The following is a 144,179-nucleotide window of genomic DNA, read 5'->3' on the forward strand; positions in this document are numbered from 1 at the left end:
TCGTACATTATGGTCATTTTTCATTTTTTTTTGCTGGATTCAATATTATCATTTAAAAATTGATGTAGATTCAGCTCTGCAATGACAAATCTGGTTATGATTTGGGCTTGCTCGTGTATTGAGGCCTAAATTCAGTTATGCCCTGATCCAACCCATATCCAGACTCGTTTGCACCCTGGAGACAAAGATGTATTTTACGGCAAATGGGCCACTTGGTATTGGTACCTCTCAAAGTCAAGCTGTCACCTCTGGAGGAGATCCAAACAAAGTGGATCAATTGAATTGGATCTTGGATCTGATCTGATGAGTAAATAAAGACACTGCCAAAAACTACGGGATAAATGTAGCCTACCCTCATTGATTCCAATCTTCTTATAACAAACATTTATACTTTATTTTTTCACCTTTTTATTGGCATATCTGAGTTATGATCTACATATTTGATTTAAAAGAAACCCGCCCTTGGAAGTGTATGTTGGATTTTTAAGAGGTTAAACAGATCAATGGTCTACAACTAGGGGTTGGCGGGTCGGGTCAGCAGGTTGGAGGGTCAGCATACCTCAACACGAACACTACCCGTTTATTAAACGGGTCGAATGTGGCAAACACGAACACGACCCATTTATTAAATGGCTAACCCGACACGGCACAGTTAACCCGTTTAATAAATTGGTCGGGTTGACATGACCCAATTACATGACACAGCGACTCGTTTATTAAACGGGTTGCGCCCTGCTTCGATAAAAAAGGAGATAAAACAACGGGTTCGATTCTCATGGGTATTGCTCCTACACGCAAGCCAATGGAGTGTACGACGGGCTGAGTTTGCGCCACAGGTCTCCATGCAGTGCAGTTTCTTTCGGGTCATAAATGCAAAAAAAGTCTGTCGCAGATTCTACCTACCACCCAATATGGTGGAATCTGAACTCACTATTCTACCTGAGAGGGTGGTGTATGTTCCCCCCCTATGATTCACTGAATCCCACGTCTGTGTTCGGGGCTTTGAATGAGCACCACGTATACAAGCACATGAGGCTCGTATTCCCATGTATGTTGACATCACTAAGCATTGGAGTCTGGTGTGGTTGCAAAGACTTCAGTACCCTTTCTTGCTATTCTTCTCATAAAGTGATGGTTTGAGAAAATGACAAAAATGCCCTTCATTCAAAAAAGAAAAAACAAATAGTTTAAAAAAAGGACAAACATGTCCTCCATCCAGAAAGTCGAGGATGATGTTGACTCTTCAAAGTCTTCTTCTTATTTCTCCGTAAAACACTGTAAAACCCTCTCTCTCTCTAGAGAAGAAATCAAGGGAGGCAAATAGTACTCCCTGGAGAAGGCCATGAACATCAACCCTCTCACTCTCTCTCCCTTCTCTCTCTACTTCTGTGCACATCCAACAGACGATCCTACATTGCTCCATCAAACACCGACTGACTACACACTGACTGTAGCATCGTTCAACTTGATGAGTTGTGGAGCTTGATTTAGAGTTTTTGCCCTTATAGGAGGAGGGTTTGGGGCTCCTCCCAGCGCGTGTAACATCATTCAACTTGATGAGTTGTGGAGCCTGATTTAGAGTTTTTGCCCTTACAGGAGGGGGGTCCGGGGGCTCCCCCCCGGTGCGGATCCCGCTGCGCGGTCAGCGGGCGAGCGGTCTAGGGGGGGCCGCCCTTGGCGGGGGGCTCGGGGGGCAGCGCCCTCCGGACCAAATTTTTTTGGAGCCTTTCAACAACGATTTGTAGTATTTTTGGGTCTCCAACGAGCCCCACAATGATTTATAGTGTTATCCGGCTTTTCAACATCGATTTGTAGTGTCTTCCGCAAATCGCTATAGCGATTTATAGTATTTTTGAATCTCACTATAACGATTTGTAGTGTCTCCCGCAAATCGCTATAGTGATTTATAGTGTTTTTGGATCTCACTATAGCGATTTGTAGTGTCTCCCGCAAATCGCTATAGCGATTTATAGTGTTTTTGGATCTCACTATAGCGATTTGTAGTGTCTTCCGCGAATTGCTATAGCGATTTATAGTGTTTTTAGATCTCACTATAGCGATTTGTAGTGTCTTTCACAAATCGCTATAGCGATTTATATTGTTTTTGAATCTCACTATAGCGATTTGTAGTATATTCCCCAAATCACTATAGCGATTTGTAGTGTTATTCAGTAAGCAAATCGCTACCCGGATTAGGACAAACTTGTCACAGCCATATCTCCCTAACCGAAGGTCATATTCCAAATCCGTAAAAAGTGGTGTCTTCGTTATTGAGTTTAGTTTATTCTTGAAAATTTTAAGCAATTTCTATTGTCATTTCATTCTCCATTTTAACTAAAAACCAAACCCTTATTATTTTGTGTTATTTGAGTTGCACAACACCATTCTCGCTTGACATCCACATCTTCATTCTGGCATGTTCCTTGTTGAATTTTCCATTGATTTATTCCAACCTTGCTTGGAACAAACATATGTCTTTCTCACCACGACACCCTTTTCATTTTTTGACCACGACACCCAGACTCCTCCCAGCGTGGGTTGTAAGGGCAAAAACTCTAAATCAGGCTCTACAACGAATCAAGTTAAACGATGCTACCCACGCTGGGAGAAGCCCCCAAACCCTTCTCTTGTAAGGGCAAAAAATCTGAATCAGGCTCCACAACGAATCAAGTTGAACGATGCTACCCACGCTGAGAGGAGCCCCCAAACCCTTCTCCTGTAAGGGCAAAAACTCTGAATCAGGGTCCACAACGAATCAAGTTGAACGATGCTATCTACGTTGGAAGGAGCCCCCAAACCCTCTTTCTATAAGGGCAAAAACTCTAAATCAAGCTCCACAACTCATCAAGTTGAATGATGCTACCCATGCTGGGAGGAGCCCTCAGACCCCCCTTTCTGTAAGGGTAAAAACTCTGAATCAGACTCCACAACTCTTCAAGTTGAATGATGCTACCCACGCTGGGAGGAGCCCCCAGACCCCTCTCCTGTAAGGGTAAAAACTCTGAATCAGGATCTATAACTCATTTAGTTGAATGATGCTACCCACGCTGGGATGAGCCCCAAACCCTCCTCCTGTAAGGGTAAAAACTCTGAATCAGGCTCCACAACAGTCAATGTAAGGTCAGTCAGTGCTTGATGGAGCAATGTAGGATCTTCTGCTGGATGTGCACAAAAGAAGAAATAGAAGAGAGAGAGAGTGTGAGAGGGTTGATGTTCATGGCCTCCTCCAGGAGAGATTTCTTTCTCGGATAATCCAGCAGTGCAGAGACTGGGTCTTAAATAATCATCTTCGGAGCACTTAAGTCTTTACAACCACTCCTTTTCAAGAATCGCCATTTTTTTTGGCACCAATGGAGGAGAGGGTACTTAAGTCTTTGCAATCGCATCAAACTCCAACGCTAATTAATGCTGACAAACATGGGGATACGAGACGCACATGCTTACATACGTGGTGCTCTTTGGGACCCCCGAACATGAGATGTAGCTAACTTCGCTGTTCGGGGGGGGGGGGGGGGGGGGGTGGACATATAACCTGCTTCGATTCTACCTCTATCTGGAACATAGATAGACTGTTGGATTATTCAATATATGGGGGCATGATTAGGGTGTGAGTTCCTCGACAATGGAGCTGATAATATCTTGCAAACCCTTTCTTCTTCCTTCACTCTTCTTCCTCAAATGAGAGGCCGACGTCCATCGTCTTTACCACCTATGCTAAGGCCAACTACGCCTTTGACATCTTCACCATCACCATTTTGCTCCCCGACTTCTCCCTAAATCCCAACCAAGTGTTTCAGGCCACCGACGACAGAGCCGTCAACTACAACGGCTTCTTCTAGGGTGACTCCCTCCTCTACGTCTCCGAGCGCAATGGGTCTCCCGAAATCTACCTTTCCAGGGAGTCCACTGATGCCTCCCTGAACGGCCGAAGGTCCACCATGGAAGCAGTTCCTGGCGAGTTTTCGATCATACCCATGCTGGAAAATGGCCAAGTTTCGATGAAGGACCGACCTTGCATCGTCGGAGACCGCCTGATCTACGTTTCGACGGAAACTCCGACGACAGTTCTCAGACAGAGCTGGGCGGTGATGTACTCGACGCACTTGGAAACTCTCGAAATGAGATGTTTGACCCGACTCGGTTGACAGGTTATATATATATATATATATATATATATATATATATATATATATATATATATATATATATATATATATATATATATATAAATGGGTTGCGGGTTGACGGGTTCGTGTAAACGAGTTGACCTGCCCGCCTAACCCGTTTATTAAATGGGTCAAACAGGTTGGCATACCCCTAACACGAACATGACCCGTTTAATAAACGGGTTAGGCGGGTCGACCCGTTTACTACACGAACCCGTTTAAGCCAAACCCTAACCCGGCTAAGAAGCGGGTTGGCGGGTCGGGTTAGATTATGCCACCCCTATCTACAACAATGTATCAAATTTTCAACCCTTAAAAAATCGTATTTTTACGTCACTAAATACAATTCGAAGGAGGAATGTATCAAATTTTCAACCGTGGCAAATACACTTTAAAGAAGGATTCTTACTTTTTTTTACCACGCTAAATACATCCATAGAGTTGGATATGAGTTTCAGCTACCAGGTTTGAAACCCACGAGGCTGCCAATATTTTCCCCTACTAAAGTTACTACATTATGAAATTCACAAATAATGGGCACCATGGGTGTGAACGGGTTGGATTTGGTTCGGAGGTAAGTAGAACCAGACCCAAACCTGATCTGGACCCATTATAAGAGAAATCATACCTGGATCCTATAAAAATTACATGAATCAGACCCGGATCATACCCAAAATATTTTTTTTATCATTTTTACATTGAAAAATTATGGATCTTAATCAAAACTTGGGTCAGGTCGGGTCTGGGTCTGGTATGAAATTTCAAAATCATACCCAGATCGATATATTAATCGAACCCTTTGGGTTCAACCCGGATTCTTATCGGGCCTTCTTGTTTATAATCAAACCCGACCCATTGACACCCCTTAACCATAGTCCTCTAACCTCACTTGGACTTAGGCTTGTCCTACACTGAGCTTCCCATAGGAAATAGCCACAAAGACTTGGCCAATCTAGGACATTTGTAAAATAGGCTAAGTCTACCAATGGCTAAACACAAATTTACCAAGCTAGTGCAAAAGCCCAAGTAACTTCAATTTGAAGTACTCAAATGCATGTCAATTGACTTGACCATACCTTGTCCCACCTCTACCTGCATGTCAATTGACTTGACCCTTGACCCACCTCTACCTTGCTCACATATAAATCTAGGTTCAACCCACTGGATCTCAACTTGGATATTCTCAAGTCTAGGTGCTTTAGATGATTATTTTCAAATGCTCAAATTTAATAATCAAATCTCATGGACACAACTCTTTGCGCGAGTTGAAGTGTGGCGACTCTCTAGGAGTAAGTCCCCGGAGTTTTAAGCCGCCAAGACAACAACCGTAAGTACGACAGGCAGAGTCAGCGCATCTAGGTCTCTAATCTTGGGGGTGGTTTATTGGTGTAAATATAAAAAAAAAGGTGTAGATGGGTAAGTTACTTTCCTAGGAATCACGGCAAGGGTTGACTTATGAATTTAGAAAATTGAAATTAGTTTGTTACAAGAAATATTTTGTAAAGACCTCAAGGGTTTTACCAACTGGAGGCCAGCCAATATGCAGTTAGTGATGGGGTTTTCCCCCTTAGATTATCTAAAAAAAGAAATATTCTTGTTCGTTGGGTCTTGCATCTCTTAATCTTAGATTCAGAAATGTAAATAAAAATCTGGGTCCATGTGATAAGTGAATATTGTTAGCCTTGTATTCTTGTTACTAGGGTTATTACCAATGAAGATCTTTTTTTTTTTTTTTTGTTTCCTTTTAGATCTGTATTGATGTGCTTCCTGTTGTAAGATCATATGTAATTCTATTTATTTTTAATCACTGATTTGGTAGGAGTCTTCTTAACCGAGCTTGCCTATCCAACAAAAAAAAAAAGAATTTCTTGTATGTGCATGCATGCTAGGAGCTATGTAGCTGTGGGATCATGTTTTTTTGATGAAAAGCACCACTTTTTTATTCTTGAAAATATAGAAAATTATGGGTTATATGTCATAATCTGAGATCATTCAAATACCAATTTCTACTAAAGAAAATATAGAAAATTATGGGTTATATGTTATAATCTTATCATTCAAAACCAATTTCTACTAAAGAAAATATAGAAAATTATGGGTTATATGTCGTAATCTGATCATTCAAATATCAATTTATACTAAACAACCCCTGTAGATCAAATATATAATATCAGATTAAAAAATAAAAAAATACAAACAAAAAGTTAGTTCATTGGTGCCTATACCCTTCTTTCATTATAGACAAAAATGACAGCTTACCATCCTTATAGATAAAAATGACACCTTGTTTCTCTCTCATTTTTCATTGTAGGGACAAAAGCTGATATTTGAAAACCATATGAGACATATCTGATTCTGCCTAAACATGGACATTTTAGGTTTTTGCGCACCCAAATTTAAAAAACAAAAAGTTTTTTTTTTTTTACAAAAACAGGGTCAGCTTTTTCACGGCCAAACACCATCCAGGAAATGGTCGGCGGGTGCCGCCCTCAGGCGGCACCTGGCTGGCCAAAAAAATGAGCAGCTAGCCCGAAAACATGAAAAAAGTAAAAAAGAAAAGAAAACAAATTATGGTGACCATTTCCAAGCTAGCCACTAGTAGGGAATTGGATGGGTGACACTAGCCCTGCCATTTCCTAGTCGATGACTGGCCGAAAAATACCTGAACACCCGAAACTATGAAAAAGAGACACAAATGCAAAATCTCTGATAGGGTGATTTTTCCCTGCCACCGATTGGAAATGGCTTAACAGCCATGGTTGACCAAAAAAAGTAGATTTTCCGGCCATTTCAGCTGGTGGCCAGCCGGAAAATGGCCAGACTAAGGTCGATGTGGGTGGCTTGGTAAAAAGGAGGCAAAGAAGGTGGATGGGACTGGGGAACAGGTCCCTGTTTGGTGCCATCTAAATAGCCATAAAACCAGGTTTTGGGTACAAAACCTGCTTTGACACCCAAAATCAGGTTTTCAACCTAGCTTTGTGGTCATCCAAACAGCACCTTTGAGTAGATGCCAGCAATGAAAAGCATGACATTCCTTTCTAACTTACAACCAATGTTGAACACAGCTCAAGGTACACCAATCAACACATGACTGGCATCTTTTGTAGAGATTGTAGGTGGTTAGTCCATTCTACACTATTTCAACAAGAAAGAGTGAGTCCATTATCACTGCCTGCCCAACCATACAACTTCAACTCACTTTGTTGGGTTTTGAATTGAACAAGTACTTGTCACAATCATATATATATATATATATATATATATATAAACACTACATTAAACTACTATAGAAACCACAATTGTGTGCAACCACCCTGAGAAGAGAGTTGTTTTACATTGCTAACCAATTTGATTTCGTTTGACACATTATATATTGTTTTTAGTCACAAATGCCATTATCAGGATTTTCTCAGCAAAGGAAAATCTCACTGTAAATTGAAAAAAATATTCTTCATGGGAAATATCAGTATATTTAAAATTTAAGAATATATAAATTATAAAAACATTAATTTATATCATGTTAATAATGTGATAATATCATGATAAAAATTCAATATTTTCAAAGTAGGTGATACTTCGAAACTATCACATCTTTTGGGGATTATATGTGTTTTTGAAAATCCCTTGATAAAATCATGATATATTTTAAAAAAAGACAGATATTTGTGACTATATTATAGATTTTTTACTATGTCCATCTTCTTAAATATGCCCCCATACCATACTTTGCAAATTCTCTGAACTATAGACTTTCTCTAAGGGTGCGTTTGGATAAATTCACAAGAACTTTCATGGGATTGAGATTTTTTTTTTTACTCAGAAACCACCCCAGGGATTATAAACCTAGTCATGCTGGTTCTGCCTGCCGTACTTACTGTCACTGTCCTGATAGTGTAAAACTCCGAGGGTTTATCCCTCAACCCCGGGAAGTCACCATGCTTCGGCTTTTGCAGGGGGTGGCGCTCATGGGATTTGAACCTGATTGATAATTCTTGGTATAGTGAATTCTTAATAAAGAGAATCCCTTTTGCTTTTATTTGTGTTTCCTTGGAAGTATCTTGCAAACACTTCACTGTACTTTCTTCATTCAAGTACTATTATCAACGCTTATCAACATCTATAATAATCTCAATTTTTAACATCATGACTGCTAATCTCCTAGAATCCTAACTCACTAAACCATCCAACATTCCTTTCATTTTTCTAATTTTAAGAACTCAACAATTCCTATTATTATTTGCAAATCTGTCTCACACCATATGAATTGAAATCTTTAGTTACACTTAAATGTTGGAGTCACCCACATATAAGGACTCTCCTAGAGGTGTCCCTATCGGATAAACCTTACCATTTGGAGGAAACAATTATCTTAACTGTTTCTTAATAAAGATTAATGCTATAAAAAGGTGTATTGATGAGAGACTTTAGAGCAGAAAACAAAAAACAATCAACACAGTTGATTGCTCTGGGATTGGGATCCTGCTCACCATCGCTGGAGGGCTTGCGCTCATCAAGGGTTGTGACCGACTGAGGAGTCGAGCATCTCAGAGACGATACACATTGGGTTCACACAACGACCATTATCAGTTTGATCCAAGATTTTAGTCTCGGGCCCATTAGGTACCGGGCTGAAACCGACCTGTTATTATATACATGGACGGGCTCGGGCTGGCCTGCGAGCTACCAGGTTGGCCCAATTGGCCTGATTTATTTATTAATTTTTTAATAATATAAAAAAAACTATTGTATAGTGACTTTAGTATGTAATGACCCAACAATTTAACTCAAAATTTTTAGAATATTTTTTTTTCTTTTTTTTTCACATCGAAATACCGGTTAATTTATTCGATCAAATAGTTGAGCAAGTTACGGGGTATAGCGAATCATGATACTTTTGCAACAATTAATACCATTAATAAATGATATGTTAAAAAATTATTACAAGCTCATAGATAAATATTAAAAGATCTATCAAAGTTTATGCCGGATCACAATGTTGAAACTCATGGTTTCGCTCATAGCGACATCTGTAATTGCCCTAATATTTTTATTCACTACTTAAAAAATATTGATTCAGATAAGGTCAGACTACTCCCATACGAGTAAGAAGCATAATATCCATATGTGTAGATGTACATGTGTACACATTCAAATAATAATATTGAAATGAACAAATTTAAGTAAGTTTTATGAGATGCATCAAATCCAAACAATTCTTGGTTTGGTACATAAAGGAAAACATTAGTGACACATCCAATCAATGAATCACAACCACATTATGACAAATGAAATACAAGGAAAAACATTAATGAAGCTATTCACTACATGAATGAATCATCTTTTTTGTTATAATTATTGCAATTTCAAGAATTGAATGTACTTAAAGACATTTATCAGTGAACTGACTTTATGGTTTCTCTTATTAATTACCCTGTGGGTATGCACATGCATTCAATATCGTAGTGGATTGAGACCACACAAGGGCCTGTTATGCTTTTCCAATTAATATCTCGTATGACTAGCCATACAGATACCCAAAGAGGATGGTTCGCGATCGAGAGAGTACTCCCTAATGACAACTAGAAATAAAATGCACTCTAGTAACTTTTACAGAAAACTTGGTTCTACCACCTATGACACATTGGTAGTCCTCGATCTCTAACTCTGAAGACTAGAGATCGGGTGAGATGCCTCGCTCTCAAAAAAAATATATTACTATCTCACAGAGCTTGTACCTTCTACCATCTCTATGGTAGAACATGGGTCTGGTGACATACACCGTCTTTCATGTATACCCAAAACTATGAAAAACTGGTAACATATACCGTCTTTTAAGTATACCCAGAATCCCACAGTTAACCCTGAGGTTTTCATTTGATGATTAACCTGCTAGCCTAGAAAGGCATGGCAAGATGGCTTGCACCATGTGGCACTGCAGTTAGTTAGGGCATGGTTTTACCTTCTTTCATGCTCAAATTGTCACACTAACTAAACTTCTTGCCATTTTACCCATGAACACATTTAATGGTTACCTTTGATAATCTTCATTTATGGTTTGGGGTCATCAACTTTGAGAACAAAGGATCTCTCTAGACCGACCTAACCCTTAACTTTTGTTTTATAAGTGTAGTGGTATATATGTTATCCTCCAAAATAGAAGGATCTTTTTTTTTCGATAAGGAACCTTTGTCAAATAGTGGAAAACCTTTGGTGGGGGGCTCACAAGTCACAACCACCTTGCCTTACGTGGCCCACTTATAAAAGCTACAGACACACTTGTGTGCCAACGGATGCCTTCATGTCAGCACCCTCACAACCACCCGGCTGACCACACGAGTGACCCATTCAGTGGTCAAAATAGAAGAATCTTAGTTATAACGTTTGAGAACTTCAGAGTGTGAGTCCCAACCCACACTACATGAGATCCTCATATCCCATACTTGAAGCTAGGGGTGAGCAATGGGCCAAGATTTTCGGCCTGGACCCATTAGGTACTGGGTTGAAACCCAGCCCGTTATATATGTGGGTCGGAAACAGGTTGGCCTGCAAGCTACCATGTCGGCCCGATGGGCCTGAGTTATTTATTAATTTTTTAATAATATAAAAATTTAAAAAATAACTATTGCATAGTAACTTGTAACTATTATTATTTACCTAATAATTAGTTGCATTAATTTTATGAAAACTAGAAATATTATTAATAGAATACATGACAACTTGAAAACTTATTAATTATTACTATTTATAAATGGATGTGAGTTAGGTCAAGCCAGACTCGATCCACTTTACATTGGCTTGTTGGGCCAATGAGCTTTTCAAACTCGAGTCCGTTAAGAACCAGGCCAAAACCTGACCCGTTAGTAAATGGGCCCCGACACGATGCCCACCCTTACTTGAAGCTCTTAATTAAACACAACCTCATTGTTGAGAAAAAGTACAGAAAATTGCAAATTGGCATTAGGGGACACTCACATGCATAATTTGGGGCTAACTGTCTTCCTAGAAAATTACCACATTTCTTTATTAAGCCGTGCACATAGGTGTGGTGGGGTTTGAACTTGCATCAAACCCCGAAGAGGCAACAAACCTCTCCACAACACCACACTTCATTTCGTTGCATGTTTTGTCTAATTTAATTTAAATAAACTTTTATTCGGGTTTTTTCCTAACGGGCCTCAAATTTTTGAATTTTGAGTTTCCGAATATTACATATCTATGGAATCCATTAATTGGCTTTTGAATCTCGATTTTGGGTTATAAAATATTTAGATCCATTAAGATCAAATTGAATTTTAATTGGATTTCTGATCTATCTGATATTCGAATTCACTTGTCATATCCGAATCCAATTACTGGATCTATATGATCTTGTTCGGATCTAATGTCCATTCAAACCAAATCCATTAAAAACATATGATATTATCATATTCATTTTGGAGAATTTTTATCTTTATTTATTTCGATAATTTCCAAAAAATTCAGAAATTTACATAGTAACTATTACTATTTACTTAATAATTAATTGCATTAATTTTATGAAAACTAAAAAGATTATTAGTAGGGTACAAGGTAACTTGGAAACTTATTAATTATTACTATTTATAAATGGATTTGAGTTAGGTCAGGCCAGACCCCATTCGCTTTACCGTGACTCGTTGGGCTAATGAGCCGGGCCATAGGCTGCTCTTCAAACTCGGGCCAGTTAAGAACTAGGCCAAAACTTGACCTGTTAGTAAATGGGCCATGCCATGTCTAGGAAGAGCCAAACCTCATTGTTGATAGAGTATGGCAAATTGCAAATTGGCATTAGAGGACACCCACATGCATAATTGGGTGCTAATTGTCTTCTTAGTAAACTTGTGATCATAAGCACAAATATCACCAACTTTTTGAGAATATCGTGATACTTTTAAAAGAAAATATTATACAAGATAAAAACATGATGTTTTCAAAATGTCACTTATTTTGAAGATTTGCATTTAACACGATATTAGCATGATTAAAATACTTTTGGTTTAATTTTTAATGTTGCTTTTATTTATATTTTATATATTTGATAAAACGATATCTTTTCAACCCCATACTTTGGCACGTCTACGATGTGGGGTCCACGTTAATTTGATCACCAACACCCAAGTGAGATCGACAGCCCTAGATTCTGACAAACTCTTTATTGAGTTAGGTAGCTAGGCTTTTCATGGGCGTCGCCCCTCTGGGCACGCTAACGCGTATCATAGGTCCTTGGGGCAGTGACATTAGTCTCGAGTTTTATGCTTTTGGCACGACGGCCGTAGGTACGGTGGGCTGAGCCAAGCTGACCAGGTCTTAGTGTCGAGTGCAGTTTGTCTTAGTACTGGGTGCTGTTTTTTGGGGTTATAAATTCAAAAAGGGATCAGGTCAATGCCGTCCATCTATGTGATGAACGGCAACTCAAACACCATGGTTAGATAGTTTAGCTCTCAAATGGGTCCCACAAAAATTTTCACTCATTCATCAGGCAGATCAACGGCTTCTAAAGAACAGATAAAAAAAAGGAAAATTGGCGGTGTTTGGGATGCCGTTTATCTCAATAGATGAACGACATCCAAGGCATCTCTGACCATATCCTCTTACCTGATAGGGTTTCATTATGAAGAGGGTCGGGAATAAAATGATTTATTGACCTAATCAGCTTGACCTAAAAGGATTCCTAGGCAATCAATGCGGAACTTGAGATATCATAGCCATATGGATCCAAAAAAGTGTACTGGATGTCAATGCTGGTGGGGCCATGTTGATTGGTCCATTAATTGTTTTACTCCTGGATTCAGGATCCGATTCGGTCCTATGGCATGTGATTGCCCCCACGTGGAGGCCTAGGGAAAGACAAAAGTGTATCTATTTTGATAGGGGTGTGACGGTTGGGATTTCGGATCAGAAAATACATTGGGAAGTCGGACGTGATCAGATCCGAAACAGCTAAAAATTGCAAAAGCCCCATCCTGAATCCAAACGGCTTACAACCTTATATTTTGACAACAGGAATTGTAGTAGTGAAGGAAGAGATGAGGTGAAAAAATGATTAAAATTGTTTGATTTGGATAAGGCACAAGGTTTTTTTTTCTTTTGATAATGGGGAGGATGCAATCCTGGCCCTCATATTTAGGGATATCAATGGATCAGATTTTATCTGATATCGGACTGAATCAAATTGGTTGAGTTGGATTCAAGCCAAAATTATATCTAATTATGATCAGATTCGGATATGGTCTCGAGTTTTGCTACTAAATCTGACGGATATCCGTATTCAATTACATGTAAAAATTCCAAAATTGTACCTAATTATGATCAGATTCGGATATGGTTTTGAGTTTTGCTACAAAAGCTGACGGTTACACGTAAAAATTTGAATACCATACGCAGAGCCCTACCTGTGTTTTATGGGGCCTGAGGCGGAGGGAAAAAATGGGCGCCTCCGAATTTTTTTTAAAGAATCAAAATAACAATAAAATTTGCATTCACATTAAATAAATATAATATTCCAAATATTTATATTATATTAAATAAAAATATATAAAATATTTATATAAACTACCTAAACAATAGTCTGATTGTTTTAGAGGCAAAAATAGTTATCAAATCAGTTTAATCAAGTTATTCAACATTAATTAACAGAGATTAACTAATACAAATATTTATATTATTGTTAGATTTAACTAGCAATAACATCAATTAACAGAAATTAACTAAACAAATGGGGAGCTCGGGCCTTAAAAAAGGGCCCCTAAATTTTTTTTGGGCCCAGGGGCCCTGAGGCCCAAGCCTTATTGGCCTCTTTACAGGTACGACGCTGACCTACGGGGCTTTTTTTATCATCCAAATCCGATTCGTTGGATCTTGTATTGGCTACATCAGGTCCCGATCCTAAACGTTTGCATCCCTAGGCAAGATTATTAGACCTGTGAACCCTTATTTGAGATTCTTTGGCTACTTGATATATCAGGATTTGTTTAGTAGAGGGAGAAAGAAATTGGCAAAGTTAACAGTAGGGTTGCACAATGAGCCGAGCTAGCCCGAGCTTGGCTTGGACTCCACACATTTAAGCTTGGTTCAAGCTCGTTCAAAAAATAAACGAGTAGAGCTTCAACAGAAGTCTAGGCTCGTTGTGGATAGACGAGCCGAGCTTGGTCAAGTTGTTGAGCTCTATTAAGCTTGAAAAGCTCAATAAGGCTCGCATTAAAGTATATATATAAAATATTTGCAAATAAATTCACAAAAAGTTGTCGTCTCCGCAGTGGTTAGGGTGCTGATCTCTTTTCTAAGGGTTTTTTACTTTGAACTTCACTTCTTGAAAAATTATGTATATTTTTTGGGCCATATTATTCATAAAATAAAGGTTGGCTTAATGGTGGGTTGGCTGTGCTCCATCGTCAGAGATTGGGGGTTAGAAACCTGTCTACCTGGCATTTTTTTTTTAATAACGGTCAAGCTCGGATCGGCTCAAGCTCGAAACCAAGCTGAGCCTGAACAATACTGTTCAAGCTCGGTTTCGCATATGCATTTTTAAGCGAGCTGAGTTCGAACAGCCCAGGCTCAGCTCAAACTCGGCTCATGTGCATTCCTAGTTTACAGTTCTTTTTTGTTCTGTAATCTAACTAAGAGAAATCCTGACTCAAGTGGTGTGCTTGAGGCAAAGACGCCCTCACTCAATAAAAACTCACCAGCTGTCCTCATCCAGGTCTCCTGCTTAGGCTTTGCAAAGAACGCACACCCTGAGTATCAAACTCCCCTTCAACTTGAATGCCTTCTGTTGACCCACCTAATTAGTGTGTGGAGTTTTTGTATGGGAAATGGAAACCTACAAATTACAAAACCTACTAAAATGAAACATGATAGTGGGTTTTCAGTTTTTTTTTTTTTTTTAATTCTGACCCTATAGATATGTTAATCACGATTGATTTACTATAAATCGATACTTGGATCATACATTTTGGATGAAAAAACGGTATTTAGAGCCTCAAACAATTATGAAAATTGTGGGTTGTTGATTTTTGAAATGTTATAAAAACCTATCCATGCATCAGAATCAAATGTTCTAAGAAGTGATTCTTATAAAAACAAGCATATAGATCACATCTGTACTGGTCAAAATTGCAAGAAAAAAAACACCAAAAATTTATGAAAATTCAATAGCATGTTTCATTTAGTCGGTTTTGTATTTTGTAGGTTTTCATTTCACGCTCGTTGTATTATCAGTTACACTATTATGAATTTAATCTAATTTATCATAACTAAGTCTATCATAACACATCAAATTGTTGAGCAGCCAATGCTGAAGGTTTCCCATGGCTTCTATTAAAGGAGTAAGTAGAGTCTTCTTCTTCAAGGATGTTTTCAAAGCCTACCAATATGCAGTCAATGATGAGGTTTTTTTTTTCTTAGCCTAGCTAAAAAACAAAAAAAACAAAAAAAAATAATAGGCTATAAAACAGACAACCCCTCCAAACCGCACATCTTTCTTTCTTGTTTTATCTGAGCGTCTTGTTTTATGTGTTCTGAATTAAAAAAGACATTAAAAAATTCAGTAAAACAGCCAAAGAAGTCATAAAACCATCTTTTTGAAGGTAAACTTGCAATTTAGAAATGCATTCAGGTTGGCAGCTCTTTTAGAAAAATAAATAAATGATAAAATAAACAATATTGTAATTAGTTTATCATTATTTTATTAGTTTCTAATGTACTAAGAAGTAAGTTACCCGGACGCCTAGCAGTCCACTCCAACTACTAATACTGATAAAATAATAATATAACGTCTGGAAGTTCTTTTCTTAAAGGATGTTCACATGCACAACTAGCGGCCAATACAACCTTAGAGTTCACGTGATCAATCAGCTTGAACTGTCACAACATATATAATAATTTAATATTATTCAAAAAAGAAAAAGAAAAAGAAAAAGAAAAAGAAAAACCTTTGAATCCTTCTTACAAGTTAAAAGCAATTCTTGGACATTAATTAACTCTTTCATTTTGTGATCAATCAGCTTGAACTGTTACAACATATATAATAATTTAATATTATTCAAAAAAGAAAAAGAAAAAGAAAAAGAAAAAGAAAAACCTTTGAATCCTTCTTACAAGTTAAAAGCAATTCTTGGACATTAATTAACTCTTTCATTGTGCATCATTTGCCACAAGGTCGAAGCCGGAGGAGACAATGATCGAGTGTTTTTATCAATGGAAGGTCTACCAATGTGCGGTCTTCATTTTTAAAGGAAAGGCTTTACATGACAATGGGCACAGTTTTCTAAAATATCATACCAGCTCAAAACAATTAGAATTAGGCTGGGTCAACTCGAATGGGTATTATTCATATAAGAGATATTTCAATTGAGACCTGAGACGAAGAGAAAGGTTTATCTATTTTATTTAGTTATTCAATTAAACCAATGATTAGTTATCGGAGCAGATAGCAACAACCATTTCATCGGAAATGCGCATTTTTTTATTTTCCAATGAATTTATCAAAGCAAATGCTTAGCCAATTCCATGCATCTAACCATTCCACCTTTTTTCCTTTCAATTTTTCTGTCTTTCCAGTCATTGCCGGTTGATCTTTCTCCTAATTCCTTCCATTCCACCAATGAACGATCTATAAGTCAAAACCGCGAGTTTCAGAAAAAAATCTAAGAAGGTACATATTGAGATCAAACTCTTTGCTTTTTGTCTTCAAGCTACACTCTATCTTCGGCCGGTACCGGCTGCCCTCTTTGATATTTGATACCACCTAGGGCCTCAAATGAAAAAAATTATGTAACGCTTATATTTCACATGCTGAGGCCTCCAATGAAACATGACACATGCATATGCCTGATGCTGAGGGCCTCCAATGGAAAAAAAAATAAGGGACTCCAATGAAATATGCCTCTGACCTCAACTTCTCTTGAGCTGGCCCCTGCATCTAATAACAAACTTTGCAAGCTATGAATACTTGTCAATAAAAAAAAAACATATAAAATAAATGGACAATTATGTAGATGAAACCAATTTTTAGCACAATACTATGATTGACACGAACTAGAAAATATAACAAACATGCTCAATTTACTTTTTTTGTTTTTTGTTTTGTCGAAATCACGGTGACTGATATTTTTCCGGCGATATAAGTTCGAATCAGGTATGAAGCGAATCTGAGTACAAAGAAGTCTGACTCGGGCCGATTTAGGTCTAAATTGCATAGAATCATTTGGGTTGGGCATTAAAAAAAGGTAATATTTTTTCAGTGATCAATAAATCAACTTGAGCTTGGTTTAGAATTAAAAATCTATTACTTCCAACTTTGAAACAATGTGCTCTTCTTTATAAATGAGCCAGCTTCATGAAAAATGAGTCAGAGCTTATGTTCAATTTGTATCCCTTGGATCTGAGACTTGTGCATTGGATCTAGTGAGGGGCTCACACCAGGAACTAAGATCAATATGCACTGAAATAAAAAAAAAAATCCCCAATCATATTTTAATTGAAATTGATGTGTCTCTTATCCGATTTGGGAGAAAAGAAAGGAGGGAGGGTTAGAGTTACCATGTAATCTTAAATCTTCTTGGGTCTCAATTCTGAGTTCAAGATCTTAGCAATCAATTCCACTTGCATTTTTTTTTATGGCGAGGAACCCTCACCAATTCCCCCATCCCCATGTGAGGCAAACCCCGGGTCGGGTCATGACACCCAAGTCTTTACGGAGCCCACTAGTTAAAGACACCCACACACTCGGTGAGAGTCGAACCTGAGACAAAGGGGTCAACACCTTCTCCCCACACCCGCTGCGGCAACCTGGGTGGGTGTTCACTTGCAATAATTAAGCATATCTATTAAATATGTTTCTTAAGGTATTAACATGGATCACTTTTCACATGTAATCAGCATTGAGTAACTTTTATAAAAATGTATTTGTAGGTATTTAGTTGATTTTATGTCAATACTTGTATTTTATAGATAAAAGAAAAAAAATTTATGTGCAAAATTTACTTATTGTTGGTGCCGGTAAAAATGTGACAAATATACAAGTTTGATCAATTTCTCGGTAAAATTTTTACATCCGTTTAATTGTTGTTTTAAACTTTTGCCAACTCTAGAAAACATCGGCAAGGGAAATGTTGCAATATTTTGAGCATAGAAGTTTTTCTTGGGAGAATCTCAAGAAAATATTGGTACATATAAATATATAAAGTATATAATAAAAATTATATATGTATATGTAAATAACTAAAGAATAGGAAAAAGGTGTTTTTATCACACTAATATTGGGTCAAAAACGTGATAATGGCAGAACAGGCAACACTGTGACAACATTAAGGATGGCAGTGGACAAGGGGAAAACGGGCCCCGTTTAGACCAGGGATGGAAGTGGGGATGAAGGTTAAAATCTAGACATATGCGGGGATGGACTTACACTTTCCCCGCCCCCTCGTCAATAATATAACTAAAATGCCTTTAGGGATGGCAGTGGACCGAGGAGAAACAGGGCCCCGCCTCGCCCCGTTTGGGCCGGGGATAGAAGACATGAAACGGGAATAGAGGCGGGGATGGAGGTTAAAATCAAAACCCGTGTGGGGATGGAGGGCTGAATTTTGAGATGGGGTGGGGGTGGAGACCTTGTCCCCCGCCCCAGTCCACTGCCATCCCTGGACAACATTGCATTTCTTTCAGTATTATGTCACCCTTTGAAAATATCAACAATAAAATAGCAGTATTTCGAAATACCAGTGATATTTATAACTGTTTTTGTTAAAACATCATGAAATGCCCTAAATGTTATTTAGTATTTGCCACAAATTCAATGCATAAGGAGACTATGAGTGGGTCAAACAGATCAGGGTCCGGCTCCCTTTAGCAATTTATCAGGTTTGGACCCAACAAGAATGAAGCACCTCTCTCTCTCTCTCTCTCTCTCTCTCTCTCTCTTTCTCTCTCTCTCCTGTGATTGTATGCTAGGGGTCAACACAGAACATGGTTGATCAGAACCTACATCAAAATTTTGAGCAAGAAGTCAATTCGAATCTAGATCTGAAAAGATCCAAGGAGGCAGAGTTGGATGTAATTCTAAGATTTACATGGTAATACTGAAATGGTGAAAAAGTTAAAAACATGCAGTTTACCTTGGAGCAAAATGGATTGGATTTGATCCAAATCCAAACTGAAGTCCAAAATGTTGATCTCATTTAGATCTGATTCTGAAATAACTCTGAACAGATGGATCCGAATCTGATCTAAACACAGATTCATATCTTATTTTTAATTTTCAGTCCAAAAAAAATGTATTGAATGCGGGTCATTGATCGAACCAAATGTGATCTGTTTCGCCTTATGCATCTTTATGGTGCCAGTACTGATAACCATGTAATCAAATCATTATTGGTTAATACTTGCTAACATCAACCCTTTTTACTTTTTGATTCCTCAAATATGAGTATATATAATAGTCACAGACATTGGAGATATTTTTAAAGTATCTCGATATTATGCTGTAAATTTAGCAAACTATAATATAGGCAAAATAATGCGATATTTTAAAAATACCACCAATTTGATAATATCATGATATTATCGTGAGAATGTCATGATATATATTATCAATTAGTTTTACTATTTTTATTTATTTTTCATATTTTAAATATGTTTTTATTCTTTTTTTATAATTTTTGCTTATTTCTGTTATTATTTATGTATTTTTTTATCTAAACATGATATTTTCTTACTTATTTTTGTTATTTATATATTTTTAAGCCCTGAGATTTTTCTGAAATTTATCACCATGCCTAATATCACAAGAAATATCCTTGCTAAGATATGGCCCATACGGATATTTGTAACTATGATACAAAGAATCTTAAATCAAACTTCTAAGTACATCATCTATCAACTCATAAAAATAAAAAAATATGAAGAATTATAGTTTCTACCAGGTGAGTGTAAGTGCTCCTTGAGCACTCTATCACCATTATAGATGGCTAAATAGTAATGAAAGGGTGATTAGGGAGTACCTACACTACATGGGTGAAGGCTACATCTTCTCAATCAAATCTCATACAAGTATTCAACATAGTTTGTTTGATAGATGTCATACCTTGAATCATGTCTTATATGTTTTTTAAGTTGTAAAAATTTAGTGCATTGTGCGATTAATCTTTGAATTGTTCTTAGAAAACCTACTTGCACATCACACTCACGTGATTCAATGCTTGATTCCTAATAAAGAATGCAAGTAGATCATATATGTCTGTTTGGAAAAAAGAAAACCAAAAAATAGGGTTTTTACTAGGTGAGAATAGTTACTTCCTAAGCACCTCATCACATAAATAGTAATGATAGGGTGCTCGGGAACACCTAAGCCCACTTAGTAGAAACTATCAATGGGAGATTTATCTTCTTAATGACATGTATTCAACATAGTTTATTCCATAGGAACCTACATTTTTTTTTATATTTACACTGGGAAACCAGAGACCTAGCCACATTGGCTTTGCCTGTCGTACTTATGGTCGCTCGCCGGCTGTCCTGACAGCATAAAACTCTGTGGGTGTATCCCTTGCCCACAGGGAGTCTTCCCACTCATAGGAACCATACCTTGGATCAAGATTTTTTTATGTAAAATGTTGATTTTCAACTTATGAAAGTTTAGAACATTGTGAGCAATTGATCTCTGAAGTTCTTATAAAACTTGCACTTCAAAACTTGTTTCCTACTAAGAAATGTATGTAGATCTATGTGCCAGGATTGATCAACAAAAAAAAAAAATGAAAAATCATGGTCTCTAGTAGGTGGGAGTAGTCACTCGGGAAGAAACCTTATAGTTACTGATACATAAATTTTAATTGGAGTCAAGTATCCAATCGGGATTCAGCCATACAAAAAATATGAAAGGCAAGCTGGGGTTAGGCAGACTCCACCAGTTATTATTCAACGTACCACTGGGGTTTGAACCTGCAACGTCCCACCACAAGGAGACGTGCACTGACGGCTCCTGCCAACCACGCGGAGCGCCCAACTAAAAAATGACTTCAATATGAGTTTAACCAACGGGGGCTCCGCTTGTCTGGCAGGAGCATTTAGTGCAATTGACCTTGTGTTAGGACGTTGCAAGTTCGAACCCCAAAGGGTATGGTTGTATAACTGGTAGGGGTCTGCCTAACCCAGCTTTCTATGTGGAAAAAAAGAATTCAATATGGGTTTAGACAGGGTCGAAACACCATAAAGTGGAAGAAGAAAAGGAAGGCCTTCTCATAGTTCAAAATATGGCTGATATGAAAGTGGGTTAGTCAGAGCTGAGGTACCAGGGTTACCTGAAACTCTATGTATTTATGGAAAACTCGTTTCCTGGAAACCATTTCAGAAACTAGAAACCTAGCATTTTTTAAACTTTTAAGAAACTTCTGAAATTGCATGAGAAACTGTTTTACATCACATGGGAAACCTACTTATTTTATATGGAAACCCATTTTCTTTATTTGGAAAACATGTTTTCCTTAGATTCCTTGCCCGTTTTTTTTTTTTTTTTTTATTTATATAGAGAAACCACCCTCATCAGGTTCAGAGACCTTTTTTTTTCAAAGGCAAGCTGGGGTTAGGCAGACCCCTACCAGTTATACAACTATACCATTGGGTTTTGAACCTGCAGCATCCCAACACAAGGTGACGTGTACTAGCTGCTCCTACCAGGCAAAGCGGAGACCCCACTGGTAGGATCACAAACCTAGCCGCTCTGGCTTTGCCTGTCTTTCGTAAGATCATTGTCCCAGCAGCGTAAAATTGTAACCCTTGCCCCTAGAGAGTCACCACACTTCAGCTTGTGCATGTTTCCTTTAAATAAGAGTTCTTTTAGTAAAAAAATAAGATATATTTTATTCAAAATTCAAATCACTTATTTTAAAAATTAATTTTTGTATATATATATATATATATATATATATATAGAGAGAGAGAGAGAGAGAGAGAGAGAGAGAGAGAATATTAAGAAGAATGTAATGTACTGGATAAATTTGAGAAATTTCATATTTTAATATAATTGCATTATTTTTTTCTTCTTTCATGATTTTTTTAGAACTATGTTCCATGTAAATACTTTATTTATGAAATTTAATATATTAAAAGTAAGTTGAATATGCACTATTTCATATAAAATATAACTGACTTTATAATTGTTTTATTATTGTTGTCATCATAATCATAGCCCCAAAGGGGCTTCGCGTAGTGGGATGGACTTAGGCCATTAGGCAGGGTGGTCTAGGTTCAAATATCATGGGTGTCACCCCCTTAGGCAAGCCAAAGTGTGGCGACTCCTTGGGGTAAGGGGTAAGCCCACAAAGTTTTAAGCTAACAGGACAAAGCCCCGCTAGGTTTCTGATCCTATGTGTGGTTTCTCCATGTAAATATAAAAAAAAAATCAGCATAATTATATAATTTATAAAAATTAATTTATTAATTTGTACTAATAATTAGTAAAGAAGTTAAGCTCATGTAAATTTATAATATTTTTCATGCATATTATGCATTTTTGCTCTCTCTCTCTCTCTCTCTCTCTATATATATATATATAACACTTTTTTTATTTTACATGAATTTTAAAAAGTCTCGTTTTTCCAGAACATTTCCAGTTTTCATTTCCTTTCTTGACCACATTGGATACACCACAGTCAAACCCACATCAAATTCCACATTGTAGTACATTCATTCAATTGGGCTCAAACGAGTAGCAGGATGGTTAGGCCACACTCTCATAATTTCTATAACCATTTATAAAAGGTGTCCAACTTTTTAGTTATTACATTCAGCTGGCACCTTTTTTCCTTTATCTTTCAAAAACACAGTTACTCCCAAAATTATTCAGCTGAGCTTCATTTAGAAAACAATATCAATAAAACTTCTTACTAATTGATTCGTTCAATACAACTGCAAAATATTATTTTATTAGAAAAGGACGCCAATTTTGCATAGGTTTCCATAAATAAGATGATAAGTTAAGCAACTTCTCAAAGAAAGGAACACTTTTTTATAGGCCAGGTCACTCGTCATTGCTATGGGAATCACTTTTTCTGCTCCTAATTTTTTTTTCTCAAACATGTCATACTTAGTGGTGTCAACGGGTCGGATCTGCTTCGGACCCAGGTATGTCCAAACCCAGATCTATTTTGAGGTGCTGATGCCGAGTCTGGATCCTATTCCTATTGGGTATGCTATAAGGAAAGCCATACTTGGACCCTATAAGGATTACATGAACCAGACCCAGTTCATACCCAGTAAAATAATATCTTTTTATTTTTAATATTGAAAAATCATGGGTCTTAATTGGAACACGGGTTGGACATAGGTCTGGTATGAAATTTCACAAGTCATACCCAGCTTCATGTACTAATTGGATCTTTTGGGTCTGACCTGGTTTCTAATCGGACCTCTTTTTTTATCACCAAACCCTAACCCTATAAGATTTGGTACGGGTCGTGTCTTGGTCAAACCTAACCCATTGAACATCCCTAGTCATACTGCATGCATGCATCTGTAAGCAACTTATTGCATCTACCTTGTTATGATTTCACTCCAGTCACTAACCCCTTAAGAATTCCCATCTCATGCTCAACCTTGACTCGGCTTTATCATTGCTTGTGTTATGATTGTTGTAAGCAAAGGAAGCCATTTAACCTGCACCTCTTTTTAACCCTTCTTAGTGGTACATCAACACCGAACAGGGTCCCATAAAAGCATTTAGGGTCACCAACCTTTATGCAGACAAATGTGTTAGATCCTTGTCCCTTACAAGCGGCCGTATAATTTGATGAAAGATATTGCCAGAGTCACCAAGCTTCGACTTACGCAGACGGGCGACTTCGGCAAACCCCTTGGGTCTGAATGTGGGGTAAGACTGGCGCGGATGTGTGCATATGGTATCAATGAGTTTCCACAGCCTCCTTTCATATCAGTCGAGCCCTGCCTCAACTTGAGATTTTGTATTACAGGCCATCTCATTATGCTCTCTATTCGGTACCCAACAAAATCGGGGGATTGCATGTTGTGGGAGGGCAAACCCAATGACTGGGTCGCTGTGCATTTTGTAATTCTGCAGATTATACTCTCTTCGGTTATTGCTCATGTTTTTTCAACCTTACAGATGTGACCTACATGATCTGTATGATGAGGATCGACTTTTGAATCACCGGAATCTGGTGGATGCTTGTATAAGCTTTTTTTGGTGGTTCAAAAATCAACGGCTGTAGATGCACCAAATTTTCCTGACTTAAAAAAGGTTTTTTATCTGTCAAAAAACATGATCCAAAGGGTTGATCTCCAACTAGGATAAACACATTTGTAGGGTTGGATTGAGTCAAAACAACCAGAAACCTATAGGTTTCAACTCATTGACACCGTATAAACGTCTGAATCAAAGACTTTTACATAAAAATGAGGGTTTAGCCCACGAAGGCTCCGCTCATCTGTTAAGAGCAACTGATAAGTCACCAAGTTGAAGGGATGTCGTGAATTCGATGCTTACATGTTTGTGGACATGACCACTGGACTCGCCATTATCATCATCATCATCGCTTAATGGGGTGTTGGGATGCAACCATTTGTCTGATAAACAGGATAAACAGGGAAGTTCCTTCTTTCTCCATAATAGGATATCCCACCTTATCTTGTTTATCTGGATAAGTAGGTGCATCCAAACACCATCTTAAGGTACAACAGTTTCAAGTTTTTACACCGAAATCTGATACCAACTATAAACCAGGTTAGATCCAAACCTTCGAGCATGTGTTTACAACCTCACACGACTAGAGGAGAATGACAGCGCCCAGTAGAACTCCAAACTCTCAACCCAAGAAAAATCAGAGGATATGTTCGAATGTGCTGGGTTTGATTGAGATAGCTGGATGGCATGGTCGCACTATCGTAACCAAAGGATCTGGGTTTCGAATCCCACAGGAGCCATCCCCCCAACTTTAAAAAATAAATAGTAGTGAATGCATCGTTTGCCCATATTGTTTGTTGCATATGCACATTAGACCCATGTCTTCATTTTCATGTGAAGGCATTTCAGATTCTGGTGAAGAAGATAATGCACAGATACACATTAGAAATACAAGCAAAAGCAGGAGGAAATATTCAGAAAATATCAAAACATAAATGCATCTATGCAGGCACAGACCTGTCACAAGTACAAGACCTGAAGAGCGCAAGCGTGTTATTTTCGCATATTTTTTCATTAAGAATAAGTGTATAATGGAACATGACATGGTGGTAAGTTGGAGTATCCCTGTGACGTAGGTGTAGACCATGTTTGCACCTTCGGTGCATAAATAAGAAAATGTCTGCCGAATTCATCAGAAGCACAAGCATGTTAACATAATCCATACTGCAGATAATAATGGACAGAAACATTCAATTCTGGAAAATGGGTGCTTAATAAAATCAATATCAGTTCTGACAAACTAAACATGTTTCCACTAGATCACGGATCCGGTGGAGCATGCATGAACATACTATGAATATCGGAATAGCATTAAGTGACAAACACGATTAGCACTAACATTTCTAATGTCGAGTAGTACAGAACGTTGAAATGCAGCCAACACCCTCCCACTCAAAATACAAGAAGGCCTGGTTCTGCTCCAATATACATCACCCTTCAAAAACTAAGAGATGATGATTTCAGAAACCTATCTATTTGAAACCCCCCATTTCTCCCGAAGAAAAGGAAAACATAGTGAAGGGCATCCAAATGATAACAGCCCTTGTACATCTTGTTCTTAATCTCAGTCTGCAGTTTCAAATTCAGAGCACCAAAATACAGCTCTCAGAAAGATCTTTCACAGACAAGCAGCCCCCTTTAAGACTTTTTGTGTGATTTTAACAGCAAGATATTTCAAATGCAGCACTATAGGTTCTAAATTAACTCAAAATAAAATCAAATAAAAACTTCCTAGAAAAGTTTTACCTTCAGTTATTTGCTCCAAGCATCAGGAGCAGCTGCCTATGATGTTTGGACAACAGATGGGCAATCAAGCTGAAAGGATGCAGAAAAAATTGCATCCACCAACCTGATGTATCAAGTATATCTGTAATCTTTAGCTAGGTACAGATTCTGAGGTCATCTAAACACTGCCGTTGCCATGTGAATTGAAACCAGAAATGGCCATAGACCTCTGTGCAAAATCTAACAACAACTTGCGCTGGTGATCATTAGTGTGGGGAAGGCTGGCCCTCAGCAGTTCGACCGGCATCTCCCTGCTTATTGCGCTTGCAGCCTCGGTCCCAACCACTGGTGTGTTGGCAGACTGGGAAATCAAAGAATGAATGATGCTGTCGTACTTGCTCAGGCAATACTTTGTGAGCAACTCAAAGAAGGCATTGAATGAGGCCTGCCAAAGAGCACGGCTAGACATGTTGTAGGTGGCAGCGACGAGAGGGTCTGTAAGGAGATCAGTCGCTCCTTCAAGAATAGATTTCAAGATAACAGAAGCACCATCACCAGCAGAACTTCCAAGTGGCCGCAAAGGTGGCTGTTCTGAGGAACAGGCGACTGCAGCAAGGCAAGCACTCAATGCACTGAGATCCATGCTGCGCACACATGCAGAGACAATCCTAGAAAGTGCAATAGTGGTTTCTGCAGCACTTGGATCTGATGGCAGGCCGCCAAACAGAAACCTCAGGTGACAGAATATAGCCATGGAGACAATCCTCATGAGCTCCCCACCAGGGATGAGGAGCCGGAGATACCTAGCAAGAAGCTTACGGCCCTTTGGAAGAGACACCAAGCGCAAGAACACAAGGTCATCCTTAGGCGCCAAACTGACTGGATGGCTGCCTTTACCAGCACCAAGTGGATCTACCAGTTGCAAGGAGGCAGCTAACCCCTCTAAAAGAACCAGCCGCCTTCGTTGAAGTTGGGCACCACCATCTTGTGGCTGACTGAACTGCAAAAGCCGGTCGATGTCATCGACATCAAGCAGGAGACATAGCCCATCTTCAATCATGATCCTAGCTGCAAGCATAGGCTCTTGCTCAAGAGGTTTATCCGTAGGCTTCTGATCAAAGGTGCCATCACTTGAGGATGAAGGCGGGTCAACTTCAAGCAAAGGACGTGGCCTACGGATAGAAGAAAATGGGACACGTCCAAGTGCATCAACCTGAAGGTAGGCATGTGGTTCTGAGGTTGCACGAGCACGAGGAGGCATATCCCTCAAATGTGAAGGGCAGAAATGGTGTTTCAGCCTTGATCCAGCAGAGTTTTTAGCCTGGCATGCTTGATGGTAGTAATCATCTATGTAAGGATCGTTGCAATGAGTAGCAGCATGCTGCATTCTAAGAATACTCTCAATCTCCTCAGCTGACATGTACTTTGAACGAAATTGAGGCCATCCATTGTCGCTTCGTTGGCTGCTTGTATCAGAGCTTGGTTGAGAAAACCGCATACTGGTGGATTGTTGTCGCACTCGTTGGAATGATTTATGCCTTTGCTCCCTCAGATCTGACATCCCTAGCATCGCTTCATATTTATTCATCAAATGAGAGGGAGGAGATGAATGTACACCAAACGGTTGCTGTGGAAGTGCAGAATAATGGGCCACTGATTGTTGCATAGAATGCAGTCTTGGATGCTGCTGTTGCAAAAACTGTGACGGCATCAACCCATTGGATGGTAACTGCTGACGCATCATGCCAGGCAAAAGTGGGCCATGGTTTTCAGAGAACATGCTTCTCTGATTCACCCAATGGTTCTGATGAGTTCTGTTATTAATTGGAACCCCAGGGGGGGTGAACTGAGGCATGCCATTGCCATAGGGTAATCCATGGGGAACTCCACCAGGCAGATGAATAGGACCAGGGAACAGTGAGGAGTTTGATCCAGAAAATGGACCAGGGGGGCCTGGAGAAAGGGATGCCACATTAGAAACCCGTGACTGATTAGGTGAAGCATGGGCCAGACCTCCAGGTGGTGGGTACGAACTGAAAGATGACTTAGGCACTAGAATGGGTTCAGAATGAGGATGATGTTGCAGTGGTTCGGGATAAGAAGAAGTTCTATACAATTGATCTTTGGGATCAGTGAGTTGTGTGGAGGATGGCTGTGGCTGTGACCACCATCGCTTACCCACATGCATGCCATCAGCATCCACCACATGCTGATCATCCCAATTTGAAAGGTCTGGTTCCTGTGACCAATCAGTTGCAGATGAACCTGAGAAGAAAACGATCAAAAAGCGTCCTTAGGACAGTAAAATTGGAAACAGGAAGATAGGCATAAGAACGTCAAGCACCAGAACTTGATTAGACCAGTACAACAAAGAAATAGAATGATGAGCATAAAAAGGTTCAGCACAAGAATCTTTGAACTCAGTAGGTTAAAAAAGGCACTCAGTAACACAATAGTGTCTTACAATGAGATTTGATATTACATACACAAACATGCTTATCTAAGCACCTTCTTCAGAACATGCAAAGTTATATGACTTCCATCAGATAGAAACATAGATACCCCATAACAAAAAGCATCATATATGCAGTGAACTTATCCAACACAGTAGAATCATTTGAAATCAGACTCCAGCTTCATAAGATCAATGACACCAGTCAGATAATGGGTCATCTAGCAACTGGTATCAAGTTGGTTATGGAAATAGGTCAGGACTTCACATAAACCGGTTACATCATTTTTACCATAGAATTGTTACTAGCCAATACACAAGATAGAAACAGTAAACAACAGAGAAATTTGCAGATTTGAAAATGATAATCATATAACAAGGCCTTCTCTTAATAAAAACAGGGCATTTAACCACACACCAGAATTAGATCTCAATAAAAATGAATCTATACAACATGCATTGCACAAGTAAAGCATGGACAGGTTTTCCCATCGAGAACAAGTTGTGGAAGTTCCTAAACACAGTAAGGTCAATGAACATGTGGCAACAGGCACAACAGGGTACAGAAGAAGCACATGAAGCCAAATGCAAGAGCACATCAAAAGCATTAGCTTGAGAATGGAGTAACAGATAACTTGGCAAAACATACATGTGATCAGAAGATGGATGAGAGGATTTGCAGAAAAGCTTTCACAGAACTAGGTTTGGATCAGAGTTACCGGAAGCGCCCCTACTATAGGGGAAGCGCGCTTCCCCGATACGCACTTCGGAAGCGCGAAACACGACGCTTCCGAAACGCACGGGGAAGCGCACTTAAGTATTAGGAAGCGCGTACCCCTTTAAAGGGGTACGAGTTACCTTTATTACTATTTTGCCCTTTTTTTTAAAAAGAAAGAGTTTTTTTTATTAAGGGCAAAATTGGAATTTTAAAAAACTCGCGAAAAAAACATAAAAGAGAGGCTTTAGGGTTTTTTTTCATGCCTCCTCCGAGTCTCTCGCTTCCTCTCTCTCTCAGGATTTTGGCCACCGACCGACGACCTTCAAAACTTTCGGCGACCTTTTCCGACGTCCGACGACCGCAACCGATTGACGATGGGGATATTCAGGTACGCGTATCCATTTCCCCTCCATCTCTTCTCTCATCTCTTCTCTCCATCTCCCACGACTCCGATTTTTCCCCCCTCCCCCTTATGTTCAGGTACGCTCTCCTCTCACTCTTTGAGTCTCTCCATCTCTTCTCTCACGCTCATCGCACGACTGCAACCCCTTCACAAACCAAGCATGGTGACTCTCGCTCAGACTCTTCAGAGTTTTTTTTTCTTTTGTTTTTTTATGGCAAGCTGGGGTTAGGAAGTCGCAGACCCTAACCATCTCTTAAGCCCCACGAGGCAGATGGATTTCAAGCTTTCAGCTTGGCACGAGACCCGTTTACCACAAGGGATATGATATGGGATTAAGTTAGAGTATCCCTGTGACATGTTTTACACTCTTTGTTGGTTCTGCAGAATTGCTTATTCATGTGCATGTTGTTGGAACCAATTTATTCTATCTATGTTTATCATTATTTATTGGGTTGCTTATAACTTACCGTTGCCTTGTCATCGTAACCTTGATCTTTTGAAAACAGAAAGCTTATCAATTTTATTTTCTGAAAGTTTTGGTCCTTGGAGATCTGATTCTCTACCTAGGGTTTGGGACATCATTGCCTAACTTAATTTTATTTTGATTCACTTTCTGGAAATCTGAGATTTGTGTGGCTACTCAGAGGGTGTTAAGGTTGGGAAATAAGGTCAGTTAATGAGTTTAGCCCTGTTTCGACCCATCCAAATTGTTTCCCCCAAATGGTGGGCCCATATTTTGCATTGATGAAGAGTTTTCGAGTAATATAGGGCTGGTGTCTGACCTGTGTGGTGTGAGGTTCAGCTCGTGAGTAGAGGTTTGATTCCTTCATTCTCTCTAGAAAGTACATTTAGGGAACAAGGGATTGTTAGAGACTATTTGTTCCATTTTCCTGTTGCAATAACATGATGGTCTTTATCTTTTGTGTTATCAATATGAAGATCATTTATATTCTTATTTGAGTCCCATGAATGAACAATATATTGGTTGAGAAACATTTCACATTTTGTGGTTTAACTGAGTTTATTTGGTCGTCTTTTTTAGGAATAAGGGTTAATGCAGTATTTTTTTATCATTCTTGTAGGTTTTAACTTTTAAGTCATTTTGACGATTGCTTGAATCCTGATCAGATTGACTGGATCACTTTTATTATTCTTTTACTGTTTGATATATATGGATTATTGGTTTATTGTTTTCAATTTCAAAGTCAATGAAAAACATGTTCTGCCTCCACAAGTTGTCTTATGGTTTAATTATGGTGTTTGATCTTGCAGACTTCCATTCTCTCATTGATCTCTTGAAGTGACTTTGCTTTATGTGAATTCTGAACTTACATGTTGATCAAGTGAACCAAGCATGATAAAAGAAACAAAACAAAAGAGATACTTATAAGTATCCTATAATATATAAAAAATATATTATAGGAAAATTCTTGAATTCATATTATAAAAACATATTATACAAAATGTATACCAAGCATGATTGAGCTTATCATCCCTATTAAGTATGAATTCTTTGATATACCGAGCGTGGGCCCAGGCTCGGCTCATTTACTCTATCAGAAGAGTGGGGCAACTAGTATGTTGCAGCTAGTTGTTTAAAATTTTAAATAAATATCATTATTGCTAGTAACAGTCGGCCAATAAGAATTTTGTTTTTCTTCGTTGTTATGTTATCTTTCTTTAGCATTTTTTCATAAATGCAAACTTTTGAAAGAACTTCCTTTTTTTTATGCTTTATCATAGTATGTTATAGAATCATAGATCTTTCACCTCCTTAAATGATGTTTATTTATTTGTTTTAGTAATTGGTAAATTATGAGTAATGATTTGTGTTCTTCACTCTCCATCCTTTACTGTTAATAATAGTTTTTTTAAAGTGTTCTAGGTTGATTCTTATACTTTTATGATGCAGATATATTTGCATGTTCTTTGCTTCATTAATGACCATCCCAAGCTATAATCACGATAATTCTGATGACGATGACGATTCTTTGTACAATTTGGAGCATGAATCATCTAGTGGTGTTGGGAAGGGCAAAAAGAGGTCTTCTGCTTGTCTATATCAGTTTGAGGACAGAAACGAAAATTGTTTTGATGAGGAAGATGAAGAAGAATATGACTTGGATGACTACTATTCTGAAAATGACCAAGATGATGAACCACCTAGCATGCATAAAACAACAGTACTATGACGCCATGTATTGAAACAAAAGAAGAGTGAGCAAGGAAAGCAAGGTGGAACCCAAGTTTTTATGTGCAGGCACTGTAAAAATATTTATCATGGGTCATATACTAGAGTTTTTGCACATCTCATGGGATCTCCAAAGGGACAAAGTGTTGGGATTGCCTTTTGCCCTGTAGTTGCAAAAAATGCAGCATTGGCAAAAAAAATTAAGAGGCAGGTTCGTCGAGTGGAGGTTTCATCAAGTGCATTTGAGTTGAGGAGATCAAAAATTGATACTCCGAAAAAGCCTATTAGTATGACTACATCATCTAGTGGAAGCCGAAAAACAGTTGATATTCGTGATACCTTTAAAAATGTAGAAAAAGATGATGTAAATCACAAAATTATCAGATTTTTTTGTGCAAATGACATACCTTTCAATGTGCTTCGATCACCATATTGGGAAGAGATTATATCTGCAGTTAATAAAGTGCCCGGATATAAACCCCCATCATATGAAAAAGCGCGAACAACGTTGCTTAACAGTGAGAAAGAGTGTGTTCACAGGGAGTTAAATGAATTTCGAGAAAAGTTTGAGGAGTTTGGAGTTTCTATTGTCTCAGACGGTTGGACAAATATTAAGAACAAACACTTGATAAATATACTTGCCTCAAACTGTTTTGGCTCGATGTTCTTATATGCAAGCAATTTATTTAATGTGCAACAGTCAACTGCAAACATTGTCGAGTTTTTGAAGACGGGATTTAAACTTGTGGGGCCTTCTAATGTAGTGCAAGTGATTACAGACAATGCAGCAAATTGCAAGTTAACAGGTGAATAATTAAAACAAATGTATAAGTATATTTTTTGGTCACCTTGTGTTGTGCACACACTTAATTTGATCTTCAAAGATTTGGCACATGAGTTTCATTGGTTGGGAGAAACATATTTGCAGAGTAAAGAAATTGTGAAGTATATCATAAATCATTCAAAAGCACTAGCAATCTTTAGAAGCAATGAAAAAATAGAATTAATAAAGATTGCAAAAACAAAGTTTGCTTCACATTATACTACTTTGAAACGCTTGCTTGATGTGAGGGAGAGCTTAAGGCTCACAGTAATTTCAGATAGATGAAGCGATTGGAAGCAATCATGCACGGATGAAACTATGAAAAAAAGGGCTGTTACAACAGAAACAACTGTTCTTGATGAAGAATATTGAGATATTGTACGTTTAGCATTATTGATTACAAAACACATCTATAAGATGATTAAATTTTGTGATCAGGAAGACCCTATAATTGGTGAAGTGTATGAAGGCATGGACAACATGTTGGGGGAAATCAAAGACAATCTAAAAGGACAACCGGATTTATATGAAAAGATTCATAAGATTGTCTCAAATAGATGGGATAGAATGAATGTACCTCTCCATAGTCTAGCCCACATGCTTACTCCAAAATATTACGAGTCGGAGTATCTCAAAATCCCAACAATAGGAGGGGTCAAACGAGTTTCTCCCGGTAAAAATTTTATTCTATCTATTTAATAAAGTTTAAAGTTTAATGATTTAATTATTTTATTATTTCATTTGCATTTTCTTGTTATAGTTACTAAACATTTTTTTTTGCAGAAAAGGATAATGATATCTTAAACGGTGCAATGCTCGCGCCTGAAGTCATATCTTCTGAAAATGAAGAGCTATCTACACTTTATAGGTCACAACTTGTGGTTTTTGCATCAAGAAATGAAAGATTTAGCCGAAATGCAGCAAGAATAGATACACTGAATCCTACAATGTCGGTGCTTAATTGGTGGCGTTTTTATGGCGGTGATACACCTGAGCTGAGAGCATTAGCCATTAAGGTTTTATCTCAACCTATTAACACATCTTCTGTAGAAAGAGTGTGGAGCACCAATAGTTACATTCACAGTGTTAAAAGAAATAGGCTCAATGAAGATCGTGTTGATACCTTAGTGTATATTCATTCCAATCTTCGATTGATTGACATGTATAATTAAACTGTGTTGTACTTTTGTTTTGGTATTTTTTTTCTCTTTTTTTATCATTGATTGTTTATTAGCATTCATATTTTATATTCTTGTTATAAAAGGTGCACCAATCGCTACAAAGAAGAGCCTAGTCGAAAATGAGAAATCAATCCAGAACTTCCTATTATAGAAGAAAATACGTTGAGATTAGAGGATATGCGATGAAAAGATTTGGATGATAGTGCACAACAATCAAGCACTATTTTCAAATCCAAACATAAAGATGCATAACCAAGAGCTCCATTACCTCCAATAATCATACGTATAAATGAAGTTGAAGAGGATACAAATCAATCCAACAGAGCTAGTAGAACTGCAGATATACAAGAGCGACCATCAGTTCCTCATGGTCGAATTGATCGTTTCTTTAGCCGGAGACCTAGGCAAGGTATGTTGATATTGTATTTTTTATATTTTAAATTATGGTTTTTGAACATTTTAATTTTTTAACGTATTCATTAGAAGAAATAAAGGAAGGAGCAGAAGACATGGTCGTGGAGGACAAGAAGCACGTGATGATGCAGAAAGTTCGCGATCTATTGCTGACTTGAAGGGAAAGAGAAAGATGACAGATTGATGAACTCTTGAATTATTAAATTTTTTTTTTATGATGTAGTTGGAGTAGTTCAACTTAAAAACTTTTATGTTATTTTTTTGTCATGGTCTTGTAATCTTTTTTGGTATACTTTTATTTTGAATCTTGCACGATGAAGTGTAGTGGATTATGTTAATTTTAAGTTTAGAGTTTAGAACTTGTAGCTTATAATTTACAATTTAGAAATTTATAGCTTAAAAATTTAACCATATCTCTACGTAATCTTTGAGTTTATTGATTTCTCATTTTCTATGTTGCAGAGATGACAAGATTTACAACATCAAATAACAAGTCATTTGATTTTTTCGTTGAAAAATGTACATTTTTTAATCAAATTTATTTGTTTTCTTAATGCATTATTTAGTGTTTGCATGCATTTGTTAAATGGTTGCAACAAGAATGTGAATTATGATCTTCTCTTGATGTATGATTTTTTAAATGTTTGACAGTTGCAATATGATGCATTTGTTAGATAATTACAACTTATATTATTTATTGTCTACGATGGTTTACGATGGTTTGGGCATATTCGACGATGGTTTGGGCATGCTTGACAGTTGCAATATGAGTGAGAATTGTTTACGATGGTTTCGGCATATTCGACGAAGGCCTAATGATGCTCCGGTTAGAAAGATGGAGAAATGGGAAAATATATTAGCTAAAAGAGGTCGGGGTAGGCCTAAGAAGACTTGGATGGAGATGATAAGAAAGAATATGAAGGCTTTAAACCTCACCGAAGACATGACATTGGATAGAAATGATTGGAGGAGAAGGATTCATGTGGAGGACCCAAAATGATTTTCTTTTTGGTTCATATCGCCGACCCCAATTGTTTGGGATGAAGGCGTTGCTTTTGTTTATATTATTGTCTATATACATGTTTTATTTTGTCAATGATGACATAAATCTTAGTTTTTGATAAAATAAAAATATATAATTACATTTTCGCTTCCCTTTCGATTCTTATTAGCTTCCCTTTCGCTTCTCACTCGAATCCTATGTCGCTTCCTTCTTTGCTTCTTAGGTCACTTCCGGTTCGCTCCCTAGGTCGCTTCCGAGACGCTTCCTAGGTCGCTTCCGAGACGCTTTCTAGGTCGCTTCCGAGACGCTTCCTGGTTCGCTCCTAAGTCGTCCCGCGCTTCCCGCTTCCTAAAATTTTAGAAGTGCCTCTCTTCCCGCTTCCGCTTCCCGTATCGCTTCCCTCTCTCGCTTCCTCGACTGACAACTCTGGTTTGGATATATGTACAACATTAAAGAAGTTCTGTATTTATTCCCATAACAATATAGAATGCTACAATGTGACCAGACAAATCCATCTAGGGGAGAATAATGATATCTCATACAGAATACACACAAGAAAAAAGAGGTACAAGTATGCCAGAGCACCTAACTCAGAAAGATTCTAAAGTTAATAGCAACTATTGAAAAACCAAAAGAACCTATCTGCAATGAGCATTTACTTCATTGAAAATTGTATGCAACACAAACTCCCAACTGGATCAGCATCTTGTTAGAATTATATACTTCGAAATATAGAAATGTATAATGTAATAGGAAGGGGGAATCCTTTCCCTTGTGATCAAGAATGGACACAGAAAGTAAAAGATACTGTAGACATTCTCTCCTAAACCAGACGATTCACACTTTTGATGAAAGATAAGAAATGAAGCAAAAGAAAGCCTGTGAATATTCATTACTTCAAAATAAATGCATCATTCATTTAAAGACATGGTGAAAAGCATTTGTAACGGCTTTAAAATATAGACATGTACTCTCTTTGCTGTAGACCTGGACACTTGTGTAAATGGTTACAAATATCACCATAGACCCATCATGGAAATCAATTAACAAAATTCCCTTTCCTTCCAAGGGAATGGAAATTTTGGTTGAGCTAAGGCTTAAAAAATCTATTCATAAGCTTAACCCCAAGACCTAATTTTCCGTGTTGAAGCAAGTCCTCGTGATCATGTATATATTTTGCATCTTATACATATATTTCTATGCATGATCCATCGAAAAAATGCATTAAAAACTCATTCTTATCAATGTTTTTGAGAAGCTACTTTGAAATTCAAAATAAAGATAAAATCACATATTTAAACCCTTCCAAGTTTAGTTTTAAATAGTTTTTCATATTTAGTTCTTGATTAAAGTTAAAATAGAATAGTTTAAGTAGCCGATTAGTGTAGAGTGTTATCTTTTTTTTTAATTATTTTAAATACCATAGTACAGATTATATTTCAGTTATTTATTTCTGTTAATAGGTTAGATTATATAATATTTAATACACGTCTTTGTGTTATTCTATTAGATTAATCAACGTTTTGCTTTTCTTTTAACTAGTTGCTATTTAATTAATTTGTTTTCTTGAAATCAATAAAATAAGATAGTTGTTTAATTTTAATTAGTCATTGAATAGAGTAGGATTGAATTCTTGTTTGATTAGTTAAATTTTATTTTGGTTTAATTTCAGAAATTTAATTTAAGTAATTAGATTAAGAATATTCATTTTATTTCATTATCGTTTTTTGTAGTTAATTAGTTTTAATTTAATTGCTAGTTATCATTTTGTTTATTAATGTTAATTGATTAAGTCTAAATTCGGTTAGATCTGATTGTAACTTAGTTTCTTTATTGGTTTGTGTTAATTAGTTTGTTATTAAGTTAATTTCTTTATTGTTTCATGCTGGTTAGTTTGTTTCATAATTAATTCATAGTTTGTTATTTAGTTAGTTAGTTGTTACATGTTAGTTTCAAGTTTGTTACAAGATTGTTTTAAAATTGTTCCATGTTGATTAGTTGTTTTGAGTTTGTTAGATTAGTTTGTTTGAATCTTTTGTGATTTTTGATAAAACTAACCTTAGATTTTGGTATAGTTTTCTTTGTTTGTTTTGATGTTCTGTTTTGCAGGAAAGCGGTTGGACGTGCGATAGGCCATCAAAAGTACCCCTGAAGAGCTTTATGAGGTCCCTAAAAGGTCCCCTCAAAAGGCCCTTCAAGCGCTCAGAGAGCTGTCAAAAGAGCCCTTACGAATGCAAGACATTTAAATAAGAATAAAATACCAGTAGCATTATGGAGGTTCGAAAGGGAAGCCGTGGAGATCAAAGGGACTAAAGCTCAAGCAACTAAAAAACCCTTTTTCTTTTCTTAGATTAGGGTTATTTAATTCATTAATTTGGGTTTGTATAAGGCCATTTATTGTTCTTCTGCGAGAGGGTAATTCATTGTAATAGTTAGTTATTTTCATTTATTTTTATTTTAAAGGCAATAAAGCTTGTCATTCCATGGAATACAAAGTTTTCTCCTGTTCCTGAGTTCGACCCGGATCTCACCCTAGTGTGAGCAGGTTTTTATTATTTGGCGTATGGCCTTCACAAACGTTTTTATCAAAAATATATTTTTTTAAAAACTATTTCATAAAACTTCCATCAACTGGCTATGCCTAAGCTGCCTGCAAGCCTGAGGTGCACTTTAGGTATGAATTAATGAGGGTGCACTACTAGCCCCTCCTCAAAGTCATCAAGAGTACTGCTACTTCAAAGTGTACCTCATCATACATCAATAATAAATCAAACCAGAAAAATAAAAATTCATGGTTTGCGCATAAGGAAAAGTGAAGAAATCCTAACCCCTATGAAAAAACTAACCTCAAGCTGCTAACTGGCTTAAGGCTCAGGAAATCGGTGGAATATTCACAAAAGATGAAGCTACATGGGCAATGAAATTAAGCCACGTAAGTCAAACAACATCAAGCCCCAGGGTCATGCCTCCACCCACACAATTAGAATCAAATACTGAGACTTTAGGATTGAATTTACACATAATAGACAGATTCCTTCTAAAATTAGTATCTCTAGTACATGATTTACTAGCATAAAGTATGTTGTGAAAAAAATGATTTACATTATCAAAAATATCTAAGCTTATTTTAAATCCCCAAATGGAGACCAAACACCACGACATCTGGGGCAATAATTTGAGCCAGTGTTCCATAAAAAACTACATAAGATCAAGCTGTCATATTTCTGAACACCACCATCTTTAACAAAAATAAACCTGATCAAACTGACATTCTGTTATAAAGAAAATATTGTTAAATGATGTGCACTCCTGTCTCTCTTTTTTCTCGAACGTTGTGAATTCATATGAAAAGGCATGTCAAGCTATCAGATCAGTCCTCATCATCACCTAAAATAATAGTTATCATATTTGGTGCAAATGCCAGCTATGAAAATGAAAATAAAGGATACATTAATACTTATTTATACTAGAAACATAGTATTGGATATACTAGAAACTGTGCAAACATGATAGCACCTAAATTAGGATGGAGGGGAAGAAAAAAAAGGCATTACTGACTTTCCCTGGACAAGAATCCACGGGCCCCAATACTTTCTGAATTCCTTGGTTCATCATTAGCTTTGCTTAGCTGTGAGAAGAATTTATCAGATTAATAACTGAAGTAGCATTCATGACCAAAGAAAAATGTGAATCAATCAACCAAATGCGTGTTTACAGAAAAATAAAAATAAAGGCAAAAGAAAAGTATCTAGGCAGTAACGTCAAATTCTACCAAAGCATGACAGCCTAAATGACAACACCATGAGAAATTAGGGGTGGCAATTTCTGACACGACCCGCCAACCCGCCTCTTAGGCGGGTTCGGGTTGGGCTTAAGCCAACCCGTTTAATAAACGGGTCGACCCGCGTAACCCGTTTATTAAACAGGTCGGGTTCGGGTTGGGGGTATGCCAACCCGCCAACCCGGCTGACCCGTTTAATAAACGGGTTAGGCGGGTGGGTCAACCCGCCAACCCGTCGACCCGCCAACCCGACCCGTCAACCCATCAACCCGACCCGTCAACCTGACCCGCGAACCTGAGAACCCGTTTACCCGACCCAACCCATTTATTAAATGGGTTGGCGGGTCGTGTCGGGTTACCCGTTTATTAAACGGGTCGGGTTCGGGTTGAGGTATGCTGACCCGCCAACCCGTCGGGTCGACCCGCCAACCCGACACGATTGCCACCCCTATGAGAAATAAAAAATTCAGTATAATTAAGTTGTGTACCATAACCACGGAGCATTTTCTTATAGGTTAGCATAAGCAAGATTGTTGAGAGTAGATAGCAGTTGTGCAAGAAACCCAAATCCGGTTCACTGAAACAGCTAGAGATTACAAGAAGCCTTGAACCACCAGCCAGTAATATGCAAACACATTCTGCATATTTATTTTTTGCTTTCCTCTATCTCATTTTCCACCTATATCATGAATGTATTTTCTTAAGTAGCAACTTGACAAATAACTCTCCATGCATACAGTGTAGAAACCATGTTGAAACAACTTGCTAAACATCTAAACAATGTGATTCAAAAAAGTTTGGTCTATGAAGATGCATCCCTCGCACCTGACTTAACTTTCTAGTTATGAGGCTTTTTTTTGTCATAGACTCAAACTGTACAGAATATTTCTATATTTTTGTATTTACGCATGCATTTCCAGGTCAATTATTGTGCAGTTAACCACATACAGAATATGTTGTCTACTATGACCAGGCAACAAGAAAAAGCTCAAGGATTAAAGTGCATATGGGAAGTTGGTGACAAACAAGGATGTATAACTCTTGAGATCTTCTGGCACAGATAATAATAGCCATTGGAGAGTACAGATTATATTTCCAATGACATACAGAAATAATTAATGACCTTGGTTATGATACACTACAGTCAATTTGGGCTAAACTTGGACCACCCATATTTCCCCTCTTGAACCCTTTCCTTTTTTCCTCAACAGTTCTTCATTTAATTGATTGCCAAGAAATGAAAAACAGTTACCAATAAATTTCAAAGGAGCGTGTAGATCCCAAATAAGAAAACACTTGTTTCAATCTCAATGATCCGTTCTTTTTCAAAAAAAAAAAGTTTTATATAAGGACATTATAACAAATAAAATTACAAGAATATTAAGCTCTAGATTCAAGTTAAGCAATTGCCAGACTAAAAAATGTACCTTCATAAAGGTACTAGTAAGATCATCAAGTTCAGAGAGCGTATCCAAACCTTCAATCTGCAAAGAGTCGTCTTTCAGAAAATAAAGCCACAACAACAAATGTAACTTGTGCAATAACTGAGAGAACTATAGAAAACAGACACAACAAACACAGAATCATAGAATAAGAATATACACCAAAATAACTTGTACTAGAACATATTCCATGTAAGAGAGTGGATTTCAACATAAACAAATAGCTAGGAGAAAATATGACCTACACAGCAAGGCTATAAAAATGAAACTTTTTAGTAGAATGTAGATGTATGTATATGTACGTGGTATATGTGTGCCTATGTGCTAGCATGCATGTGAAGAGAGAGGCAAAATATATGAATAATAATTCTGCTGCAAATATTCTAAGCATGTAAATCTATTGGAAAATAAAAAATGTGCACGTCCAATGAAACGGTTGTTTTTATCTGCTCCATTAACAAACCACTGGTTTAATTGAATAACTAAATACAATAGATAGACCTTTCTCTTCATCTTAGGTCGGCATATCTTCTTAACTGGAATATCTCTCATATGGAAACCTTATAATTGATCAAGCCAGATTCTAATTGTTTTGTTCTTAAACAATTCAACATGACTAAGAGGACACTGGATTTTCAGATAGGCCCCTCAATGAAAGGAGGAGAAAGAAAAATCTCAAGAATATCATATTCAAAAATATATTCCAAAAAAAAACAGAAAATACCAGAACATTTGCAACGGCGCTTGTTTTTTTTTATTTATAACCTGAAAAAACCACACCCGGCACGAAGACCTGGTCGTGCTGGCTCAGCCTGCCATACCTACGGTCGTCGTGCCGGCAGCGTAAAACTCTGAGGCTAGGAACCCTGCCCCCGGGGCCTATGCTACGCATTGGCTTGCACGAAGGAGCGACGACCATGAGAATCGAACATTGACTGCCCATCTAGCAGCCAATGCCCCACCCCACTATGCCAAACCCCCTTGGGGCATTTGCAACGGCGCTTGGAATTTGATTTCTTGATTTTTCTGAAATTTCCATGGAAAAGATCTTTTAAAATGCTTCATAATTTTTTATTTTTTTGTTTTTCCAGAAAATTTTCAAATCTCTAAAGAACTTATCTTTTCCTAGAAAAGGTAAAGGATCAATAGCCGAGAAATGTCTAAGGAGAATCCCTGTTCTGTCACATTAGAGACTCATGGGATGCTAACATTTTTGTGCTCAATCTATTTTGAGCAGGTGATCTGAATAGCATTTTAGCAGATAATATAATTAGATCACCAAACTGCGCTTGCACATTTCCCCTTAAGAATAAACCTTAACATCTATATATGCCACCAAACTTACAGCCCAATATCTTTCAGTAATTCAATAAATGAAATTTATTGTAGTATAGCCAAATATTTCAGCAGTTCTCTATCATACCAAGGAGAGAAAAAGAAAGAGAGAGCATGTGGCATGTATGCATGTGTACGTATGTGCGAGCAGGTATGCATGTCTCCTTGTGCATGTGTGTTTGTATATCTCTAAAGAACTCTACTAAAATTGAAAGTACTATAGTAAGTATATTCATAAAAAAATACATAGCAAGTATATTCATAAAAACATACATGCGTCCTATGTATTATAGACTACACCTGGAAGTACCAGCATCAACTTCTGTATGCTAGGCATTCTGAAGTACCCATGTTATACAGCATACAAGGCTTCTAACTTTACATGATACATTATCATGCTAAGTAGATGCCAAGACATCAGGCCTGGTTTGGGCTGTGTGCATCTGCATGGGCCTATGAAATTTTTGAAAGAACCATGCTTGAAGATCGACCTTAAGACAGGCCCATAGCATGCAATTTAGACTCAGGAAAGCTGGATCCCACATAAGATGTTCAAACCATAGTTAACAGAATCGCTTATGATACATGGGAATCATGATTCAGCAGGAAACGGAATTGGAATTGGAATTGGTCAGGAATCGCGATTCCCAGTGGTGGAAAACCTGATTCCTTTACATGGGAATCACTATGCCCTCCAGAATCCCAATTTCTATGTTTAGAAATGGCGATTCCCTTAGAAATCATGATTCTTTTAGGAATCCTGATTCATATGCTCATACAATGTTACATATTGCTTCCTAAACGATTCTGCATACTGCTTCCTTCTCGTTTCTCGCTTCCCAAATCCACTAAAGTTTGAAATGACCATTTCCAAATTTCAATTCCCGTACTGTTTCCTGATTCCAATTCCTGCTCTGGTAACTATGGTTCAAACCACTAGTTAAAGATGGAATGTCACATTATCCTTCAATCTGTCAGTTAAAAAGTCAGCCTATAAAGCCAAGATGATGTATGGATGTAACAATAACAATGATAGTAATTTCAATAATAGCAATAACAATAATAAGAACAACAAGACCAATAACAATAGCAATTACAGTAAATTAACAATATAAACAACAACAACAGCAGCAGCAGCAATATACCTACATTACTATGAAATGCTAAAACAAAAAATTAAACACAATAGTGGAAATTTAGCAAGCGTAAAAAATGTGTATTTAACAATTATTAGATTACACTTTTGCCATATGTTTTCATCTTTAAAGTTACAAAATCTTACCTCTTCTCTCTCTCCAATTGAAGAAAACCGAAAATCATCATCAAAACCAGCAAACGTATCATCAACATCATCATCTAGTCCACCCAGTTCAACTTCCTCGGCCACATCTTTTCCGAAGAATGAATATTGAGAGGCGTCAAATCGTGCATGTTCTGCATGATTATAGAATATTCACGATGTTACAGTTAAAAAGAAAAAAAAATCATTTGTTATCACAAATGGACTGACAAACATGAAGAGATTCTTCGGTTGTCAGGACAATGAAGAAAATAGGTTGACATGATATGCTTGTGGCTAATTTTAAAAAGGAAAGAAATTAATCCAAAATAGTGAACATGTCAACAAAAGTGCATTAACCAAACAGCTACAAATTTTCCCATCAGGGTTGCTAAGCTAAAATGATTGCATGTATCCAGGCAAAATTCTATCATCTAAAATCAACTAATAACATTTGACTCCACTGGGCTGCCATCCAAGTTTGATTATTCTATTACTGATATACAAGTTATAGGGAAGCAAGGTATGTAAGAAACATGAGGATATGTTGCAAGTTGTCTCCTCTGATTCTAAAGGTACTTTAAGCATATTTGTTTTCCACTTGTGTATTGCCCTTGGAAGAAAAAAAACATGGGTATACGTTCCAGCTGCATGTTTCATTATGGGAGGAATTTTTCATTTGTGAATCCCTAACAGCAATAACAGATCTCCCAAGTACTTCTCAACAAAAGGTATATATAACTCTTAGAATGGAACCAACAAACTAAAGGTGATGATAAAGGGCTTGAGACAGAGATAAAGCAGTTCAATCATTTTGAGGCAAGGTGTAAACATCAAGGTAGTGTGAGACATAAACATCATGGAACTTGAATGTTTTGACTTCTAGGAGTCAAATACATGTGGTTATGCAGTGGATTTTGAGTGTGTGCCCCATATTTCCTCAAGGGTGAGACACACACACACTGACATGTACATTGAATTGATCTCCTATATTGAAAACCTTTTGGTTACTGTCTTCCTCTTTTTCAATTTCTATTGGGGAATTTTGTGTCTTCTAGGAATGTACATGCAACCCCCCCCCCAATACACACACACACACACAAATATATATATAGAGAGAGAGATCAACCAGTTATTCCTATCCTAATCCTAAGGAAAAATAACTTTTTCAGAAAATAGAAAGGTTTAACTCTATGTCACAGGGACTCGGCAAACTGGGTGCCGCACCCGCGTCGATGCGACGCGGGTGCGGGTGCGGGTGCGGGTGCGGGTGCGGCACCCGGTGCAGTCAACCTGACCCTGGGTGCGGTCAACGCACCCAGGGTCATTTGTGTCTAATTTTTAGACTTTAAAAAAAAAATTACGCCCGATGAAATATGCTGCCGTGGGGAGGATTAGGGCAAATTTTTTTTGCCCTAATCCTCCCGACCTCTTCTCCTGAAGCCTCCGCTGGACCCCGACGCCGTCGCCGACCGCTCTGCCTATGCTTTCCTCCTCAGGTACGCTCTCTCCTTCTGCTCTCCTCCTCTCCTTTCCTCTTCGACCCCTCCCCTATGTAAAGAAATGACCTTGCCTATGTAAAGAAATGGCATATGTACCAAATGAATGTTAAGAATGTGTTTCTTATTGGTAAATTAATTGAAGAACATATGGAAGCATCGCCTGGTATAGTTATTCCTAAAAGAAAGGCTCTTCGTTTAGATAAAGCTCTGTATGACCTTAAACAAGCTTCAAAGGCTTGGTATAACAAGTTTAGTCCAGTTATATTTGATGTTGGGTTTCAATCTTGTTTAACGGCCAAAGCTTTGTTTGTTACAAACAAGGAGTTGAAAACATTAAAAGACTTTTCAAAACACATTTTGAAATGACTGATTTGAGATTTTTAAAGTATTTTCTTGGTATAGAAGTTGTTTATTCCTCTAGAGGTTATTTACTAACTCAATCTAAATTTACTTTAAACATTGTTGTCAGGTCAGGTATTTCACATGATAAGAAGGTTGACACTTAAGATTGATAATGGAGAATCACTAGAAAATCCAACACCATACAGACAACTTGTTGGACCGCTGTCATATTTCTCAATTACGAGATCTAACATTGTACATGTGGTTCACTCAACGAGCTAGTTCCAGCATGCTCCCACCACTGTTCATATAGGAGTTGTTTTACGTATTATTAAATATATCAAAACTTTTATTTTCTGAGAACTTCTTATCTGCTTCTTCCTCCTTAGATTTAATAGATTATATTGATGTTGACTTGGGAGGTGATCCAAATAACCGACACTCAACCACAAGTTTTTGTGTGTTTTTAGGTAAATCATTGATTTCATAGAGGTGTAAGAAGCATAAAAAAGTTTCTCTCTCTTCAACCGAAATAGAATACCGAGTCATGGCTACAACTACTATGTGTAATGAACAATACAAAAATGCAAATAACAAGATAACTCTTAGAAGAGTTTAGCAAAGAGCCAAGAATTACAAGCACATAATGTGCACAATACACAAACCCACTAAAAGGGAATGCCAAAAAGGCAAAAGAGAAATTATTGAGAGGTAAAAAGATGAGTACAAGCCACACTTACAAGAGGGGAGAGCCCCTCAATTTATAAAGAGAAAAAGCAACTAAGAGGGGGCCATGGGGGCTCCCAATATAGTCGTTGGGGAGCCCCAACGGTCATATTAACGACCGTTCGGGACCCCAACGACTATAATTGGTGGGGGCCCCAATGGTTCCAATTACATAAAAAATAAAAAGAATACAAAAAATGAAAAAAAAAAACTACGAAAAAATAAATGGAACAGTAAAATTACCAAAATACCCCTATCAGGTATTTTGATATAAATATATAAAGAAGAATATATACACACACATATATACATATATATTAACACCCTTCCTCAAACTTTACGGGGAGAAAACCAAAAGTTTGCTAAGGAGAAACAAGAAGCGAGGAGTTGGAAGCACCTTGGTGAAGAAGTCAGCCAACTGATGTTCTGATGTAACAAAAGGTAATGTAATAGCTCCCCTGAGGTATTCATCTCGAACATAGTGACAGTCCATTTCAATATGCTTGGTGCGCTCATGGAAAATATGATTGCTTGTAATGTAGATCGCACTCTTGTTGTCACAGCACATCCTGGAAGAAGTTGAGATGATGCCCCCATATCACCGAGAAAACTTTTAAGCCATACATTCTCCATGGTTGCAGTCATCATAGCACTATATTCAGCTTCAGTTGACGACAACGATACTTTTTGCTGCTTCTTGCACCTCCAAGAGATACGCGAGTCTCCTAAGAAAATACAAAAACCCAGTAGTTGAGATTCGATCATTGGGATTACCCCCCAATCTGCATCAATATAATCAGTCAAATCAAAAGAGGAAGAGGAGGATAAGAAAAGTCCCTTAGAGATAGTATTCTTGATATATCGCACAATTCTCATAACAACGGTCATATGAACTATCGTAAGAGCATGCTGAAACTGGCTTACAGAATGAACGTGAGCAATATCTGACCGGGTGATAGACAAGTAAGTGATCCAATTAATTGTCAATACGAAGTAGGATCATCAAGTAGAACACCATCTTCAAGTCTTAATTTGGCATTTATAACTTCAGGAGTTTCTATTTTCTTATCATCAGAAATCCCTGACTTAACACAAATGTCTGCTGCCAGCTTCATTTGGGACAAAATATATCCTCGTTGCGAATAGGTCACCTCAATACCTAGAAAGTATCTCAAAAAAATCAAATCAGACATATTAAAAAATTTCTTTAACATAGATTTAATGTCATTTACTCCCTCTTTGTTACTTCCTGTGAAGATCATATCATCAACATAAAGGAGCAGAATTACAATAGAATCACCTGTTTTCTTAACAAAGGGAGCAGTGTCAATAGAATCACATGTTTTAAGATAGCAGTGTCAGTATAACAAGAAACAAAACCCAAGTTAATTAGTACATTACTAAACTTGTCATACCAAGCCTTGAAAGCTTGTTTAAGACCATACAATGCTTTCTTATGTTTCAAAACGTTTTCATTTAAATTCATACCAGGAGGAGGATCCATATAAACCTCTTCACTAAGATCTCCATTTTAAAAAGCATTTTTAACATCAGGTTGATAAATATGTCATTTTTTTATAGAAGCAATTGCAATAAGAGCTCGAACACTTGTCATTCTAGCAACTGGAGCAAACATCTCATCATAATCTATCACATACTCTTGTGCATATCCTTTAGCAATCAATCTAGCTTTATATCTTTCTAAAGATCCATCACTTTTTGTTTTTACCTTAAAAACCAATCTACATCCTATGGGTTTCTTTTCTTGAGGAGGATCCACAATTTCCCAAGTTTGGGTCTTCTTAAGAGCATTAAGTTCTTGTTCCATGGCTTCATTCCAATGTGCATATTGTTTAGCATCATTGTAATGAGATGATTCATAAAAGGAGTAAATGGCTAATAGACAAGTTCGAAAATGTGATGAAAAAGACTCATAAGACACAAATCTATTTGGTGCTTTAGAAATATGGTTTGACCTTCTTTGAGATGATTCTTCTAAAGACATATTTTGAGAAAATTTATCAAAAGCACATGGACGAGTATTTTCACTTCTTCTAGTATAAACTTGAGTATTATTTGTTATATGTTCATCTATATTTTCATGAGATTCATTTCTTTCATTGTCAAAATTTTGATCATTTTGATTTTCAACTTCATTGATAGGATCAATATTCTCAATTGATTCATCTTGTCGAGGTAGTAAATCAAATAAAAAAGAGTAATCATTATTTTTTTTGTTCAATATTTGCAAAACCATCTTCCTCTTCAAGGAAAGTAACATCTTTTGAGATATAAAGTTTATTATTTGATATATCAAAACATCGGTATCCCTTTTGTTTTTCACCATATCCTAAGAAAACACATTCAATAGCCTTCGATGAAAGCTTAGCATTTTTTTGAGTAAGTACATAACATTTACAACAACAAAAATTTAGCCTTTTAAAATTCGAAGACATATTATAAAGTTTTTCAAAAGGAGAAACATTTTTTAAAGATGACGAAGGAGTTCTATTAATAAGATATTTTGAAGTTAAAGCGGCTTCGGCCCAAAAAGATTTTGTAATATTTTTAGAAATTAGAAGGGTTCTAGTTGTTTCCATAATAAGCGTATATTTTCTTTCCGCAAGACCATTTTGTTACGGTGTGTTAGGACAAGATCTTTGATGACAAATTCCATATTGTCGCGAATAAGTTTGAAATTCATTTGACATATATTCTCCTCCAGAATCGGATCTTAGAATAGACAAATTACTTAAAAATTGATTTTTGATCATTGCATGAAAATCTTTAAAGATGGAAAACACTTTAGATTTTCTACTCAGAAAGAAAATCCATGTGTATCTAGTGAAATCGACCACAAAGATTACATAATATGAGAAACCTCCCTTAGACATGATAAGAGAAGGTCCCCAAACATCAGAATGAACTAATTCAAACGGTCGTATAGAGACAAAGCTTCTTTGAGGAAAAAAAGTGGCTTTTGATTTACCAAAGATGCAATCTTTACAAGTCATAACTTTTCATTACAAGAGTTTCCCCAAAAGGACAAGAGAGACATCTTTGAAAAATTCGGATGGCCAAGTCTCTTGTGCCAAACATTTATACTTTTGACATTCACAAAATTACAAAATGACTTGGATGGTAGCGTCAAAAAATCCATGAAATATAGATCGCCCCTCCTATGGCCTTGCCCAATCAGCTTTCATGCACGGTGCAATCCTTAGGTGAGAAAGAGACTTGGCATCCTTGATTGGTAATTTGAGAAACAGAAAATAAGCTTAAATTGATTTTTGGAACCACCCTAACTTTTGGAACAAAGAAATTTTGATAATGTTTTAAATCAAGTGTTCCAATATTTTCAATTTTCAAAGTCTCATCGGCCGTTGAAACATACGATATTATGGGAATGGAATGAACATTAGAAATGGTGTGTTTATGAGGTGTCATGTGAAAAGAAGCATCAGAGTCCAAAATCCGCATACCTTGAGGAGATGAAGAGGTTGCTATAGCGGCTCCCGAAGTAGAAGAACACTTGAGAAGATGTTGAAGTGCCTCCGACATTTGATTTAGAGTGTCTTTAATGTCTCTTCCATTGTTGCTCACATCTTCTTTATTTTGGACATTTTCACCAACCACAATCACTTTTCCTTTGAGCTTACGACAAACCGGTTTGATGTGACCGGGTTCATTACAATAGTTGCAAATGACACTTTCTAAAGCCATTATTTTTGGTAAAATGGGGAGGCCTATAAGGCTTAACATTAGATCCTGACATAGTGACAGCCAAAATTTCATCACTTTTATGAGTCATGCCAAGACGAGTTTCCTCTTGACACACTTCGGCAAGGGCATCTTCAATAGGTAAGGCCTTGCTTCTATGAAGAAGGGATGCCCTTGTTCGAATTCAAGTCTAAGACCGTGAAGAAATTGAAAAAAATGTTCTTCAAAAACTTGTTCTCTTCTTAATTCAATATCTTCCGGAGCCACCCATTTGAGCTCAAGAAGAGAAAGTCCATCCCAAAGGGGAGACAAAGCACTAAAGTAATCTCGGACACTCATGTCCCCTTGTTTAGTAGATTGAATTTTTTCTTGACAAAAAAATTGTCTAGCTAAATCTTTTTGGATATACATACCATTAAGAAAGAACCAAACTTCATTGGCTCTTCTAAACTTAGCAATGTTGGCACAATTTTTTATGTCAGCATTGTTCATGAACCATGCCAAAATTTTGGCATGGTTACTTTCCCAATCTTCTACCTTAGTTTGATGCTCATTGATTACTTTAATGTGATCTTCACCATCAAGGGCCTTCTCGACGCCACCTTCAATCTTGGTGAGCTTTAATGTTGGTTCAAGAGTAGTCTCCATCACGAAGCCCCATAGCTTTTTTCCACGAAGGTGATTCTCCATAGCCAACACCCACGTCAAATAATTTAATCCGTTGAGCTTGAAAGAAAGTTCAACTCTTGTGTCGTGCTCAATGATGGCAAAGAAAGGTAGAGTTGAGAAAGAATATAGAAAGAATTTAGAAAAATACTTTCAAGATCACAAGTAACCCAATTGGCTTTGATACCATGTAATGAACAATACGAAAATGCAAATAACAAGATAACTCTTAGAAGAATTTAACAAAGAGCCAACAATTACAAGCACATAATGTGCACAATACACAAACCCACTAAAGGGGAATGCCAAAAAGGCAAAAAATATATTATTGAGAGGTAAAAAGATGAGTAGAAGTGTGAGGGGAGAGCCCCTCAATTTATAGAGAGAAAAAACAACTAAGAGGGGGCCATTGGGGCTCCGAAATAGTCGTTGGGGAGCCCCAACGACTATATTGGTGGGGCCCCCAATGGTCCCAATTACATAAAAAAGAAAAAAAGAATACAAAAAAGGAAAAAGGAAAAATAAATGGAGCAGTGAAATTACCAAAATACCCCTATCAGACATTTTGATATGAATACATAAAGAATATATATAAATATATATATATATATATTAACACTATAGAGGTGGTCAAGCTAAGGAGACAGATGGCTGACATGGACGTTCAGTGTAAAGGAGCATCATGACTGAGTTGTGACAACAATCAGACCTTCCACGAACGAACCAAACACATTGAGATGGATTGTCACTATGTTCGAGAGGAATTTCTATATGGCACTATTAATCTTCCCTACGTTACTTCAAAATATTAACTGACGGATTTCTTCACCAAACCTCTCGTTGCTCCTAGATTCTACTTTTTCTTGGACAAACTTCCGGCTATCCAACCGTAAGTTTGAGGGGGAGTATTAAAATTGAATGTACACATATATATAGTTATATGTAATATAACTATATTGTAACTAGGATTATATTTTTTAGTTTTGAACTAGTCAACATTAGTTGACTAGTCAACATAGGGAGTCGTTGGGACCCCAACGACTCTCTATGAGTCTCCTTTTCACTGTGTATAAATATGGGGCAAAGCCCCTCTTCAATGTATGATTCTTGCATGGTCTTGATCAATAAAATATTATTTTTTATTCCTTGTGTTTGCCCCTTTAGTGGGTGTTTGTGTGTGAGCCCTTTTTGTGGTTTGTGAGCGTTCTTTTGGTACTTTGGTGGAACTCTTTGAGTGTCTATCTTGTTCTCTTGGTGAATATATTTTGGAGAACCTTGTTTCCTTTCAGATATGTATTAACAGTTAAAAGCACAAACATCTTAAAATATGTAAAAGACCAAAATGCGTAATCAAAATATTGGTGAGAAAACATAAGGATGCTTTTGCGACTCCCTAGAAAAGGTCAGGCAAATTGCCTTTGTGATTGGCCATCAATTTTCATCTGCCTTTGGAAAGCAGCAACGCTAATGCTCAATGAGATTGTCTCACAGCATGCATTTTTTGCAAGGCACCTTTTTAATGGTGGTGAATCTGGTGATGAAAAGTTAAAGAAGTGTTTGGCAACATTAGCTCACGCATTAATGAAGTCAAATCTCAGTCACTAAAAACCATATGTAAGATGGGTAATTCAAATGGCCCTACTACCCATGTCGATGCTGGTATACCAGGGTGCTGGTGATGGGATATTCCACATATACATGTATTACATACCTTACATACATAAATGTGTACATACATTTTTGTATGTGCAGCCATACCTCCTTACAATCCTTTGACAAAACGCATGTAGTACCAGCCATACGGCATCTTACAAAGTATTCGTAGCCCCGTCCATACAACACAGCTAAAATCCAAAAAAAAAGGTAAAAAGCACATTTGGATACCAAAATATCAATATGACTGTAATTTTTGAAAACTGTAGACATTGTGGAATCATCTTAAAACAATACCCAATTAGACTAGTACCTTAACTTGTTGGTTTTAATGCCAACAAAACTATCAAAAAAGCTCAATCAGAGGTCACAGCTCATCTGTTTACAAAACCTCTTCACATTTACAATAAGTAGAGAGAGTATCAGTAGCGGGAACAACATAGCAGAAGAGAAAGAGTGGGCAAAGCAACATAATTTTTACTTTTAAAATTAGCAAAAAATTCAAGAAAGACTTATAGCAAATTATATGACTCAAACAGAACATCACAACACTAAATGAACAGTCAGCTGCTTTCAGAAGATGGTATGGTTACTACTGACTAAAGCAGATACAGAACAATAACCACTGAAACACAATAACATGCAAAAACAGTGTAAGAGCGTATAAGTGCCCCTCACTCATTGAAAATTTACTATTATAGAAACTAGAGTCATTCAAGAAAAGACAACACATACAACTCTGATTTGAATATTTATTCAACAAATACAGCCAAACTGGTATCATGTTTCAATACCATGCCCATGGCATACTTGCATTTGTAACAAAATGCAGGAAACAAGAAAAGACTGAAAAATGATATAATAAAAAAAAGGTATTGCTTCATATTGCACCCTACCAATCACTACATTTATAAATATAGCAAAGAAGATGATGAATACCTATCATGCTGGCAGCTGGAAAAAATTACATAGAAAGATATGCAAGGCATACAATTGTGACAAGATTCAGCAAGTTATTGCGTATAAATTGTGAGGCAACAAATCCAAGAGGCCATGCTCTGCGACAATTTATCAGTAACACAGATAAGCTACTTTATAAAGGTTTGTCTGCCTTCAAGCAGAGAAATCACTTGCAGATTTTGCTGAGTTGACAAGAAATATCTCCAAGTGGTGGTGAACACAGCACTTTCCCATACATAGTCATGTTAACAGTCGCACCATCATGCAGCTTTTAGCTAAATATGGCCAAACTTTGATAGAAAAAAGTTCCTTCCATTCAAATCTATATGGGGGAAAGAAGATGGAAAACCAGTTAACTGTAATTTGCTTTTAGTAACAACCTTTTGAATTGCTTGTAAGAAACATATGATCATCTTTTAATAGATTGTAAGAAACATGATACATATAAAACTGCCGGTCATGTAAGAAACATGTGGTCATCTTTTAATACTCATTTGTCGAATAAGGATCTTGATACATTACAACATCCGACAAATCCACATGAATCAGACAATACCGTGTTATTTCCCCTACTGCTTGTATTGAATCAACATAGAGACCAGCCACTAAGCCAACTAAGTCGCAACAGGAACAGAAAATATAATATGCAACAAACGATCAAGTTACTCAATTAATATAGAAAACCAACACCAAACACAAAATTTGACAACAAAAGAGTGAAAAATAAACCATCTCTTGATATCCATGAAAATATAGCACCAGAAGCCATAACATCTACACCTCATCATAATTAACCAGATCATCCATCTTCCCCCCAGGGCAAAATTAGAATATGCACCACTTAAAAACCAGATCCAGCTATCAAAAAGGCACAAAATATCTTGTTTATAGCATTACAGACTAAAAAACTTAATCTAAGGCTTCACATACAAATAGCTAGGGTTAGGATTCGAGTGAGAGAACCGACCTGAGGAACCCCTATGGAATTCCTTGGTATCCTTTGAGTTTTCTTCGGAAAGGCCATCACCATCGAAACCCTCCATACCTACAACAAATTAGACCTACAGCCAGACCCTTGAAACAAAAAGCCGTAGTTTTGAAATTAGGGCTTTTCTCCAAAACTGAGATCCGGAGTCAACCAAGATGAGAGACGGGAAAGTGGGGAAAGAAAGCATGGGTTTCCTTCACCAGCGATGGAAAACGCGTACAATGAAGCTAGAACGAAGTTGGTGGCAGAAATTCTCGAGATAGGACGAGAAATCACAATCTAGAGAGAGAGAATGGAGAGGATCAAAGAGAGGGAAAGCAGGCGAAAAGGAAGAGAAGGGAGTGCAGAAGCTGAATAATGGAAGTGGGGAATTGGGGTGTTAGAATTTTTGATATCTATAGAAGGGAGGAAGAGATGGGGGTAGAGAGAGAAACTGGAGTTAGAGAGGGAGAGAATAGTGGGGACGAGGTTGGGCGAGTTCCCCTTTTATTTTGGTTTTTATTTTTTTCTCTATCAATCTATCTATATAGGAATGAAGATGCCGATGTCAAAGGGGCTGAAAGGTAAAATAAGGGAAAGGTGGAAGGGATCAATCGGTTGGAAAGGGAAAAGAAAAGCGAGGACGGTGAGGGGATGGGCTGAATCATGAATGCGATCAATATCTTTTTTGTTGCTATTTAAGTGATTCTATTCAACAAGAGATGGGGGCGATTTGATGTGAAAGTTCTCTCTATCTAGGTTTTGCTTATGTCATTTTATGTGAAAGTTCTCTCTCACTAAAAGCTGTTGCTAGGTTTTCATGGCATCTTCTACATTCACGTGAAAATTAGGCCTCTCTCTCTCTCTCTCTCTCTCTCTCTCTATATATATATATATATATATATATATATATATATATATATATGGTAAAAAAAAAACTCTAAAGCGAAATACTTACCCTGCTTGGTCCCCCTTTCAAATAAAATACAACACAAAGAAGGAGACTCCTCACCGCCAATTCTTCCACAGCCACAACTACAAATAAAAGCTGAAAAAGGCAAAAAACTCTCTCTCTCTCTCCTCCCTCTCTCTCTCTACATTACTGAATGGTGTAACGTACTTGTCAAAGGGTGGTTAGCTGAAATGTGCTCAAAACCCATAACAAGAGAATGTCATGAAAAAGATACATAGTGACCAAACAATTAAAAGGATGATCATCCCCATAAGTTCTAAATCTTATTCTACAGAAACTTGTTCCCAGTTTCAAGTTATCAAAAAGAATGCATTGAATAAGATGCAAAGGCGGAATCTAAATTTTGAAGTAAATAATTGCTTTCAAATATTTAGGTGATTGATTGAGAAATTGCATTAATGCCATGGTAATTATCATAAAATATTGGCAAGGCTTTAGCATTTCTTCTCAACTTTTTGTTTTGCACAATTAGGCTTCAGTTGAATTTGCATGTGTCAAACTATTTATGTTAGCTTTTGTTGTGTTTAAAACACGGTAATCGATGCCATTGGAACCGGAACCGGAACCGAAAGTTAAGAATATATAAATCATGAAATTCTTCTTGCACTGGCTCAGGCCAGAACAGAGAGCATATTCTCTCCAAGAAAACAAATTATACCATGTTAGATTCCCCATGGTGATGTCATTGGTGGAAGGGGGTGGGGTGTCAGATGACACAAGAAAAGATCTACATAAGAAGCAAACAGTTTCCTGTCATTATTCCGAACAAGGAGTGCTATGTAAACTGTAGCGGATCAATGATCATATAAAACCTTTACAAAACGACAAAAAAAATACATTGAAATTTGAAATAAATAAAAATGATAATAAATATTTATGCTTAACGCAACCGATATAAATAATGCAAGTGAAGCCAGAGACAAAACCCACCACATGTATTTGCATTGTGTAGAGAAACCAAGTAAACATTACCATCAAATCATTAACATTCCTCTAATGGTTGTGAGTTGATTGGTAGCTAATAAATTGATGTTTGGATTTTTCATATGCTTTCCCACTAAAAGGCCATGAACTCTGGCATTTCTGGTTTAGTGTCAAGCAAATATTTTGACACCAGCTCCACAAGCGCTCCTCACATGGTGTTAGGTGGGCTGGCTTACAGCATTCAAAGTGAAGGGTATGGAGAGTTTGATATCCAAAGTGTGTGTGTGTTCTGTTTTTTTGATAGGCTAAGCTGGGGTTAGGCAGACCCCCAGTCCCCCACCAGTTCCACAAGGTATCATTGGGTTTTGAACTTGCAATGTCCCAACACATGGTAACGTGCACTAACAGCTCCTACCGAACAAGCAGAGCCCCCCCCCATCGGTCAAAGTATGTTTTTCCTGCAAGGCTAAAACAGCAGGCTCTTGGGACAAGTTTGCGTGCCACGGAAACAAGGGTTTTTTGTCCTAAACACATGAAGTACTAAGTGTTTTTGCGGACCCCATATTTTAAACATGATCCCCCCTTTCCATGGAAAGCTTTCCCGTTGGGTGGGGATCCGATTCTGTTTCAGCAGAAGAAGACTCCACAAAAACTCTTGAACAGAGTTTTCTTCCGCTGCTAAAAAACTCCCCCTTAATGGGCAAGAGAGGGAAGAGGAGAGGGCGGGCTGGGGGCATAGGCCAGCTGAGGTTAAGTGTGGGCTTCTCTCTCTCTCTCATCTTAGGGCAAAATCAACATAAGGATCATTGATTTCTAAGTTCAAAAGTTTAGTTGAGTTACTTTTTTTTTTGGGGGTTAGGCCAAGAGAAAGCCCTACCCCTATCACAGACCGCACATTGACTGGCCTCCGATTGATAAGTACCTCTGTCCACCAAGGAGTACACCCAGCTTTGACTTCACAGCAAAGGACACACATTTTGGGTTTCAAACTCCTGTCCAAGTAGAGTCAACTTATGATAAAAGGGACGAGGTGAAGCACGAAAGAAACAATTACTTTTTATTGATATATATTGTCTCACACTTCAATTGTATTTTATATAGGTTAATCTTATGTACAGTTACACGAAAAAGAGAACTGATATAGTTATTAGTAGATAATAGATAACATAATCTGTTAACCATTGCTACTTATGTAGGTAAGCGGTTATCAAATGACATGTGATAATGCTGAGGATTCTCGATAACTCACTACCACATATCTAGGTAGGTGGTTATCAAATGACATGCGATAATGCTGAGGATTATCGATAACTCAATATCGAGTTATCTAGAATACCTAACGGATTGTGATAACTCACTATCGAGTTATCAAGAATAAGTAATACGCCGCCTCAAGTCAAAGCATATGGATCGAGCATGCCTAACTTGGACTTCAGAAGAGATAATTGTGCACTATCCAAAGCTTTGGGGAAAATGTTGGCGCACTGTGAGTGGGTAGGAACGAATTGAGTGCTAACAATCAACTTCGATGTATTTGTTGCATTCATGGTAGACAAGGTTAGCACCAATATGCAGAGTAGCTTGATTGTCACAAAATAGAGTCATGGACTGAGGGTGAGAAATCCCAAAGTCGGTCAATAAAGATTTGACTCAAATACGCTCACAAGTCGCTAATGCCATGGAATGATACTCGGCCTCTACAGAGAAGCGAGATACAATGGACTGTTTCTTGGATTTTCAAGAAATTGAACTCAGGCTTAGCATTATGCAATATCTGGAGGTACACCTGCAAGTGATAGGGCAAGAAGCTCAATCGAAATCTGAATAGCTAAGAACAGTTAACTGACTAGATGCATTCATTAAAATCCCTTGGCCCGGGGTGCCTTTGTTAATGCAAACAGGTGACAAAAAAAGATTTAAGGAAATGGAGAGCTCAAGCCTAGAGGCACGTTCTTAAGATCGCTATCTTTATAACTTCAATCGCCCCACTTTGGGAATTCCGAAGATGCGAAAAAAGGGTTTGTTGCGACTGAGTTTCCAGGATACAACTAGGCTTGAACCTCAGAGAGTTACTACTTTGTAAGAACGGATGACCTCTTCCCACACTTGAACTCTGCAAGCCAAATCAGGAAGAAAGAAAGGAGAAAACTGGAGTCAGAAATTCTTTTTTTTCAAAAGATGAGAAAACGAAGAGATTTATAGACTTCTAGTAAGGCCAAAACGTTTTGCCATAGATGATATTAAATGCCATAAATCTGACGATTTGAAAAGGTCCTCGAACGGTCACCCACCTTTAACTGTAGATTAAAGGCCTTCAAAACGGTTCAGCAGCCACAATGCACTATAAACTCAATATAAATGCAATTAAAACCTTTCAAACTGTCAGACATTTTAAAACTGAAAAGACAAAATGAATATTTGTGCCTCATATGCACCTCGCACTGCTGCGAGTGTGCGAAGTGCAAAGTGCACTATCAAAACGCCACATTGCGCCTCAAGCGCCCTTGCGCACACATGCACGTGCGCACAAACGGCGCGTCCATTGCTGCACGATGCGCAACAATGTTCGCAAGCCACCTAAAGACTCAAGGCTTACCAAAGTAAAGAATAGATAACAAACCCTCTATTTAAACCACTGAAAAACTTTTCTCTCTTAGATATGGGACTAAATATCTTTAAAGCACTTTTAGTGGGAAACAAAACTTAAAAGGATTTTATATTTTAAAACTTTTCTAACAATCCCCCACAAGTTTTAAAATGTACTTGGCTTGCATAGAAACTTATACATCAGTGAGAGTGTCTGTAAGACTTGAACCCCCACTTATTGAAGGAAAACTTAAATTAACCAAGGTGCTAAGTGGACTTACCTTGAACTTAGCTCCTTATATTGTTAACGAGTTTTCAATCATACATAGGTTTCTAAAAAGTTCAATTGTGTGGATTTCATGTTGGCACATTTTGAGCCTTGTGCTTCCCTGGATTCATGAGTGCTCTAGAGAATTGCCAAATCTCATAAGAAGCGGCTCACACTTCTACACTCGCATAGGTGAGTTTGTCTAAGTGTACTGTAACACACACCCTAGCCTTAAGGCCTACAAACTCATTAAGAGCTATTAGCTAAACCCTCACATTAGTTACAGCTCATGAGCAAACATCAGTAATGGGTTCACATAAATATGCTCAATATTTGTCATTCACCAATTCATTTTCCATTGAACCTAGGCATGTGGGATCTCCAACGCTCTAGGTTGGGTATCCTTAGGTGATGACTTAATTGGCTTAATTCTCATTTCCCTCGATATTTTAGTGATGACATTTCTCGAAAGGCCTTTCATAAATGGGTCTACCAAATTTTGACATGACTTTACATATTTCAATGATATAATATTAGCATCAATCATTTGTCTTATAAAACTGTGTCTTAGACTAATATGTCTAGACTTTTCATTGTATTTCATATCACCTGCTTTACATATACTGATTGGCTATCACAAAATATTGAAATAGCAAGTATAGGCTTTTCACCTAGTGGAATATCCACTAGCATATTTTTAAGTCATTCAGCTTCTCTACAAGCAGATGTCAAAGCAATAAACTCAGATTTCATTGTAGAATGAGTTATATATGTTTGTTTCTTAGAGCCCCATGCAACTGTTCCTCCACCAAGGGTAAAAACCCAACTACTCGTAGACTTAGAATCTTCAAAGTAGGTATTCCAACTTGCATCACTATACCCTTCAATAATAGCAGGAAACTCGGTATAGTGGATTCTGTAGTCTAAAGTATGCTTAAGATATCTAAGAATCTTGTTCACTACATTCCAATGTTGATGACCAAGATTATTAGTATATCTACACACTTTACTCATTGCATAGGCAATATCAGGCCTTGTGCAATTCATTGCATATATAAAACTGCCTACAACACTGGCATATTTTAATTGTTGAACACTTGCACCAACATTTGGAGTCAATTTCATATTTGGATCATATGGTGTGCATGCCGGTGAACTATTAATATATCCATATTTTGTAAAAATTTTCTCAATATAATGTGATTGACATAATGCAAAGCCATTATCATTTCTTATAATTTTGATTCCTAAAATAACATTTGCAACACCCAAATCTTTCATACAAAATATGAAAGATAAAAATCTTTTTGTTTGATTTATGCATTCACTATTGGAACCCAAAATAAGCATATCATCAACATATAAATCGATAATAATAATTGAGTTACAATCTACTTTACTGTAGAAACACTTATCAGCATCATGTATTTTAAAATCATTATGTATCAGAGAACTATCAATTTTTTATGCCATTGCTTAGGGGCTTGCTTTAATCCATATAAGGATTTCTCAAGTTTGCAAACTTTGTGCTCTTGCCCTAGCACTACAAAACCTTTAGGTTGCTCCATATATATCTCTTCATCTAATTCTCCATTCAAAAAGGTTGTTTTCACGTCCATTTGATGGATTTCAAGCTTATATATGGCAGCCATGACAATTAAAATTCTAATAGTAGATATTCTGGTTACATGAGCAAAAGTATCAAAATAATCAATACCTTCTTTTTATTTAAAATCTTTTGTAATCAAACAAGCTTTAAATTTATCGATTGTACCATCAGCTTTTAATTTCTTTTTGAAAATCTATTTGCAACCAATAGTTTTGCAACCAACAGGTAAATCGACTAATTTCCAAACATTATTAGACATAATTGATTCAATTTCATCATTTACAACTTTTCTCTAAAAGGCAACATCTTGAGAAGACATTGTCTCTCGAAAGGACACAAAATCATTCTCAATTAGAAATGTATAAAAGTCTGAACCAAAATTAATTGGTTTTCTAATGCGTTTACTGTGTCTAACTTCAGTTTCTGGTTCAGCAGTATAATTATCAGAATATTCAATCATGTCATTAACAGGATGTTCATCTACTATAATATGACTGCCATCAAGAAGAGAATCAAATACATTTTTATGTTCTATGAAAGATGCATCTCTAGATTCTACAATAACATCATTAACAATGTCCAGAAATCTATATGCTTTACTATGTTCAGCATACCCAATAAATGCACATTTAAATGCTTTAGGTCCAACCTTCTTTCTTTTATTTTCTAAAATTTTAACATATGCTAAACAACCCCAAACACGAAAATAACTAAGATTAGGTTTCTTATCAAAACACAATTCATAAAGTGATTTTTCAGATTTGGAATAAGGAACTCGGTTAATAATATAACAAGCAGAAAGTATAACCTCTCCCCGTAAGTTAGAATGCAAACCTGTATTAAAAAGCATAGCATTCATCATTTCTACAAGTGTTCTGTTTTTTCTTTCTGCTACTTCATTCTGTTCAGGAGTTCTAGGAGTTCTAGGAGTTGATGTTTGATGGATAATACCATTATCTCCACAGAATTTATCAAATTCTTCACCTAAGTATTCACCTCCTCTATTTATTCTTAAATGTACAATCTTTGTTTTAAATCTATTTTATACTTCAGCAAAATAAAGGAGAAATTTTAAAAATGCTTCAGATTTATGTTTCATCAAATAAACATAACAGAATTTTGAATAGTCATCTATAAAGGTAATAAAGTACTTATTGCCGCCATGACTCAAAATATTATTCATCGTACACACATCAGAATGCACTAATTCAAGCAATTTATAATTCTTTTCTATACTAGGAAATGGGAGTCTAGTTAGCTTGGTTTGAATGCATGTCTCACACTTATGATTATGTTTTATTCTAACATGACAAGGAAGAAGACCAAAGTTATTCATATTATGAATGCAACAAAAATTTATATATCCTAATCGTGAATGCCAAAAAAAATAGGAGTCAACCATATAAACAGAAGTAATAGCTTCATTTATGCTCATCTTGAACATACCACCAGTGACAAACTCTTTTCCTACAAAGATTTTTCCTTTGGTCATAGTTACAATCTCATACTCAATAACAATCTTAAAACCATTTCATGATAGTAGATCTGCAGAGATTAAATTTTTCTAAACTTCTGGAGTATAGTGGACATTCTTAAGTGTTAGAATTTTTTCGGAGGTGAAATTAATTTCCACACTCCCTTTTTCCAGCACTTTAGTTGAGAAAGAGTTTTCCATAAAGAGATTACATCCCTCCCCCACTATTTTATATGACTTGAACAAGTTCCTGTCGTTTGCCATATGAATAGTGCTTCCAGTATCCAGGTACCAATCCTTATTTGTTGCCACCATGAATGTTTCATAAATTACAGCAACAAGCCTCTCCTCTGACTCATTTGGCTTAGGACCAGTCATCTTCCTTTCTCTATACTCTCTAGCAAAATGGCCAAACTTACCACAAACATAGCAACTTATTTTTTTTTATCTGTTGGCTTTTTCCCTTTCACGAAATTCTTTTTGATTTTCTGGGTTTTCATGATTTTGCCACCCTTGTTACTAACAAAATTCACTTTAGGATAATCCTCTTTAGGACTTGAATTCTTTGTCATGAAAATGAGTTTTCTCCTCAATTCGGATGTCCTTATTAAGACCATTTAAAGCAATTTTTTTATTTTTATGTTTTAGGTAATTCCTATATTCTTTCCAAGAATCCGGTAGTTTCTCAATGATGACAGCAACTTGAAAGTCATCATCAAGTTACATACATTCTCATTTGATTTTATAGGCCAATATTTGCATCTCATGAATTTGAGCAAGCATAGGCTTATCATCAATAATAGAAAAATTAACATACTGATCTATGATGAACCTTTTGTTACTAGCATCTTTTGCATTGTACTTGATCTCGAGAGCATTCCACAACTCTCTAGCCGACTTCAATGGTGAATACAAGTCAAAGAGAGAATCAACTAAAGTGTTCACGATATGCCTTTTGCATCGGTAGTTGTCAGTATGCCACTTCTCTCGCTCTTTCTTTTGTTCTTCTGTCTCAATTTCTCCAGCAACAACAGTGGGACAAGCCTTTTTGAGGACATAGTCGATATGCAGCTCAGACAACAAGAAAGATACATTTGATTGCCACCGCTTGAAGTTTGACCCATCAAATCGATCAAGTTTTTCAAGGTCACGGTTGAACAGATTGATGGAGTTGGATGTCGAACCAGAGGCCATATTGAAGTTCTAAAATTGTTAGTGCAAACAGATGACGAAAAAGGATTTAAGGAAATGGAGAGCTCAAGCCTAGAGGCACGTTCTTAAGATCGCTATCTTTAGAACTTCAATCGCCCTACTCCGAGAATTTCGAAGATGTGAAAAAGGGGTTTGTTGCGACTAAGTTCCCAGGATACAACTAGGCTTGAACCTCAGAGAGTCACTACTTCGCAAGAGCATATAACCTCTTCCCACACTTGAACTATGTAAGCCAAATCAGGAAGAAAGAAAGGAGAAATCTGGAGAGTTAGAAATTCATTTTTTTAAAGATGAGAAAACGAAGAGATTTATAGACTTCTAGTAAGGCCAAAACGTTTTGCCATAGATGATATTAAATGCCATAAATCTGACAATTTCAAAAGGTCCCTGAATGATCACCCACCTTTAACTGTATATTAAAGGCCTTTAAAACAGTCCAACAACCACAATGCACCATAAACTCAATATAAATTCAATTAAAACCTTTCAAACTGTCAGACAATTCAAAATCGAAAAGACAAAATGGACATTTGTGCCTCATATGCACCTCGCACCGTTGCGAGCGTGCAAAGTGCGCCATCAAAATGCCATATTGAGCCTCAAGCACCCTTGCGCATACACGCGCACGCGTATGCACGAACGGCGCATCCGGTGTTACACGATGCGCAACAACATCCGCAAGCCACCTAAAGACTCAAGGCTTACCAAAGTAAAGAATAGATAACAAACCCTCTATTTAAACCACTTGAAAAACTTTTCTCTCTTAGATATGGGACTAAACATTTTCAAAGCACTTTTGGTGGGAAACAAAACTTAAAAGGATTTTATATTTTAAAACTTTTCTAACAGCCTTTAAGATAGCGTAATATGCAGAGAGCCGCATCCATGTGAAGAGTGCGTGGTTGGCTAGAGAATTGACTTAAAAGGTGAACAACATATGAGATGTTGGGGCGCATGATGGTGAGGTAAATTAATCGATCAATTAACCGTCAAAAAAGGCTCGAGTCTTTCAAAAGGGAACCATCTGTAGCATTGAACTTGGAATGTTTCTCCATTGAAAAGGAGCATGGCTTCGAAATTAGATATCCCATGTCTTCCAAGATATCTAATGTGTACTTGCATTGGGAAAGAAAAATTCCTTGTTTGGAGCGAGTCATTCCAATGCCCAAAAAGTATTTGAGAATGCCAAGGACTTTAAGGCAAAATCGCCGATGAAAATTTGATTTCAGGGCATAAATCTGATCAAGATTATCACTTGCTATGATGATGTCATCTACGTACACCAAGATGAACAAATGATAAGTCATCCCAATTTTAGAGAATAAAGAGTAGTCGGCCTTGGATTGAACGAAATCAATTTCCTTTAAATAAGAAGAAAACTTTGTAAACCAATTTCGTAAGGATTGTTTGAGACCGTAAATGGACTTATGTAGACGACAAACTGGATGTGCCCCCTGACAAGAGAATCTGAGAGGAAGCCGCATGTACACCTCCTCATTGAGATCACCATAAAGGAATGAATTGTTGACATCAATTTGAAAAAGATGCCAATGACGGATAGAAAAAGTGGCAAGAAGGCAACGAACAGTGACCATCTTGGCAACTGGAGCAATTGTCTTATTGTAATTGAGACCTTCGATTTGAGTGTACCCTTTTACAACAAAGTGTTCTTTATAGCATTCAATGGAACCATCAGACCAAAATTTGACTTTATAGACCCATTTGCAATCGACAGGATGCTTACCTTCAAGTAATGTCATCACCGTCTAAGTGTGGTTCACCTCAAGTGCTTGGATTTCAGCAGCCATAGCATCATGCCAATGTTTATATTATATAACTTGAGAAAAAATCTTTGGCTCAAAAGCTTGAGTGATGGTGGCTTAGAAGGTTCGATGTGAAGAAAAAAAACATTGATATTCAAGGTAATGGTGGAGAGGATGATGAGTACTTGGAGCCACATCACATGAAGCATTCAATTGGAGTACAGGTGTTATAGAGTAACACTTGAAATCCTTGAGGTAAGAAGGTGGTTGGCGAGGACGATCAGATCGGTGAAGAGGAGGCATGTCGAGGGTGCTGGGGGTGTCAAGCAGAATGAGGGGGTCGTGTGAAACAAAGGGCGATGTGGTGGCAATTGAGAGGGTGGACGAAGGCTCTACGTTGTGATTTCGTGGATAAGATTAATGGGTCTAAAAAATGGGTATGGGGATGACATTATTGACATCAAGAATACAAGAATGCAGGCTTCTTGATTTTGAAAAGGAAAAATATTTTCATAAAATTTAATATCTCTATTGACAAAAATTTTTTGAGATTCAAGATCATAAACTTTATAACCAACTTGACCATATGGATACCCTGCAAAGATGCATTGTTTGGCACGTGTGTCAGATTTGTGGGTATGGTTGATGTTGAAAGCATAACATAAACAACCAAATATGCATAAATAAGCATAATTGGACATTTTGTTGTATAATATCTCATAGGGGGTCTTACCCATCAAGGGGTTTTGAGAGGAGGTGATTAATAAGGTATATGGAAGTAAGGACACATTCCTCCCAAAATTTGAGTGGTAAATTAGATTGAAAACGAAGAGCATGGGCGACATTCAACAAATCTCGATGTTTGTGTTAAACAACACCATTTTGTTGCAGTGTTGCGATGAAACTATGTTGATGATTGATTTCATTTTCTCGAAGAAAAGTTTGCATGTCATTTGAAAAGAATTTGGTTTCATTATCAAATCGAATGCTTAAAACATTGGTTTAGAATTGATTGCGAATTAGCGAGAGAAAATCTTTGATAACATTGAATGTCTTAGACTTATACCTCATGAGATAGACCCGCGTGCATCGGTTGTAGTTATCTACTACAATCAAGATAAAATGAGCTCCTGACATAGAGGGAGTTTGATATGCACCCCCATATGTCGCAATGCAATAACTCAAAAGGTTTGGAAGAGAATATGGTCCCATGAGGAAACTGTAGCCTGGTTTGTTTAGCTTTATGACAAACAGAACAATGTTCATGAGAAACTGTATCATTAACTTTATTAGAATTAATAAGAACTTGAAGACGAAAATTGGATAAATGTCCAAGTCGAATGTGCCAAATAGAAGGAGACGAAGCAGTTAAGGCGTGATTACCACCGCACTCAAGAATGTAAAGGTTTCCCTGCAGCCTACCCGTTCCAATTGTCATCTTCGAGTGAGGGTCCTTAAAATCACAATGATGTTCTTTAAATACAATATCATATTTCAAATCATGAATTAATTTACTAACGAAAATAAAATTGAATTTGAAATGAGAAACATATATAACATTGTACAAAGTGATGGTGAAAGTCAATATGACACTGCCAGTATGAGTGACAGGGGCGAATGTCCCATCAGGGAGATCGATGGGTGGAAAGGAAATAGGCACCGAGGCGAAAATGATGAATATGAAATTTATGATATGGTATGTAGCCTCTGAATCTATAATCCAAAGATTCCTACCAGTTGTGCGTTAGGCTCGCAGGTGGAGCGTGATGTTTGCCTTGTGCATACAGAGAATGCATGTTAGATTCGACTGGATGAATTTTCATATTTGGGTATGGGAGATTCAACTAAATGGCTATATTCTCTCTCAAGATTATGGGTTAACGGAGTACTCTTCTTGAGCAGAATGCTTGTTTTGGTCCCTTGAGTTGGCAGTTCCTTTGTGGATCGTGTGTGCGAAAAAAGTTGTTATTCGTAGCTCGTCGGTTTGGTTCCTATAGGAATGTTTTGCTGGCTTCGGATGAGAATTGAAGTGTTCTGGCTCCGGATGAGAGTTGCAGCATTGGGCGGTGTTGCCCTTTGTGTGGACGAGTGCCCGTAAAGATGCTTTGAAAGATCCCTTTGAAGTGATATGCAAATACGTGTCACCCACTTGAGGACTAGTTTGGACCCTTGAAAAATCGTAAGTTTATACTTTAAAGGAGTTGATATCCCTGCGCCAAGCGTTGATGGTCATCCTTCTCTGTGAGGACTACGAAGGGCTTGGAATTGACCTTGTTGGGGTCGAAAGGCACCTCATCCATGAGCATAAAGATGACAAGTTTGTCGTGCAGACGAGGATGACCTGCTTGTATATGGGACTGCACTGGGGTTCCACGAGCAAAGAATGCTCAATGTTGATGGAGTGAAAGACTGTTATCTAAGTGATCGAAGGCGCATTAAGAAATGAGACTTGGCGTGTTAAAGGTTGCGACGATGGTGGATAAAAACCAGAACAAGTTGAGTAGAGTGAAGAAAAGAAGTAAACCAAAGATAAGTGCAAAGGAAAATTGACATATCAGTTAAAGACTGTGTTCTTACTTGCATCGGCATTGTCGATGACAATAATGGTTTGGGTGGGAAAGAATGTCCCAGACCAAGCCTTCAGAATGAGGCAGGTGCAATGCAGAGCTCTACTAAGTGAAAAATGCATCGACTGTAGAAACACGCAATATCATTAGCTTGATCGGTGACGTGCGGTAATAGCACGACATGCAATAAGCAATGGTATGATCGTTAGTGCATTGTTGCATGGCGGCACATACATAAAACATTGTTTGGTTAAGCAGTGCTAGCGGATCAGAGGATGATGCCTTTAGAGATTTGCTTAAGGACCTCTCGACTTGCAGGAGTTTTTTACGCATAACGTTTGAACGTAAGGAGATGCGTGTGAGTTAGGGCTAATTCTCCCAGGGATCACCTTAGGTGATTCTAACCGAGTATGGTAACTCAGGACTAGGCGAGTGAATGCCTAGGCATTGTTGATGAGTCTGGATGGTGCTCTTCGCTATAGTGTTCAATCATCAACTGGTCTTCGGAGTGGAAGCGGTTAGGTCATGTTCCTTCAGTGACGAGGTTTTGTTGTAGCTTATGCGTGAAATCACAATATGCTCCATAACACGCAATGCTAAGGCAAGTTTGTGCCCATTTCAGAAGTGATAGCTGGTATGAGATGACTATGTACTAAATGACATGAACTAGATAGAATACACATTTGAAGATGCGCTTAATAAGTTTTCGCTAAGCAACTGCGCATGGCTAGTAGGGCCAATGAAATAAGTTATTGAGAATAACTAATAACGTCTCATTGAAAATCATGAACCAACTTTTTGTTTTTCTTGGTTGGGTAGTCAAAAGTTCAATTTTATGCTTACCTGCTAATTAAATATTACGAAAACGCAAGGATAAAACAAAACCAACAGCCGCCAACTTTCACTTATTACATTCAGCTGCATTTTCCTTAGCATATTTTGAATACCCCACCTGAGGTACAGAATCATATTTTTGTCCTTTTTCAATAAAATAAGCCACCTATGTTCTAGAACTGAAGAAATAGAAATAAGTACTGAGGGCATTTTAATCATTTCGTTTGGCTAAGTCACTAAACAATGGTCGACTTGGTGAAAGACCAAGTATCTGTTTGGATAACAAAATGAAAAAACACAGGCATGTGTAATAAATAACTGAAAAGTTTAAATGTGTTTTTGTAAATATCTAATAAATTGGACGTTTTTTGAAATATGCTAAAAACTAATGTACTTCAATGTCTGAGATGGCCTTGAGCTACTTGCTTTTGTCTTAGTCTTTACAAAGTTTTACTGCCGACCACCACATGGCTTTTGATGGTTTTCATTGAGTTCTTCTAAAATTATGGCAGCCAATTATCACCCATGTACTGAACTTTTTTCTCTTTTACTTTTTGCTTTTATTGAGAGAGTTAAGGGATCGATCGTTTAGCAAAAGTAGAGCTGAAAAAAGCAAATCTTTTTTTTTAAATGTGATGAGTATAAATGAATCAGTATGATGCGGGTCAACTGTTTTAGTGCAGGGAATATTAATCATTTTAGCAGAAAGTAGGAAAAAAATAATTAAAACAAGTTGGTTCAAGCAGAAACCAATTGTTTATTTGCCTTTTCACTTTTCCTTGTTGGCTAAGATAAGGAATAGTCCCTAGCATTTCAACCAATATTGTCAGGATCGGTTTGTGAACTGAATCCGTTTTCAAAAAGATTCAGAAAAACGGCCCATTAAAAGAATGATTTTTTAAAAAAATTAAAAAGCAAAAATAAAATCAGAAAATTATCTAAAACAAGGAAGATATATAAATGAAGTAAATGATCACTTATAGTGTCCAATCAAATTCTAAAATATGCACTTAATGCCTAAAACAGATAATTGTGAGCCGGTGGTTGGTTGGAGCTGTCAGTGCGATCGTTTTAAAACCCAGTGACTCATCACTCGGCTCGTCCTTGAGTAACTCATCACTCGGCTTGGTCATGTTAACTTTAGATTGTATATAAATATATAAATATATATATTATCTATATTTTATAGTATTTTACCAATATATTATATATAATATGCATTATATGATATTTTTATAATATATTTAATGTATAATTATTAATACATGTATAACTGTATTTTTATATATAATATATAAAATATTATATTATATTTTATATAATATATATAATTATATAAAACATATTATATGTATATATTTATGCATGACTCGTACATGACTCAGCCGAGTTTTGTAAAATTCGAGTTAAACATGTTTTTTGACCTAGTGACTGGGCGATCCGGGTTGAGGCAACCAAGTCACCGGGTCAACACTGCGAGTTTTTAAACTATGGTCAGTGCACCTCTGCCCCTGTGGTGGGATGTTGCAGGTTCAAAACCCCATTGGTAAGTTGAATAATAACTGGTGAGGGTCTGCCTAACCCCAGTTTGCCTTAAAAAAAGAAAGATAATTGTGAACACATGTTATAATGATCACAAAATTTATAAAAGAGAAGATCAATTCAGGCCAATTTGCTAAATATGATTCAATTTTCACACGTTTTTATGCATAGCCTCCTACAATTAACAAACAGTCGGGGGTTCGGGGGCAGTGCCCCTGATTTTTTTTTTTGAGATAAAAAAGGCTACAATTATTAATAAAAATCTATTTCATATAGACAAATCAAACTATTTGGCTGGGCTAGGACTGGGCTAGGTTAGGACTGGGCTAAAAAAATGGATAAAAATCTATTTCATATGGAATCAGGGCTGGGCTAGGACTGGGCTAGGTTAGGACTGGGCTAAAAAAATGGATAAAAATCTATTTCATATGGAATCAGGGCTGGGCTGGGACTGGGCTTTTAAAAAAAAAAAATTAACTGTTTCGGGAGGTAGGACTGGGCCCCAGCTCCGCCTATGACGACAGTCGTTTGTATGTGCAAATTACCTAGCAAATGGGGGCAGAATCCCCTTGTTTGGTTTTTTTTCTCACATCTAACATAATAGATGTGATCTACAGGTTTTGTTCAGTGGGAACGGCTTTTGGATTGCTGGAATTCGACTTGTACACAAGTTTTTTCGGTGATCCAAAAATTAATAGCTATGAAGGCATCAATTTTTTGTGACTTATAAAAACATGTTTTTTCATAAAAAAAGACATGATCCAAGATTCAATTCCTATTAAATCAAACATGCTGAACACATCATGAGATTAAAACTAGATTGTTTGTATATATATTTACATATAGCGCCAAGGGGTTTGGAGTAGTGGGATGGGGGCCTATCGCTGTTAGGCGGGTGGTCTAGGTCAAATCCCATAAGTGTCACCCCTTGCACAAGCCGGAGCATGGTGACTCCCTTGGGGAGAAGGGTAAGCCGTAAGGGTTTTATGCTGCTAGGACAATAACCGTGAGTATGGCAGAAAGAGCCAATGAGGCTAGGTCTTTAATCCTCAGGTGGTTTCTTCAATATATATATATATATATATATATATATGTTAATCCAACATTAAATGGATTCATCCTTGTAAAAATAACTAAAACCTCTTTAAAAGAATGACATTTTTGAAAATTTTATGGTTTCTTTTTGAGGTCAAAAAGGTAACTTTGATGTATTTATAAAATTACTTTTGTGGAAAAGGTGTTTGACTTTTTATTTTTCTCTAACTTAAAAAAGACCTATGAAATCAAAAATAATAATTATATCTTTTTTTAAAATATCACATTTTAAGGGTATTTTAGTTATTTTATTAAGGTTGAATTCATGTATTGTTAAATACAAGATAGCTTCTAAATAATTGTATCTTCTAAATCGTCTGAACTCAAAATGTATTCTTTATACTTATATAAAATATGCATTAGATTATGCATTTTCATGCTTAGATGCATTTTTACAGCAATAAAAAAACGATGGTTCATATTACACCAAAACTCGGTGAAATAAAATCAAGATTTTTGATAAAATTTGTTTAATCCAAAGCACAGCTTTTAGTGAATGACCAATGATGAATGCGTCTATAGGTTAAGATTAAGCAAAAAGCACCCTGAACCAATATTGGTGAGCCTATGAGTTTGGGTTGGGTCCTGAACCCGAATGAACCAGACTTGATTATGTAGCCATACCCAAATGGTTCTCTATATTTTAAAACCGAACCAACCCGACCCCAACCCGATTATGTACCTAAACCCTAATTGACCCAACTATATACCTGAATTGACCTGTACCCAAACCTGTTTCATACACGATCCATCTGAAAGTTTCTAATAAGTAAATATTATATATTCAATTAAGCATTTAAAGATGCTGATAAATTAAGAATTAATATGCACTGCATTTTAGTAATCTAGATTTCATTTCATTTTTGTGTATACTTCCTATTGCCCTTTTGTCAGAAATTGCCAGATTGAAGTGAATCTCAGGAAAACACTCAAGAACTCATTGAATTTGATACATTTTGAATATGATATATCATTGTTTTTTTTTTTGTTTAACTTAAAATGTTTGGTTGGCATGGATATATTCTTTTTATATTTAAATTCTGGAATTATTTATAATAGATATTAAGCTTCTATTGTGTTAGCATATAATCTTCTTAATAAATAGTTGATTATATTAATTTACATATTTTTTATTGACAGATAATGAGGTATAGAATACCGACCATATCAAGACCCGAGCCGAAACCCAAACCCATTAACCTATATAAGTCTACTTTTTTCAGTTATACCCAGACCCGAATCAAAATAGGTATACTAAAAACACGACCCAATGTATACCTAAACCCATTAACCCATATGGGTCCACAAATTTTAGTTGTACCCGAACCCAAATTAGATTGGGTCGGGTTTGGGTCTTACTTTTAAACATGGTTCAAAATGGGGTCTGATAAAACCTGAACTGTACCCCGGTTACACCCGTAGCTGTAGTAGAGGGTCACGATAGACCACAGAATTGAAAAGCACTTCACTTGCAAGCTCATTGGTATAAAAAACACAAAGTCACGCTTGCCCACCAAGGAGACCACCCAGCTTCAGTCTTGCAGCCACCAATGGTTTTCGTACTCGAGACCACACGGCTTTTATTGGTGGAGGCCTTCGTGAGAGTCGGTTGAGTTCACATCCATCCTGATGGCAGCTGGTTGAGAACCAGGTTTTCCTTGGTTTAGTTAAAAAAAGAAAAAGAAAAGAAAACGTTAATTAGAGCTGATCGTTGATGCCATCTCCATGATAGAGCTTTGCTGGTTTCAAAATAACTGGATAAATGACCGTTTGCTTATGCATAATCCTGGCTACCTCCTCCAATTAACGCCCCATCCTAGTTCATTTATTATTAGCTTCATATTCCATCCCATTTCTGCATCTCCCAATCAAGCTCTTCATGTTTATTCCTCCCCCTTTCCCAACACAATCCTTCCATGTGAATGGAATGAATAACCTTAAGAGATAAGGTAGGAAGTTTATGATTTGATATTATTTGTTAAGCTACTCCTTAAGATATAAGGTGGGAAGTTTTTAATATTATTTATTTACTAGGTTGTTCTTGGGTTCATGAGGTGCCCTGTGGCCCAGTCACTTGAGGGTGCGTTTGATTGGCAGGACCCATACAACAGCTCGCAGGGACTGTTGCACCCAAACCATGTGGGGCCCCACTTAACATATGAATCTGTTGGGCACTCTGGGTGCCACTGCCTGTGCCTAATGCAGCCAACCCTACCATGTTTATACCGAGGCATGTGCACGGTGCTTTAAGTCATCACCTTTCAACAAGACAGAACAAATCTATAATTGTCTAAGACACCCTGCAGGGAAACATGAAGCCAAAGGAGGAGAGCTGAAGAGGTACCTTTTCATCGTAGGTAATTTTGAAGCTGCACTCATTGATGATATAGTTTAATTTTTATATTAAAGTTCCACTAGATATGCTGACAGTTTTACTCCAGGTTGTGGTCCCACTTAGGCGCCAAATTGGGCAGCCCAAGAGTCGGCCATGTCACTTGTGGGGTCCATAATGCATTCACTTGCTCCATATTTGGTGAATGGTGACAGGGAGATTTGGAAATTGTGATGACAAAGAGGGGGATTCACAGTTGATACGTCAACACTTTACAGGGGCGTTTGTTTCATGCCCTTTCCTATGAAAGAAGCTCTCTCCCTCTCTCTCTCATAAGAAATAGTTGCTTTCCTAGAAAAGGTGAAACAAACATGCCCATGAGAAATATGTGGTGGGGCCCAAATTATATATATAAAAAAGCCTTCCTGTCAAAATGGGTTCATACCTCCCCCATGAGGAAGCACTTTCCTTTGTGTGAGTGTAACAAACGGCTCTGTGACATTATGTTCAAAGACGAGATCATCGCCATGCACACGAAATCTAATCTACTAGGATGATCATATATACAACAATTATGAACCATTAATTGGATAAAAAATAATAGCTTAGCTATTAGATACAGTTGCCATGCTGTCGACTGAATCTGCTGTGATGTTAGAATAAATAAATTCCCTGCAAGAACTTTCCAAGGCCTGGTAAGTTTGATCATCTTTTGTAACTAAATTGTTCACCAATCTCACCAAAGTTTCCCTCTGGAACCGATGGCTGTTCTTCTGAAATAAATCCAACCATGCTTTCTTAGAGGACTGTGAGTCTCCAACCATGCCACCAATGCAAGCGATAGCACCAACACAATCGTCTTGTTGCAACTTCCAGCAGAACCTTTCCTTGAGAATGGAAGGTGGGAGAAACCTTCCTGACTGAACCAACTGATTATAAGTGGTCTCCACTAAATGACCCTGAAGCCAAACACCCAGAAACACGAATTAGATGTAATCATACTAGGGGGCAGAAAAAGAAGCAAGAAAACAGGTCTGTGTAGAAATACTTCCTATGGTTAACCTAAACCTCGTAAAACTATCATTAACAAATTTTGCACCAACCGAGACAAATGGAACTCTAGACTAGGGGTGGGCATTGGGCCGGCCCGGAGATGACCCGGCCCATTTACTAATGGGCCGGGTTTTGGCCCAGTTCTTAATGGGCTCGGGCTTGAAGAGCACCCCATGGCCCAGCCCATTGGCCTAATGGGCCGATGTTTAGCGGATTAGTTCAGCTCGGCCCAAACTCATTTGTACATTATTTTCGAATGTAACTCTAATTCTTAAATAAACCAATAGTCTCATGCACCCAACCAGTTATCTTTTTATTTCTCACAAAATTAATGCAACTAATTAGGTAAATAATAATCAATAACTTACCATGTACCCAACTAATTATGTTTCTAGTTTTCATAAAATTAATGTAACTAATTAGGTAATGGTAATAGCAAGTTACTATGCAGCCAGTGTAAGATCTCGTGTTTTCGGATCTTAGTCAATTCATGAAAATTTTGAAATTTGGCTAAGTCTGGTAAGAAAATCGTTTGAGGCTTGAGTTTTAGACCGAGGTCTTAGAGTTTGGGTTTGACCCAAGTCTCATCAACAAGGTCTAGACAAGCCAATCGAAGTGTGGCAAAGAGTTTTAATTTCAACTTTTAAATTCAAGCGAAATTCAAGCAAAATTCGGGTTATTTTCGTGCGAAATTCGAAGTTTGATATTCATGTAATATATCATTGGATGCGCCTCGAAATTCTGAGCGCAATGGTATTTTACTTTTTCAAATTTGAGTTCCGGTTGACCCAGAAATCACGTTTTTCTAAAATTTTAGCAGTTTGTTGAAACGGATCCGAAATTGGATCGGATTGCATCCAAGGCGTAAGATCCAAATTTCTATGGATTTGGGTCCTAGTTAGGTCCTATAAAAATCTAGAGTTGATACAAGTCTTAATCCAAATTTTTGTATGAGTATGAGTTTGGATCTTGGATCTTGGATCCGAATCCGGATCCGGATCCAAATCCAAACTCAACATTTTTATGACTTTAAATTCAGTTAGGAGCTTTAAATTGGGGTTATTAGCATATAAAAAGTCTCCATGGTCAACATGACCAATTTTGGGAACCTTTGAATATTTAAGAATAAGTAAATTCAAAAAAATAAATTTATTAATTTAATTATTTTATTAATTTCGGGATTTGGGTTAAGAGGGTTTAGGGTTAACCCTCTTCACTAATTAAAAAGGGTTTAGAGGTTTCCATATCTTTTAGGAAAGGAGGGTCAAAAAGTCAAACAAAATAAGAATAAGTAAAGGAGTCCAAAAATCTGGAAACTCCCTAAAGAGAGAGACCTAATTCTAGAAACTCTCTAAAGAGTTTCCAGCTATTAATAAGAGAAGGGAGGGGGGGGCGGCATCCCTTCTCCTTCATTTGGCTGTAGAAAAAAAAAAAAAGAGGAAACAGGAAAAAGAGGAGAGAAACAGGGAAGGAGAGGAGAAAGAAAGGGAGAGAAGGTACAAGAGGAGGCCATTGATCTTCAGCCCAAGCTTTTTGACAGCTTCCATTATCACAATCTCAGTCAAGGTACGGGTACTCCTTGAAACGAATGAGAAATCGAGTAGAGATTTGATTTCCATGCATCTTTGATGGAAATCCATGGAGGAACAGTGGACCCACGATTTCCACTGTTACCCCTTTTGTATATGTTGTATTCTTACTGTTTCTTAACAAAAAAAAAGGTATAAAATAATAAATATCAAGCAGTTTTTGCATAACGCTTATGCTATCGTTTTTTGACAGCAAACACAGGCCCAAACTGGGCCTGTGTATATGCGATTGGACCTAGCTGACAGGGTCGGCTGGGCTGGACTTACCCTTTTCAATATATATATATATATATATATATATATATATATATATATATATATATATATATATATATATATATTAACAAATAGTTCTGGCATGTGTTGATGCATTACAAAAAAAAAAAAATGTTAATATGCTGTTTTGTGTGCTGTGCTCTTTTGGGCCGGGGCGGGCTGACCCAGTCAGCTGGGTGCTGGCCTGTGGTCCTGGGCATTGAAAAAAAAATCTGTCTGTATATCCTGTGGTTTCCTGACAGCATACACAGGCCCAAACTGGGCCTGTGGATATGCTGTCAGACCCAGCCGACAGGGTCGGCTGGGCTGGGTGACTTAGATAAGAAAAAGAAAAATTTAATTAAGGGGATATATATATATATATATATATATAAGGTGAGATATGTATAGGGTTTAAACATTTCTGTTAAACTCCTATGCTGCTGTTATGTTGTCCATCTTCGATAGGCTACACAGGCCGGACTGGGAACTGTGTACATGCTGTATGTTGTCCAGCTTCGACTCCTATGCTGCTGGGACTGTGTACACGCTATCATAACCATCCGGGTGTTGGCTGGACATGGAATGGATGTTGAAGTACTGACAAACATAAATTTTTCCTTAAGGCATGCATGTTACCGTTAATGATAGACACTTACAGACATGCATTGATTGAATCAAATCATGTGACAGCAAGCATGCACTTATTTAAAAATTTTGCATTTGACTGTCACGTAGAACGGTAATAGTTGTGTTAATGTGCCTATGACTATTGTAAACAAACTCATTTCCTTGTTGGCTGCATACACGTGAAAATACATATATGTTGATGTTTCTTTTAACGTAACAATGCATTTACCAGTAGACATGCACATGATATGAACATATAGTGACATGCATATGTGACTCTTGTTAAGGTTTGCAACCAACATGAGTAGATACACAGTTGGAAAATAGGTATGCACATAAGGAAGCTCACTTAAAAGAAAACATGCATCCATTTGAGTTTGCATATAGGGAAATTCTGAAAATTTCTGTGGTTATGCTTATGGGTTGTGAGCTTGTAACTAACTTGAAAAATGTGCAAATTGAAAGTACATGATTTACTTCACATACAATATGTTATGGTTTATGCATAATGTACATCGATGAACAAAGTGAATTACCGAGGGCTTGGTAAGCCCGAGTTGAGGGTTGCTTTTCCTTGTTCCTGTCAATGCATTGTAAAAATCATGTTTTTCTAATATTTTATTTTATTGCATTGTTCTACATGTTTCCATGGGCCGGAGTCCTGTGATGGCTCTCGCGAGATAGACGCGAGCTTTTATCTTTATTTTTGCATATGATGTTGCAAAACTTAAAAAATTAATTTTTAATAAAAAGTAATAATAAAGAACAGTGTAATATACTTTATGAGATCACCCATCTGGAGAATGTGGCTCTTAGAGATCCGGTCTTGGGGAGATTGTGAGGATACAAAACTCCGTGTGCTTAATTTGGTCCCCTGAACCCGATATTGAGGTTCCTTCTCCTGGCCACGGTTTTAGGGAGAGTTCACCACTTTACCTAGGGGTGGTGTGTTTTGACACAGTTGTTGTTTTTGGTACCAAGGAAGTGACACTTGTGGGCGTGGGGTGTCCCTTGTGTCCCCGACATTAGATGTGGAGGTCTAATGTTCCGAAGGTGATTCGGTCGAGGGCTAAGTTTGGAACCCAGTAATAAAATACAAATTGTGTGCTAAGATACCCTGGGAACCTAACTTGACCTCGGGGTTTGTACCCGTTTGGTGTATCCGCGGGCAACAATAATTAAAAAGAGAAACTTAAAGTTGTATGCATTTAATAGGGCATGCATAGGGAAACAAAAGACTTAAATGAAAGATAATAAAATGATTCATGCATTGCACAAAAGTCATGCATTTTCCTGTTATGCATTAGATCATGCATACTTTAATGGTTCCCTTAATCAATACATGATGGTAAGTGTTGAATGTTTATTTCTTGTTGCATGCTGAAGTTTTATTACATGCTACTGCTTTACTGTCTTTGCATGCTTAGCATTTATGATTGTTGCATGAATAAAGTCCCAAATGCTATAAACTGTCTTGTATGTATTTCCCTCAATTGTTGCATAATATCTTATCTTAACCTTTTATCTCACTAGTTTCATTAAGAAGTAGTTGTGCTCAGGATTTTGATTCTGACACCCTACTTCATTGGTTTTTCGCAGGAACAGGTGATCAGTGAAGTCAACAGCTACTGTGAGGGCGCAGGAGTCACAATGAGTTTTCGGCAGCTTCATTTGTGAACAGAGTGGCTCTTTCTTTATTTTGGTCCTTCAGTCTAGTGTTCTTTTCATTTACTTATTTTTCATCAGTGGTTACGTTACTTTCTGTTGAGTGAAACACTGTTTTTGAGATTAGTTCTTAACTCATGAATAAAGGTATTGGTTTAGTTTTATGGATGATAATTGCAAGTTCGTTTGTGGTATCTGGCTATCCAGTTGGAATTGGAACTGTGAGGACCCCGGGTCTCTGGGAAGTTTTCCGCACTGTTTAAAAAAAAAAAATACCGCATTTTCAAAGGAGATGAGTTGGGGTCTTTACAACCAGCTTATTTCTTTATTGTTCATATTAATAAAAAATTAATTAGATAGCTTAGGCCCATCGGGTCGTCCCGGTACCTGTGGGCCGACCCAAGCCCGGCCCATGTATATAACGGGCCGGGTTTCGGCCCGTTAGCTAACAGGTTAGGGGCCTTAGGGCCTAAAACCTTGACCCAAACCCGGCCCATTCCCCACCCCTTACTCTAGACAACGACGGTTTCACGGATGCATCATATTGGGACTCGCAGGTCCAACTTCTCTGACTCTATGGATGGAAGTAATCAAGGTCTTCTAGAATATGCCTAACCATGGGAAAGGTTTCCAAGGTCAAATAAAGGCTTAAATGATTGCAGGCTGAAACATGTATCTCACAAATAAAATGTAAATAGATACTATCAGTCATAACAAGCTACTAAGTAGATCTTTACAATAGGAGATTGTAGTTTTTTATGGTTTAAGATGTTTGACTTATATAAGCTTTGAGAAGTCAGAATTGTGAATCCTCAAATACCACACTTTGACAGGAATAGGAAAGTTAAAGGAACCTCAAGATAATTGTCTAATTTAAGATTTGGCAAGCAAAGAACATCAGGAGCTTCAGGCATGTGGTTCAGAAATAAGACATGAAAACCTGCAAACGCAGGGTGGAATATTAAAATTTGTACCATGCTAGTGTCTTAGGTAGTGTTTAGAATTAAAACTAGGTGCCGTCAGTTATCAAAAGGCAACACCAATCAACCCCCAAACGAGTTAATGAGACCGCCAAGAGTTCAATGCATGGTTTTAAAAGGAAAATAACATTGTAAGGTCATCAGCCAAATCAAGAGACAAGACTCACATAGGGACAAAGGAACAAGAATAGTACCTTTCCGGCTTTAGAAGCTTCCAAGATGAGCTGAAGGTGCCTTTTCACATCAAATTGGTAACCATGATGCAACATTCTCTGATAAACACACTCAAATTCATCCCATTTCTCTTCTGCAGCACATGCTTCTAACATGGTATTGTACATGATATTGTCTGGAGCTAGCTTTTCCCCACAATCAGTTTCTGTGCTGGCAACTTCACCACCATCCAGAATCTTCCAAAACAGATCCTTTGCATCAGTGAACATTCTTTGTTCTACCATTGCTTTCAGCATCATGTTGTAAGTAACCAAGTTGGGGGAGCAAAACTTCTTCATATGATTAAATATGTACATTGCATTTTCTATGCTTTCAGCATCAAGGCATGCTTTGATTAGCCCAGTATAAGTCACAACCAAAGGTTTCTTTGCAACCTTGCATATTTTGTCAACCTGCAAAAATGAATGGAGCAAGCCAGAGGTACATTAGAATTTACGTTGGATTTTATGAAGACCTCATGTTTTCCATGCATAAGAATTGGGGATAAGAGATTGAAGCACCAAAATTTAGGAAATTCAAGCATCAGTTTTATCACAGGCAGTGGCATGATATACAGTCCTCCAGAACACGTAGTATGAAGATTGACAATTAAAAAAATGGGACACGAGTCAGTTAAGCTTCCAGTCTAGCAATGCAGTGGCTACCGGCTAGAAAATGATCAAACTGGGACCGCCGGCCCAGTCAAGGCAATACCCGTCTGGCAATTTTCTGGCTGGTGGCCGGTCAGAAGTGGCAAGAAAATCCTTCTCTCTTTTTTTCATTTTCATGGTCGTCCAGCAATTTTCCTTATTTTCACTGGCCGGGAAATGGCTAGAATGGTGTCTCCCGATGTGGGTGACACCATCCCAGCCATTTCTCGGCTCGTGGCTGGCCAGCAATTTTGCTTGTTTCTTCTTTTTTTTTGGTCGCCCAACCATTTTCCAGCCACCCACCGGATGGAAAATGGCTGGTATGGGCAACATCATCCCAGCCATTTTCTGGATGATGGGTGGTTGGACTAATATTTTTCTTTTTCTTTTTCTTTTTATGACATTTTGGCCATTTCCCAGCTAGTGACTGGCCGAAAAATGGCCAGTCTTTTTTTTAAGTTTTTGATGACGAAAAACCTGAGTTTTAGGTTGGTTTCCAAAAACCAGGCGTTGGGGAAAACCCCCCAGATTTTGCCCCTGTCATCCAAACAGCCCTAACAGGTCCACAAATAGCTTTTGTGTAAGTTGCTAACAGTAGCATTTCAATGAAGCTGCTCAAAAGTTTCAAGCAAACAAACATAAGGAAGCAATACATGAACAGGTTCTGATATGGAAGAACCAAAACCCAGGATGCGTCAAGCGTCAGGTTCATCACAGGCAGTGGCAGGTTCTTCACTTCACTGGAACACAGAGTAAAAGGCTTGACACTGAAACGAAAGAAAAAGGACACCTTCAATCAGTTTAAGATTCTTCTCTAACAATGTAGACTTTGTTATCTTGTTCCTGTTTGGTTGGCTTAAAAATGTTCCCTATCTTCCATAATAAAATCCAGGAAATTCTAGTAGGGCTTTATGAAACACACGAAGGCTAATACACAATGTACCTATGTCACCTAGGCACGGGTGCGGGTACGGGTAGGGAAGGTACGACACGACAATTCAAAAAAATGTGGGTACGGGAACATGGCTATATATATATATATTAAATATCACATAAATACAAAATAAATTCAAAATAAACTGAATATAATTTATATATATATGCTATATCTAAAATATATATTATATACTAATAATATAATTATAAATTATAAGTTGAATACAAACTTGTATGTAAGGAGGGTAAAATGGTGTGTCCACGCGACACACGGGGACACGCGTGTTGACATGGGTATAGAGGGAAAAATGGAGTGTCCATACGATATAGCAATTGACACACACTGCCATTCCTAAACACCAAGTGGCTGATGACAACAATATTTGTCAAAGCTGCTTAAAATTTTAAAAAACGCAAACAAAGAAATAAGAAATGTGTGAATGAGTTCCATGATTGAAGCACCAAAAAGTAAGGCTTGCCAAGCATCAGGTTTATCACAGGTAGTTGTATGTGTCACAAAGTAGCACAGAATCCAAGGCACTCAAAACCCAAACCCAAATACCAACATGCAATCTATGTTGTTGAAAGCGCTAGGCGGGGCTAGTCGGTGGACCTTCGAAAAGGCCTAGGCGGGCGACTAGGCGGGGCCTAGGCGGGCAAAGAAAATTAAGAACAAGCAATTCTGTAGATTCCACCGTTATATGTATTTTTGCACAGATCACATGTCACTGAATTTAAATTTGCCTCATCCTTGCAAAATGCCCAATTCCATGTCGGATCCCCAAAGCTTCTAATTTTCCTTTTTGTTGAAGATTTTGTGCTAGGGTTGGAACAAGAGCCACTTGAACTTGCATTTAGAGGAGCCAATCCACAATCAGCTGAAGAACTTGGGTTTGCATCTTCTATTGTTCTAATTAAACATTTCAAAACAAACAATTATTAATCAATAAAGTAGATAAACAAAACATACACAATATATATATATATATATATATATAACAGTATGTATAAATTGTTCAATATATAAACAATACATATATAAGATAGGTAGCTCGCCTAGTCGAGCTGGGTGGCGCCCAGCGCCTAGGCGCACCTTTGACAACATAACATGCAATACATATGAATGAAAAATAAATAAAACAAACACAAGACTTTAAGAATATATATGTTCATTAATAATGAACCTTGAAATACATAAGTCAAAAGAAAAACATTATACAAAATACCTCACTACACAAATACACTTACACTCATGAGCCTAAACTATCCATCACTCTCACAACACACATATGCGTGCCCTCATATTTATAGAGAAAAAAAGAGAGAAGAGGGAAAAAGGAAGGTCCCTTGGAGAGAGTCCAACGGCTAGAAATCTAGCTGTTGGACTACTCCAACAGCTAGATAAAGTCAACTTTGGTTGACTTTAGTCAACATATGTTGACTAATATATATATATATATATATAATATTTATATATTATATATATGTATATATAATAATACATAAAAAGGTTACATTTATCTTAACAGTATGCTCTACAGTTCATTGGAGTACAGAGCACACAGCTTTACAATAAAGCAAAGGAAAATGGATACCTTCAATGGTTTAAGCATCTAACTCAAAATGTAGCTTTCACTATCTATCCTTTCCATTTCATTAATATGTTTGTATTTTTCCACATCCATCTTATTTAAAAAGATCCAGAAAATTCTATCAGTGGTTTAAAAAGCTGACATGTTACACACACATGCAGACACTCGCACATAACCTTGAATGATAGTAAGTACAAGGGAAGTTGCAAACAATGGAAATCAATGAATCTGTAAACAGGTTACATCATATAAAGATCTTCCGCTTCAATAACTCCTTGCTTCTACATGTTATGAGGACAGGATCTCCGAGAGACACTACCACACAGTGATGTATATGAAGTCCTTCCCTAACTCTAAGGCATGAGATATCTTATTAACAGAAATTTTGTTCACAAGCATGGGAAGATACACAAAATTTAAGGATGAAAATCAGGCATAAAAACACCCACTGGTATCTATCATACTCATAAAAATTCCACAAGGAACTCCCTTAAAGTACAGCAGGGACATGAATATCGAACCATCAAAGTGAATAATAGTAAGCTAGCAATTAAATAAGAGTAAACCCCAGATCTTCACCATCTTGTCATCACATGTGCAAGTACATGCATAACTCTCACTTGAAACGGCTGAAAGGTGTTTCATGAATGGATAAGGTCCTAACATGATTTCAGAATCTCACTCATGGGGAAGAATAGCACAAACAGCCTAGGTGAACAAAAAAAATATCATCATCTCTAAATTAAACCTAATATCCTTTCAAAACTGTGCCAAACATTCATAAGAAAAGGAGACCACAGAACTAACAATTATAGAAGGCAATGGGGAAACCAAAACATATTGGCAATGATTCATTCAATTATTGGGAAGGGAATACCAGTTAATGTAAACGCATCTGAATTAGACATCTCCACACCCACAAACCAGTTACAAAACCAGAAACCATAAACAGCCAAAAGAAGCACAAGAAGACAACAATAGTCAAATTTAGATCAACCTATTGACCAAGCAGCCTTAGTTAAAAGTGTTTTTCATAGAAAATAAATCAGATATGAGAAACTGACTGTACAAAAAAATCTTGTAAATAAACTATAGCATACAGCCAAAGTTTTTAGAACTGCATGTAAAAAGTACACATTGAGAAAACATGCATGTAGAAAAATAGAAAATGTGAATCCAAAATATCTCATATATAAACTCTCCAGTCATTAATAACAATAAAGATCTATGGGAGCCCACAGACTACCGAAAATGCCTTGTCATACATCTGACCATAATTTAAAACTGATCACAATATCAGTTCTAGAACCTCAATCAAGATGCCTTGTGTATGATTCAAATAATTTTCTCAGTCTGCAACTATATGGACAAACTCAGATAAATCGGAACCCAAAGAAATGAACAAACTCGGTCAATAAAATGGTTGAAGGGATGAATACTAACCTTAGCAAACTTGCTAGAAGATCTTCTTAAAGCATAGATACAAAAAAAAAAAATCAAATGAACTAAGGATGTCTCCTGAAATATAAGTACAAAATACAGCAGAAAGAAGGAAAAACAAGTTGATCAAGTACAGACGATCAAACTACCCCATGAATATCAAATGACATTGTACCCTATGTGACTGTAAAACAATTCTATCCTTCGGAACAAGTTGCTGCAACATGATGATGAAGATGATGGAACTTCTAGTACAATCAAATAAGAGAAGACCCAACACGTCCCCCTTTAATCTTAAAAACCTTAAATCAAGTAGGTCCAAAAGATAATTCTAGAACCTTTTTTTTCCTCTCCAACAAAACGTCTAATCAAACCAAACAAATTCTCCTTTTAATCTTAAAAATTCTAAATCAAGTAGGTCCAAAAGATAACCCTGGATTTTTTCTCTCCTATTTCATTAAAATTCCCATTCAAAAAACTACAGCCTTTGTTTAGTTCAAATTATAAGAAGAAATGGGTTTTATACACCAAATGATCCTCTAGATTCTGTATAAGACAACCAATTCTGCAAGCAGGCTTTGTGCAGCACAGACCTCAATCATCTCTATGCAAATCCTGACTGAAACTTATATTAGTTGACAAAGTTTGGCACTGGTTCCAAGTTAAATAAAACCAAACGAAAGACTTTGAAACATGCATTTTATAATGGCAACCAATCGCAGAGAAGCTCATCCATAACAGCATGTTTATAGTTCAAAAGCCTCAACCCAGCATAAAGGTAACAAAAAGTGACTCATAAGTGTTAGTTACAATACATGCCTGAAGTAGAGCATCCTGACACCTTCCGGCACTGCAAAGACAACGAGCAAGATCATAATACAGACTAGCTGAACCAACTACTCCTCTTCTTTCCATATCTTGGATGGCAAGTACAGCCTCCTCTGTGTTACCTTCCTTCCAAAGAGCATTCACAAGGACTGCACAAAAAACAAACATTGATTGTTAACAAAATAAAGAATAATACCAAAAGCAACACACCAGTTTTTAAAAGTTAGATACCTCTGTATGTCAAAGTGTTAGGAACTGATGATTTATCAATTTTCTTGAAAAACTCATGGACCAACTTGTACTTGCCACATGCAAGCATTACCTGTTAATTAAAGCACAAATATGAATGAAGCGAATTTTCAGAATATTTCAAAATTCTGAATGAAAGAAGAAAAACTTTGGTTTCATTGCAAAATCCCCTTCGACAACTGAAATGATCAAATGAAATATTTGTTCAAAGCTTATTCATTGTTCTGTTATTATTACTATTCACAGAAGTTATAGGACTGATAAAGAATTTATATTAATTGTGATAAGTGCAATATGGCATAGTCCTGAGCTGTCACAACTCACAATCTCATATAGTTCATAGAAGCAACCACCATATATATATATATATAGAGAGAGACAAGTACACAAACACACACACACACATGCAATCAAGTACACACACACACACACTTGCTTCCAGGCATCCTTTGGTTCATTCACTTTTAGCTACTCAATTCTGTTGCATGATTGCTTTGACCCTCCACAACACTGGCATGCATCCACACACATACACAACACTTGCTTTCAGGCACCCTTTCATTCTTTCACTTTAGCTATTCAATCATGTTGAACCATATGTTTTGAATTCCCACCGAAATATGTTGGTTTCACATCATGTGCATCTTATCAAATAAGCAATTGCATTCATTCTTATCAAATATAAGCAGTTATATTCATACCTATACTTTTTTCCAGTTGAATGTAATGGGTTGGAACATATCCCTTAGCATGTGATCATGAGATTCTGTTCCAATGAATCACTGAACTTACTGGAATTTCAATCAACATGAAAAGGAAATTTTCTGGAGCATGACTGCCAAAATAGAAAGGAAATCAATAATTACCTCCATGACAAGACCATATGTTGTGCTTGAAGGCTGCATTCCATGTTGCTTCAACTGTTGCAATACCCAGAACGCACCTTCCCAGTGATTCCTCCGAACACATGCATTTAAAATCTGCGAGTAAAAATACTATGGTCACTTCTACCATAACATGAGAGGAATCTATACCATTCAAGAAACACAAGAGGAATTTATGCAGAACAGTAGAAAAGTCTCTCACAGCATTATAAACAACAAGGTCAGGCTCCAGATGAGGATCCCACTTTTCCAATGTCTCCTTCTTCAGTTTCTTTTCTGGGCCAGCTCGCATACAGTCAATAACATCAAAAAGTTCCTTCAAGTGGCCAGCTTGTCCTAGAGTGACAGCAATACAATGATATGCTGCCATGTCAGGATATGATGATAATTGTTGCTGGAAAATTTTAAATTTATGTTATGATACTTGTCAGAAAAAGTTGTAGATACAACAAAAATTACAAGAATGAGTAGAAGCCAGAGAATATATATTACACGCATAGAATGGAATATGTTAAGTGCCTCCACAGGCCTTCTTGCCTTTCCAAGCACACTGAGTACAGTTGTATAAATATATCTGCAATATAATGTGCTAAATTAATAGACATACTCGGCTCCATTTTCGTTACTATCGACTATAAACCAAAACTGAAGAGGAAATTAAGTTACACCTACTAAAAATGGCACCAAAATGAACCAATGGACTACTCATTTGCTCAAATATAATAACCACAAGAAAGGCAAATTGTGAAGCTTTGTCAGCTCACCACATGCAATGAAACCTAACAGACAAGTTTGTAAAGTTTGCAAAAATAAAATATAAAACAAGATTCTTTGTACACCTACTATAGAATGGCAGTGGCACTCAATGAACCAATGGACTGTTCATTTGTCCGAACATAATAACCACAAGAAAGGCAAAATATGAAGCTTTATTAAGCCAATACATGCAACAAAACCTAACAGACAAGTTAGAGATGTTTGAAAAATAAAAAAATAAAATAAGATTCTTATATACTGGAAATGTAGATGCCTAACTGAGGGGCAGAAGTTACCGGCTCTTGTAGGACTCAAAACGTTCACGAGATTGAAGCCATTGAACCACTTGCAATGCTCTCCTCCAGTTCCCAAGTTGACCCAATATTTGGACAATTCGCAAAATGGAATGGTCTGTAAACTTGATCTTGGCACTATGAAGCATCTTAGAGAAGTGCCATCCAGGCAAATTGATATCTGCACCATTCAGCCTTTAATAGGAAGACAAATCAATATACACTTTCTTAGCCCAAACCCTTAGGTGCCTATTCTGAGAAATCCTACAAATTGTGTGCCAAAGCACTACACAAATAGCAGTCAACAAAAAATGTTATTAGAAATAGCAAAAAATAACTAGCATATATCAGGGAAAAGAGGATAAAGTGAAAACAACTTTATCATAATGTGAACTTCTTTGCACTTAATGAAGCTTACTTCCCTGATGCCAACATCAACTAAAGTGTGAATAGTCACCATGACCTTCAAGCTACCAAAATTACAATAATGTCTACCTGAAAAATTGATTTTCTAAATGAACAGAATTATATATGTGAAATTGAAAGCTTCAGCAAGCCCCACCCTGATAATAATACCCATTATGTAATAATATATAAATCACATTGCATAGACATATCTTTTAAGTTTCAAATTGCTTTTCTTAATTTTTCTCTTATGTTTTTTCGAGTCTTGTCTTCACTTAGAATATCCATGAAGATCTTGAAATAATAAGAAAAATTAGTTTAAATATGAAAGTTAGGGAAAGGACATTCTTGAAAGCATAATGTTGTTACAGCATCCAACAATAATTATGATTCCAAAATACACAGTTGATGTTGTCGTGACATGATTGAACTTCTACAAGTTTCTATTAGTGCACCTGGTTGATTTGTTATGATGCTCAACAATATATATACTTCTGAAATAAGAGTTCACTTTGTGGATGATCAGATTTTTCCTGGTGAATGAAAATGATATGGTTTCTATAATTATAGGTGGCTTAGATAAAGACACATTAGGACACAAATGACACTCTTCCTACACTGGACTTCAGTGGGAAAAGAAAAAGAGAAATAAGGCACTAAAGCTATATTGGGAAACTAACAGCTGCAGATAACATTTCTTCATATATAGCATTTTCATGAAACCAACATCTATATTGGGAAAAGCTATACCTTCAGCAATTATCTAACCCTCATAGTGGTGAACTTTACCAAACTTTCATCACAAACTCATAAATACTATCATTTAGGAGAAAGATTAAGAATTAAGAGCGTATGCAAGAAAATGGCTCTTTTTTTATTAGTTCATAGGTGTCATGATATTTGACACTTATGGGAATGTCCTTACACCGTAAATCTCTTAACTGTGCAGAAGATGACATGTCTCCCATAAGCTTCACAGAAAGACAATAAAGCAGTCAAAAACAGTATGTGCCGTCTTACACATTTTTACGATGGTAAGTTATTGAGCATACTGGAGAGCGATGCTCCTATGAAAAGTGCACCATCCTCTTGCAGGTAACCAACCATTCTATAACAAAAATGTTCATCACCCATTAACACCTGAGGCCTAGCAATCATCTTACAGAAGAATCTTCATGGCTCATCAGCAAGCTCTAGATTTCATAAACTATAAGACTGTGACAGTAGTCTATAGAACCAGTCATATTATTGTGCCTTCCATTTGTTGTTTAGCTCAAAAAACACATAAAGCTCCTAAATGGGTAGTTAGGTTAACTTGCAATTTACCTCTAATATGTAAGCACCCCCTGAAGGAAGTTAGGTTAGCCACTTGGAACATAGGGTCTTTAACTGGTAAGTTGGTAGAGTTAGTAGATGTTATGTGTAGGAGAAAGATTGATATTTTATGTCTTCAAGAGACCAAATGGGTAGGTGAGAAAGCTAAAGTGATAGAACCTTAGGGATATAAGATTTGGTATACAGGAATAAATAGGAATAGGAATGGAGTAGGGATTGTTATGAGTCGTCAGTTTATAGATAATGTAGTTGAGGTCCGTAGGAAGGGTGATAGAATTTTACTTATTAAATTAGTATTAGGTACGGATATTATTAATATTATTAGTGTTTATGCACCTCAAGTAGGTTTAGATGATTCCATTAAGCATCAATTTTGGGAAGATTTAGATGGAGTAGTACAAGAGACATCTTATGGAGAAAAGCTTTTCATCGGCGGTGACCTTAATGGACATGTAGGCATTAGTAGGGATGGATTTGAGAATATCCATAGAGGCTATGGTATAGGAGAAAGAAATGAAAGTGGAGAAAGGATTTTAGATTTTTGTTTGTCCTATGATATGATCTTAGCAAACACTTGGTTTAGGAAGAGGGAGTCTCACCTAGTAACATTTAAAAGTGGGGTTAATACGAGTCAGATAGATTTTTTCCTACTTAGAAAGAGAGATAGGGGTTGTTGCATCGATTGTAAGGTTATACCAGGAGAAAGTGTAGCTACACAACATAGAGTCTTAATTTTAGATCTTAGAATTAGACAATGCCGCAAAAGGGATAGACATAGGATAGATCCTAGAATTAAGTGGTGGGCACTGAAAGGAGCTAAACAAGGAATGTTTGTAGAGCAGGTAGTTAAGGAAGTTGATTGGTGTCTCGAGGAGGATTCAGAATCAATGTGGAATAAGATAGCGGGTGGTATGAGAAAAGTAGCTAAGGAGGTATTGGGTGAGTCTAAAGGTGGTGCACCACTAGGTAAGGATACATCATGGTGGAACGAGGATGTCAAATTAGCTATTAAGGTTAAAAGAGAGTGTTATAGAAATCTAAGTAAGAGTCGTGATAATGAGAATTTGGAGAAGTATATGATAGCAAAGAAGGAAGCTAAAAAAGTTGTTCGAAACGCGAGGGCTAAGGTATATAAGGAGGTTTATGACAAGTTGGATACCAAAGAAGGCGAGAAGGATATTTATAGGCTTGCAAAGATGAGAGATAGGAAATCGAAGGATTTGGGTATGGTTAGATGTATCAAAGATGAAACGCAAAGGGTTTTAGTCAAAGATGAGGAGATTAAGGAGAGATGGAAAGATTATTTTGATAAGCTATTTAATGATAGTCATGCTCAAGATCTTGGAGACTTCTCCATTCCTTTTCATGAGATAAATCGTGACTTCATGCGCAAGATTCAAAAGAAAGAAATTGCAGAGGCTTTGAAGAAAATGAAATCAAGAAGGGCAGTTGGCCCAGATGGTATACCTATCGAGGCTTAGAAATGCTTGGGAGAGAAAGGTTTAGAATGGTTGACAAATCTTTTTAACTTGATTTGGCGAACAAATAAGATGCCTAATGAGTGGAGGAAGAGTACTTTGGTGCCTTTATATAAGAATAAGGGTGATATACAAGATTGCACAAACTATCGTGGTATAAAACTCATGAGTCATACTATGAAACTTTGGGAGAGGGTGATTGAGTCTAGGTTGAGGAAGGTTGTCATGATATCGGAGAATCAATTTGGTTTTATGACTGGAAGATCAACTATGGAAGCTATACATCTTCTTAGACAACTTATTGAAAGATATAGAGAGAGGAACAAAGATTTGCATATGGTTTTTATTGATTTAGAGAAGGCATACGATAGAGTACCTAGGGACGTTCTCTGGTGGACAATGATGAAGAAAGGTGTTTCTCTCAAGTACATTAGTATAATTAAAGATATGTATGAAGGAGTAGTAACCAATGTCCGCACTTGTGGAGGGGTGACAACCAATTTTCCGATAACGGTTGGGTTACATCAAGGATCTGCTTTAAGCCCTTTCCTATTTGCGATAGTGATGGATGAGCTTACGAGATCAATTCAAGAAAATGTACCGTGGTGTATGTTGTTTGCTGATGATATTGTTTTGATTGATGAGTCTAGAGCTGGGGTTAATGCTAAGTTAGAATTATGGAGACAGACATTGGAAGCTAGAGGTTTTAAGTTGAGTAAGAGTAAGACTGAATATATGGAATGTCGGTTTAGTAAGCAACGAAGTAGTGATGGGAGTGTAGTGAAGCTTGGTGAGCAAGATATACCGGTGAATGATTATTTCAAATATTTGGGATCCATCATTCAAAAGTATGGAGAAATTGATGGAGATGTAAATCATAGGATAAAGGTTGGGTGGATGAAATGGAAAAGTGCTACTGGAGTGCTGTGCGATCGTAGAATGCCATTGCGGTTGAAGGAAAAGTTTTATAGGACGACTATTAGACCCGCTTTACTTTATGGTACGGAATGTTGGGCTGCCAAGAGACATCATATTCAAAAAATGAGTGTAGCTGAGATGCGGATGCTTAGATGGATGTGTGGAAATACAATAAAAGATAAGATTCGGAACGAAGAGATACGTAAGAAGGTAGGTGTTGCACCCATTGAAAATAAGATGCGAGAGAATCGTTTACGGTGGTTTGGACATATTCGGCGAAGGCCTAATGATGCTCCAGTTAGAAGGTTGGAGAAATGGGAAAATATATTAGTTAAAAGAGGTCGGGGTAGGCCTAGGAAGACTTGGATGGAGATGATAGGAAAGGATATGAATGCTTTGAACCTCACCGAGGACATGGCGTTGGATAGAAATGATTGGAGGAAAAGGATTCATGTGGAAGACCCAAAATGAATTTCTTTTTTGGTTCATATCGCTGACCCAATTGTTTTGGGATGAAGGCGTAGTTGTTGTTTGTTTGTTTATGTAAGCACCCTCTGAAAAACATCATCCAGAGATCCTTCCTCCTCCAATTGCTCGTACAGTTTTAAAGTTGTTCAACTATGTCACATAGGTGCGGGTGCAGATACGGGTGCGGATGTGGCACTTTAGAAAAACTTGGGTGTGCGGGGAGGGTGTATATATATATATATAATTTTTAACAGTTTTAAGTTAACACTAATGAAATAAAATACCTACCCCCCCCCCCCTTGCCCACCAATTTTATTTTTTTTAAAAAGGACCAAAATAGACTTGGTCAAAGTAGACCGAGTCTATTTTGGACACCCGCACCAAGGGTTTATTGACCTCATCAGGTGCCACACTCGCACCCACAACCGTGTCGTGTCGACGCAAGTGTGGCAGCCTCTTTGGTGAGTCCGTGTGACTTAGTTGTTCAATTGATAGTTTAATATTAAAATTAACTGAATCACACCGCTTTACTGCACATGGCAGAGCACCTGAAAGTCAATGTGAAAACATAGGCCCATGATTCCACTATGTAGCGATTGCAAAGAGCACAAAGATGCTACATTTAAGGAGCATACTATCATATATAGTTGTAATTAAGCAAACCTAAGTCAGCTGAACCATAATGACCACAAGGTCAAAGCTCCAGATTAAGGTTTGCAGATAATACACATAATCACGGCAAGCACATGCAGGAAAAACCTATTTCAAAACAATGTGGGAGCTTGCAAGAGTAATTTAAATCAGGATAAAGATCACACTGATAAAGCCTAGTGATTTCATTTTTCTTCTAGAAAAAATTGGTGGGACCTCCATCTGTTCAGTGAGCAAAAAGAAAACGTAAAACATATATGATATCTCAATGTTGAAGCTGAAAATGGAGATATACATATTCATCCACCCACGTGATCTCTCAACTTGTGAAAAGTATAATTTCTAAGCCTTGACTCATCTGAGAGTACTTCAAAACCATAAGCACATCACAACAAAATATTGGAATTTTCCATATATTTTCAATTTTCACAAGCATAGTTTCAGAATCATATGTCAATCAAAGAACCAGGGTACCATAAAATATAACATGTCTACATTAATTCACAGAAACTCTAGTGAAGCTTAAACATAATCAAGTTGTATATCAGCAAAAAGCACAAGCAACACATCACAGAACTTCTATGACACTCTAGCTTAAAGATGTATAAACACGCATGAGGTAAAAACGAAGACACGGATATATCAGTTCAACCGAGAAAAGGCTAAATCATTGTTGTTAATAGGCTTTTATCAATTCAGCCAAAAAAGAGAAGCAAAATATCAATGAACATAAAGGGATACTTACCATTTAGCCAACTTTTGAATTTTCTCTTCCAACTCCATTCTCAATACGCGTGGTCTGTTGTTGACATCAGTGAATGCCTCAAAAGTCCTGAAAGCAGCTCTTTCCATATCCATGATGTCATAAGGAACTGTGTTCTTCAAAAAATTTCTAGGAGCAACGGTTTCTTTATTTCGTGATACTTCGCTCCGACGGTTTGTGTTGCCAAGATTAGAGTTTCTCCCCCACAATGATTCTCCATTGCTCCCGCTGCTTTCTTCTGCTGCTCTTGTGTACCTTTGGATAGCATGATGCTCACCCTTCTTGCGTGATTCCCATTTAGCAGAACTATTTGCACTTGCAAGGCTTGCTTTTTCCATAGGTTTTGAGTTAAGATTGAAACCCATGATATCATTTTCTGTCCCATTGGTTATCATTTCATGTTTGTAGTTACTTTCACTGTTTCTTCCCATCACTCGCTCATGGTCTAGGCTCATGTTTAAACCACCATGATCAATTTCATTATTGTTCATATTTCTTCCTCGATCATGAGCTTGCTTTTTCACCCAGATTTCACTTCCCATTTTTCTGCCCACTCTCTTCCTATCTGTGGCATTTACTCTGCCAGAATCGACCATCTGAAGTGAATTTCCGTTTTCCGAGTCCGCGAACTTGTCAGCATATTCCATACTACTCTTGATTTCTACTCCCGTACTTCCCATAAAACTTCTGGCATTGGAACGATTACCTCCCCGTTTGTCCGAATTGCGATTCACATAATTGGTTTTCCCACCATCTCGATACGACCGCCTCTCCATCACAGTTACATTTTCTGCATCAGCCCTAGAAATGGACCTCTTCCTGGCGCTTTCCTCGTCGACTTCCCCATCACTCCCCGACTGAAATCTGTCCCCAGAATCTTTCCCCGTCAATAGCTTAACCTTTCTGATCCTCCGACTTCTGTTTGAGCCATCGTCATTTCTCCGCTGAATCGAATTCCGCTCATCCCCCTCCTTGAGAATCTCCATAGCCTTGAGGTACCCATCGAACATCGGCTTGAAATCTAATTCTTTCTCGAGCAATTCAGCTTCCCGGTTGCCCGACGCACTCACCGCCCTAAAATTAGGGAATTTTCTCCCCGCGTCGACGAAACGAAGAAACCCGCCCTCGTTCGAAGGATTACGGTGCCCGAATCTCTTAGAAATCGATAACCCACATGAAGGAATCCCGCCACAGTGAAGATTCGCCATGATTAGCTCCATTTTCCACCGTTTCTCCCGCCTAGGAATCCCGAATTCAAGAAAAGGATTCCATTTTTCTTCAAATGGAACGGTGGGAGAACAGCTAAAAAACCCTAAACCCTAGAATTCTTTGGTTTCATTAAAACCCCAATTTGCAAGGAGAACCAAAACGTAAGGAATTATGCGCTTAAGTAAATAAGAGGAAACGGAATTCGTGTTTCCGCATACGTTGGTTGATTCAGTAAAGAAGGTTTTGGGTTTCGGTGGGTACAAGAAGAAGCGTTTGGTTGAAAGCCTACAAAAGGGTGAGAGCCGGATTCGGATCAGGTAAAATGAGAATTTTTCTCATCAGACAATCGTGACCGTTGAGAGAAGTTATAGGATTGTTCCACGTGTTGGTTACTTTCCTCTTGCGTTATTACCGTCCCTTCGATAACTCTTTTGGTAATCTCTCTCACCATCCCCAAATTTCTGCAATCTCTACAACTCCAAAGAAGCCAAGCAACACAGGGGAGCAGGGTCAGCCCCGCCCTCATTTCCCCACAGATCTACTTACATAGGGTAACCTCTCTCTCTCAGCGCTAAATCTCTGCAATCCCCTATAACAACAACCCTAGAGGTTCCAGGGAGGTTGTGCACTTCAGGAAAGCCTGAAAACTAGCAAGAGAGAAGCTATAGTGGACGTTCCAATGGGACTACCCGTAATCGGCTTCTCACCAGCATCATTTCTGGAGGTTTGTTGCAAAAGCTCCCTCTTTTTTTTTCTTTCAATATTGTGGATGTAATAGATCGCCCATTTTGATTCGCCATAGATTTGTATTGCTCTTGATATTTTTGTGGATTTTTTTGTTGCAGCGGCTATAATTGCTAGGTATTTTTATTTTGTAAAATTTCATTAAGCATCTATATTAGAATGTAAAACCTAAAAAAAGGAAGAAGAAAAAGCAAAAAGAACATGGCATTTACTATATAAGAATCAGAACTTATGCATAAATGAGATCAAAGAACAAAAATAACAAATAAATTGCGAAAAAGGAAATCGACAAACAACCCCCTTCTATTAGCTTGCGATGAAAGATCTGTCTGCATTTCAAGAGAAACCATATATAGTTTTCCATCAAAACATTTATGTTGGAAAACATTAGAGTTCCTGGATAATTCTTTGGAAGATTTCATAAATTTTATTTGCAACTGTTGTATCTTTTGTAACAGGTATGGAAAGATGTTGATTGGGTGCTAACATGTAATCCTAATATCTATCTACATGCACTACTAGTACCATTTTTGACATTTGAGGAGGTTGTTGATGTTGCATATTTTTTTGCACAAGTTTCTTTGTTTGATGTTTTGTTTCACATTTTAATTGACAATCTGATACCTAAGAAACAATTTCTGTATGTTTCATTCTCAAAATGTATCTTCTATTGGTTTCAAAGTTCAAACTCATATGTGTGCTTACAGCCAATAGAGATTAAGTGATCTATTGGTTTGTAACAAAATTTTATAAATATAGATAAAATTCTGAATTCATTGGCATAGAAGCAACATGTTCACAGTATACATACACACATACCTTTGACAGTTCTAGCTTGCCTAAAGCTTAGCTTTCTAAATTAGGAGTTTGTCTCTGCTTCAACTTGGTTAAGCCTTGTTATAAAAGTGATTGTGGTAAGTCATCCTTCTGTATGTGTAAATTTCATCTAGATAATATAGTCTAGATAATATATTTACTGTTATAAATTGTTCGTTGGGTTAAATTGTGTGTAGGAAAAAAGGTAGGTTTAATATAATCCATCTCATTATTAAACAAGTTTTGCTTTTTGGCTGAGATTGACTGCATTTCAATAGGGTTGTTGTCAGTATGATTGCATATGTTATTTTATTTTCATGATTTATTGGTTGATTAACAAAGTTTGTTGTTAAATATTTGCAGAAAAAATTCTAAGAGTTCTACAAGTTTAAATGTGGCAAGAAAGTTGGATGTCTGTAAATACACGTTGAAATTGGTTAAGATATTCCAATCAGGGCAAATGTGGACAACGATTATGAAAACTTAGAGATGAATTTTGTGAAGGATGATGTTCCATCCTGCACTATTTTATCAGGAGTTGCTCAACTAACATTTATGTTGTTTGTTCCCGATTCTGATATTCTGATTTTTTTCTTCTTTTTTTGTGATATTTAAAGCTTTAAAAAAGCCATGGTGAGCAATTTTCAGTGCTTTTGGCTCAACAGGTGCTTGATATTTCCGGCAATCAATTTACTTGTGTATGGTTTGTTGCTCTGCTCACTGCTCACTTTGCATACTCATAAATGTGATCTCAAAATACTTTTTACTTTGAGAATTTTAAGTAAATGGGCGTCAATAGTTCTTTTGGATTTTGATAACACATCCAGATTTCTGTAGGAATGCTTGTGTCAAGTATTCACAAATCTCACCAAAAAGCTTTGCACGAGGGCCATCCCACCCATGTTTTGTCTTAGCCGTGTGTGGGCAGGCACACTTCCTGTGAAACAAGCCAATGTGACCCCACTGTCAAACTAAGGTGTTGCTGGTCATTCAAATTGCCAATTGCTTTCCTTTCTTTAAGGCATTAAACTTGCACCTAGGTGCAAGGAACAGAAAGAATGTCGTAACATTAATGCCATAAAAGAAAACCATGTATCATGGCCACATGAAGTCTCTCCATACTTGGATGGTCTACAATCAGAGGCTCGTCATCCTACCAATCGACCCATCATCTTGATAATTAAGCTTGGAGTTGTGGAACCATATTTCAATCTGTTTAAAGACATTGAGATTTAAAAATTTTATGCAGTCACTTGAGGTGAGTGGTAACCACGCCCAGGTAAATGTCCATCCAAAGATCTGGACAAGAACATATTCAGGTTCCCAGATTCAATTTTTTTTCTAAACAATCCAGAAGCCCAAAAAAATTTCAAAATATTATTGTGACCTCGTCTGCACATGTAGAACGGGGGATAAAAAATTCAGACTCAGATCTGCTAACCATCAAGTCTGCTCCTTCCTCATTGCAGATGGGTCATACCCACCCGTTTTCAGCCCCTAAGTATAGTTAATTTCCACTGCTTAAAATCAATTAAAAATCATAAAAAAATACATTCACCTTACCTCAGGCATCAATATCAACCCTTTTCTCTATCCCAAAATCTAAGTATAGTTAATTTTCACTTCTTAAAATCACTTAAAAAACATAAAAAAATACATGCACCTTACCTCAAACATCAATATCAACCCATTTATCTGGCCTAGAACCTCATCTAGACAACCGACAACTTAACCTAGCCGGTAGCACCATGTCATGTGGACAGACCAGCTTGATTTGAAACAATGGTGACTGGCAAAGCCTAGGAACTTATGGACTCATTGAGGATTGAAACTAACATCAAATGAGTGAACTTAACAGCAAGATTAATAATCTAGCTATTATGATGTGTCAATTCATGAACAACCAAGCTTGTGAAAATTTTAAAGGGTTCAACCAACTTGGGCCAGAAAACCATGACACCCATTCAAGAAACTCAAGGAACATCCAAATACAAAAACCTCGATTACAATTTCCCTTATTCGATGGTAAGGATCCGGATCTTCAAGGCAGAACATTACTTTCAGGTAATGCAAACCCCTAAAATGGAGGTGATGATTGTTTTCACTCATTAAAAGAAAGTGTAATGGTACCACTGGTTCAAAATGAACCTAGGAGTGCCCAGCTAGGATGTGTTCTCATGTGCCCTAGAGTTGTAATTTAGATCTTTAGCACATGTTAACCGCAATCTATCCCTCTCCAAAATTTGTCAAGTGGGCAGCATGATGGAGTACCAATCTGAATATGAATATCTCAGTCATTTTGTACGAGATTGGTCACAAGAGGCCTTGATAGGGACACTCATAGTTGGCCTTCGCTATGAGCTGCAAATTGAAGTGCAGGCCAGACATCTTGCTAACATCATGGAGTGCTATCAGTGAGCTTGATTGGTTGAAGAAAATTGCATAACAGTCCAAAAAAACATTTGGATCGAATCTGGTCTAACACTCTATCAGCTCAAATTGTGTCCTTTTCCTCCAAGAGTGGATCAGCTGGGTCCCATGCAGCCACTAGCGAAGAAAGTTTTAAATCTGATTACAATTCCTCCTTTGATAGTTCTAAAAATATAAAACTTTATGTTAAAAGGTTGTCTGATGATCCAATAGTCAAAAGGTAAAAAAATGAGTTATGTTATCATTGTGATGAAATATGGCACTCCCACTATAAATGTAAGACTATACTATACATATGTACTATATATCTGATAGTGAAAATGAAAGTGAGAATGAGGATGACCCATAAGATGAAGTCATGGAGATATCTTTCTAAGTACTTGTTGGAGTGGAAGTGCCCCAAACCTTGAGAGCTCAAGGGACTCTCAAAGGCACTACGATTTTCATCTTCGTAGACACATGAACAATTTCATATGCGCCCAAATGGCCAAAAAAATTAAGTGGCCAACCGCTTCATATTCCTTTTGAAGTCATTATGAGTAGTGGCAACAATATATGTTGCCAAGCTAAATACATCAATTTGGCTATCTAGATCCACAACACTACCTTCTATTTGGATGCATTCGTTCTTCCCATGAAAGGGGTTGACTTGATTCAGAAGATGTAGTGGTTGCAAACCTTAGGAACCATCATGTGAGACTTTAAGTTCATGAAGATGACGTTTAAGCATGAGAGCCAACATATGGAGATTGAAGCTCTTCGATCTTCCCCAAAGGTAATAGGTTTCAAACCTATGCTCAAGGCTATGCGCCAAGGTGGGCATTTGTTCCTGCTTCATACCCTAAATATGGGTTATCAAGAACCCATTGCTCTTGAATTAGAGACAATACTTGACAATTATGAGAAAGTCTTTTCGTAGCCCAAGGAGCTCTCACCGAAAAGGTCTCATGACCATCACATACCAATTGTAGCCAGGGCCCAACCATTAGATCTTACCGGTATACTCAAATGCAGAAAGATGAAATTGAAAAGCAGATGCTCCATCTGGTGTGATCTAGGCCAACAAGTCATTTCTCATCTCTTGTGCTTCTCGTAAAAAAGAAGGTTGGATTTTAGAAGTTATATGTCGACTACCATTCCTTGAACAAAATTACTATAAAAACAAATATCTGGTTTCATTGATAGAAGAGCTTTTGAACTCCACAGAGCAACCGACTTCACTAAACTAGACCTAAGATTTGGTTATCACCAGATCTGTGTGGCCCCCAGAGGATGTGCACAAGATTGCCTTTCAGACACATGATAGCACTACGAGTTCATAGTAATGCCCTTCAAACTCATGAACTAGATCTTCAGACCCTACCTGGGGTGATTTATTATGGTTTTTTTTTGTGATATTATAATTTACAACCAAACTTGGGAGTCACACTTGGAACATCTTTAAACAGTTCTGAGTCTTATAAAGGACACAAGCTCTTTGTCAAAAAGAGCTAGTGTTGTTTTGGACAAAGTCACGTTCACTACTTGGGCCATGTCATCTCCAAACAAGGAGTAGAGGTTGGCCTTGAGAAGATTGAGGCCATTGTTGCTTGACCAATTCCTCGAACCCTTAAGGCCTTGAGGAGATTTTTTGGGATTTACTGGGTACTATCAGAAGTTTGTGCATAATCATGCCCAAATAATCCACTCTTTAACCCGTCTTCTCAAAAAAAAAATTCTTCTCTTGGGATAACAAGTCAAGTTCCACCTTCAAAATACTTAAAGAAGGCTATAAGTACCACTCTAGTCCTGATCTTGCTAGAATTCTAGCAAGCCTTTGTGTTTGACACAGACGCATCTGGATGTGGAATAGGCACAGTGTTGACCCAGAACAACCATCCCTTGGCCTATTTCAACAAAATTCTAGTTTAGAGGAAGAAAGGTCTATCCAATTGGGAAAAGAGTTCTTGTCAATCGTCATGGCAGTTTATAAATTGAGACCTACCTTCTGGGTCATCACTTTATAGTTCAAACATACCATAAGAGTCTGAAGTTTATGCTGGAACAATAGATCTCTATCCCTATGCAACATAAATGAATATTAAAATTAATGGGGTATGACTTTGAGATCTAGTATAAAAAATATGCCAAAAATAGGGTAATTGATGCCCAATCTTGGTGGAGCTACAATTTCCCTTCCTCGAAGCCTTGCCAACCTTAAGGCCCAACTGATGCAACAACTTAGGCATAATTGTGAGTTGTAGATAGCCTTTATAATCTAAGAAGGCAAAATCTTATTACCAAAAAAGTCTTCACTCATTCCTTGACTTCTAGAGCACTTTTATAGCTCCCTTACTGCAGGGCATGAGGGGTTTGAGAAAACATATTATCGAGTAAGCTAGGAATTCCACTGGACAAGGATGTGAAGGAAGATGTGCGACCCCTATCAATTCCTGTGCGAGTTTGATAAGAAAATTTCTTGGATTTCATCGATGGTCTACCAATTGTCCATGGTTACACCACTATCTTGGTAGTTGTAGATCGACTCATGAAGTATGCATATTTTATTGCTTGAACACATCCCTATACGACCCGAACCATGGAGGAAATGTTTGTTCAGCACATCTTCAAGCTCCACGAGATGCTACGAGTCATTGTGAGTGACCATGAACCTAACTTTCTGAGTTCCTTCTGAACAGAGTCCTTTAAACTCAAAGGAATCAAATTGGGCATAAGTATCCTTAGACAGATGGACAAACAAAGGTGTTGAATCGATGCCTGAAAACATATTTACGAGCTTTCGTAGGTGACCGACTTAAACAATGGGTCAAACTACTTCCATGAGTTGAGTGGTCTTACAACACTAACCAACACTATGCTAGCCACATGATTTAATTTCAAAGCATTATAGGGAAGACAATCTCCTTCTATAATTTGTTTTACATATGGGTTTGTACGAACTGATTCCATAAACTCACTTCTTCATGAAGGACACAAGTTCTTGAGCACCATGAAGGACACAAGTTCTTGAGCAAACTTAGGCTTCACTTACGAGAAGCCCAAAATAGGATGTAACAACAACATAACAAACACAGACATGACAAAGAATTTCAAGTAGGAGATTGGGTGTTGACCTTATCGACAGATGATCCTAAGAAGGGCTTGCAACTTGTTTCCTTGATTCGGTGGACCCTACCCAATATTGGAGCGAATCAGGATACACGCTCCAATTTCTACCAGAGGCTATCAAGAATCAAACCCTATATCAGTACACCTCTCAAGATTCCTCTAGCCCTATTTGACTTAGGGGAGCTAACACAATCCATTCCTTCCTGCATATTAGAGAAAAGTCGAAGACGAATCAATGGTTAAATCATTATAGAGGTTCTCGTACAATGTTGTGAGTCAAGACTAGTCCATGCCACTTGGGAGATAGATAGAGTGCTTTCTTGAGTTCCAGCCTTGAGGACAAGTCTTATTTGAAGCGGGTGAGATTGATAGCAGTTTGGCACCACCCTTTTGCTTTTCGTTTATTTTGTATTTTCTGTTTGAGGCGGGTTTGGATATCTCTCTCATTATAAGCCTATGGATCTAATGATGATGTATGGGGGTATTATACAATAGTCTTTAGGGTCAATAAAGGCTGCATAGGTATTATTTGAATTATCAAGGGCAAGAAGGTCCATTTGTTTGACTCAATACCTCATCAGAGGTATTGTGATTTTTTTACCTGGCTCGATGCCTTTCTTAGGGGCTTTTTTGTTTTTTTTTCTGTGAGGAAACAATCTCTCCTAGAGATCTGCTCAAGGTAAAAAAGCCAAGATGTATCATGTATGGATTTCGATTTAAACATATATGACAACTTTGAAAGACAGAAAATACATTCCTGAACTCTATTAAGCTATATTGATTGTTTACTTAGAATAGAGATTGCCTCTACCACCCTTCAAAAACCGTGTAACCCTTTCCCCCTCTCGCTCTTTCTTTATTTTTCATGTCTTCTTCAACCTCTTGGTGTGTAGTAGCACTTGGCAAAGATCTGCTATTCAAAACTTGTCTGCAACAGATCCACAACACACAAAACTCGAATGCAGCAGATCCCCGACTTTTGAAAGAATACAACTCAAAGGCTCCTTGAGGATAAAGACGTCCCAAGTTATATTGTCTTGAGGTTGGAAAGAACAGAACATAGCTTGATAATGAATGAGGTACCAAGCTGGTGATGAAAAAAGGCCAAAGTTCGGTTGTGGTATCTATGTTTTGATACCATGTGAAGTTGAGGAAAAGTGTAACTGATTCTATTGTTTTCCTTAATGAGTTACCATAAAATTACAACAAAAAACAATAGTAAAATACAAGGAAAGAAAGAAAGAAACGCTTTACAATATTAAAGATGATAAACTCGACCCATCTGCTAACTCCTTGAAATCATACCAGCTCATCCTAATATGCCAACTCACCATCAGAACCTTCAACATGAAGCAGAAGTGGGAAACAAGTGCTAGTATGAAGCGAGAAGTACGATATGGTTAGAAGCGACCATGCAAGTGCATGAAAAATAAAAAGGAAATACATAGAAAACAATATGAAGCACAAACAAAAGCAAATAGGAGTAATGATAGGAACATAAAATATATATATTTTTTTCGATAGTCAAGCTGGGATTAGGCAGACCCCTACCAGTTCATTAATATAATCAAAATACGGTTATCATAATAATTTCACGCATCCCACAAAGGGTGCTAATCTGGGGGTGATCTTTCCATGCTTTGATCATTCCCCCAAGCTAATTTAGCTAAATGTATACTCAATGAATCAGATTTACAGTAATTGAAGTTAACCTGTAATCTTTCAAAACTATACAGTATGTTAACTAGTGGAGCAGGGAGTTCCTTACGGGTCCCCTCCCCTCCAAAACTCGCTTGATATCGCTGGCCAAATCCGCTCTACCTGTTTCCAAAACTATTTTTCCTTCAATGCTCGAATCCCTTATAATATCCGGCCAAGTACTCCATTCTCTACCACCCTACCTTCCTTAGTGAAGACATCCAACGTTCATAAGACTCCATTCTCGCTCTATAGATGCTTTTAATGTTGAGTTTCACCCACCCCAAGGCCGGTGGATCCCATGATTGCATGTTCCTCCACCTAATAGCCACCGGAGACACTGAATTTTTAAGAATTATCATGATATACTCTCTCACCCCGTGAATGATGTCTTGCATTACTTGCTTTATACTTTTGGGTGAAGGCTCAAAAAACAATTCATTCATTTTCTTCCATATCAACCAGATCATAACATGAATGGTGATCTTCCAACTAGCTTGGACTTCTTTTTCTTTGAACCTTCTCCCGGATCATCTCAATAGATCCTCCTTCACACTTGTACCTAGCTTTCATCTTTTGCCAAAGAAATGTGTCACCCTTCTCATACATGCCCCCACCCAAGAGCACAAATATAATACAATAGAAAACCAACAATCTTAGGAAGTGGGGAAAGTGCGAAGCAGGTTATATGTTCCCCCCCCCCCCCCCGAACAGGGCAGTTAGCTACATCTCATGATCGGGGGTCCCAAAGAGCACCACGTATGTAAGCATGTGCGTCTCGTATCCCCATGTTTGTCACCATTAATTAGCGTTGGAGTTTGATGCGATTGCAAAGACTTAAGTACCCTCTCTTCCATTGGTGCAAAAAAAAAATGACGGTTCTTGAAAAGGAGTGGTTGTAAAGACTTAAGTGCCCCGAAGATGATTACTTAAGACCCAGTCTCTGCACTGCAGGATTATCCGAGAAAGAAATCTCCCCTGGAGGAGGCCATGAACATCAACCCTCTCACTCTCTCTCTCCCTTCTATTTCTGCTTTTGTCCATTAGAAGATCATACATTGCTCCATCAAGCACCGACTGACCTGCACATTTACTGTTGTGGAGCCTGATTCAGAGTTTTTACCCTTACAGGAGGAGGGTCTGGGGGCTCATCCCAGCGTGGGTAGCATCATTCAACTCTCACTCTCACTCTCTCTCCCTTCTATTTCTGCTTTTGTCCATTAGAAGATCATACATTGCTCCATCAAGCACCGTCTGACCTGCACATTTACTGTTGTGGAGCCTGATTCAGAGTTTTTACCCTTACAGGAGGAGGGTCTGGGGGCTCCTCTCAGCGTCGGTAGCATCATTCAACTTGAAGAGTTGTGGAGTCTGATTTAGAGTTTTTACCCTTACAGAAAGGGGGGTCTGAGAGCTCCTCCTAGTGTGGGTAGCATCATTCAACTTGAAGAGTTATGGAGTCTGATTCAGAGCTTTTACCCTTACAGAAGGGGGTCTGAGGGCTCCTCCCAGCGTGTTCATGGCCTTTTGCCCTTACAGGAGGGGGGTCCGGGGGCTCATCAACCCTCTAACTCTCTCTCTCTCTCTTCTATTTCTGCTTCTGTGCACATCCATCAGAAGATCCTACATTGCTCCATCAAGCACCGACTGACCTACACATTGACTGTTGTGGGTCCTTATTGATGAGCTGCCTCTAAATTTATTCGACTCTAGGTCCTTACTATACTTGAAGTTGAGTCGTTGTATTTTTTGTTATTCGGTGGGTGGTGAGGCCCTCCTCTACTCTCTCAAGACTCTTAGCTTGGGCAATCTTTCTTTTGATGATTGTGGTTGTAATCATCAAAAGAAAGATTGCCCAAGCTAAGAGTCTTGAGAGAGTAGAGGAGGGCCTCACCACCAACCGAATAACAAAAAATACAACGACTCAACTTCAAGTGCAGTAAGGACCCAGAGTCGAATAAATTTAGAGGCAGCTCATCAGTAAGGACCCACAACAATCAATATGCAGGTCAGTCGGTGCTTGATGGAGCAATGTAGGATCTTCTGATGGATGTGCACAGAAGCAGAAATAGAAGGGAGAGAGAGAGAGTTAGAGGGTTGAGATTCCACCAGTAAGATCCGTAGTCCTTCTTGCTGCTAACTCTTTACATTTGCAGGTTGTTTCTTCAAATGATTATAATAATGACAAATATGCGAAGGAGTTCAGTATCAGTGTTTCTAATGCGCTTGCTACTTGTCCTGCTCGGGTTTTGCCAACTCCTCGTGTGAGTTGATCATATGTAATTTATTGTTTTGTTCATTATTCTGATCAACTCACACGAGGAGTTGGCAAAACCCGAGCAGGACAAGTAGCAAGCGCATTAGAAACACTGATACTGAACTCCTTAGCATATTTGTCATTATTATAATCATTTGAAGAAACAACCTGCAAATGTAAAGAGTTAGCAGCAAGAAGGACTACGGATCTTACTGGTGGAATCTCAGTAATCCAATCGAGATGAGCATGAGGGCCAGATTCTGCTTACTGAGAAGCACTTAAGCAGCAAGCAACAAACACAAACAATCAAAGCAAGAAAGAGATGCTTCAAACATTGCAATCAAAACAGATTCAACTAAAGCTGGCATTATGATAAATAACCTTTGAAATGTTGTTTTGCCTATCAGTGGGACGTTGACATGTTGCTCTGAGCATAGCTGTTTGGAAGGGTGAAGCCCAACTGTTGCAGCCAATCGTTGGAGAGGTGGAAGAAGAAGAGGAGGTTGCGGCGTTTGAGACGTCGATGGAAATGCCACCCCTCGAAGCCGAAATCAAGTCCGGCAGGGCAGATTGGTCCGGAAATTGCAGGTTAGAAGGTTCAATGAGGCCGCTGCCCGGGCTGTCCGACTGGTTCCGGCGACTGGAACCCAAGTTCGGAGGAGGTTGGAACAAGGTTGGGATCTACGGGGCTTTGAAGGCATCCTTAGGGAACATAAAGTGCCAGGCCAACGTGATAAGGGCTCTGTTTGAAGCATGGTGCTGGGAGACCAACACCTTTGTGTTTCCGTGGGGAGAGATGACGATCACCTTGGAAGATTTGGCGATGATGGGACTCCCATTGCTTGGAGAGCTCGCTCGAGAGGACCCCAACAATTTCTAAAGCAACAGTGCAGAATCCGGCAAGGCTTGGGCAATCTTTCTTTTGATGATTGTGGTTGTAATGTATCGTTGAAGTTAAAATGGGGAATGAACTGACAATAGAAATCGCTGAAAATTTACAGAAATAAACTAGACTCAATAACGAAGACACCACTTTTTACGGATTTGGAATATGACTTCCGGTTAGGGAGATATGGCCCTGACAAGTTGGTCCTAATTCGGGTAGGGATTTACAGCGATTTGCTTACTGAATAACACTACAAATCGCTATAGCGATTTGCGAAAGACACTACAAATCGCTATAGCGATTTGCAGAATTATTTACAGAGCCGGTACTGAGATCTCATGTTCGGGGGTTCCAAACCGCGCCACGTATAAGATGCAGACCGGCATGTATCCCCATGTGGGTCGCCATCATATTGCATCGTAATTTGGTGCCGCAGCAAAGACTCAAGTAACCTTTACCGCCATTCGCTTCCTCTTCCTCGGACGGACATAAATGCCCTCCTTCTAGAAAACTGAATCGTCGGTTCATAAAAATGACAAAACCGCCCTCCATCGATATCGCGGGAAAACGTGCCGCAGGTGGTTGTAATGTATCGTTGAAGTTAAAATGGGGAATGAAATGACAATAGATATCGCTGAAAATTTACAGAAATAAATGCCCTCCTTCTAGAAAACTGAATCGTCGGTTCATCTTCCTCGGACGGACATAAATGCCCTCCTTCTAGAAAACTGAATCGTCGATTCGTGAAAATGACAAAACTGCCCTCCATCGATATCGCGGGAAAACGTTCCGCAGAGTTTGCGTATGTAGCAAGCGTTATGTTGTATGATACAAATAGTTCAAAAAAATCCTTTTCCGCTCTAAGCACTCTACCGGAGATTCTTTGCTTTCATCTCGAGTTGCCGGAGCATCCTTTCCTTTTTACCAGAGCATCTGTTTCCGTCTTACGCGCAGTTGCAGCATCGTTGCCACCTTCTGTTGCGTATTAGTTGTTACTGTTGCTTACTCTACAGTTGGAATATCCAAATTCCCATCGTTTCGGTGAGTTTCGTGTAAGTTTTCTTTCTTCAATCTGAAGATTGGTTCTTATACAAGGATTTGTATTATGAACCCAAATATTCCGACGATTTCTAATAATGATGATCGTGTATTGTGTTGTGCAGGTTAGCAATGTCTGCGCCTCATCAGATTAGAGATACCTCGTCGTTCTATGGGTTGTCTATTAGAGAAGTGATCCGCCAGTCCCATCTATCTAAAGTTTTTGAAAGATACCAAAATATACTTAAGATTGAGAACGATGAAGACAGGGAAAAAGCCTTGGAATCGTATTTTGCGGAGGATTATCCATCAGATATCGAGGCTGCGGACCAAAGGAAGAACTCTGAAGAACAGAAGATGCAGAACAAGGATGACGAAGAGAAGGCAAAGGCAAGAAATATTGCTGAGAATTTAAAAAGAAGGCTGAGGATTGACGCACGGCGAGGGAAAAGAGGAAGAAGAATGCGGAGGAGTGGGAAAGGGATGTTAGCAATATGATGGCGGAAGCTCATAGGAGAAACTTGGAGAGTAGAGCAATGCGACAGAAGGAGGCGGAGGAGAGGCAAAGGCAAATGAATAAGGAGGAGGAAGAGAATGAACAGAATATTCCTCAGTTTGAGGAAGAAAAGGAAAGGCGAAGGAGGGAGTTGGAGTTCGAGGAAGCTAAGGAAATGCAAAGGCAGCGGAAGGAGAATGAGGAAAAGAAGGAAAGGCAACAGAAGGAGATGGAGGAGGAGGTAGAGAAGGAAAGAGAAAGGAAGAAGCAGGAGGAAGAATTGCAGGAAAGAAGGAAACAACAACTGCAAGAGAAAGAAAGGCGGCAGAAGGAGAAGGAGGAAGAAAAGGAAAGGGAAAGGAAGAAGCAGGTGGAAGAACTGCTGCAAAGAAGGAAACAAGAAATCGAGGAGAAAGAAAGGCGGCTGAAGGAGAAGGAGGAGGAAGAAAAAGAAAGGGAAATGAAGAAGCAGGAGGAAGAGGCGAAAAGGAAGAGACAAAGGAAGCAGAAGGAGGAGAAGAAAAGGCAGAGAGAAAGGAAGGAGGAGATAAAGGAGAGAGAAAGGAAGGAGAAGGAGGAGGATGCGAAAAAGGAGAGAGAAAGGATGCAGGAGGAGAAAAGGGAGAGAGAAAGGAAGGAGAAGGAGGAGGAGAAAAGGCAGAGAGAAAAGAAGCAGAATGGGGAGGAGGAGAAAAGGGAGAGAGAAAGGAAGGAGAAGGAGGAGGAGAAAAGGCAGAGAGAAAGGAAGCAGAAGGAGGAGGAGGAGAAAAGGGAGAGAGAAAGGAAGGAGAAGGAGGAGGAGGAGAAAAGGGAGAGAGAAAGGAAGGAGAAGGAGGAGGAGGAGAAAAGGGAGAGAGAAAGGAAAGAGAAGGAGGAGGAGAAAAGGGAGAGAGAAAGGAAGCAGAAGGAGGAGGAGGACAAAAGGGAGAGAGAAAGAAAGGAGAAGGAGGAGGAGGAGAAAAGGGAGAGAGAAAGGAAGGAGAAGGAGGAGGAGAAACGCGAGAGAGAAAGGAATCAGAAGGAGCAGGCGGAAAAGGAGAGAGAAAGGAAGCAAAAGGAGGAGGAGGAGAATAGGGACAGAGAAAGGAAGCAGAAGGAGGATGAGAAAAGGAAGGCGAGAGAAAGGAAAGCGAGAGAAAGGAAGGCGATGGTGGAGCCGGTAGAGATGGAGATTGAAAGCCAGTTCGAGGCAGTGGACCCACCAGAAAGTCCCAGGTTGGAGCGAGAACAGCAGAAAATAGCGACCAAGGTAAATATATCTGTCTTGTCTGCGAAGATTTAATAATATGTTTAGCGATTTTGGTATAGTGATTACTGTGTTAGGTATTGATATTTATAGTGATTACTGCGATAGTATGTCTACAACCGATATTATTTATAGCGGTTAGTAGAATAGTATTTATAAGTACAAATGGAAGTAATTTATAATTTGTAGGAATAATATGTTATTTTGTGTTACAGGGAGGTCACAGGAGAAGTAGAGCACCAGGTGAAAAGCTCGGAGGTCGCTGTCAATGGCCTGTAGTTCTGTCTTGGTATGGTCAACTGAGTGCATATCAGAAGGACCGACTACGAAATATGCACTTCGGTGGCCTTTTGGACCAGCAATATTTTGAAACTTGCTGGAATACCATGACTCACCTGGTAAATAAGTGGAATGATAAGACTAACACATTCCAGTTTGATTCTTTTGAGATCACCATGACTCTAGAAGATGTGGCGAGGATCACTGGCCTTAAGTGCGCTGGCAGTGCTGTCCTATTACGGCATTCAAACTATAACGCAAGGGAAAACTGCACTGCCCTTCTAGGAATGTCGATGGACGAATGGAGTCAATGTATTTCTGGTGGAAGCAATTCCACATCAATGAAGGTCTCAGTTTTCCGTAATAAATGGGAAGGCCACTCCGCTACTTGTGCATCTGAAACAGCTGACCAAGAGTTGCGCGGCTTCCTTCTATATTTTTTTGCTCTTACATTATTTTCCGATTGTTCTGGTTCGAGAATAAGTTCCATGTGGCTGCAGTACCTGGCAGACTTAGACGAAGTCGACAACTATGCCTGGTGTGCCGCTATGCTCGCACACCTGTATAGTCAACTCCACCGTGCGAGTAATGGTACGAAAACAGTTGGCGGATTTTGGCCATTTGTTCAGGTATTTGTTGATTACATACTTAGTATTTGTAGACAAATCTCATTGCAGTCTGTGGCGTTGCTAATAATATTTTTTTTGTTAGGCTTGGGCGTTGGAACATATTATCCCATTGCGTCCACGGTGTGGCCCTCCGATTTGTGGTTTTCCAAAGATCGGTCGCTGGGCCAGAATAAACGTCGCAGTTTATAATGCTAAGTCCATTTTAGATGGGCTGCAATTAAACGAGGTAAATGTTCTAAAATTGTTTACAATCACGTCAGCATTTACCATTGAGTATTATAAGTCATTGTAATGTTCAGCATTCTTAAGTATACATCGCTGCAGGATTGTCTTCCGTAGTGCATATCGTTGTTGCCATATCATGCGTAAATAAATTTTAATATATTTGTCATTCGTTATTAAAAAGAATTACCAATGTATAGGTTTTGTGGAGACCTTATGGAGATGGGGAGGACGATGATGAAGACGTTGTTGCGGAGGCTGCCAGATTGTCTGGCCGCGATTTGTGGCTATTCTGCAATTTTGAAGCCGAGATGCAGCAAGGTAGTCGAGTTCTCCTACAATCTGGCTTGGGGCAGTCTATCCCAAATAAGCCTTTGGAGGTGAGAAGGAAGATGAATAATGGTGGGGGCAGGCACGTGAATTGGAGCGATCGGTACAGGGACGAATTATTTAATTGGAACTCAGGTGGTGTCCGTGCCGTACCGTATGATCATGAAGGACGACAATTTGATCCCTTCTATTTCGAAAGCTATTGGGAACCAATGCGGCGAAATCGGAAGATTGAGAAAATTGTCAACCCATGCCTCCCAACTGTCCCTTCTCATGTTGTAGCCCAGCCTCTACAACCAAAACGGTGCCTCGATCAGGTTAATACGACTAGTCCATCAGTAACAAATCACGAGGAAGACCGAACTCTTGCTCCAAAAGAGAAGACTGTCTCTGCCGCAAGGTTCGAACTTATTGAGAGGGAGAATAAGAAATTAAGGACAGAAGTAAGCACTATGGGGACCCAATTGAATGCAGTGGTGGACATGATGACCAGTCTTCTTAGGCAAGGTTTCGCAACGTGGAGGCCACCCAGGATAGACGGTCCACCAATAAAAAGTGAGAGACAAGTCTATGAAATTTCATCAGATTCGTCCAGTGACTCGGAATAAATCCTAGATTTTATTTTTTATCACGCTATACATTTGTTGTAATTGTATAATGAGTTGCGGTAACGTGAAATTCTTTTACTTTTTAATTCTTTATTATTACATCTTTCCGACGTTGGGTCTCGGTAATAAATAAACTTTCCTCTATGAGAGGATTAGTAGGTTGATAAGAAGGATGGTTGTCTTCATCTATATTTTCTTTTTTACTAAACTAATTGAGTTCATCATCACTAAAAATATCATCATTTCTAGATAGTAACTTAAACAAGAAAGAGTAATCCATATTCTCTTTATGGGATTCATCCTTCTCAAAACCACTAACGTTATCTAAGAAAGTCACATTCCTAGAAACGTATAGTTTGTCGTTCTTAACATCATAGCATCTAAATCTTTTTTGAGTTTCAGAATATCCAAGAAATGCATTAGGAATGACTTTTGGTGAGAGTTTGTCATTTTTGTCGGTAAGGACAAAACATTTACATCCAAAGATTCTTAACCTATTTTAGTCGGGTTCCTTTTGGTATAAAATTTTAAAAGCTGAAGTTTTGTTTAGATTTTTTGAAGAAAAGTGATTTATAAGATAAACGGATGTAAGAGCCGCCTCGGCCCAAAAACTTTTTGGAATGTTTTGAGAAATGAGTAAAGTTTTAGTTGTTTCAATAATATACCTGTGTTTTCTTTCAGCTAGACTGTTTTGTTGTGGTGTTTTTGGAAAAGATCTATGATGAACTATTCTATGGTTTTCAAGATAGTTTTTAAAATCATTTGAAAGATACTCTCCTCCGGAATCAACTCTAAAGATTTTTAAATTATCATTAAATTGATTTTTAATCATCATATGATATGTCTTAAACGATGCAAAGACTTCATGCTTATGTTTAAGGTAGTATATCCAACAAAATCTTGAATAATCATAAAAAAATAACATAGTAAGCAAATCTTCCCTTAGATACTACGGGTGTCTTCGCCTCGAAAGAATAGCGCGCAAAGTATTGGCGAAGACAAATACAGCGATTGTTTGCCATCGCTGATTACAACGATGCAAATAATCAATAGATAAGGAAAAGATTTGTTGCCATCGCTGGATACTTCGTGCTTTGAGTCGGAGAGCGATCTGTGGCATCGCAGCATAAATCCGAGTGCACAAGTTCAAAAGATTTGTTTGTAAACGTAGATCTTTGTTCGAAAGTCAAGCTTCTCATTTTTCCAAAAATGCAATGATTACAATTGAAATTACTATTACAGAGATCTTTGTCTTCGCAATCGTTGTATTTATCTTCGCCTCGAAAGAATAGCGCGCAAAGTATTGGCGAAGACAAATACAACGATTGTTTGCCATCGCTGATTACAGCGATGCAAATTATCAATAGATAAGGAAAGGATTTGTTGCCATCGCTGGATACTTCGTGCTTTGAGTCGGAGAGCGATCTGTGGCATCGCAGCATAAATCCGAGTGCACAAGTTCAAAAGATTTGTTTATAAACGTAGATCTTTGTTCAAAAGTCAAGCTTCTCATTTTTCCAAAAATGCAATGATTACAATTGAAATTACTATTACAGAGATCTTTGTCTTCGCAATCGCTGTATTTGTTTTCGCCTCGAAAGAATAGCACGCAAAGTATTGGCGAAGACAAATACAGCGATTGTTTGCCATCGCTGATTACAGCGATGCAAATTATCAATAGATAAGGAAAGGATTTGTTGCCATCGCTGGATACTTCGTGCTTTGAGTCGGAGAGCGATCTGTGGCATCGCAGCATAAATCCAAGTGCACAAGTTCAAAAGATTTGTTTGTAAACGTAGATCTTTGTTCAAAAGTCAAGCTTCTCATTTTTTCAAAAATGCAATGATTACAATTGAAATTACTATTACAAAGATCTTTGTCTTCGCAATCGCTGTATTTGTCTTCGCCTCGAAAGAATAGCGCGCAAAGTATTGGCGAAGATAAATACAGCGATTGTTTGCCATCGCTGATTACAGTGATGCAAATAATCAATAGATAAGGAAAGGATTTGTTGCCATCGCTGGATACTTCGTGCTTTGAGTCGGAGAGCGATCTGTGGCATCGCAGCATAGTGATTTGTGGGTATTGTTCGAATGTCAAATCACACGTGGAAAACGTATTTTTGAATGTTTAAAACTTAATGAGCGGCATGGAAAGACGTATTTTTGAATGCTTCGAACGCAAGCATTTAATTTGGCGGCGGTTATCAAAAAAAGGCGGCATGCGAAAAGCCGAACGCAAGGATTGTTCAAGTGTGCTGCGATGTGTGGCATCGCAGCGTAGGACTGTCAATCACTGTGCTGCGATGCCACAGATCGCTATTCAACGATAACCACAAATCGCCATACACCTCCAGTGAACTTCTTCTCCAGCAAATCTTTCGCGTTCCCGACACCTCCACTTGCCTTTTGAAATCATTATTGTCAGTTCTCTATTTGAAAGCATTAGCTCACATATATGCATGATTGAATCACTATGAAGTTTTTTTGACAAACATAGAACATATATATGCTTGATTAAATCACTATGATTTTTTTTTGACAACCTTAGAAGACATATATGCTTGATTGAATCACTATGATTTTTTTTTGACAACATTAGAACAAATATATGCAAGATTGAATCACTAGAATTTTTTTGACAATCGTAGAACACATATATGCATGATTCAATCATTATATTTGTTGCATATATTTGTTCTAATGTTGTAAAAAAAAATCATAGTGATTCAATCAAGCATATATGTCTTCTAAGGTTGTCAAAAAAAAATCATAGTGATTTAATCAAGCATATATATGTTCTAAGTTTGTCAAAAAAACTTCATAGTGATTCAATCATGCATATATGTGAGCTAATGCTTTCAAATAGAGAACTGACAATAATGATTTCAAAAGGCAAGTGGAGGTGTCGGGAACGCGAAAGATTTGCTGGAGAAGAAGTTCACTGGAGGTGTATGGCGATTTGTGGTTATCGTTGAATAGCGATCTGTGGCATCGCAGCACAGTGATTGACAGTCCTACGCTGCGATGCCACACATCGCAGCACACTTGAACAATCCTTGCGTTCGGCTTTTCGCATGCCGCCTTTTTTTTATAACCGCCGCCAAATTAAATGCTTGTGTTCGAAGCATTCAAAAATACGTCTTTCCATGCCGCTCATTAAGTTTTAAATATTCAAAAATACGTTTTCCACGTGTGATTTGACATTCGAACAATACCCACAAATCACTATGCTGCGATGCCACAGATCGCTCTCCGACTCAAAGCACGAAGTATCCAGCGATGGCAACAAATCCTTTCCTTATCTATTGATTATTTGCATCGCTGTAATCAGCGATGGCAAACAATCGCTGTATTTATCTTCGCCAATACTTTGCGCGCTATTCTTTCGAGGCGAAGACAAATACAGCGATTGCGAAGACAAAGATCTCTGTAATAGTAATTTCAATTGTAATCATTGCATTTTTGGAAAAATGAGAAGCTTGACTTTTGAACAAAGATCTACGTTTACAAACAAATCTTTTGAACTTGTGCACTCGGATTTATGCTGCGATGCCACAGATCGCTCTCCGACTCAAAGCACGAAGTATCCAGCGATGGCAACAAATCCTTTCCTTATCTATTGATAATTTGCATCGCTGTAATCAGCGATGGCAAACAATCGCTGTATTTGTCTTCGCCAATACTTTGCGTGCTATTCTTTCGAGGCAAAGATAAATACATCGATTGCGAAGACAAAGATCTCTGTAATAGTAATTTCAATTATAATCATTGCATTTTTGGAAAAATGAGAAGCTTGACTTTCGAACAAAGATCTATGTTTACAAACAAATCTTTTGAACTTGTGCACTCGGATTTATGCTGCGATGCCACAGATCGCTCTCCGACTCAAAGCACGAAGTATCCAGCGATGGCAACAAATCCTTTCCTTATCTATTGATAATTTGCATCGCTGTAATCAGCGATGACAAACAATCGCTGTATTTGTCTTCGCCAATACTTTGCGCGCTATTCTTTCGAGGCGAAGATAAATACAGCGATTGCGAAGACAAAGATCTCTGTAATAGTAATTTCAATTGTAATCATTGCATTTTTGGAAAAAAAAGAAGCTTGACTTTCGAACAAAGATCTACGTTTACAAACAAATCTTTTGAACTTGTGCACTCGGATTTATGCTGCAATGCCACAGATCGCTCTCCGACTCAAAGCACGAAGTATCCAGCGATGGCAACAAATCCTTTCCTTATCTATTGATTATTTGCATCGCTGTAATCAGCGATGGCAAACAATCGCTGTATTTGTCTTCGCCAATACTTTGCGCGCTATTCTTTCGAGGCAAAGATAAATACAGCGATTGCGAAGACAAAGATCTCTGTAATAGTAATTTCAATTATAATCATTGCATTTTTGGAAAAATGAGAAGCTTGACTTTCGAACAAAGATCTACGTTTACAAACAAATCTTTTGAACTTGTGCACTCGGATTTATGCTGTGATGCCACAGATCGCTCTCCGACTCAAAGCACGAAGTATCCAGCGATGGCAACAAATCCTTTCCTTATCTATTGATAATTTGCATCGCTGTAATCAGCGATGGCAAACAATCGCTGTATTTGTCTTCGCCAATACTTTGCGCGCTATTCTTTCGAGGCGAAGATAAATACAGCAATTGCGAAGACAAAGATCTCTGTAATAGTAATTTCAATTGTAATCATTGCATTTTTGGAAAAATAAGAAGCTTGACTTTCGAACAAAGATCTACGTTTACAAACAAATCTTTTGAACTTGTGCACTCGGATTTATGCTGCGATGCCACAGATCGCTCTCCGACTCAAAGCACGAAGTATCCAGCGATGGCAACAAATCCTTTCCTTATCTATTGATTATTTGCATCGCTGTAATCAGCGATGGCAAACAATCGCTGTATTTGTCTTCGCCAATACTTTGCGCGCTATTCTTTCGAGGCGAAGACACCCGTAGTATCTAAGGGAGGATTTGCTTACTATGTTATTTTTTTTATTATTATTCAAGATTTTGTTGGATATACTACCTTAAACATAAGCATGAAGTCTTTGCATCGTTTAAGACATATCATATGATGATTAAAAATCAATTTAATGATAATTTAAAAATCTTTAGAGTTGATTCCGGAGGAGAGTATCTTTCAAATGATTTTAAAAACTATCTTGAAAACCATAGAATAGTTCATCATAGATCTTGTCCAAAAACACCACAACAAAACAGTCTAGCTGAAAGAAAACATAGGTATATTATTGAAACAACTAGAACAACTAGAAGCAAAAACCTGCTATCTATCGATTTGAACAAATTCAACCACGAACCGTAAGTCGTCAATGAAAAACGACTATAAACTCTCCAAAAACCCGACATTGTGGAGATCGGGTCATGCAAAGAGGCATGCCAACTAAGTTAATAGCCCACACGAGATTCCTGTGTCCCAAACCTATCTGTCGACTGCATCGTAGCCTATCATGGAAGAGAAAATTTTAGACACTGAATTAAGTTTCACAAGAAATGCCTACCTCCTCGCAACATCGATAACATACCAAAAGCCTTGTAAAACTGTAGCGATCGTTGTCGGAAATCTGGTCGGGAGGAATGTAGGTTTGAACGTTTGCCGGTACTTCTGCAGGGTATTGCTGCATGATGGACATTACACGAGTTAGCTATTTGACAAGCTTCACGCAATGGGGAGCAATATAATGTTTTACATACCTGTTCATTCGAAGGGCTTTGTTGTTTTTTATTACAGGTTGGTTGTTTCTTAGTCCTTTCTTGCCAACCAATTCTAGTGCACCCTTTGCCCTCCGACGACTGCGATCAGAGGCAAGTTTTCTTTTGATACCCTTTGCTTCATGAATATGTCCATCATAATCAACAACGTTCACTACTTACTTGTTGAAGATAATGTTTACGCTTCGACGCAACTTCTCAGGAGTGTCAAGCGAGACATGATTTTGACCTACGTTGTTCGATCCCATTATCTTCGGCTGGTATTCATTCGCTGCAAAAGACTTAATGTGAATTAACTCCACATTTTCAAGTAACTCTGTTGCAGCTTTTCTTGCACATGCATAGCCTTCTTCGCTTCTCGATGCCAAATCAGCAACATGCATGAATGACCTACACAGTTGTTGGTAACGGGAGGCTATGTGACACTTCTCGTCAACACCAGATTTACTCGCATTGTCCATAACGAGCATTTCAATCTTCGCGCGTCTCGTCCATCTTCGCATTACGTAAGACTCAGGTATTTCTTGTATCTTCTTATGATTGAGTGCCTTTAATGCATGACAGCATAGGATACCTTTGAATTCATACATTTTGCACAAACATTCTACCCTTCCGTTGTCGACATTGTACGTGACATGCGCTTCTTGCCTTTCCTGATGCTTTTCGCCCTGACAAAAAATATGGTATTTGTGCATATTCTCGGTTTGCACCAGTTCTTCTATTCTGCAATTCATGACATGCAACACCTCTTTCTTGATCCATTCAAATACAGTTAGTGTATACAGAGCTGCAGGTCGCATCAATATTTTCATGCCAAAAGTTAGAGGTCGTGTATTGAAGCATTTCACGTCTTGTTCAAGCTCATTCTGTCTTAGACCGTCTACAAATAATTCATATTGTTCCATGAAACGAAACATTGTTAAACATGAATACAGGGTTTTTTTCAGCGTGGCATGCATAGATTCGGCTCTTTGTGTGCTTATCATACCTGCACAAAAGTATTGTCTTCCATATGCCAATGCCCACTTCTCTTTTTCTGTATATAAATTTTGTAACCACAGACAGTCAGCAAGGTCGTATGTCTTAATCATTTTGTCCCAATCTGACTTAAAGGTGACCTCGTCTACGCTATGAAGTACACACCTTCTAAAATGTTTGTCAAACCCTGTATTCTGATTAAATATGTGTCCTATGTTCTTTGCTGCATTTTGAAAGATATGCCACAAACACAGGCGATGATGTGCATCTGGCCACACATGAAGTACTGCAGCCGCAATTGCGTGATCACCATCTGTGAGTACAGTTTCAGGATGCTTCCCGTTCATTTCCTGTGTAAATACTCTAAACAACCACTCAAAGGTTTCCTTAGTCTGGTCATACACAAAAGCACCGCCTAATATACAACTCTGTGCGTGATGGTTCACTCCCACAAACTGCGCAAATGGCCACTGTTCAGTGTTAATCTTTACTGTAGTATCAAACACAAGCACATCATTGAAGCATTCATAATCTAATCTAGACCTTGAATCTGACCAAAACATATTCACGACATATCCATCTGCGTCCACTTGCATTGCACTAAAGAAACCATGTTCATTGCTTGATTTATTCTGTAAGTAACGAACCAAACAACATATTTCTCCGTTCTTCATGTTATCTGTCCTCTTCCTGCTCAAGTGGTTTCTAAGATCCAAAGGTGTGAATGGCACATTTTCGCGACCACCATCTATGCGGGTAAACAAATTATATGTTTTCCTTGGTGCAATGCCGGCGCTATCGGCTATTTCAGCCATTGCAGCATGAGCTACAGTTACTTTACGATGTGACCTTAGCATAGGAGTCATAAATGATGCAGATAAATCATGATTATGATCACTGATTAAAGTACGCACGACAAATTTCCCATTCGGATGTCTTCTCAAAACCAATCTCGCCTGACATCCACATCTTGATTCTGGCGTGCTCCTAGTTGGATTTCCCATTGATTTCTTCCAACCTTGCTTGGAACAGACATATGTCTTTCTAACCAAGACACCCTGTGCATTTTTTGACCAAGAAAACCTTCTCACACTGAAGCCAACTTTTAAGGCATAATCATTGCAAAATTTATATGCATCTTCTTCGTTATTAAAATGCATTCCTTCTACAGGAACATAGTCAAGTGCAATTTCATGTACATTCCCAGTTCCTACGGTTTTATTAAGTGTACTGACATCAAAATCAGGATCATTACTGAATTGCATTTCTTCTCCTGGAACATTGAAGTCAGGTGTACTTCCGTGTACATTCCCGGTGCATACACTTTTATTATGTGCGTTGTCATGATAGTCTACCTCATCATTGAATTGCATTTCTTCCACTGGAACATTCAAGTCAATAGTGGGTCTAATGCCTGCACCTTTCTTTTCATGTGCATCGTTAGTGCAGATGTTCAATTCTTCAGTTGGGTCATAAGTATAGATATTCAATTCTCCATATCTTTCTATTGATTGAGCTACATCGTCTTTATTACAACCTGATGATAAGCTCAATAATGTTTTAAGCAATATATCAATTTGTGTTTGCAGTAACATGGCAAACAAGTCGATATTATCTCACAAAAACGAGAGTCTGTTACTAATACAGCGATTTGAGATACAATGCATATGATGAGTGAATGTAGGATACCTGATGGGGTAGAGGCCCTTCCTAGCATCTGCAAACAAGCATTCCTGTCAACAGGTCCCAGCGTCTTACAAATATCGATAAGTTTCCAACCTTCGTAAGAACAAGATCTACCTGCAATAACCAAACAAAGCCTTAATGACACACAAGACGACATGCCTTCTTCATCGATAGCATGATGCTGGGAAGCTACTCACGCCGCCTTGATGGAACTGGTTGGAATGTTTGTGCATCATTGCTTTCTTCCTTAATGCCTAACAACAACGACAAATAAAAGAAGACAGTGGAATGTTTTGTAAGCAATATATCAATTTCCGTTAGCAAGCGGCATAGGTTTACTACGATTTAATCAGGATGCATATAAGAACGGATACCACTAGGGTTACGCAAGTCAAAGCAACGATTTAATGAATGAAAGTATCAAAGCAAGTGCGGTTTGATGTTTGCTTGTGCTGAGCATCGACGTGTCGCTTACCATGCAAATAAAATAAACATGTCGTACATGTGTGTTGACGATAATGCTCTCATAATATCCACGAGGCTCTAAAGCGAGTTCAATAGAAGTCGCTGAGAGAGCAACGATATGCATGCGAAAATCGCCCCGCCATGCGTGTCAAGATGTGTTTCTGCACCCAAACGTTTTCAAAGTCTGTGTACAAATATCTTACAAATACATATTACAAAACATATAATATCTTACAAAACGATATGTATAGCGATTTGTCAGATATTGAAAATCGATACGGCAGTTCAGTTTTTATAACTTATAACTCGACGATACAAAAACATACTATCTAAAAGGTCGATAAATATATTGCACAATAAATTACAAATCGATAAGGAAGAACTTGAACATAATAGCAAACAAATCGATATTAACTAACAAAAATGTATCTCACAAAAACGAGAGTCTGTTACTAATACAGCAGTTTGAGATACAATGCATATGATGAGTGACTGTAGGATACCTGATGGGGTAGAGGCCCTTCCTAACATCTGCAAACAAGCGTTCTTGTCAACAGGTCCCAGCGTCTTACAAATATCGATAAGTTTCCAACCTTCGTAATAACAAGATCTACCTGCAATAACCAAACAATGCCTTAATGGCACACAAGACGACATGCCTTCTTCATCGATAGCATGATGAGATGAAAAGCTACTCACTGTGCCTTGATGACACTGGTTGGAATGTTTGTGAATCATTGCTTTCTTCCATGATGCCTAACGACAGCAGTAATGAAGAGAAGACACTGGAATGTTTTGTAACACTGGAACGTTGATAATGGGAGCACTGTTACAGCAGATGGCGCAGGCGAACGTCTCCACTTTAAATGGTTAACATCAAACTTTCTGGAATTTCTGCTTTTTTGTCCTTTTCCCCACCCGTCGTTTCACAACTTTTGAATGGAGGATATTTTTGTCATTTCCTCGAACCGTCATTTCAGGGCAAGAAAAGCAAGTAAGGGTGATTAAGTCTTTGCAACAGCACCAGAGTCCGATGCAAAGTTATGTCAACATACACGGGAATACGAGCCCCATGTGCATGAATACGTGGCGCTCATTCGATCCCCCGAACACGGACGTGGGATTCAATGAATCATCGGGGGCGAACATACACAACCCTCTCGGGAAAGTGAGTGCAAAGTGTATAGAAGCCAAAAGAAAATCTTAAAAGCTGGTTTTTCAAAGCTTTTCTTTCTTTCGGGAAAGCAAGGAGTTTCTGGCTTCTAAAGTACCACCGAGGTGGTATCCCATGTGGTAAGCGGGGTCCTGTGTCAAGCCAAAGGCCCAGGATCGAATCTCTCTGCCACATAGGGCAGCTGTTTTCTGGTAGGGGTCCGTCTAAACCCAGCTTGCCTTTTAAAAAAAAGAAAAGAAAAGCTTCCAGTAACACACCCAATCCGGATCAACAAAGTTCTATCCTAACCAATTTTGAATTCACGATCTGGATCTTTTTATGCTTCTCCCAGCAGTGTATCGCTTGGCAAACCCATATCCTAAATTATAAAATCACTAATTAGAGGTGTAAACGAGTGGGATATTAGTACTGGATTCACTGAAAAACCAAAATTTGTCAAAACCAGCAAGATCTCTTCACCTTATTCTAATTCGGATCGCAGCGGCTGCTTTGTATTTACATAATACCGAGAGTACGGGTCGGATCAGGTGTGTACATGTCTCGGAACTCTCGCCCGTTTTCGGCATCCCAGGAAAACGCACGAAGGGCAATTTCGTCTTTTCATTCACGTTTGAATTTCACATTGGCGGTGCGAATTAACCGTAGTTAAATTTTTTTGAGGGAAGAGAATTGACCAGACGTAACTTTGAGAGAGAGAGGAAGAAGAAGAAGAAGAAGACGACCACCATTTTATAGAAGAGAGAAATCTGAGGTTTCCGTTCTCCCGGGACCAGGTGAATATCGAGAGGCGCAGAGATGGCATGATTTTTTTCCGTCATTTCTCACGTTTTCCGGCGTCTGAACCGCTATTTTGTGTGTGTTTGTGTGTAGGTGGAGAAGGAAGGATGCCAGAGTTGAGAGAGAACCAGCCGATCTCCGGAAGGAGGCCTACGACGATGGCCCCGTTAGGGAATCCCGAGGACGACAAGGAAAACATGTCATCGTGGGGGAGCAGACGACGGTCGAGTCGGCTCAAGAGAGGACCGAGAAGGAGCCCATTACCATCTTGGTACCCACGCACCCCTCTCCGTGACATCACCGCAATCGTCAAGGTAGGAAGATTAACTCTCTCTCTCTGTGTGTGTGTGTGTCTTTCCGCCGCCGGATATTGATTTTCGGGTGATGGAAGAGGAGGAGGAGGAGGAGGAGAAGGATGAGGAGGGTATAGGGGAACTCAGAATAGATCTTCCCGATTGACCCAAATATGCGTTCTCTGAGAAAAACGGTGTCTTGGGGGATTTCGGGGATTTGGGTTTTTTTTTTCCTGGAATCTTTTCAGAATTCTATTGATCTTGTCTTTTCCTCTTCTATTTAGATTATTGCCATATTTCTGGATTTCTTTTCTTCCAGGAACTTAATGTCCCGTTTGTCTTTGGTATTAATCAAAATTCTCAAAATATTTCCTTTTATTGTTCTTGGCGGTATTCTTTTCCCTTCTCGTCTTTTGCGTTTTTATTTTTCGAATTTTGTTTTCAAGAATCCCGATTCTCTCTCTCTCTCTCTCTCTCTCTCTCTCTCTCTCTCTCTGGATTATTTTCAGAACTTAACAATCAAGAAAAAATAGGATATTCTTCCTATTTTTCTGCCTTATGCAATTACCCGATTTTTTTGGCGAACCGAGTCGAGCATTTGCTAACTTTCTAGTGACCCAGCATTCCTGGTTTTGAGCATGTCCCGGTTCCAAAACGGATGACTCGAGAAGCCCGATGTAATTCTTATGGTTCGATGTTAGAAGGACGCCAACCAAGTTGGTCCCTTGGCTTATTGCATGTGGTGCGGGCTGAGGGAGGATCAGGTGCAATGCGGTTGCAGTTTTAGTGTGCTGCTGCACCTGATCACCCTCCATCTTTGAGATACAGTGTCAGCTGTAGGGCCCAACAGCAGATGGAGGGCAATCAGGTCCAGCAGCACAGAAAAAGCGTGCAATCACATTGCATCTGATCTTCTCTCGCCCGCAGCCAGATTGGGGATTGAAGTGAAATACGTGGATCTTTGATAAAGGGTCTCATTGCACGACATATGATGAGATCCATCCTCACCATCCAACCAATGGCCAGGATTAATTCACATTCTTACTCGGAACATCCATTAGTTTGGCTGATCCTCGGGCGTCATATGTCATAGTATAGGATCCTTTTTCTGAATTTTTGGCTTGAGGCTGGAATCTGGATCTGACATCCTCACGGCAGGCAAAGCCAGTGCAGCTAGATCTTTGATCTTGGAGGTGGTTTCTTCCTGTAAATATCAAAAAAAAAATCTCTCTTTGAATCAATTCATTTCAAATTAGCAGGCAATTGAGAAGAGGAAGACTCGAAGCAGAGAGCTCCAACGTCTGAGAAGGGATCCGAATGAGGAAACCAGTCCCCCTGTTGCTCCTCTTCCTCCAGCAGATGCCATTACAATTGAGCTTACAGTTGGCTTGAAACCGGCCGAAGTTCAGCTCATGCAGGAAACTAGCCAGCCTGGCCTGCTGGAGACGGCCTCTTCGAGCGTACCCAACTGTTCACAGACACTCAATACAACTGCAATGAAGGAGAATTCAACCACCGGTGGTGAGATTCCGGTCGGCGCTCGCACGCTGAATGTGGTCTCAGAAAGAGAAGCCAACAGTCCTTCCTCACCGGATTCGTCGGAGAAGCCGGCGGGTTCAGTCACGACTTGTGACGAGACTCCGGCCAAAGAGGTTATTGCCGAGGAGTGGTTGAAGCATAGAGCTGGTAATGGTCGTGCTCGGGTGGAGGAGAGGAAAGGGAAGACTCTGCTACAACAGAGAAGCAGGGTGTCTTTGATGAGATGATCCACGCAGAGGAGGAGAGAGACAGAGAGAGAAGAGAGAATCAATCCATTTGCTGGATGGATTTGAATTCTGGTATGCTAATCCTTTTGTACTTTTGCTAGACTAGGCTTCTGTTTTGGTTCCAAATGTAAATGACAGTTTGCTTCATGCACCTCTGTCTTATGGAGATTTTATAACTGAAATTTACCATTGAATCTGTTTTACTAACACTTTGTACATTCTAGTTCTGGGTTTCAGAAAATAGCTTCTTGGAACTCTTGTAAATACGAAGAACTTGTTTCAGTTTGGCATCAGGTATCATCTTCTTCCAGTTGCTTATTTGGTGATGCAAATGTGTAATTTCCCTGTCAATCTGTTGGGGAAAATTCTATTTAGGGGCCAAACCTTTTGTTCTTAATTCCAAAAAATAAGCCTCACACTTTTCTGAAATCCCAAAAATAAATAAATAAATAAATAATATGTATTATATATATATGCATATGAGAGAGAGTGAGAGCTCTTATTCGGAACTTTCAAGCGTGGTGCATTCCTTTTGGATGTTGTAAATAACTGTTTTCTTGATTATATTCAATCCCCACTGCGCATCTTGGTTGATGGAGATGTACACGCCCATTCTCACAGTTCCAACATGAAATGCACAATATGGCTTGATCTGTGATTTGAGTCTAAGTATTCAATCAATTTGTCAATTCTTGCTTGTGAAAAGGAAGAAAGCTGACCAACGGGGGCTCTAGCTCATGTCACCTTGTGTTAGAACGTTGCAGGATCAAAACCCAATGGTATAGTTGTATAACTGGTAGGGATCTGCCTAACTCCAGCTTGCCTTTCAAAAAAAATGAAAAAAACCTTGCCATGTTTATGTTGGCATTGTTGTAAAAAGAGTTGAGGCAAGGTGAGGCACCATGATATCCTTGACGCGAGGTATAGGTTTCGAGGCGTTAAGGCATACGCTTTATGAATAAATAATTAAATATGAAAATTTAAATTAAATAATTAAAGTAATGTACATAAATAATTTGAAAATATAATACACATGTTTTGTGTTGATTTTTACATTCAAAGAAAAATATATTAATATTTGATAAAAAACAAATTCTTATGCTTTAGAAAGATATTAAATTACTATAATTGAAAATAATGTATATATATATATTATGTGTTGATTGTTACTTTTAAAATTGCTGTGAGATATATATTTTATCTTTTATTTAGATTTAAAAAGCTAAACCAAAATGCTCTTCTACAATTCTTGTTAAGTTAATCAAATTCAAAATCATGGTGGTGACAAGAAAAGCATCCGCTATCAAGATATTTATTACAAAAATAAAGGTTTAATATGGGGGAAAAACACTCTTACATTGATGCAGTGCAGACTATTATCTTTTTGAAGAACATTGCGTTATCAATATTTTTTCAGGCTAAAGCTGAATTTTCTTTTGATGATGAGAGGGCTATGCATGGGAGCTTCTAGTTCTCTCTTTCTTGCTCTTCATTTTTATTTTTTGAATAGCAACCTTAATCGTAACTTCTTTTGCTTTTTAACTATTTCACCATTATCTTTATTAAAATTTTCATCTTTGGATACTCCCAGGGATGCCAATTGTTTGGGTTTGGGTTGGATATCCAACTAAATCAAATCTGTTTGATTGGTTTCGGTTAACAACTTTACACCCGTAAACCAATTTGGTCAGATTCAGTATTTTTAAAATAGAATCTAGTTGGATTTGGATTCGGAGTCAGTATTTTGTTCTGAATTTGTTTGGATGTTTATGTGTCCATAAAAAGTAATGGATTTGAGTTTCAATATGTTTATAATTACACTTTGCGAAAAAGCTAATCTACATCCACATGTTGAGCAACTCTATGGACAATAATAAATTTGTGAATGTGTCTGGAACTTGAGAATTAAAAGTGCACAAGCATCTTTTCAAAAAATTGGATACCTGTTATTCCAAAATTTGGCAATTTTCAGTTCGAATTTAGTTTTGGTTTGCATATTCGAGTTTAGGGATGGCAGCGGACCGGGGCGGGGACGGGGGACAAGGTCTTCATCCTCACCCCGTCTCAAAATCCTGTCCTCCATCTCCGCACGGGTTTGGATTTTAACCTCTATCCCTGTTTTATGTCCTCCATTTCCAGTCCAAACGGGGCGAGGTGGGGCCCCATTTCCCCTCGGTCCATTGCCATCCTTAAAGAAGGGGTGGTCAGATTTCGTTTCAGCGGAAGAAGGCTCCGTGCTGGACACAATGCACTAAAACATGCATTCATATTTTTCTCTGAGTCTCATGATTAAATCATACAATATACAACAAAATAATTACATTATTAAATTACATAATGTAGAATAAAATGATCATTATATATATAAGGAAATGAAAACCTACAAAATGTGTACCGTGCTAAATGAAACATAATATTGAATTTTCGGTATTTTTTTTCAAAATTACAACTTCATAGATGTATCCAGCATGATTGATTTACTGGAAATCGACACTTGAATCATGCATTTTGGATGGAAAAAATGGTATTTGAAGCCTCAAAATTTATAAGGTTGTTGATTTTGGAAACCCTAGAAATTAAATGCTCCAAAAAGTGATATCTGTAAAAACAAGCATATAGATCACATGCACGATCAAAATTTTGAAAAAACACTGCCATTAGCATGTTTCATTTAGAGTTGTGTTTTTTCATTTTCATATATATATATATATAGGGTTAATATTGACTACTAATGAAGGTACTAAACTAATGAGCTAGAAATGATAGGTGCGAGTTATATCGACTGAATCTAACCACAAAGATGTGTTCTTGTTTGCTCAGAATCAAGACTTGGATCATAATTTTCCGATGTAAAAATGTGACTTTAATTTTTTATAGTCAAACTGGGGTTAATCAGAGACCTACAGGTTTAATTAAAATATGTTAATGAATTTACAAAATTACCCCTGAATAATGGAGTGCCAATATTGGGGATCATCTTTCCAAATCTTGTTAATTCCCTTGGCAAGCCTAACGACATATCTACTCAAAAAAACAGATTTACAATGATTGTAGATAATTATCCATAGAGAATATCTAAGAGAGGGAGAGGGATGCCCTTATTGGGTCCCCTTCCTTCCAAAGCAAGGCGTAGGGTGCCAACCAGGTCAGCGGTCAGCCTGACCCATCCCTACCACTACCTTTCTTGTTATGTTAGTTCCTCTCAATATTTCCCCCAAAATAGCTTCATTTCTATCTACTCAAATGCGCCATATAACAACATGGTATGATATGTACCAACTCGTTTTAATCCTTTTCTATTTGAACTTTTCTAGTCCCTCCATTGTTTCCACTGCATGCCAAAAAGATTAGATACCTCCCTCCACGCTTTGTTTCATCCATGAGCAACGTTACCTCAGTTTCCTCGGTCTTTTCGCAAAACTCGCATCTATTGGAAAATTGGGAACCCAACTTTTTAATACGGATTTGAGCAAGTAATTTATCCTCTAAAGCCAGTCTAAGGGTGATGGCCTCTCTAAGTGAAGCTTGTTTGTGCCACACTTTCTTGTGGATACCATTCTAGTGCTTTTTCCTTCTAATGAACTCCCAAGTGCTTTCTCTCGGGGTACCATCTCTGCTCTTCCACCTCCTTCATTGTTTGTTGCAGCATTTGTACCCTCATATCCACAATTGTAATGCCCCAATTTGGGACCTCTAGAGTTTATGTTTGTGGGTATTATTTTTCAAAGAAAAATACCAAAGTAACGTACAAAAACATGACACCAATTTTTTTTAAATAAACAATATTAATTAAATTCAAATAAAGATCTGCATAAACCACTAAGGCTACATCATCCAAATGAGGGTTAGCCTCTCAAGTTTAATAAATAAAGAAAAGAGAAAATTGTTCTTCCTGAAGACAAGGACACCTACATCCTACAGAAAGCTGATAACGTCCTACACCAACTCCTTTATCACAAGTCACCTGAAACCTACAGTTGTAATAATTAAAAGGGAGTGAGTCTAAAACTCAGTAAGGATTAAATTACAAGCAAAATAAACTCAAATTACAATTGTAGTGGGCTCTAAGCCCCTAGTCTTGTTTTAGTTTTCGATTACACATCACACAAGTTTGTGCCTTTTAATTTCTCCCGGTTTCTCACTTGATTCTCACAAGTTAGCATACTCTCGATACTAACCACTATCTATTTTGGTTATACCAGTAATAACCTATTATGGACATAACAACCCATGTAGAATACCCCCAATTCTACGGTGTTGGTAAGACTATAAACTACTTCTTATGTCCACTGCAGTGTGAGACCCCCGGTAGCAAACCGGTAAGTCAGTAATCTATAGCAATATCTGCTCTAAGGTTTTTTGTGGTTCATATTGCATCTTAGTCTAACTCTAGAGTCTCAAATCTATCGATGAAACCCTAAGATTCCCTAAGACATATACATCTCATGCATTCACGTGAACTCTCACTCGAGTTCTTTTTCGTTGTCTCCCGACAAGGGTCCTAAAGGGACATTCTCATTCAAATATTCTTACAGAATAATCTTAGGGTTCTGAGGTTCACCAATTCTCTAACCATGTAAAGATGTAGTCTCTCTACATCTATAAATCCTGAGGACCCCAGCAGTGGCAGCACTCATGCTGACGGCCATCTGGAAGCCATTTCCACCATCTTTTTCGATAACTTATAGGATTTACAATATGTAAGTTATTTCAAGTTACAATAACTATTATGAGACTCAATTTCATTTCAAGAACTCTATTTTCATGCATGTATTTCCAAGTTCTACAAAACTCAAGTATGCATTTCATCTACCATATAATAATTCAATATATGCAACTCATGCTGAAGTTTCACATATACATGAAATCATTTAGAGCATTCTAGATTAATTCACATGCATTCATTCTCTAATCACAAAAAAGTGTATTTCTAACATGCAATTGCAAACTCATTAAAATACAATAATAATCTCAAGCAAACATAATTTCATCTAGTCTAATTCATAAATGCGTCAGCATACAATATTTTGTTAACTAAAATGCTTACAATTTTCTTTACCTCGAATGCTACACTCTAGTCGTAGTCGAGTCTCACGTAGCTCTAATAGTAGAATTTGATCATCACACAAGTATGTTTATACTAACAAACAAACATTCTTTATACTTTGTCAAAATTACCAAAATACCGCTATCGAGATAGTCCGTTAGACCTCAAATTTTGTGCCCCTAGTTTGGTTAGAACCATAGGACAAAAAGATTAAACTCTATGATATGAATCCATCACACTAAACCTCACTCATTTCTGAGTTCAGAACTAGTCATAGACTGGATCCAGACTTGGTTTTGATATGGATCCAGAACTGTCAAAATGAATTTTGACTCAGTTCGGGTATGGATCTAGAACTGATCCATCTAGATATAAACTGGATCTAGATCCAGTTATGTCATGGATCCATAACTAATCCCACTAGTCCCAAACTGGATCTAGATATAGTACTGATTTGGATCCCGGATTGATTCATCCAGATTAGATTCAGATCCATTTTTGTCTAGATCTAGTTCAACTTGGATTGGTCCAGATCAACTGGATCAAACTGAACCCAGACCTTGTCTGGTCTAGTTCAATCCAAACTCAACCAAGGAACCGAAACTCTATTAGAGTTGTCCTAGTCTAGGATCACACCAGATCGGTTCAATCTACCAAGAAGGGATCAAGGCATATTGACTAGACTTAGTCTGGACTGAACCCAAACTGAGTCAGTCTCAGTCAGACCTGACCCGGTTCACCCCTAGACCGGTTCGGTCGACCAAGACGTCATTTTTTTTATTTGGGTCTCATCCAGACAGACCCAACTCAGTCTGGTTTACCCCCAAATTGAGTCTGCTCTACCAACTCACCCAGTCGAGTGGGTTGAAGTTGTCAGCAACCTCAGGTTTTCGGCTTCTTCCCCTTCCCTCTCTTTGTCACATTCTCTCTCTCTGTAATGACGTCGACAACCATGACTACCGACCTCCTAAGAAAATCGAAAAAGGAAAGAAAGACAGGGGAGGGCTTTACCTGTCGGTAGCCGTCGGTGGTGCCCTGTCGGCTTCCTCTCTCTTGTTCTCTTAAAACTCTCTTTCACTCTCAATCTGTCTACAACTCCTCTCTCTTACTGTATGGTGGGACTGGGAGACTCACCGTGAGGGCTTTTTATAGAGCCCTCACGGTGGGTGAGGATAAGCCTCACCCTCCCGATAATTGGGGGGGGGGGTGCTCATCCCCCTCGTAGATGAGAAAGGAAAGCGGTTCCTCATTTTGAGGAACCATTTTCCCAATCTCGTCTCTTTCCCCCTTTTTTTTTTAAAATTATCTTCCCCACTCGACTGGGGTGAGTGGGTTTTACAATAATTTTAATTCATGGGTGTGAGTTCACATCAACTACCTCTCTGAGAGTAATACCATGCAAATCATTATACAGTATTCTCTAGGAGTTGTGTGGTAACTGTAGAATGAGAGGTCCCTTATCCATCCAAAGGTAACTAAAAATGTGATCTTTTGAGTTATGAAATTTTGGTACATTATGGGCCATTAATTTTTGGACCCCTTTAAAAACCTAATTAGTTGTCATAATCACATGATTCAAAACAAGTTTCTTACTAAATAAACCATGTAGATCACATAAGAAACTTTTGATCTAAAAAAACTTAAGATTTTTTAAAGAAAAAAGTGATTTCTACCCATTAATTTTGTACATTCATTAGTAGTGCAAAAGAAGAAAGAGAGAACCATCATCTTTCTTTTTCTTCGTCTTTCTCTTTTGGTTGAGAGAGAGGGGGGAGGGGGGGGGGGAGGGTTGATTTCTCCCCCTTGTCATAAATTGGAGTCTAGTATTTTGGTGTTGAGATGCCAAATCTTGGATTGGATTTGACAAATCCAAGGTTTAAGAGTTTTGGATTTGACTAATCCCATGACTATTTGGAATCAGTATTAGGATTTTAGCAGGGTTTCATGATTTTGGTTGGGAAGGGTGGAATCCTCTAAGTTGTTGGGTGTAGTCCACACAAACTGATTAAAGTTGGTGACTTAACTTGGTCCTTAGGCGAATTCAAACCCAAGTAGGATCTAAATAGCATTGGTGTTGAGTCAGGGGTAGGACCCATAAAGAGAGAGATATAGTGAGATGAGTCAGGTGGTAGGAACTCACAATCGAGAGAATAAAGAAACATCCAAGAAAGAGGGAAGTGAGATAGAAAAAGCGATGTAATAGGGAGACAAGTTTGAGAGAAGGAACAATTCCAAATTTCATTCATGCCTTTAATACAAAAATATGCCCTATATATAGGTTGGAAGCTACTCAACATACAAGACAAATTAGCTTAGAAAACACCTAAACATAGATAAATTTAATCACACCCTAGTTGGAACCTGTCTTGGGCTCACTTAATGTTTTGCTCAATTCCAAGAGAGCACTTAGTCTTGTGACACTCGTAAAATAAAAAAAGGTTTTGGGTCCAGGTTGGATCCGACCGGATCCAACCCAGATCCGGGTCCCCCCCTCTCCCCGGTGCCTTTTTAAACACCCCCGCAAGGGGGGTTTCTTTAAACAGGAAATGCAGAGCCCACTGCGTAAACCCGAGCGACCACGATCCTCGCCAGCATGCCTCACCTAAGCCCCTCCTCATGCCGACGATAGCCGACCGCCCCCCCCCCCTCCCCCCCCAAGGGTATGTTGATGTCTTGCCTCCCCCTTTCTCTCTTCTCTCTTATCAGCGTCGAACCTCCTGCCTCCCCATTTGTTCTTCTTCCTCTGTTTTCTCAAAGGACATCAGCAACCAACGACTGTTGTTATGGCCGTTGAGTGCCGACCCGATGGGGAGGCTAAAGCTGCCACCCTCCTTCCCCTTGTTGCCACTTGAGCTCCCTCTTTTGCCTCTCGTGGTTCACGAGAACCCCTCTCTGAAACCCTTGTCACCCCTGCGGTGAGGAAAGTGATGGCGCCTGAGGTCATTTTGCTGAGGGCACATCTGCTTGAGAGTCACGCTATGCATCGATCCCCCTTTTCCCACTCTGAGTTCAGAATGGATGAAGGAGGAGCGAAGGATTGGCCTTTAGTATGTTTTTTATGGGTGTCGTCGGCTGAAATATTGTTGGCTTACAACACGATGTTGTAAGGCAAGCTCCTGCCCTCTCTTGTTCCTTGCCTTTCTGCCTCTTTTTCCCTCTTTCTTTGATTCAGTCTGGCTGAGCTTGGCCTAATCGTCGATCCTCCTCCCCCCCCTCTCAAACAAACTGGGCCTCAACAGGCCCAGCCCCTATCGCACCACGGGCCGCTGCCCGGTCAGGCCTATCGCCCCTTGCAGTCACAACATGGGGGCTAGGCCAGGTTGGGCTCGGCCTGACTGTCGAGCCCACCCATCCCCGTATGCGGTCAGTCAGACTCAGCTGAGTTGAGCCCGGCTAAAACCGGTTCTCGGTTTGGCTCGCCCTGATTCTGGACCCGGCTCGATTCAGGGTCGGGCTCGACCTTGGAACACAAACATGGCATAATTGTATAGTTTTAAAAGAGGAATTACCTTGTTCTTATTTTTGCAATACGATGAATACTTTAGCACACCTCATCGGTGCAATGGACTCTACACGTGCACCGAAGCATGAGTCATTTATAACCTACGCTTATAATCGACAGTGAATCTGATAATCTCTGAGGTAGGGAAAAGTTGCATACAAAGACAATGGCAGAACATTTCTAACCATATATATATATATATATATATATATATATATATATATATATATATATATATATATATATATATAATGTTTGTATATGTGTGTGTACTTTTAACACAAGGACACAATTTTGTGAATCCTTGTTCATTTACCTCTGTGTCATTTACTTTGTTGTAATGTGCACAAGCTACTGCTTATGCATTTATTTAGCTGAGGTACGGTTTTGTACCTCATGCACTGCTTACGCAATTTATTTAACTTGATGTGTGGTTTCGCATATCGAGTCTTACTTTTTGTTATTTACTTTGTCGTCGCATTGTTACGTGCATAAACTACTGCTTATGCATTTATTTAGCTGAGGTACAGTTTCGTACCTCGTATACTGCTTACGTAATTTATTTAACTTGATGTGTAGTTTTACACAACGAGTCTTGCTTTATGACACTTATTTTGTTATCGCGCTGTTATGTGCATAAGCTACTGCTTACGTATTTATTTAGCTGAGGTACGTGATCATGCATAATTTTTGCATTTTAGACGCATATTTTTTATGCATGATCCATCAAAAAAAGACAATAAAAACCCATTCTTATCGTGGGGTTCCTACGATAATAAGTTTTATTCATATACATGCTTAACTCTGCTCTAGACATCTACTACCATCATAAGCACCTCACATCTTTTGGGTGGACATAGAACTCAGACTCTCTGGACCTTACAAGTCTAGTTGTGCAAATAATAATTTTTATGAGCATACATATGACACGATCTCAATGGATCGACTGCTCGGCGTACATCACCGCAACGAGCACTTGGCCTAGTCAAGGCACAATAACTACTCTGGCTCTTTGGCCCTTACGAGTAAAGTGTCCTTACAGGCGAACATGAAAATGAGTCATTCTGGCAGCATTCCAACAACAGGGCATCTTCATGCCATCCAATCAGTTCAAATAATTCTTTTGCCAACCATTTCGACAACACTTCCTTTGCTTTGACGTCAGAATTATGACGACCCTTTCTACTTTATAGAAAGTACTTGATAGAATTTTGACAACACCTTCTATGTATGACGGAGTAACCTGCTACATTCGCTCTGAGCTTTGTTGAGCTTCTTCAGAAATTTCAGCAGCACTTTCTCTCTTTGATAGAGAAAGCGTTCGTTTCTTTTAAGCTTGGTGAGCATCTTTTTAGAAATTTCAACAGCATTTCCTTTCTTTGATGGAGAAATCACTATGCTTTAACTCGGGGATATATAGACACACATCGTTGTGCATACTTTGTATCCATCGAGATTTGTTAGAATCTTGGGACTTAGTCAGGCCATATGCAAATAACTTAGGTTTTTACGAAAAAACAGTTTTGTGCAAGAGTAAAGCCTTTCCAATAAGTGCTTTTTTCGTCAAGCAGAATCTTGATCGAGGTGTGGCATATGGAATTGCATCAACGATTTGGAGTTGATCTCTATTTGAACGCTCATTTATGCACAACTATATGTAATATAAGCAGGATCCTATGCGATATAGCATGACGACATAAATGAGTGCATATTTAATGTTCGGCAGAGAAAAATAAACTAAATAACTTGCAGAAAGCAAATACATATATATTTGCAGAAAGTAGGAGCCTTGACATTGTTCGACGCAATGATAATATTAAAAGCATAATGTAAATTACAGAAAGTAGGCGCCTTGACATCGTTCAACGCAATGACAATCTTAAAAGTATAATATAAATTGCAGAAAGCATATACTTGAGAATTTCTTCACGCAGTTGATTAAGAGGAGTGAAATCACGAGTGAAGCTCCAATCGTCATGCTTCGCTTTTTCTTGAGTGCGCGATTTCTGGCAGGAGCTCGGCCGAAGAGTGTTGTTATCTTGCTTGAAGGTATCTCCCTTTTTGTCTCCATTGTTGCTTCTGCCAGGCTTAGAACTTTCTGGGCTGCAATTCTTACTGGTGATATTCTTGGAGGAGGAGACATATGTCTTTTTCTTGATGAGAGCCTTTTTAGGACTGTCTTCAGCTTACTCGGACATCATCTTAATCATCATTTTCTTGAACAACTGATATGCAGCGGGATCAATGTCATCTCTGTCAGTAGTCCCTGTCCTCTGACAGATCTTGGAGAATTCATCTCTTCTTGCTTGCTGCTGAAATCATTGATGTACTGATATAGTGACATATTCTTGCTCGATCTGATCTGAACCACTTGGGAATACTAATGCTCTCTGTAGAATCAAATGGGCAATTTAGACTTGAAGAGTAGTTTTAAGATAAAACAAATAGGAGAAAAATATTTGATTAGGTTGAAAATTTGAAGAATATCCCATTACCAGGGATTAGGTCGTCGCTGGAATCACTTCAATTGCATTGATATTCTTTGTAAAAGGAGATAAACAACTGAAATATGCCTTGTTATTTAGGCGAGGTCATCAAACCATAATAGAATAAGATTTATTGAAGGAAAATGAAGGAGAATAATTTTATTAATAATAGGCTTGAGAAAGAGGGGGCGGACAAACAATTTGCCACTACTCATGATAATCAGAAGATATTCGGGGACCGGGAAAAATAGTGAGAGTTACAAAAGAATCCCAACTATGCTTGGCAGAATGGTATGTTCTGGACCACTGAGCAAAATTTAGATCAAACTCTGGCACAATGCCTGACAACAATCAAGCTTCAATGCGCTTCTGTCTCTGCGAGAACTGTCTGACACATCGCTCTGGCTGATAATAAACCGAGAAGAAAGGTCCGAGTAACTTGAATCGCTTGCCATATGCATAAGTGTACAGGGGAAGTGACTCATGACGGTCGAAGTAATCCCACACAATTTCTTCTTCATGGAGGTTCTCGATCACGAATTTGTACCGAGCAATAAGCAATGACTTCTTATTGTTATATCTGAATGAGCTGACTCGAGTTGGTACATGTTGGATGAACCAAGACTGTAGTGCGTAAATGCACCCTTTGACTAAGACTGAATCTTTAAGCACGAAACAGGTCAAGCCACGGTATAAGAAGGCGAGCATGGCCATAGCAATAGAGAGACGGTTGGTCTGCTGACTTCCCCATCTTCGCAAAAGCTGTACTGTTCTGATGTCGACGTAGTTATGTCCGTCCTGAAAGAAGGCTAGCCCTACGGTATACAAGATCATTGCATGTTGAATTCTTTCTCTCGCTACTCGGGATAAGGAGTCGACTTCTGCAAAAGCTCTGTGTTGTTGGTATAACTTAAACAGATTGACATACTGACTCTCATATGCCTCTATCAAAGGCCAAGATCTGTGTCCAGTCATACGGGCTAAAGCATCTCGGGGGTCCAATCCCTTGACGTTGATCAAGAACTGTTGCTTTATCAGATCATTAGACTGACCAGCTGGCTCAGGTGGACCCATGATATCTGAGAATTCATCCAGTAGTAGAGTCATCTATCCCACGGGAACCAAAAGGTACAGGTACACGGATTCCACCGCTCTACTAAGGCTTGAATCAAACTGTCATTGATGATTTGTTCACCCACTGCTGATGTCAGTTCCAATCCACAGTCACTCAGATGGTCCGGGAACATACAAGAGAAGTTCTTGAACCAAGAATAGTACTAATGGAGAATGAAATGTCTAATGTTTAGAGTTCGATAATCAGGGAGACCTTGCCGCACCTCATAGGAGATATGACCCTCAGGAAAGACTGAATCAAGTTGACTGGATGCCATCAGGATAGATTGAAAAATACATAAGAAGTAAGGATAAGACTTTGAGAGAAAAACTACACGATTTTTGAAGAATTTGCAGGCAAGATCAAAACAAGGATGGAACTTCGAGATCTAGAGGAAAGGAAGGATGAAAATCACCTGGAGTTTTGAAGAGAATAAAAGGATCTTTATGAAAATCGTCCAGGGTTCGAAAATAAGGTGAATATGTTAGGTAATTCATGAAAACAGGGGATTTTTAAAAACCATTTAGTATTTTTGGAAAAAATCATGGAAAATATGAGAAAAATAAAGAGAACAAAGGGAAATAACCAAGGTACATTCAATCACATCATGCACAGACAAGTATGCACAAACAACATTCCCTAAAAGCTGACTCTAAATGCATAAATTTTGAAATAGTTGTAGGACCTTAATCTTAACTCTAACGTTCAAATCATCTGTGTCCAATCATGCTATGTCTATATACTCGAACTGAAGCCCGATGTACGTGGCATAAAATCAATTTCTTTGGTTCTAGGCTTATGTTTTCCAACATCCTTGAGCGCCTGCGGATATAGTTTGGACTATGGCATTCGGTACATGGCAGAGGGGATCAACCCAAATAGGTGGCCCAGTTGTGAGGCTTTGTCCCGAACTATGGCTCTGGAAGAAAGCCCAGCAACGCGAAGACCGGGTAAAGATAGGTAGGGTGGTTTCCTGAAAAATGATCACATGCATGAAAATAGAGGGCTCTAAGACCTAAAGAAGTAGAATTTTGAAAATTTTATGAGAAGCAAACATTGTTTTCAATCAAACCTTAGATTGAGGAGGATTGTCTTTGACCTAAGTCTAAGTGAGCATGAATAATGCCTCCTCAATTGGTCCTATCAAACCATGCCTAAGTATATATGCAATCAATGTCAGCTGGGTTTGATTCTAGGCTCCTAAGTTCATATGATATCATGAAATAAAAGCTAACATTAGTAGAACACGATTTTGATAATTTGAATAGAACAAAGCACTAGATTGATCAGGCAAAAACAGGTCCCATCTCGGTCGCCAAACCTATTATCATCTCAAAATTTTACTTTTGCAAGTCAAACTGACCTTTGAAAAAGATTTTGAAAATAACTCGCCTCCGTTTTAAAATACGAGAAAATTCCGTAGAATGGGACTCGCCTGTCGGTACGAGATTCAACCGTTCCTGGCACCATTACCAGGGTTAATTGAATCAAGGATCAACCATATGCTTTGCTTTGCTCAACTTGTCTAAATCACGTTCTATTCCCTAAATGCACAAAGAATCAGGCATGTGCTATGAATTTTTGAAAATATAGGTTTGAAAACATGATGTTTGCCTTAAAGATTTGAAATATTTAAAAAATCTATGAAAAGGATAACACTTTGAAAATCGTGAGCCTTGTTTGAGAGAATATTTCTGAAGAAAGGAAATGCCAATTTTTGAGAAATCCAAGTGTTTTAGGAAAATCGGTTTTTGACAAAATTCAACTAACTTTGGAAAAACTTGATTTCTCTGAATTTAAACTTTGAAATTGAGAATATAACTTGGAAAATCATGGATTGAATTTGAGAAAGTACTTGAAAAATTCTTGGGAAAACCAAGGATTTTTTAGAAAAAACAATTTTGAGAAGAATCTATGAAAATTTAAGGAAAATTGATTTTCTGAAATGAATTTGAGAAATAAATCCAAGAAGGGGGCGTGTAGCCTTGAATAATATGTTCATGATGCCATCTAAACCTAGATAATGCATGAATAAGGTTTTGAAAAGAAGATTTCTGAAGATTTTTTAGAAAAACTGTTTGGAAAAGAGATTTTATGTGCCTTACAGAACTTTAATGAAATAAATTTGCCTCATATCCCTGACTATGGCAACAGATATGGATCAAATGTATCTCATTTGATTCTAGAAGGAGAAAATATTTATAAAACTTTGAAATATGCAATGGTTTTTTAAAATAGCCTAAGAGTGTAGGTTGATTGCGGCCTAAAAGAAGATGGTAACTCTTGATTTTGTTTGTATTCTAACTATGGCCATAAATACGAACTCAATCGAGTTTATCAATTCCCTAAAAGCTAGTGCACGTGCCATTCGTGTAGACCATGATGGAATTGAAATATGTGCATGAATGACAAACATAACAGCTATATATCAAAGTTTAAACTATATGCAATGCAAAACCCTAATTCTAAGTAGGAATTGGAATTCTTATTTCAAAATTATTTATAATTTACATCACTAATTGAATTGAAATAAAGCAAAATAAAAGAAGAAATATAGCCTTGAATGTCTCTTCAAAACTAGAAAACTTTTTAGGGAAGATATGTTGGCTTTTCTAGATTTATCCAGTAATATCTGAAAATTACTGGATTTATCTAGATATAAGCCTTTCCATGTTTTCCCTGATATAAACATAATGAAATATGAAATAAATGTGAAGAAATAATAAATATAAATAACTTTGAAATTTGGAATTTGGGGAAAATTGACAAAAATACCCCTGAAAACAAGACTATGGCCTTGAAATCAGGGTTTTCAGAAAATATTTTGGTAAAACTTTGGATTTTGAAATCAAATAAAGTCAAATAACTACAAAATAGAATATGATGCACTCCTATATGATTTAAAACATGCACAAACCCTAAAAACATGAACTTCTATGAAAAAAATTAGAAATATCACAAAAATTGTGATTTTGCCAGTGTTTCAGGATCCTACGGGCACCCTATTTTGCAATATAATCAGTTCGAGCATCAAATGAAATCCAAAATTAATACAAATTGACATGTGAACTTATGATAACCCTAAAATTAAACTAGAATCATAAAAATTCTATTTTGACATTATTTCAATTCGAAATTTGCCCAAAACTCTAAAATATGCTATTTTTATCCGTGGGCACGTACCCATCACAGTGTTAGACCAAAATTAGGGATCAAATCACCATAGAAATTCATAAAATTTTATATAGAAATAATAGACAGTAAAACATAGATTCTCCTTTTTATAGATTGGAAAAATCATCTCGGGTTAGGGACATATCATTCTGGCAATCTATGCTTGAATTTAACAAATATAAAATATATTAAAACAGGTACTTCCGGTTTCAAGTATAAAGAAAAATAGCAAACCATATCAGAAAATTATAAAATTTTAGCAATGAATAGATTATAAAAAGATAAAGAGTTCCTTTTTTTACAGATCATCGATCGAATCTCCGGTTATGGAGATACGATCAACGCAAGTTGACTTAGAGTTTGAATAAATCATAATGAGTTCTAAGAAGTTGGTCCTACATTATGACAGATAAAAAATAGTAGACAGTGACAAAAAATTATTAGAAAATTATAGTAAATAATAGATTCTAATACAAAGCTACTCAAATTTACGGATCATGAATCGAATCCTGGATGAGAAAAATATCACATGTGCAACTTATACCTGAATATCAATAGCGATTTTAAGTTACAGGAATCACGATTCGACCTTGTATTTTTCTAACAGGGTTCCCAAACCCCAAAACCTCTGATTTTTTTACAAGGACTTGCTGACAAATCCTTGGACTAAACATAAAAAAATCAAAATTTTCCATGGAATATTTAAACATGTAATAGCATGATTTTTACAAACCTAGAATCAAAACATACAAAAATCTAATAAAATACTAAAAAAACTTATTTAAACATGAAAACTAATAAAAAATACATGAACAGCCTAACAAAACTTAATTTAATGCTGAAATATATGAAATAAACACTAATATAATAAGAAAATAAAAAAAATACAGGGAATCCATGGATGAAATTGATTTACTCTTTGAAAATATGGATTTATCCCATTTAACATGTAAATTTCATATTTCATTGGTTAAGAATATAAAAAACAGCAATCTAAACAATTCTAATGAATTAAAATTCTGAAAACTAGCATTAAACAGAGTTAGATCATTTTCTTGGACCAAACTTGAGGTTCTTGGATGAGATCCATGGTTAAAAACCATGAACAAAAGGGGCGCCCATGGTGAAATCAATTAAAAAATCAGAAAGAAATAATAAAAAGCATGAAATAAAGTATAGAAAATTACCTTGGGGTTGCAACTGCAATGGAGGAAGGCGGAGGTGCTAGAGAGGAGAGAAAAGCTCCAAGATTTCAAGAGAGAGATGATAGGGGTCGACCCCCCTTGGGCCTCCTTTTATAGAAAAATTTAGATTTAAAGAGTTTGGAAAAATCCAAACTCTTTCTTTAATTGTACTTCTAGGGGGGGGGGCGATTTTTTTTAAGGATTACTAAACTACCCCTAACCCTAACTAACATAATTAACATCTAATTAAACTTCTAATTGACCTAAAAGACCTCCAAATGTGGCAGCACCACCTAGTGTGGGCCCACATTGGGTTTTTAAAACTCTAATTTTAAAACTTTTAAAAACCAATGGTTAAAAACCTAAATAAAATGGATTTTCAAAATTGGTTTTGACTCTTCTAAACCTCTAATCTGACTAGGACACTGACTATCCCTAGTCTAACTCTGACTTCCTCAAACGTGGTGCCACCTCGAGTGGGCCCCGCTTGATTTTCATAAATGATTTTAAAACTTGAAAATGAGAGGTTTTTCAAAAAAGATTCAAAAGTAAATTTGAAATTGAAAGTTTTGAAATGACACAGAGTCCTGACTAGGTCGGAACTCCTCTACATATGGCACCAACTGAGTGGGCCCCACATCAGGATTTCAAAAAAATTGAAATAAAGATTGAAAATGGTTTTAAAATGGAGTTAAAATCAACAGATGAAATTCAGAGGTTTTGAAAATAGAGTCCTGAGCCAATTGAAACTTTGAACCAGAGTCCTGACCAATTAAAACTCTGAGATTTAGGTTTTTGAAAGCCAAATGAAGAAGTTTTTGAAAGGTTTTATCAAAACTGATGAAAATACAGTCAGGGTTAGAGTGTTAACTCAACTGAAACTCTGAAATAGAGTCTTGAATCAACCAAAACTCTGCAAAATAAACTAATTTTTGAAAAACAAATGGGGAGAATGGAAATGAGAATAAAAACAAGATTTAGAATGGAGTCCTGATCAGATTAGGACTCTGAGACAGAGTCCTGATCAGATTAGGACTCTGAGACAGAGTCCTGATCAGATTAGGACTCTGAGACAGAGTCCTGATCGGACTGAAACTCTAGATTTTGAGTCTTTTATGAAAAACAGATAAAAGAACATGCAAAAACCAATGAAAGTGGCAATAAACAGTGAAATTAGAAGAGTTCTGGTCCAACTGGGACTCTGGGGATAGAGTCCTAATTTGACCAGGATTCTTAAAATTTAGATTTCCTTGGAAAACAAACGAGAGGATTTGAAAAATAGGTGACAGTAAGGTAGAAATTGAAGTCTGGTTCAGAGTCCTGATCTGACTAGGACTCTGAAGAAGAGTCTTAATTCAACTAGAACTCTGAGAATTTTTGGTTTTCTAGAAAGCAAATGATAAGATTTAAAAAAAAAAAACCCTTTGAAAACCAGTAAAAATAAAGTGAGAAAGTGAACTCAGGATAGAGTCCTGATTTGATCAGAACTTTGGGACAGAATCTTAGAATCTTGATACTCTGTGATGAAGGTGTAACAATTTTGGTTTTTGAAGAGATAAATAAATAGATTTTTGAAAGGTTCTCTCAAAATTGAAATCAGGGCCAGAGTCCTGATTCAACTGAGACTCTTTGAATAGAGTCCTGGTTTAACTTAAAACTGAGTTTTTTACTCTTTTCGAAAGATTTTAAAAGATTTGGTTGAAAACAAGTAAAAATAGAAACGAAAGATAGAGTCATAATCCGACCGAGACTCTGAAGAAGAGTCCTAATCCAACTAAAACTCTAAAATTTTGGGTCAAAATGAAAGATTTTGAAAGGTTTTCTCAAAACATGCAAAAATGGTAGTAAAAAATAGCGTCCTAATCCTACTGAAACTCTAAAAAAAGAGTACTGATCCAACTACGACTTTTAGATTTTGGCCAAAATGACAAAAATGGATAAGGAATATGATTATGACTGATTTAAAATCAAAATGGAGTTTTAAAAAATGTTTAAAAAGATGAAAAGACAGAGTCCTGATCCAACTAGGTCTTTGAAAGTTTTAAAAAATTTGATAAGTGAAGGAATCCAGAAGCGACACCACCTAAATGGGTATCATCTGAGGATTAAAATCAGTCGAAATTGAGTTTAAAATGAATCCAGATTATTTTTCTGAAGAAAATGTTGTTGAAATAAGAAATACAAAGCTTTGAGAGTTGGCAAATGGCAAAATGTCGATTTAAAACCCAGATATTTAAAATTTGTTTTGAAAGAAAAGTTTTAAAACTTGAATCTAGATTTAATATTTTGAAAACAGGAGTTCTGGATCTCGATAATGAGATGCAATGCCATGAAATGCAATGAGGTGATATGTCAAATGCCTGCAATGATATGCAATGACATATGAAATATAAACACTGAATGAGGGTAAAAATTTGGGGTGTTTACAGGTCTAAGTCAAGTAAATCAAACATGGGTTTAGAACCAAAAGAGACTTTGACTTTGATTAGACCCAGCTGTGTTCAAGCCAAGTCAAGTGGGTTCAGATTAGGTCAGGTAGGCTTAGACCAGATCAGGCAGGCTCAAACCAAGTGGGCTTGGTAGAAGAAGTTCTAGAGAGAGGAGAACAAGAGAGAGAGGGGGGTCAAAAAATATGAGAAGAGAGAGAGAGATGAAGGCCCTATTTATAGACAAAGGGCACCTCCTTTTTAGAGGTTTTCAGAAAACCCTTTTTAGAAATGCCCCTTGGTTTTCTGGATAAGGACTGAAGGTTCCTTTAATGTGGAGCTCACATGGAATATTCTATAAAATATTTTGTGGGTCTCACAATATATTTTTTGATAAATATTTGCATGGGTCCCACTAATATTTTTGTGGATCCCGCAAAAATTTCGTGTTTTCGATGTTTTTTTTTTCGAAAAATTCTATGTATGTCATTCTCTTTGTATCGACATAACTAAGAAAGTTGACTCATACACATCTCTTAATTTTACTCAGGGAGGAAGTTATGGCTCTTTGACTGTTTGAGCATATATTTGCGATTATACGAACGCCACAAGTATAACTGGTTCGTAAAAAATGATTGAATTCATATTTTGGGTTCATATGCTATTTTCACTTGAAAACGCCTTGTAAATTTATTCAGGAATTTTGCTGGAAATTTATGGGTCTTACAGTAACTCATTTTATTTATTTAGTTATTTTTATTTTAAGGCGATGAAGACTACATTTCTATGGAATACAAAGTTGTTCATTCTGTTCCCTGAGTTCGACCCGGAGCTCACCCTAGTGTGAGCCAGTTTTTATTATTTGGTGTCTGGCTTTCAAAAAATATTTTTTCAAAAATATATCTTTAAAAAATCTATTTCATAAAATTTACACCAGTACAATTTTGTACCTCATGCATTGCTTACGAAATTCATTAAACTCAATATATGATTTCGCACATTGAGTCTTGCTTTATACATTGCCACTATGTTGTAATGTGCACAGGCATGCGCTTTGTGATATATGTATTATACATACATATATACAACCTTGTAAGGTACACAGTTTTGCATACTCTTTCCTACTTTGTATTACGCTTATTCTATTTTAAAGATGCGGATCTCGCGCATGTTCGCCAAAGCTTTAAAGAAAAAAGGATTTCTTGTGAGATTCTAGTATTTGAAATGTGCGTGGTTTTGAAAAGCAAAAATGAACACCTAACAGTTGCTTATTTGGAACCAATTTTTTTTCTCAAACCTGCATGGTAGGAAGAGGTACATACAGACTTTGTTCGATATACAAATGACTCAGATACCCCCGACCAAGAGTACAGAGAGTTGAGACTTTCTAACCAAAGTTGGGGGTTTGTTCTGAGAAACCAATACGCCATTTTTATCGTAGCGGTACCATCAGACATGCGCGACATGTGGGTACTAGGATAAATGGAT

At 37.9% G+C, this 144,179-nt stretch overlaps 2 protein-coding genes across 5 annotated transcripts; both read right to left on the minus strand.

Moving 5' to 3' along the window:
• Nucleotides 1-25,698: 25,698 nt before the first annotated feature.
• Nucleotides 25,699-54,372, minus strand: LOC149834457 (protein PAT1 homolog). Of its 4 annotated transcripts, none has more exons than XM_090011420.1 (5): nt 53,662-54,372; nt 43,129-43,280; nt 40,497-40,553; nt 38,847-38,916; nt 25,699-28,368 (listed from the first exon to the last, which is right to left on the minus strand). In XM_090011420.1, exons 1-5 carry the CDS (start codon nt 53,735-53,737, stop codon nt 26,282-26,284), a joined length of 2,442 nt encoding a protein of 813 aa, XP_089867546.1. In that variant the 5' UTR covers nt 53,738-54,372; the 3' UTR covers nt 25,699-26,281. The 4 variants fall into 4 exon arrangements, with proteins under 4 accessions (XP_089867546.1, XP_089867545.1, XP_089867547.1 ...); XM_090011419.1 differs by having other exon boundaries at nt 40,497-40,622; XM_090011421.1 differs by lacking the exon at nt 53,662-54,372 and adding an exon at nt 52,674-53,618 and having other exon boundaries at nt 40,497-40,622.
• A 19,030-nt stretch (nt 54,373-73,402) lies between these two features.
• On the minus strand, nt 73,403-94,390 carry LOC149834458 (pentatricopeptide repeat-containing protein At1g30610, chloroplastic-like). Its single transcript, XM_090011423.1, has 9 exons — nt 92,854-94,390; nt 86,857-87,048; nt 86,297-86,378; nt 86,007-86,198; nt 85,787-85,900; nt 84,903-84,993; nt 84,663-84,820; nt 79,207-79,638; nt 73,403-73,799 (listed from the first exon to the last, which is right to left on the minus strand). Exons 1-9 carry the CDS (start codon nt 94,089-94,091, stop codon nt 73,446-73,448), a joined length of 2,853 nt encoding a protein of 950 aa, XP_089867549.1. The 5' UTR covers nt 94,092-94,390; the 3' UTR covers nt 73,403-73,445.
• Nucleotides 94,391-144,179: the final 49,789 nt, after the last annotated feature.

Source organism: Nuphar pumila, chromosome 6 (genome assembly GCF_984573655.1).
Source record: "Nuphar pumila chromosome 6, dmNupPumi1.hap1.1, whole genome shotgun sequence".
Taxonomy (NCBI): Eukaryota; Viridiplantae; Streptophyta; class Magnoliopsida; order Nymphaeales; family Nymphaeaceae; genus Nuphar; species Nuphar pumila.

Coding starts and splice junctions, on each gene's coding strand:
- LOC149834457 (XM_090011419.1), bottom strand. CDS start 53,737: ATGGAGGGTTTCGATGGTGATGGCCTTTCCGAAGAAAACTCAAAGGAT. Junction 43,281..53,661: donor ATTCCATAGGGGTTCCTCAG/GTCGGTTCTCTC, acceptor ATAATCATGCAG/AACATGCACGATTTGACGCC. Junction 28,369..38,846: donor TGGATTCTTGTCCAGGGAAA/GTCAGTAATGCC, acceptor TTTTCTTCTCAG/GTTCATCTGCAACTGATTGG.
- LOC149834458 (XM_090011423.1), bottom strand. CDS start 94,091: ATGGAGCTAATCATGGCGAATCTTCACTGTGGCGGGATTCCTTCATGT. Junction 86,379..86,856: donor TTTGAGTCCTACAAGAGCCG/GTAACTTCTGCC, acceptor ATTATATTGCAG/ATATATTTATACAACTGTAC. Junction 79,639..84,662: donor GTCAGGATGCTCTACTTCAG/GCATGTATTGTA, acceptor TCATTTTTGCAG/GTTGACAAAATATGCAAGGT.